The sequence below is a fragment of the Vitis riparia genome, chromosome 2 (genome assembly GCF_004353265.1).
Source record: "Vitis riparia cultivar Riparia Gloire de Montpellier isolate 1030 chromosome 2, EGFV_Vit.rip_1.0, whole genome shotgun sequence".
NCBI classification, from domain to species: domain Eukaryota; kingdom Viridiplantae; phylum Streptophyta; class Magnoliopsida; order Vitales; family Vitaceae; genus Vitis; species Vitis riparia.
Genome location: NC_048432.1, coordinates 11790012 through 11932116, shown reverse-complemented (window position 1 = coordinate 11932116; position 142105 = coordinate 11790012). Strand labels below are relative to the sequence as shown.

Below are 142105 nucleotides of genomic sequence, written 5' to 3'. Positions count from 1 at the left end.
TAGATTATGTGTTTTTTTTTTTATGTACATAAATTTGCAATTGAAGGCATAAAAATTATAAAATTTATGAAATTATTTAGTGGCAATATTGTCAGTTTTGCTTATGGAATACCACTGGTGGTCTTGTTCATTTGCATTTTTCACATGGGATATATACAGGGTTTGGTTGTTAATTTTGGTAATTCTCCTGAATTAAATATAAACACTTTAGTCAAAGAATCAACTCATTTTCTCTTTTCATATCTTCCTTATTTGACAACAAAATTCAACTTTGAGAAAGCAATTATAATTGATGAAAGTTATATGTAGCAGTAAATGCATGGATAAAATTGTGAAAGGGATGATGTGCTTAACTGGTTGAAGGTAGTTGAGCCTGAAAATATGGAATGTTGATTCCTTATTTTTTGTCTCATGTTGAGTCCGTCATAAGAAGAGGTGTAAGAGGATATCGCCATAGACTTTGGCAAGTTGGTTGAAGTGGAGGAGTGTTTTTGAAATATTATGCAATTCTCTTACTTGTGAAATTAAAAGGAAGGTTATTCAAGAGAACGGTCAGACTGTTGTTCTTACAGTTCAAAATTTTAGGTTGTTAAGAAATAAGATGAACGCACTGCTTGAAATCCAAATGTTTAGACAGATGAGTAAGACAAGAAAGCCACAACAAGATGTGAGATGTTAGTAGTGGTGTAGGTGCTATACCAATCAATGAACAAGATGGATGAAGATCAATTAATATTTTTTTGAGCATTGGAGAAGGACTAGTAATGGTAGGAAAATTGACATGAACAGCTGCTGTTAGTGGGAGGGGAAATAAGCTGATGGTCAGAAAAGACATGCTGAGGTAATTAACAAAAAGTATTGTAACTTGAAATGATTGTGAGAATTTTCATGTCTATAAAGGAAAACAGACTCTTGTGCATTTAGACTTCTATAAATGACTGAATTAGTTCGAGTATATTGATGTATTTTCAAGTCATGTCTCATTCCTTGATTGTTTATGTACTTGGATGATTTCAGGACTTTTGACAAGAGTACGGTAATTTAAAAAAATTATTCTTAAATTACCGTAGAAGGAAAAGTAATTCCAAATCTACGGCAATTTTTGTCACGTAGGAGAGTGGAGTTTATCAAACTTGTAAATCGTCTTTTGAAAAGACGATTTCCTCCAACAAAAAAATTCACAAAATCGTCTTTTCAAGAGATAATTTCCATTTAGGAATTTTTTTTTTTTTTGGGCAAATCGTCTCTTTCAAGAGCGATTTGCCCAAATAAATAAATAATAAATTTCCCAAATGGAAATCGCTTCAAGAGACGATTTCCACCCAAATTTCAATTTAATATATTGAATTTACTTATCTTTATATTATAAAAACAATAATACAATTTAATATAAAATATGTTATAAATCATTTTAAAATTACAAAATTAATTATATACCATTATTATAAATATATATTATAAATTTAATTAATTGAATTTACTAAATTTAATAAGATAAATAATATTTATCTTGTTTTAAGATAAATAATTTTGTTTTGTTTTAATTTTTAAATTATATAAATTTTAAGATTAGAAATATTAATATTAAGTTAAAATTTCATGTGGTTATCATAACTCTTATAACCTATTATACTTCATCACACAATTTGAAGATCGTTTGCTACCCTCTCATAGCTAACCCATAGGTTATAGGAGAATCTACCTATTGCGTGTGTTGTTATTTCCACCATTTAATACTCCACCCAATTTGACCGTTTGAAACTTAACGTTAACCACTCTACACACTACACTCATCCTACCTTTTTCCAATCACTCATACACTATTAATTACCTTTTCATTCTAATTTTCACATTCAAACTTCTTCACTCTCATTTTCTCCATCTTCTCCACTTGAAACTTAATTTTTCACTTATCAGTTTTTCAGCTTTCATTACTTCCATCTATATCCCTCGTTCTCTTTGGTAGACTTCTAACATATCTTGTCTCTTTTCTTCGACACTCACGCTGCTTATAAGGTAATATTTTTGCTTTATTTTTATTTCAAGTTATTTTATAATGTATAGTAAAGTGAGTGTCGAAGAAAAGAGAGGAGATATATGCTCAAAGTCTACCAAAGATGGAAGGTGAAAAATTGAGTTTCAAGTGGGGGAAATGGGGAAAATGAGAGTGAAGAAGTTTGAAGGTGAAAATGAGAATGAAGAAGGTAATTTATAGTGTATGAAAAGTTGGAAAAAGGTAGGATGAGTGTAGTGTGTATAATAAGTGGTCAAGTTGAGTTTCAAATGGAATTGGTGGAGTAAATTGGAGTATTAAATGGGTGGAAATGACACACATGCAATAGGTAAGATTCTCCTATACCTATGAGAGGGTAGCAAACGGTCTTCTTCAATAGGTTATAAGACTATGAAAACATATAAAATTATATAATATAATTAATTTAAAAATTAAAACAAAACAAAATTATTTAGTTTATAAATTAATAACAATTTGTTTTTTTTAAACTCATTTTTTCATATAAATTGATAATAGTTTTTTTTAATTGCAAAGTGAAAAAAAAATAGATAAATATTATTATATTAAATTTAGTAAATAAATTTTATAATATATATTTATAATTATTGTATGAGTGAGTATAATTAATTTTGTAATTTAAAATGGATTTATAATATATTTTTATATTAAATTGAATTTGTTTTTATAAAATAGAGATAATTAAAGATATTAAATTGAAATTTGGGTGGAAATCGTCTCTTCTTTCCACTTAAATTATTTTATTTTATTTTATTTTTGGAAAAATCGTCTTTTGTGAAAAGACGATTTCAAGTTGACACAAAACTCACTCTCCTACCTGGCAAAAATTGTCATAGATTTGGAATTACTTTTCCTACTACTGTAATTTAAGAATTATTCTTAATTACCGTACTCTTGTCAAAAGTCCGATGATTTCATGCGCTAGGACACACTTACATTCCTTAGTTTGTTATTACCTTCCTACGTCAAGTTTTCTATTTTTATCTCTAATTTTGGAAGTTAGAGAATTGATGGAAATTGAAATATGCCTGAGATTGGGCTTTACTTTATTCTTGGTGGGTGTCCCATAGTTTGCATTAATTGGTCGTAATTTTTAATATAGAAATATGTATGTAACCATGACTAATATTATATCTTTTTAGCTTTTGTCAGTGCCTTAGTTAAAGCAAACTACCTTACTAGCACATCTCTTAAAATTCATTGGTCAGCTATCAGTTGAAATGCTGGATGCAGATGTAGGTTTAGCTGGTCTGCCTAACTTCATATATGTTTTTTCTGTTTTTTGGGGATTTTAATGGATGAGAATATATGTTTGCTTGGATTTTTTTGTAGCCAAACTGCATCATTCTGGCCATATCTCCAGCCAATCAAGATATTGCAACATCTGATGCTATGAAGCTCTCCAGAGAAGTTGATCCCACAGGTATTGCTTGTGCTCATTGTTTTCAGTTACAGCTCAACATGGCATCCTTAGTTTACACTGCAGCCATCACTAGTCTCTTTGCTTTTTTCTCACTGAAGAGTTTATCTGTTTCTTTCCTAGGTGAAAGGACATTTGGTGTGTTGACTAAGCTTGATTTGATGGACAAGGGAACCAATGCTTTAGATGTAAACTTTCTTACTTGTTTTACTGTGTCTAGCTGTAAATTGTTGAGAATTGGAATAATTTCTTCCTTTTAAGCTGACAAATTGATGCAATATTCTATGCAACACGCTCATTCTTGTGTTCCATTGAAGGTTCTTGAAGGAAGGTCGTATCGGCTGCTACATCCTTGGGTGGGAATTGTGAACCGCTCACAGGCTGATATCAATAAAAATGTAGATATGATTGCTGCACGGAGAAGGGAGCGTGAATTCTTTGCCACTAGTCCTGACTATGGGCATTTATCTAGCAAAATGGGCTCTGAATATCTTGCAAAACTTCTCTCTAAGGTATGTGTACGCTTATTTCATTTTAAATGTGAGGATCTTTTATTTTTTTGGCCTGTTAATTTTTTATAGAATGGCTGCTTACTTTTTGTTGTTGATATGGTTTCAGCATTTAGAGGCTGTGATCAGGGCTCGCATACCAAGCATCACATCTTTGATTAATAAAAGCATTGATGAACTTGAAGGAGAGTTGGACCACCTTGGTAGACCCATTGCTATTGATGCAGGGGTGAGAAGCTTTATATCTGTTTCATATATTTAAAAAAAAAAAAATCATTTTTCTTTGCCTTTTTAACCAGAGTTATTCTTTTGAATGTATCAGGCTCAACTATATACCATTTTAGAGCTGTGTCGTGCATTTGATCGGATATTCAAAGAGCATTTGGAGGGAGGGTAAATTCCGTGCTTTGTTTCTTTCCATTCTAGGGAACTCACATTTCTCTGAAGATTCATTCATTTTCTTGTTTCTTTCCATCCATTGATTGACACACCTTGCAAGAGTTTGAACTGTTTCTTTCTCTTGTTTTAACTTCTGTCCAAAAGCCCCATTGATTACAGCCCAAGCGGCCTTACTCTTGTATACTTTGTCAATGCTAGCTTTATCACACGATTGGATGATAGTTACTATATTAAAAAGATGATGGTTACTGGAGATATCTGCTTCAAGAATTGGATATATGTATGATAGTGTGCTTTATCATTCTTGTTAATATTTGCTTTTATGCTCCTCAGACGACCTGGTGGTGATCGGATTTATGGAGTTTTTGATAACCAGCTCCCTTCTGCTTTGAGGAAGCTTCCATTTGATCGTCATCTTTCACTGCAGAATGTAAGGAAAGTGATTTCAGAGGCAGATGGGTACCAACCTCATCTGATTGCGCCCGAGCAAGGTTACAGGCGCCTCATTGATAGTTCCCTTAATTATTTCAGAGGTCCAGCTGAAGCTTCAGTGGATGCTGTGAGTGCTTTTGTTTTCTACCCTACTTGTTGTCCATGTCATGATAATTTCCTGTGATTAGGTCATAAGGGGTAATTCTGCTCTGGGTTTAGAGAAGAAAGTTGATAATCTTTTCCGTTTGAAGTTCATAATTCTGCTCTGCAAGTTTGTGGGATGTGAATTGAGTTGGTAAAAGAACTGAATAAGAGTAAGGGCATTATTGTAAGAATAACCATTTATTAGGAGAGAAGTTGTTTTTCTAGCAGTTTTACTAATAGAAAAATTTGTTTCATATTACTGGTGCTTCATATCTATTAACTACAATAATTAGCTTTCATTATTTTCTAGAACTAAAATATTTGTTCTGATTATGCATGTTGATTATTTGAGTGAACTCTGTAACCTACAAGTGTTTGTGATGCAACAAAGAAAATTTGTGTCTAATACTTAATGAAAAGACACTAGTTTTATTTTTTAGAACCAAAATGTTTGTTCTCACTATGATAGCATCTAGATGATGAGTCCTTCTGTCTTGAACACCCCCCGCCCGGCCCCCTACACTTGTTTTAAATGAAAAGAGAAACTGAAAATTGGAATTCCAAATCATTTCCATGTGTTTTTTTCACACTACAAGTAATTCAGTCGGTAATTTGATGTTAATTATAACTGTAGGTGCACTTTGTTCTGAAGGAGCTTGTGAGAAGGTCAATTGGAGAGACTAAGGTTTGAAATCTGGAAACTGTCAGTTTTCTACCAGTACAAAATAAGGGAAAGAATGTTATTAACTGATGTTTTTGGAATGGAACAGGAGTTGAGGCGCTTTCCCACTCTTCAGGCTGAACTTGCAGCAGCTTCCAATGAGGCATTGGAGAGGTTCCGTGAAGAAAGTAAGAAGACAACTCTGCGATTGGTGGAGATGGAATCCTCTTACCTGACTGTGGATTTCTTCCGAAAACTCCCTCAAGAAGTGGAGAAGGGCGGAAACCCATCTGCTTCTGCTGCAGATCGATATGGAGAGGGGCACTTCCGGAGGATAGGATCAAATGTCTCCCAATACGTGGCAATGGTATCTGAGACACTAAAGAACTCCATCCCAAAGGCTGTGGTCCATTGCCAAGTTAGGGAGGCCAAGCGGTCTTTACTTGATCATTTCTATACACAAGTGGGAAAAAAAGAGGTAATCTTCTTCTCCCTATCAAGCACACACCCCCCAAACACAAAGACTGTTGTGAAATGTTTAGTGTGATATCCTGCAATTATCTCTGCATCCGTAGAGAGATTCATCAATCTGTGCATTCATATCAAAACTCAACTAGAAGAGCCAGCTTATCTGGGTCCAATTTGTTGACATACTTTTCCCTGCCTTGGTCAAGGCATTGGTGACACCTAAAATGCTCAGCATGTGTTCTTTCACAATATTATATGCTTGAAACTGTGAGAAAGTAGGACACCCACTAGGGTAGCCCAGTTGGAAGTGTGGTTCCCATAAATGGCACATGGTCTCAGGTTCGAATATTGCCGTGATGATACCTTGAATTTACCCAACCTGAGCACTCAGAGGTTTTGAGAGAAAGTGGGGGGTGGGTATTGTGATTGATTTCTTCATTTTTGTTGTAGGGCAAGCAGCTTTCTCAGTTGCTGGATGAAGACCCTGCATTGATGGAAAGGAGGCAGCAATGTGCAAAGAGGCTTGAGTTGTACAAGTCTGCAAGGGATGAGATTGATTCGGTCTCGTGGAGCAGATGAAAGAGGGAATGTGTGTTAGAAAGAGATCCTCCTTTGTATCATAGCTAGATATTGTGAGGCATGCTAAAGATTGGACTATGGTCTTGTATTGTCAGCTTGTTGTGGCAAGTTTATTTATGTTTATATTCTTTGAACCTGATGCAAATTTAATTTTTTTAATTAAATTTTATTGTTTCATAAAAGAGATAATTTCACTCATTTCCTCAGCTTTTAACTAAATGCAAATGAGAAGGACAAAGAAGGCATGTGATGAAATTTGAAACCAATGGGGTTAGGTGTATTTAGTCCAAACCTGAGGGGGGTCAATCTCTTCACAAAACAAGTAATATAAAAAATTAGAAAAATAATGAGAAAATTAGATTTATAAGACATAAATAAATATACAAGTATATAACATTAAATGATAACATAAAGAAGGTTTGGGTATATCTGACCTTATTTTATTTCATATTTGATAAGACATCTACCAAACAATGGATAAAATATGTCCTATATTTTAAGCAATTTGATTGAAGGCTAAGCAAATTTCAAGGGCTAGGTGCCCAAAACCCAATTAGATTTCACATGGGCACAATCGTTCCTAATAGTTAGTAGTTTAGTAATACTTTCTCAGTAATGTTCCATTTGTGTAACTACACAAATAGTAGTTTTAAGCAGTAGCTGCTGCTCCTGGAGCTCCCTTCTGATCAAGCTCTGCCAAAGCCGCCCACAATTTGGGATCATCGTAATCACGTATGAGAAAGACGGGTTTTGCTTCCATCAACGAGCTTTCAGGATTCCTGGTAGTTAAACCAACAACAGGCATTCCGGCAGCCACCCAGCCTTAATCCCCGAAGCAGAATCCTGACCAAGCAAAAACAGTGATGGTAATTCAGAATCCTAACTTGTTTGAATTTTGAACAACCAGCAATGATAGGTAAAGATAGAAAACCTCGAAGATGAATGTGTTATCCTTTGACACTTGGAGGACTTCAAGAGCCTTCAAGTAGGGGTCTGGGAATGGTTTGGCACGATCACATTCGCTGCCAATAACAACTGCCTGGAAGAAATCAGAGAGGCCGAGAAGTGAGATCATGAGTTCAGCATTTGGTCTTGGAGCATTAGTAACTGCAGCCCGTTTCAAGCCTCGATCTTCAATCCATTTCCTTATCTTTTGTAGGCCATCTAAAGGCTTCACTTGTTCTTTCGCAAATCTGTTGTTCAAATAAGGACAGATTATATGTTGGAACTTTGGAAATTTCACTGAAGTGAGGGAAAATGGAGAAGATGGGAGTTTACTTTCGAAACAAAGCTTCCTTATCATCCATGAATTTTAAGCCCTTCTCGAGGTCCCAGTCAGGGAAGATGCCCCTAGCGACATCATCACCATGTTTGCCAGCAATATTCTCAATGAAGAATTCCTCCGTTATTGGAACTCCGCCATTATAGCCTATCTGTTAAAACATGCCAGTATCCCATAAGCCCTCATAATAATTGGTCCCATGGGCTAATAGCACATAGAGTACATTTGTATTTCATATCCTTTGCTTTTCCAGAGAGATGATAGGCCATGTCATATGGATTGGCCATGAAGTGGCGTGAATGTGATTCCATATGACATTAAGATTATGAATTAAAGGAAACTAGGCAGTGAAGGAAAAACCTACCTGCAGAAGCAATTCTCGGAAGGCATAGTAGTGCAGAGGATCTGAATCACATAGAGTTCCATCAATATCAAACAGCACCGCTTCAAGAGGAGCAAGTCCAGATAGTGAACATTTGCTGCTTCCACAAAATAAAGAAAATCAAGTTACAATTACTCAATGTCAACAATGAAACCAAGACTTCATATGACGGGCACTTCATCTAGACCATCTCCTGGTCCCTCAACCAGGGCCATATCAGCATTGAGAAGTTAGATAATATATGCTGGATTGGATTTTTCTTTACCCCCACCCCTCCCTCCTTTTTTTTTTTTTTTTCCATTTTCTTGTCTTCAGTTGCTTTCAGATTACTGGAAGATTTTTGAGAATGTTTAGGAAAAAAGAAAAAGAAAAGAGCATGTGCGTTATATGGCTACAACCAATAAAACTAGTTTCTTTTTGGGCTGTAAATCTATCAATAGGATCCATGGGCTCATCAAATGGTGGGTATTGATCAAATTTTTGTCCTGATTTGGCTGGCTCATAAGGTCATGAGATGGCCAGAGATTAGATCCATGCAACAGAAAAACAACAGTCAGGATTCATTTCAACTCCACATGATGAAAGTAGTACAGACTATCCCAAATTTAACCATAGAAACAGCATAGTTCAAACTTCCATCAAACTTGAAACTTGGGCAGTGTCCTTCAAGTTGAGTGCATTAACATGGCAAAAATATGGCATCTAGTTCAATATACATTTGGTAAACACGGATCATGAAGTTGTCTGCAAAATAAATTCGATAACATTCTCTTCTACAAGGATTGTGCTAAGATACATCAAATATACTTCCACATAAGAAAGTCACAACCCCATAAAGGCCATAACTACCCGAAACTAAGCATGGGCATAACAGCTGATACTGCCATGAAACAAAGTTGGTAAGGACACTTTTGAAGGAAGTTTGTTTTGGGCATGGCAGAGATAATATACTTGTGGCATGTATAGTCCATCTTCCAGTACCTTTTCACTAGCATTTTTGGTGAACATGTAATTGACAGTTGCCTTCAAAAAAACATAACTAACATTCCCTCTATAGTTTGATCAATCAGTACCGAGAATTCTTGCAACAAATTGACTTGGGAACATAGTAAAAAAAATGTGTAAGAACCCACATAAGGAATATACCTAAACTCTCAGAAGAAAGAAAATGCCTATTGAGAATTGAAAAAAAAAAAAAAAAAAATCTCTATGAAGTATAAAGAAAGTATTCAAAGGAGTCAGTCATGCTAGGAAAGGCACAAGAAAAGCTACAGACTACTAATACATAACAATTTTGTTTTTGGATGAGTATGTGGGAGAAGGGTATAAAAGACACTATGATGGTGATAGAAATGGAGACTGAAAAATAATAAATGATTTCAAAGGAAAAGATATTAATACCCAGGAAAGATGACTATCAAGAAAACAAAATCAAAGAGAAAGCGATTAGGTCTCACTGCAACATACAATGCCGGCTATGTTTTAGGATCTTGAGAATTTGAAAGTACATATATTGATGTATTGGAACACTTTCGAATCTCATGACCAAAATATATCCCAGAGTTGAGGAATTATTCAAGGTTGACTAAATCAATCCATTGAGAGACAAATTAATTTGAAGGGATGAGAAAGGAGAATGTTATTACAGTCAATATTGTATACAGGAAAAAACAATCAAGAAGACATCGATTTCTCTATTACCAACACACAACATTTGCATGTTAGGACAGATTACAAAATAATATTTTCAGATCTTGATCAGAAATCAAAGTTAGCTTGTGGCTTCTGCACATTACTTAATGAAAAGACTAATAATATCATATGCTGCATTTGTTCAATTAATACACAATCAAGACAGATTAGGGAATCTAAAATGGAGCTCAGAGTTCATCAATTGAGATCTTATCAAACTCAACCAATCACATGAAATGATCTTGATCTCTCACAAGGAAAAAGCGAAATCACAACCATGAAAGAAAAACAAATTAACCAAAAAAATCTGCAAGGAAACAATGAACAATGAACAATGAAATCACAAGCATGCCAATTGCCAACAAGCCCATTCTTCTGCAAATTCTTTTTTCTCTTTCGTACGGAACCAATAAAACATGAAAGACTCCAAAAATAAAAAAGTTGGATTTCTGTTTGTGGGTCAAGAACATGAATAGAATCCAAAAAAATAAAAGATAAAAAGTGGGAATTTCTGTTAAAATTGCTCAACAACACAAAAGCCAAAGAACTGGGAATTAGCAAACTTGGTATAATCAAAAGTATACACAAAGCAGAATAGAACCTGTCAAAGGAAAAATTACTTTTACAAATGGGTATGAACACAATCAAGGGAAACGGAACATAGAAGAACCCAAACAAAGGGGAGTTATTGAGTAGCTGAACGGCCTACATTACAACACATCTCCCAAGTTCTCAATCGATCTGAAGAAATAAGAACAACCCACATAGATACTGCAATCAATCTTGAAGCAAAGAAAAAGAAAATCAAATTCAACAACAAAAACAGACCATTAGCAAATAAAAAAGCTACCTATCGGCAGAGTTTTCACCAGAAGAAACCGTCATTGTATCACAGGTAGTTAAGAAACTTTTCTACTATTTTCTATCCAGAAATTGAATTTCAAGAGGTGGGTGTTGGAGAGAAAATCAGAGAGAAGAAGGCGATGGCGGATGTGAATAAAATAATAGAGAATCTATAAATAGAATCAAGGAACTCGGGCGAGAGATGCGTCAGGTGTGGCCCTGTGACGTGACAACAATTCTTTTTTTCATTTTATTAGAAATCTCCCCTTAAATTCCCACTATATGTTTGTAAGATCTCGGAACCGACATCTCTTTTCTTTTCTCCTTCGTTCTCATATTCGCACAGCTTAAAAATGATTATGGGAATAAGATTAATTGAAATAAAATTTCATTTATAAATGGAATGTATTTTTAAAATAATTCTTAAAATTTAAAAGTTAATTTTTTTATAAATTGTTTTTAAAATAAAAATTTTAATTATGAATTCAATTTATATAATGCAAATTAAATTTAATTCACATCTTCTTAAAATTTTTTAATTACAAATAAATTCAAAATAAATAATTTTAATAAAATATGAATATTAATAATATAATAAAATCATAGGTTACATTTTTATAAATATTATAAAAATATAGACTAATAACTTATTTATTTTTTAAAATAAATAATAATAATTCAAAATTAATAATTTCTTATGCTATTTATATAATTTTACCAATATTATAAAAATATGGATATTAAGATGTTATAAAATCATAATTAATATATATTTTTAAAAATAAAATATAATTATTCAAAATTAATAATTGTTATAAAAACCATTTTTTTAAAGGTATAAATGAGTCAAATTATTTATTATATGCATACATTTATTATTTATTTACCAAAATGAAATTTTGGATTATTGTATTTAATCTATAATTAATTAATCAATTTTTAAAATTTCAAATGATTCTTAAAAATGATAAGATTTATTAAAGAATTTAAAGCATAGTCATTATATATATTTTGAGTTTTAAATTATTTTTTAAAATTATTAAACTTATTAATAAAATCAATACAAAGTATCATTTTATTTGAAATTAGCTTTCTCCGGTGAAAAAAATCAGAATAACAATCCTTTATTTTACTTTGCTTTTAAAAATTATTTTAGAGAATAACCAAATTATGGTATAAATTTTTAAAAACAATTTTGTTTTAAAATTATATGCGATAATAAAAAAAAAACCTTTCAAGTATTTTTAAATGAAAATAAAAAAATCATTTCAAACTTTTTACTATGGGGAGATTTTTTAAATAAAAATAAAAACATAAAATAGTTTAAATTATATATATATATATAGACATTATTTATAATTTATTTCTTTTTTTCATTTTCCTTTCCTTAATATTAAAATAGAAATGAATCATCATTATAACATTATATTTTCATATATTTCCAAACACGATAATTGAAATTACTAAATTCATTCTTATTCAAGAAAGAATAATAACGAAAACAAAATATTTATTTCCATTCTTCATTTTTTTTATCAAACACTCCTTAAATTAGATGAATTTATGAATCTTAACCCAATTTAAGATGAAAACCAAAATCTGTATTTATCAATTTTTTTAAAGTGATTTTTAAAGATATGAAATAAATATAAACTTTTTTTATATAAGATGTTTTATTCTAATATAAAAATTTCTGATTTTGAAAACAAAAAAATATAAAGTATATCCAAACAAATATTTAGTCTTTATTTGATATTTTTTTTTTTAAATAGTTTTTTGTTTTCAATAAATAAAAATAGGAAAATACATTTGATAATTAGAAAATAAGATGATTATAAAATATCTTTTAATTATTTTTTATCGTTCTCTAAAAACATTTAAAAAATAATTATACAAATATAAAAACTGATTAAAAATAAAGGATTATAAATAAAAGTTATTCTTAAAACATATTTTAAACTATGAAAACGGTTAATGGATATTTCGAATTTTCAAGCAAACTTTTATTTTACAAAAACATTAAAGAATATTTTAAAACAATTGTTTTTTAAAATTATTTTTAAAAACAATTTCATGGTAGAGTTTTAGCGTCTATAATATATTTTTTATTTTTAAAATAAAAGTTTGATAGAATATTTGTACAACAAGTTTAGACTTACGTTATATATTGAAAAATCATTTTAAAAAATTTTAAAGTTTGACTTAGTAAAAATCTGAAAAATACATCATTTTTTAAAATAGTTTTTAAAATTATTATTATTATTAATATAAGTCTTTGACAAATTTTCTACCTAATATAAGAATTTTTATTTTTTATTTTAAAAATAGAAAATATGTAATGAACAATACTCACTTGTACCATATGACCTAAATAATTAGGCCAAGACTGATGGCGAAACCTTGTGGAGGACCCATCCATCCAATTTTATACGTCTTTCTTAGAAGCTTACACTTTGACTGTAGGTGCGGGTGGTAATGGGGCAGTTTTGGGACAGGTCGCCCCGTCTCAACCCCACCTCGTTAATTTAAAATAATTTTCATTCTCATTTCATTTAAAAAATAAAACGGGGTGAGACAAGTATGAGAATTTCTCATACCCGTCCCACCTTGTTTAATTTTTTTTTTGAATTTAAAAAATAAATTTAATTTTTTAAAAAAATTACTTGATTAAAATTAAAATATTTTTTTGATTATTTGATGAATAACTTGATTTTCCGATTAAATTTTGTAAATAATATCTTAAAGTCATCTTAATTTTAAACTCATTAATAAATCAATCATGATTAGGAATGACAGGACGGGTTTGGGATGGGTCACCCCCATCCCAACCCTGCCCCGTTTATTAAAAACAATTCTCATCCCCGTCTCATTTAAAAAATTAAACGGGGCGCGGCAGGTAGGGGAAATTCTCATACCCCTATCCCGCCCCGTTTAGCTTTTTTTTAAAAAAAAAAAAAAAAAATTAAATTTTAAATTTTAAATTAAATTAAAATTTTTAATTAATTTTATATGTAAACAGGGCGGGGCGGGGCGGGGCGGGATGGGGCAAAACCTGAACCCGTCCCGAGTTTAAAAAAAAAATCTCATATCCGTCTCAAACCCATTTATTAAATTTAAACCCCGTTTCATTAGGGGCGGGGTGAGTACCCGAAAAAACCCACCCCGTTGCCATCTCTAATCATGATTTATTATCAACAAAACTCACTTAAAAGAATCTTTGGGCTAACACTCTTATTTTTTTTTAAAAAAAATGAATGGATAAGGTAGATGGAAGGCAAGAAATGAACCATTACAAAGTTTAATTATCCTTTAATTTTTTAGTCTCTTAATTGTTTCTCTCCCACTTTCATTGATATCCATGATTCAAATAAGCCCTCAGCCTATGTTTGGTTCTTGAAAATTGAAGAAAAATGTAAGGGAAAGAAAATTGATAAGAAAAGTAAAAGAAAATAAAAAATAAATTTAAAATCAATAAATTATTTTTATATATTATTTCAATTTTTTTTTCATTTATTTAACTTGTCTATATAAATATTAAATAATTTAAATATATACAAATTTCTTAACAATTGTATATTTTTCATAATAAAACTAAATATAAGAAAATTATTTTTTTTAACATTTTTTTTTCTTTCTTGGGACCAAATATAACCTTAATATTTTTTCTATTATAGAATTCCATCCTACATAATTTTGTTATTAAGATATAAAATTAATTCAAATATGATAATTATCTTTCAAAATTAGATGACAATAAATTAAAGGTTCCAGCAATAAATTAAAATTTCACGATATGAATGGATAATTTTCACATTCTTGCAAAGCCATGCCTTGAAAACTATATTTTGTATATGTATAAATGAAATTTATTGTGCCACAATTAATACATGAACAAAAATAAAAATAAAAACAAATGAAATAAACTATGGTTAGTAAAATGAAGCAACCCACAAATATTAACATTGATAGCAAACTTTAATTCAAATTGGGATCCCTATGTTGTTTATATGAAATTGTAACTATTTTTTCTTATTTATTTTCAGCCTCCGCGTGGTTTCTATCTCGTTCAGTTCTAGCTTCCTCGGTCACTAATGTGGGAACTCAACATCCCACATCGCTATCGAATGACATGGAGTTGCAAACGACATGATATAAAAGGAAAATAAAGACACATAAACAATTACACCTTTCTTGGCCTTTCGGCTAAGAGTAGGGGTGATATCTTTTCATATCAGTTTAATATCTGATGCGTTCCATCGTTCTACAAGATATTAAAGTTATTTTTTTAGGGGGGAGGTCCCACTGTAATTACTTGCGGTTGGGGACCTCGCGCGTCGCTCTGGCGTTGCACTATTGCCTGGGCCTGGCGCACCCCCTCCAAACTCCAGTCCTAAGGTGTTGTAAAGTGAATTTTCATAACGAGGTAGCAGGATGGTGGCCCGATTTGAAAATTGGGTTCCTAGTACCAGTTCTCACGAAATTGTTGGAGATGGCAAAGCCCATTCTGGTGGTTCCATGGATTTGTGTAAACTTGTCTGGGTTGTGAGGGGAAAGGTTTGTTGGGTTTGGGGACAGAGGAATGTAGATTGAATAGTGTGAGATCAAGGCATGAGTAAGATTGAGATGCTTAGTGTTTGGCTCAGTTGGATCATTGGTTACTTGGAACCTTCTGAGATAGTATATATGGTACCAAACGTCTTATTTTATCCTATATTATAATGGAAGATTAAAGCAATTTCAAGGGAGGGCTAAGTGCCCAAAACCCAATTAGATTTCACATAGGCATAATTGTTCCTTATTGTAGTTTAGTAATACTCTCAGTTGAGTAATGTTCCATTTGTGTAACTACACAAATAGTAGTTTTAAGCAGTAGCTGCTGCTCCTGGAGCTCCCTTCTGATCAAGCTCTGCCAAAGCCGCCCACAATTTGGGATCATCATAATCACGTATAAGAAAGACGGGTTTTGCTTCCATCAACAAGCTTTCAGGATTCCTGGTAGTTAAACCAACAACAGGCATTTCGGCAGCCACCCCAGCCTTAATCCCCGAAACAGAATCCTAACCAAGCAAAAAAAGTGACGGTAATTCAGTTTTCTTGTTTGAATTTTGAACAACTAGCATGATAGGTGAAGAAAGAAAACCTCGAAGATGAAAGTGTGATCCTTCGACACTTGGAGGACTTCAAGAGCCTTCAAGTAGGGGTCTGGGAATGGTTTGGCACGATCACATTCACTGCCAACAACAACTGCATGGAAGAAATCAGAGAGGCCGAGAAGTGAGATCATGAGTTCAGCATTTGGTCTTGGAGCATTAGAAACTGCAGCCCGTTTCAAGCCTCGATCTTCAATCCATTTCCTTATCTTGTCTAGGCCATTTAAGGGTTTCACTTGGTCTTTCGCCAATCTGTTGTTCAAATAAGGAAATCATGTGTTGGCATTTTGGAAGTTTCACCAAAGTGAGGGAAAATGGAGAAGATGGGAGTTTTACTTTCGGAACAAAGCTTCCTTATCATCCATGAATTTTAAGCCCTTCTCAAGGTCCCAGTCAGGGAAGAGGCCCCTAGCAATATCATCATTATGTTTGCCAGCAATCTTCTCAATGAAGAGTTCCTCCGTTATTGGAACTCCACCATTATAGCCTATCTGTTAAAAATGTCAGTATCTCTCATAAGCTCATAATAATTGGTCCCATGGGCTTATAGCACATAGAGTATGTTTGTATTTCATATCCTTGGTTTTCTAGAGAGATGATAGAGCAATTGCATGCCAATGTGCATTGTTCATGATGTGGTGATATGACATCAACATTATGAATCAAAGGTAACAAAATTTCCTTCTAGGTGATGAAAGAAAAACTAACCTGCAGAAGCAATTCTCGGAAGGCATAGTAGTGCAGAGGATCTGAATCGCATAGAGTTCCATCAATATCAAATAGGACCGCTTCGAGAGGAGCAAGTCCAGATAGAGAATATTTGCTGCTTACACAAAATAAAGAAAAATCAAGTTACAATTACTCAATGTGAACAATGAAACCAAGACTTATATGAGAGGGGCACTTTATCTAAACCATGTCCCGGTCCCATTTCCCAGTCTTCAGTTGCTTTCAGAGAATCAGATTACTGGAAGATTTTTGAGAATGTTTAGGAAAAAAAATCGGAAAAAAGAGCATGTGCATTATACAGCTATAACCACTAAAACTAATTTCTTTTTTGGGGCTGTAAATTTATCAAATGAAATCCATGGGCTAATCAAATGGTGCATTTTGATCAAATTTTTGTGCTGCTTTGGATGGCTCAAAGATCATGAGATGGCCAGAGATTAGATCCATGCAACAGAAAAACAACAGTAAGGATTCATTTCAACTCAATGTGGAAAAAGCAGTACATACTATCCAAGTTTAACTACAAAAACAGCATAGTTCAAACTTCAATCAAAACTTGAAACTTGGGCAGTGTCCTTCAATTTGAGAGTGCATTAAACATGGTGAAAATAATAACTATGCCATTTACTTGTTGAATTTGTCCTAATTCTAGCACTTATTTCAGCATATATTTGGTAAACACAAATATGAAGTTGTCTGCAAAATAAATCAAATAACATTCTCTTCAACAGGGATTGTGCTAAGATACATCAAATATACTTCCACATAAGAAAGTGACAACATCCATAAAGGCCATAACTACTCGCAATTAAGCATGGGCGTAAAGCTGATACTTCCATGAAATAAAGTTTGTATGCACACTTTTGGAGGGAGAGATTGTTTTGGGCATGGGAGAAATGGTATATTTCTGGCATCTACAGTCCATCTTCCGGTACCTTTTCATTAGCATTTTGGTGAAAATGTAATTTGACAGCTGTTTTCAAAAATACATTATCATTACGGAAAAGTTCAATTAGAGTCTTTAAGACACTACATCTTAAGTCTTCATGCCCAAGTGTGTTATCATAAGGGGATCTGGTTGCTCATGCTTCTGGAGCTAATAAAGTGGGTTCATCGACATCCGAAAGACGGATTGGACAAGTGCTATTATTCCCCTCCATATGGATACACAAAGAATACACTATTTTATAGCTTGATCAATGAAGCACAGAGAATTCTTGCAACAAATTGACTTGAGAACATAATGAAAGAACAGTGGAAGAACCTGCATGAGAAATACACCTAAAATCTCATGAAGAAAAGAAGTGCATATTGAGAAAAGAAAAAAAGTAAACATCTCTACAAAGTACAAACATGGTATTCAATGGCATCAGTCATGCTAGGAAGGGAACAAGGCAAGCCACAGATTACTGATATACTACAATTTTGTTCTTTGGATGAGTGTGTGGGAGACGGGTATAAAAGAAACTATGACGGTGATAGATACAAATAACCAGGGTCTCACTGCAACATACAATGCCGGCTAAGTCCTAGGGTCTTTGAGAATTTGGAAGTATATCTGTTGATATATCGAGACACTTTCGAATCTTATGACAAAAACTATATCCTAGAGTTGAGGACTATTAAAGGTCGACTAAATCAATCCCATTGAAAGACAAATTAATTCGAAGGAATGAGAAAGTAGAACGGTATTACAGATCAAAATTGTAGACAGGAAAAAACAATCAAGACGGACATTGATTACTTTATTACCAACACATAAAATTTGCATGTTAGGACAGATTACAAAATAATATTTTCAGATCTTGATCAGAAATCAAAGTTGGCCTGTGGCTTCTGCACATTGCTTAATGGAAAAACTAATAATATCTTATGTTTCATTTATTCAATTAATACACCCATCAAGGCCGATTAGGGAATCTACAATGGAGCTCAGAGTTCATAGATGTAGATCTTATCAAACTCAACCAATCATATGAAATGATCTTCATCTCTCACGAGGAAAAAGCGAAATCACAACCATGAAAGAAAAACAAATGAACAAAGAAATCTGCAAGTCAACAATGAACAATCAAAATGAAATCACAAGCATCAACAAGCCCATTCTACTGCAAATTCTTTTTTCTCTTGGTACGGAACCAATAAAACATGAAAGACTACAAAAATAAAAAGTTGGATTTCTGTTTGTGGGTCAAGAACATAAATATAATCCAAAAAAAAAAAAAAAACATGGGAATTTCTGCTGAAATTGCTCAACAACACAAAAGCCAAAGAACTGGGAATTTGCAAACTTGGGTATCATCAAAATTACACACAAAACAAAATAGGACCTACAAAAGGAAAAGTTACTTCTACAAATGGGTATGAACACAAGCAAGTGAAGTGCAACATAGAACAAACACATGGGAGTTCTTGAGTAGCTGAAAGGCCTACATTACAACACATCTCCCAAATTCTCAATCAATCTGAAGAAATAAGAACAACCCACATAAATACTGCAATCAATCTTGAAGCAAAGAAAAAGAAAATCAAATTCAACAACAAAAACAGACCATTAGCAAAGAAAAAAGCTACCTATCGGCAGAGTTTTCACCAGAAGAAACCGTCATTGTATCACAGGTAGTAAGGAAAATTTTCCACTATTTTCTATCCAGAAATTGAATTTCAAGAGGTGGGTGTTGGAGAGAAAATCACAGAGAAGGCGATGGCGAATGTGAATAAAAATAATAGAGAATCTATAAATGGAATCAAGGAACAAGCGCGAGAGATGCGTCAGGTGGTAGCTTCTGTGGCTTGCCAGCACTCCCTTTTTTGACCTTTTTCAAATCTTCCCTTAAATTCCCAATATTGTCACTCTTGCCAATACAAGATCTCGAAATGTTAGTTTTGAACCAAAATAATATAGATTTACCATTTATGATTTATCTCATATATTTAAATTTTTTTTTAAAAAAAAAATTGGGGCTGTGACAGAATATTGCTACAATTTTGGAGTTGTATGAATTTGCACAGGGGGTGCTCATTTCTGAAATTGGGAAAATGCCCCAATTCCCGTGAAACCTTTTCATGGCTGCTGGGAGTTGTTTGAGGTCAAAATGGAACCAACCAACCAAACAATGCCTAGCGGCCATACGGCCACACACGTCTCTACTTTAGTACTTTGAAATTCTTAGCAGCTTACACGTTGGTGGTGGGGATTAAATTGGTTCACTTTTCAAATATGCCGGCAAAGTGAAGTTCTTGAAATTTCCCCAAGCCCAAGAAAATTTAGGTATTTAGGCCAGTTGGGTTTAATTTTTTTTTTTTTAACTATTAACTTGAAATAAAATTATTGCTTAAATATTTTAAAATGTAATAAATATATTTATTATTTTAAAAATGAGGACTAAATTATTTGATGACCTTAGAGATGAAATAAAAATCAAATAAAAAATTATAAAATATATATAAGATATCTAAAACACATTTGAAGAACTCAAACATGTACCATATAGTGCAGATTTCATAAAATATCTCAATGACTTAAAAATAATATTACACCGAAAACATGCAAAAATTGAATTATTTAACAATCATAACAAGGATTTTTGAATCGGGCCAAAGTTCTCAAGTTTATTTAATAAGTCTTGAATCAAAAATAATCTTAAAATTAATTAAAAACTAAAGAATTATGATTAATTTATATAAATATTTTGACACACTAAAACAAAGCAACAACAAAGTACTTGGAAAAACCGATTTATTCAACAAGCTTAGAGAGGGCTTTTTAATAATACAAAAATTCTTTGATACCTTCAAGACATCCATAATACATTCCAAGCCTAACAAATATTTTAGAACAAGCCTAATAGTCTAGCTTTTTTTTTAATAAAAACACTTTAAAGAGTAAAAAACAAGGCAACAAAGAGTCAAATCTCAACAAGTAAGAGATGTAGGCTTTAAAACAAATCTAAATTTATTTCTATGGACATAATCATAAGGGTTATAATTAATCTTATTGATTTAGAATTTACAAGAATAATCTATGCTCCCAAAATTAAGAAAATTTGAAAATCACAAATTAGGAAAAATGAGTAATATATGCTAAGAAAGTGATTCATAGTTCAACCATAGGGCTTTCACTATTTCATAACATTAAGATGAACATGAATTCGAATTCATAAGAGGTACAAAAGACTAAGATTACACTTAAGTTTGAAAAAAAAGTGTTGGAGTGCACATAGAAACATCCATAGAGAGACATGTTTTCACGTGAAATCAAGTCATCTATGCCAAGAATTAGTGACAACCATTGTTAATCATGAAATGGCCATAATCTTAAACCCTTGATGACCATGAAAAAGGATTCACAATGGTTGAAAATGGTCCTTCAAAAATCAATTTAAAAAAGCTTTTAAAAATCACAAAAAAATATGAGAGCAACTATCCATACTTCCAAGCATAATGGTAAAACCAAAGTCCAAGATAAGAGACTTAACATTTGACCATGAAATTAGTCATTAAAAGGAGCTTGAATTTTTTTTTTTTAAAAAAGATTTGAAAATAAGATTTTACAACTAGTTTTTGAAAAGAGGGGTGAAAAAGAAAAGAAAAGAAAAAAACAAAAAATGGCACTATTGAGCATTTTCTAAATGAATATCATTTTGATAAAATATCAAACATGTGACTCTTAATTTTATTTTAAAATTAGTCACAAATGCTTCCAAAAAAAAAAAATCAAAACAAAGGGAAAAACAAAATCTCTAAATAAAGAATCAAAAGAAAAAACAAGAATCTCATATCAAAAGGAGTCTTATATTAATTAATTCCATGCACTTCACAATGGGGAAACAACCCAATAAATGAATAAAATCAAATTAAACAAGATTTGCAAATTACTAAAACCAAATTAAGCAAGAGAACAAACATTTCATCAAACATGAAAAATGAATAAAATGAAGAAAATGATTCAAAGATGAAAAAACAAGTACCCGAAAAAACAATCATATGACCTTTCAATATTCACAATCAATTCGTTTCATGTTAAGAATAAATAAATAAATGAAAAGTAAAACGAAAATAGACACAAGGAAATGAAGATGAATGTACTCAACAATCATTTTTCAAGTGCAACACTTAGTTCCTAATATGCTAACTTCCTCTCCAAATTAAGTTTTCTTCAAAATATCCCAAAGCTTCTATCATCACTTTTCAAGTGAAACATTTGGCTCATAGTAATGCTAACTTCCTCTCCAAACTAAATTTTCTTCAAAATATCTCAAAGTTTCTCTTCTTTTTCTTTTCTCTCAACAATTTGACAAAGTTTCTCTTCAAAATGCAAGAGAGAAATCCCTTGAAAACGAACTTCAAAACCCTTATTTATAGGCTAAGGGAGAATGAAAATTTTGACACAAGTCATTATTTCTACCAAAACTCAAATCCTTCTTCAAGCCTAAAACTAAATTAATGAAACCTTAGTTTTAGGCCCACAAAGAACCTCTAAAACCAGCTTAGAAAAATATGAAAAAAGAAATGAATCTAAAACAAAAGTTAAAAATGAGTTTAAAACAATTTTTGGAGTCTATAATTATAATTTTGAAAATATTCAAAATACGGTAAAATAAAATAAATAAAAATTAGTTTTTTATTTGATTTATTGAAAAAATATAGAATATATATAATGAATATTACTTAAAAAATTATATATTTTATTCCAAACATGTGAGAAAAAGATTATTAAATTAAAATTTAATTTTTTCTTTACTTAATATTTTTTCCTTCTATTTTTCAAAGTCCAAATAAATCCTAATTTCTGAACAACTAAAATTTAACCCCAAAAAAAGATGGAAAATAATTAGATATGTGAAAATCCAAACCAAATCCTAATTTAACCATTATTCTAACATTTAAACAAAAAAAAAAAAAAAAGGGATAAAAATTGGGTATGTGGAGCTAAGCCCAACATTTGAATAAAAAAAAATTGAAGGACAAAAATTAGATATATGGAACTTTAATATATATTATACTAAGAAAATGTGATAAACTTTTGGTATAATACCTTTTCCTCCCAAGTCTATTTAATTTTCTTAATCATGGTTATTATGATGATAATGATGATTAAATACTCTGATTTAAAAGAAAAGTTAATTTCATTGATCTCCATGATTCAAACAAACCCTTAATATATTCTCTATTCCATAATTCCATCTTATATATTTTTGTTATTAATATATAGAATTTCGTGAAACTGGAGATATAATGATGAAATGATATATTATATGCCTCTACCATAGAAAAACAGAGTAATTAGCTTCAATATGGTTCCTATCATGTCAGAACTGACAATCCCACATCGCTTGTGTACGAGATGACGCTGCAAAGGACATAGTATAAAAAGAAGACGAAGAAACGTTGAGAAGCATACCTTTCTCGGCCTTTTGGCTAAGATCAAGTGTAGTATCTGTTCTTATCAGTTTAATATCTGATACGTGGGACATCGTCCCACATGATATTAAATTTATTTTTTTAGGGGGAGGTCTCACCACAATAGCTTGCTATTGGAGTCCTCGCGCGTCGCCCTGGCGTTGCACTATTGCCTGGGCCTGGCGCACCCCTCAAATTCCAGTTCTAATTTATTTCGCGAAAGGTTGTTGCAAGTGAATGGTGCCCAAAATTCAATTTAGGGTAGAGTTCTCATAAATTAATTGTAGTTGTATGTTGATTTCTGTCTATTCATTGAGTTATTTCTGGATTATATTGAATTGAGTTCATAGCTAGTGCAGCAAAAGAGGTCTGTCCTGGTATTCGTAATTTTTGTCGAGTGCGGCGTTGATGGTGGTGATATATGCTTTGGGTATTAATATTATTGAATTAATTTTTACCAGTTTTTATGAAGTTGTTGGAAATGGCAAAGCGCATTCTGATGGTTCTATGGATTTGTGTAAACTTGTCTGGGTTGTGAGGGAAAGTTTTGTAGGTTTGGGGGCAGAGGAATGTAGATTGAATGGTGATCAAGGCATGAGTAAGATTGAGATGCTTAGGAGTGTTTGGCACAGTGGGGAATGGGGAAGGGGAAGAGTCCTTTTTCCCCTTTTGTTGATCTACATGTGTGTGTTCATCCTCGTGGGCTTTGATATTGTATCTCATTACCGTTATTTCTCACTTCTAAATTCGCATCATCTTTTTAGTACAAATCTTAACTTAAAACTAAATAAATAAGAAAAATTGAAATCTCAACTTTTTTCTTTTGAACATTTTCCCTCAATTTTACAACAAAATCTCTGCATTTTTTTTCTATTTTTTTAAACAAAATATCACATCTGTGTGGACCATATTAGATGCTTTTAGTTGTGAATTCACTCCTGACTCAGTGCTATAAAGATCAAGTGTCCATTCTGGGACCTGCTACAATCTTGAATTGAGCTCTTAATTTTCCCTTTTTGGATAAGGCATTGAGAAGTAGTCCTTCCAAGACAATGGTGAAGTCCTTGAGCTATTATTTCTACTCAATTCCTAATCAGCTGCAGAAGTTACAAGAGCTGAGTGACTCCAAATAACATTAGCAGTGATAAGGTGGACTGAAGCTTGTATTTTGATTTATCCCCCTGATGGTTTTTTTTTTTTTACTTTTATTTTTTTTTTCTCATTATTTATTATTTTCTTCATCTGTGCTGCTTAAGTACACTAATGGCTACCAGTTGCGGGCATGACGGCTGTGGTTATGCACTGAATATTTTGTTTTTGCTTTTGGTTTTGTTTTTTTTTTCTTTGTTTTTGGTGACCCATCTATTGTTGTGTTTCAAATAAACCTTTTTATGTTGTATTGGTGTTATTGGAGTTGAAAGAAATAATTTTCCTGAATGCAGCAAAAACAAGCATGGGAATTCACTTATTCCCAGTCTAACATGTCGATTTTGTTTTAATAGATGTGTTTTCAACAAAAGGAAGTGTCTTATCTGTTGTGTATTGTTGACTGTCTCCTCATTTCAGTCATTGATGACTGAGCTGGTTTCATGTCGCTTTGTTTGTGGCCAAAAACTAATGTTATATCTCTCTCAGTAGTCCTGAAGAACAGGGGAATCTTGTCTTCCTCAAGCATATATAGAGGGTGGATCTAATGAAATTTTAATTTCAATTTTTTTTAGATTTCCTTTTGTACTCAATCTGTTTTTTGTACGTTTTTGTTTTTGCTGTTTTGGTTGGGAAGGAGGGAGTTGTGTTTAATTATGTTGGTAATATTGCGATGAGTGATTATGAGGTGGAGATGGTGACTGATGGCATGCCTTTTTATCAAAATTTTATTGGACTCACTGGGTAAATCTTTCATAAACATATCTGATCCTTTTCCTCCTTCCCTGATCTAAATGAGCATGTCTCTCTTTGTGATTGAAAATTTAAAGCATTTGTGGTACAGACCAATAACATTCTTCTCTTTACTGTCAAACTTGAGTATAATTTTGAATAGAGCAATTTCTAGTTTTCTAAGACAATTCACACTTGGGTTCCAATTTTGGTTCTTTGGTTTATCATTTGAACAGCTGATTCATGGCTAAAAATTGTTCCCTTGATTTAGTCAAATCTGGTTATAAACTATTGTACTCACTTGTCTGTTGGTTCTTACATGAGGTGCAAGTTTGTTGTATGATAGTTTTCAGCAATGAGAATGGATTTTCATTTGTAGAATGCATATAGGTTTTTTCAAGTCTTTATACAAGAAAGAGAGTTTTCCTGTTTGATTGATTGGGGCAGGTCCATGTAACTGAGGCGTGTGGAGGATAAGAGTGGAGCTTGGCTTTTGTCAACAAGATCTAAACACCCAAATGTGGCTAAGATTTGAGTTCAACCCAGTACTTTAGCTTCTGTGGGTGGTATCTGCTGTTGTAACACAAATTCAATGAGGAATTCAATTTTTTTTTTGTTTTTTAAAGCATTACACTTTTGGAGGTTCTTGTGTCTTTGTGTGGCTCTGTTTGTTTAAATGGTACTCAGAGCTTGATGTTTGATAAAATAGTGTACCGTGTCAATGATTCAATATAGTTTGTACAAACTCTGGACACGTTTTTCTTTTTCATGCATTATTTTTGGTTTAATGCATAAAATTGTCAATTTCAGATGTCTGACACATGTATTTTAAATTTGTTTTCAGATCTGGTGAACTTGTTTTAAGTGCTTTTTCCTTGATTTCTTCTGTATCATAAACCATCAGAACTTTCAAATGGTGAGGCTGCTGTGATTATGTGTGATCTCCCTGCTTATGAACAAAGCAGAAAGGTAGTGACTCTTCTCAAACTTGTCTGTTCCAAAAGTATGATTGTTTGGTGTTAAAGTGGCAAGACTAGAGTGTCTTGAATTTTCTATTGATTTTTTTGCTCATCCAATGAACTTGAAATGGAGTTCGATTCATTAACTGTGAAGTACTCCATTGCTTAAATCCAAAATCATTTCTATAAATGAAGACATCTGAGGCCATGAACCCTAAATGTGAGCACAAAACATTTTCCTGTTACTTTAATGCCTATTTAACAATTCCTCGGAAGTTTGTGGAACTTGGTCTTGTCAGGAATTCTTATAATTTTTGTAATGTAGGATTTGTTCCTGTTTTCAGATAGTCATCGGGACTCTGTTCCTAAACATATTTGCTTTTCCAATTGGGTCTATTCCAGCTGTTCAATTCATTCCTATGAGATGCAACCTGAATTGCTGCTTGTAGTGTTTCTTACTTCCTTTTCCTTTTCTGCCAACATTGATTCTCTCTACATCTTCAAGTTTTCAGCCACTTGCATCTCAGATGAAGGGTTAAAGAAACTCTATTGACATTCAGTTCCATGTTCTATTGAAAGGAATTCTGAATATATTTGTTTTGAGAGAATGGCTAGAAAAGTCAATCCCAAAATCTAGAAATCATCAACCTGCTTGAAGATTATAAAAAGGAAGCAAGGAGGATTTGATATCTGTGTATAGAAATAGAGAATGCAGTGATAAGTAGCAGTAGAATGAAGTAGGGAGGTTCACTTCCAGATCTTACTTCCAAGAACTTCAGTTTTGACAAGTCTAGTAGGTTTATCCAGAAGCCAATTCTGAAGATGTTATGATGGATAAGTGTCTTCAAATTCTGTTAACTGATAGAGGAAACTCATGGTTGGTCAGTTTAGCCCAGGGCCCGAAGGCAATGACTTTCACCAACTTCATTCGGCTGGTAAAGATTTGGGCTTCTCATGGATATAGCCCCATTTTCTAGTTATGGGCATCTGAGTGGTAACTCCTAGTTTTTAGATGCAGTTCTTGAGCAGCCTCTGAAAATTCAGATGGATGATAACTACCCTTGAAGGGTTTTCTTCTTTCCTTTTTTTTGGTGTTTATGACAAACAATAGTCAAGCATTCAATCCATAGGATCCCAAGCTTGACAGGACCCTTGCTCGGGTCGTTACACTTGCTGCTGCCTAGTCCATGGGGTAGTATAGTTGTGCTTGCGCTACAACTCAATGTTCTACCTTGAAACTCATTTAATACCAAATTTAGATCAACCAAACCCTGTTCACCATCATTTGATGGTGAGTGGTTACTGGTTAGCAGTGGACTAATTGCATTCCCATGACACCAAGGTTAAGTTACATTTAGAATTGTACAATTAAGTAACCTGAAAATAGAGATTCTTTAAGGAAAAACACAGGAAAAAACAAGGCAAAGGCAGATGAGAAAGTGGGAAGTGTTATCCCGCATCGACAAGGCATGAAGTGTGGCTGTAGAAGGACATAGCATAAAAGGGAATCGAGAAGGCATTGCAAAACATACCTTTCTCGGCCTTTTGGCTAAGATCAAGTGTAGTATCTGTTCTTATCAGTTTAATATCTGATACGTGGGACATTGTCCCACATGATATTAAATTTATTTTTTTAAGGGGAGGGCCCATCCCAATAGCTTGCTATTGGGGTCCTCATGCGTCACCCTTGCGTTGCATTACTGCTTGGGCCTGGCACACCCCTCCAATTACAGTCTACTAATTTGTGGCAGCTTGCTTGGGCAGGTCTACACATGAATTGGTACTGCAGTTATTTGTTTGTCTATTCCAGTATGTATGGGCCTCGGGCTGTTGTAAAGATTGATACTTCTGACTTGTTTGGGCTAGGCTTTACTACTATTGGATCTCAATCTCGTAGTAGTTGCAATTTATCCATATTTGAACTTTATTCTATTTTACAAATTAAATAAAGTTCAAGAAAAAACATCAAATTTCATTCTTTCTTTGAAGAATTGTTATAGCTCAATAAGTATTTATACCAGTGTTTTTTAGCTGTAGTTGTGTGCATTTGGGCCCAACATGAAAAACTAGTTTATGTCTTTAAACACCTAGTTCCTAATAGCTGAAGAATTACCATAACTAGATTCATTCATGGCAACATAAAATTTTCTATTGATTTTACTAGTAAAGGTGACCTGCTGTACCATTTTAAGATGTAATCTTTGAATATTTACATATATAATATTTTCTTCTCTGGAAAAAAATATTTTACCTTAATTCCTGATCAAAAAGGGTATATATTTGGGTGAATGATTATCAACATAAAATAGAAAGTAAAATTATTCATCTGAAGATGAAAGAGAAATGAAACCTATTACATTTTATCATACATCTCATAAAGTTTGTATGTCCCTGGGATTTGATAGAAAATGGTGCAGTAGCAGTTAAGCCTTGTAGTTGTTGGATAAGACACAGAACCAGCCGAAGAAGGGATAAAAGGAGAACAAAAAATGCTGTCCATCTAACCAAACACAATAACATCATATAATGGTTTTACTACATTTAGCCCTTATGCCACTTGTATCCCAAAAGGAGTTCCTCATGCAAAATGGTAACAACAGAAGAAGACGATAGAAAATGAAACCTTTACAGATCTGGGGTGAGATTGGGCTTATAGATTGCAAGGCTTTGAGGCACTGTTGTGTCAACAAGAGCATCCACCTGCTTGAGGTTGGGAGACTTCAGGTTCACATCAACCATGTCTTCTTGCTTGGCTGAAGAAAGTGTTTCCATTCCTGGTAAAGCTGCAATTTTCTGAAACAGTGCCTGTACGAAAAAGGTTCATGTAACCAAAGAATTCTATGATCAAGACAGTTACAACCTAGTGAGCATCCAAGAATTAATCTAAAGGATGTCTGGGGAAAGAGACTACCTTTATATTGAAGCCAGCTTTGGCACTTGTTTCAATGAACATGATGTTAAGTTCATGAGCTTTGGCTTCTCCTTCTTCTATTGAGACTTGCCAGTGGGTTCACCTACATGAAACCAAATATCTTAGTGAAAGAGGCAAAAAGAAAAAACAGGGCAGTATAGACTGAATGCCAATCTTCTTGGCCTGGAAGAAAAGCAAGGAGTGCTTCACAACACATATAATATTTTACTAATGGGTATCAGCAGTTGGAAATGAACACGGGAAAAGACATACTGCTTGAACTTGATGATGACAATTCACAGTTTAATAAAGACATAGTTCAACAACTTAATTCCCAATCAGCTGCAGAAGTTACAAGAGCTGAGGGACTACAAATAACATTGGGAGTGATAAAGGTGGACTGAAGCTTGTATCTTAAGCATGAAGCGGTCAAGGTTTCATGGTCTGAGGTCCTGAGATGGGCCTAGAATAAGTAGTCCATTAAGTTGGATTAGTCATTAGTGGACAAATCTTTAATGGGAATTAATTTGAATTATTGGTGTGTCACTAACAGTTCATTTCTAGGCTTCTAGCTTACTCATGCTGGGACTAACAATCCCACATTGCTTGTGTATGAGATGAAGCTGCAGAGGACATAGTATAAAATGAAGATGAGGAGACATTGAAAGGCATACCTTTCTCGGCCTTTTGGCTAAGATCAAGTGTAGTATCTGTTCTTATCAGTTTAATATCTGATACGTGGGACATTGTCCCACATGATATTAAATTTATTTTTTTAGGGGAAGGGCTCATCACAATAGCTTGCTATTGAGGTCCTTGAGCGTCGCCCTTGCGTTGCACTACTGCCTGGGCCTGGCACAACCCTCCAATATCTTGTCCCAAAAATTATTTATAATACGAAATTCAGAACTGGTATTGGAAAATTTTCTCCTTTGAGAACTTGTGGTTTAGCATAGAACTGTGCCTTCTATTGATTTTTAAAAAACAAGGACACAATGATAAAGCAAGTAAATGAGATGTTTTTGGGCTCCACAAGGGAATGGATGGAGTTAGAACAAACATGTTTCTCTTTAATCTAATGAAGGTAGCCGATCCCAGTAATTAGGATTTTAGGCTTGTTTCCATTGTTATTTATGTGTTTGTATTGTATGAATTGGTTCTTATACTATGAGTTGACAACAGTACTGCAACTGCATTTAGGTTTTAATGGGTTACCTTGTCCATTAGAGAATTTGCAACTATGTTATTTTCTTATTTGAGCTGCTGTGGTGTAGTTGCACGTGGTTATAATAAATTCCATTACTTCTGACTCTTGCATTGTTATGGTTTGCATGAATTTTTTTTTTTTTTTATAACCGAGGAACCTTCCATGGCCAAGCCCTTAGGACTCTCCATGGGACCCAAACCTCGGGGTGTTGACTATCTTGCAACAACCAACACCATGTAAATTTAAGGTATCATTAGTAACAAGATTCGAACCCAGGACCATGTGTCACTTACTAGGACCACACCCTAGTGTTCGTCTTGACCAACTGGGCTACCCTGGCAAGTTTGTTATGATTTGTATGGTGAGAACAATTTTCTTTCCTTAAAATAATGTTTGGTATTATGTTAATGCAACATATGTGGGTGGTAAGACACGCCTTTTATCTTTTTTATTTCTTTATTTTTCTCTATCATTTACTAGAATCTTGAACAAAATCGTTACATATTTATTGATGATACTGTCAATTTATTTATTCAAGAAGTCATAAAAATCAAGAATGTTGGTTTGTTAAAGAAAATTTATCATCAGTAGTTTGTCACATATGCCAACTCTGTAAATTTTGAGTACAATAGAAAAGATGTAGAATTGTTCTGCCCAGATTAAGCTTTTGATATGTAGTTTTATGTCAAATTGTATTTGTGACAGTGAGTGTTAGACATGATCCAATTGCATTTCCATGACACCAAGGTGAAGTTGCCATACATTTAGATAATTACATTATTTGGTAACCTGAAAATTGGGATTCTTCGTGGAAATGAGCATAAGGAGAACACACCAGTCACAGAAGGAGATAAGAAGTGGGAAGTGCTGTCCCACATGGACAAGATATGAAATGTGGCTGTACAAGGACATAGCATAAAAGGGAGTAGAGGAGACAGTTCAAAGCATACCTTTCTCGGCCTTTTGGCTAAGATCAAGTGTAGTATCTGTTCTTATCAGTTTAATATCTGATACGTGGGACATCGTCCCACATGATATTAAATTTATTTTTTTAGGGGAAGGGCCCATCACAATAGCTTGCCATTGGGGTCTTTGAGCGTTGCCCATGCATTGCACTACTGCTTGGGCCTGGCGCACCCCTCCAATATCTTGTCCCAAAATTTGTTTATAAATGCAATAGTCTGAGCTGGTATTGGAAAAATTTTCTCTACTCCAATCTCTCTCTTTTAAAATTGGGTGTTCAGGAGTGGTGAGAATATCAGGGATGGAGAGCTGTGAGAATCCATGTGGATTAGCATAGACTCTTTCTTTTTGCCATCTTTCCTTTTCTGATCCTAACAATGTACCCCTTGCTTTTTTGCATCCACAACAACCCATGATCTGAGCATGCAGTAGTCTCTTTCTTGCTTCTCTAATTTAAATCCACCCATTGTAGTTTTCTGTCAAATTGTTTTTTCTTCCAGGGATATGGTCTTAAATGATAATTTAATCTGAAATTGATGCAGCCCAAATGGAATGTTGTGATACCTAAGATGTTTCAAAATGAGTATATTGGCAGTGCACCTTACATGTCCTTTCTGCCCTTTTCTTTATCTCCAAAAACTCTATACAAGAGGTCAATTTTTTATCCTCTTATCTGATGGCTTGAGTATTTTAAGCAATCAGGAAGTGGTTTTTCAGGTTTAGAGGTTTATGGAGAAGCTTCTGGATGTGGAGCCCCTGAGAATACCTTATCAAGGAGCTGTTTCCCAGGCAGCCAAGAAATTTGGTAATTTTCCTCACCTTGTTATTTCTTCTGCACATTATATTTTTCAGCTGTCTTGGATACATGTTCTCTTTGAGATCATATGTAATATGGAGAAGCAAACCTAACATTGAAAAATGCATTAGTTGGAAATTGTGGGATGGATGCTTGACTATAGGACTCATATTGGGAATGCTTTCTGGGTTGAGTAGATAACCAGGACAATCTGCATTGTTCATTACTTTCTGGTCTGGCTATATATCTTTGGTTGGTTATGTTTTTAAGGAGATAAAACTGTTTTATGTTCAATAAATATAAAATAAAAAATTTGAAAAAGAGTGATGCCTTGATCTTATACCAATGGTAGTTTCATTTCCCAAATTGTTCCTTGACTGTAATTTATGCCTTTTTTTTATTATATTATCATGTGGGAATAAATATCATATTTTTCAACTTCAAATGTATTGGATATGATGCTTCTTTTATGACTTTGGTATGCAATACCGTGCCACAAAAACTTTACATGTTGATATGCATATATCTATATGTTTTCTTTATCAAATAAATGGAATTTATGTAATCATAGTTAGTACACAAAAAAAAATATAAAACAAAACAAATAAATATAATATGGCAAGTAAAATGAAGGAACTCCCAAAGATTAAACATCATTTTTAACCTTTAATTCAAATTTGCATCTTCATAATATGAAATTATAATTATTATGGGTTTCAACATTATCCTTACAATATAGATTAATTTCTATTTATTAACATATTATTTTGTGAAATTGGAGATACCAATTATGCAATGTTATTGTATGTACTCTGGAAAAACAGAAGAATAAGTTGAACAACCTTCAATGTGGCTTCTATCCCATTCAGCTCTATATTACACATGTCAGAACTGACAATCCCACATCGCTTGTGAATGAGATAAAGTTGCAAGCCGCATGATATAAAAAGAAGATGAAGAAACATTAAAAAGCTTACCTTTCTCGGCCTTTTGGCTAAGATCAAGTGTAGTATCTGTTCTTATCAGTTTAATATCTGATACGTGGGACATTGTCCCACATGATATTAAATTTATTTTTTTAGGGGAAGGGGCCCATCACAATAGCTTGCCATTGGGGTACTTGTGCGTCGCCCTTGTGTTGCACTACTGCTTGGGCCTGGCGCACCCCTCCAATTAAAGTCTATAAATGCCTTCACAGTTTCCTTGGCTAATTTGATGGAGTGTAGAACAGAAATAGTCAACTTTTGGCACTAAAAACCCATAACTCTCATGGCAATGGAACCACACTCGACACTGTCACAATGCAGCCAACCCATTGTGTGACTGCAGGAAGCTTGCTCAACTAGGTGTCTCTTGGATAGTCAAAAGATTAGGAAGAAGAATGTGAATAGAAAATGGTAAGTTTCACACTTAGTACTTTCATTCCTCTACTTCTGTTTTGATTGAAAAATTTTCAATGTAAAGCAATGGTAATATTATGTTTTTGCTTGGCTTTGATTCGCCGAAGTGCTAGCTTTCAAGACACATTATGCTTGAGTTGCTTAGAGGAATAAGGAAGATGGAGGAAGAACAGATGAGCCTCCAAGCAACAATGAAGAAGTTATGGATGCATTTGATTTTGTATTATTGGTATAGAAAGTCTCAAATGTTTCCCAATGTAGAGGCCCTAATGCACTTGCTTCATAGTAGGTTAAAGTTGAAACAGCTTGCTTCAATTCTAAAACAATAGATCTTTCTCTTCAAATTGATTTGCATTTATCTCTATGTATATATCCAATTTAAGCTGTTTCTTCAAGGTAAGTTAAAATTGAGTGCTGGGTGTCAGTGGACAATAAAACATTTGCATAATCTTTTTGATAGAATTTTGTGCAGAGTCATGTTAGGCTAGGGCAGAGCATCCTTCCTCCACTTTCCATGTATCTACTCTTTTACTCATTTACTTCACTCTCACAACATGAGCACATAAAGGTGTATGCACTCTTCTTTCATGTATTTATTAATTTTCTTTGCATCTATAATATGGATTACGAGATAGAAATGCAGTGGGATAAGCTTGTGTTCCAAGTTAGATATGTTGGTGATGATAAGTACTGTAAGTATCGACATTTTAGTAAGTGACCCCAAAACAGGTCAAAGAAGAAATGAAAGATTGGGGGCATGAGTTATGCATGTACTACTAGCCTACTAGCTGTGTGGATGGTTGATGGATGTGAGCAATTGATTTAACATAGTATCTGTATAAGGTTCTTAATTGATGCTCACTCATTCTAATATATTTTGATTTATCACCCCAATGTAATTTATAATTTTATTTTTTTCTCATTATTTATTATTTTCTTCATCTGTGCTGCTTAAGGATTAATGGCTACCAGTTGCAGAGATAGCGGCTGTGGTTATGCACCAACTATCTTGTTTTTTCCTTTTTTCCTTTTTTCTTTTTCAGTGACCCATCTATTTTTCTATTTCAAATAAACATTTTTATGTTGTATTGGTGTTATTGGAGTTCAAAGAAACAATTTTCCTAAATGTTACAATAACAAGCATGGGAATTCACTTATTCCCAGTCTAAAATGTCAATTTTTTTAATAGATGTGTTTTCACCTAAATGAAATGTCTTATCTGTTGTGCATCGGTGACTGTGTCCACATTTTCAGTAATTGATGACTGAGCTGGTTTCATGTCTCTTTGTTTGTGGCCAAAAACTTATGTTGTATCTTTCTCAGTAGTCCTGAAGAACAGAGGAATCTCGTCTTTTCAAGCATATATAGAGGGTGGATCTTTGAACTTGTAATTTCTTTTTTTCAAGATTTCCTTTTGTACTCAGTCTGTTTTTCCTTTATATCTATGTTGGTAATGGTGCGATAAGTGATTATAAGGTGGAGATGGCGACTGATGGCATGCCTTATTTATGGAAATTTTCATGGACTCACTGGGTAAATCTTTCATGTATGCAATCCGTTTCCTCCTTCCCTGATCTAAATGTGTACGTTTCTTTGTGATTGAAAATTTGAATAGAGGAAGACCAGTTATATGTTCTCTTTACTGTCAAACTCGAGTACAATTTTGAATAGAGCAATTTCTAGTTTTCTTAGACAATTTGCACTTGGGTTCCAATTTTGGTTCTTTAGTTTAATCATTTGAACAGCTGATTTATGCCTAAAAATTGTTCTCTTGATTTAGTCAAATCTGGTTATAAACTATTGCACTCACTTGTCTGTTGGTTCTTACATGAGGTGCAAGTTTGTTGTAGGATAGTTTTCAGAAATGAGAATGGAAGTTCATTTGTAGAATGCTTACAGGTTGTTTCAAGTCTTTCTACAAGAATGAGAGTTTTCCTGTTTGATTGATTGTGGCAGGTCCTTGTAACTGAGGTGTGTGGAGGATAAGAGTGGAGTTTGGCTTTTGTCAACGAAATCTATCACCCAAATGTGGCTAAGATTTGAGGTCTACACCCGGTAGTATAGCTTATGTGGGTGGTATCTGCTGTTGTAACACAAATTCAATAAGGAATTCAATTTTATTTTTTTTCTTTTAGGTTACACTTTTGGAGGTCCTTGAGTTTTTGGTCTGGCTCTGCTTGTTTAAATGCCATCAATGGTACTCAGAGCTTGATGTTTGATAAAATAGTGTGTCATGTCAATGTTTTAATATAGTTTGTATGAACTCTGCACACATGATTGTTTTTTCTTTCATACCATTATTTCTGGTTTAATCCATAGAATTGTCAATTTCAGAAGTGGACACATGTATTTTCAATTTGCTTTCAGATCTGTTAAACTTTTTTGAAGTGCTTTCTTCTGTATCATAAACCAAATCAGAGCTGTCAAATGGTGGGCTGCTGTGATTATGTGTGATCTCCCTGTTATGAACAAAAATGTGATTGTTTAGTGTTAATGTGGCAAGACTGGAGTGTCTTGAATTTTTCCATTGATTTCTTTGGTTATCTGAATGAACTTGAAATGGAGTTCGATTCATCAACTATAAAGTACTCCATTGTATAAATCCAGAATTTCCAATTGGATCTATTCCAGTTGTTCAATTCATTCCTGTGAGATGCAACCTGAATAGCTTCTTGTATTGTTTCTTTCTTGCTTCCTTCTCCTTTGCTGCCAACATTGATTCTTTCTACATTGTCTAGTTTGAGCCACTTGCATATTAGATTAAAGGGTTATAGAAATTCTATAATCATTCAGTTCCAGGGTCTATCTAAAGGAATTCTGAATATATTTGTTTTGAGAAACTCGCTACAAAAGTCAATCCCAAAACCTAGAAATCATCAACCTGCTTGAAGATTATAAAAGGGAAGCAAGGAGGAGTTGATATCTGTGTACGAAAATGTAGAGTGCGGTGATAAGTAGCAGTAGAATGAAGTAGGGAGGTTCACTTCCAGTTGAGAATGCCCAGGCCCTTACTCTTCAAGAACGTCAGTTTTAACCAGTAGGCTTACCGACCCAGAAGCCAATTCTGAAGATGTTATGATGGATGTGTCTTCAAATTCTGATGACTGATGTAGGAAATTCAGGGCCTGAAGGCAATGACTTTCACCAACTTCATTTGGCCGGTAAAGATTTGGGCTTCTCATGGATTTGGCCATCTGATTAGTAACTCCTGGTTTGTAGTTGCAGTTCTTGAGCAGCCTCCATGACAATTCAGATGGATGATTAACTACCCTAAAAGGGTTTTCCTTTTTCCTCTTCCTTTTGGTGTTTATGCAAAACAACAGACATGCATTTGATCCATGGAACCATGAGCTTGACAACCGCTGCCTAGTCCATGGGTAGTAGAGTTGTGCTTGCACTGCAACTCAATGCTCTACCTTGAAACTAATAAAAGTTTTATTATACCAAATTTAGATCAACCAAACCTTGTTCACCATCATTTGATTGTGAGTGGTTACTGGTTAGCAGCGGGCTAATTGCAGTTCCATGACACCAAGGTGAAGTTATATTTAGAATTACATAATTAGGTAACCTGAAAATAGACTCTTTAAGTCTTTATGGAAAAACACTGAAAAGGGAAGGCAAAGGCAGCTGAGAAACTGTGAAGTGTTGTCCCACATCGACAACATATGAAATGGGCAGTAGAAGGACATGGAATAAAAGGGAGTCGAGGAGACGTGTTAAAGCATACCTTTCTCGGCCTTTTGGCTAAGATCAAGTGTAGTATCTGTTCTTATCAGTTTAATATCTGATACGTGGGACATCGTCCCACATGATATTAAATTTATCTTTTTAGGGGGAGGGCCCATCACAATAGCTTGCTATTGGGGTCCTCGCGCGTCGCCTTTGCGTTGCACTACTGCATGGGCCTGGCGCACCCCTCCAAAACCCAGTTCTAAGTTTGTAAGAGCTTGCTTGGGCAAGGGGCCTGCGCGGGGTGTGGTGCTGCAGGCTTGTTTAATTTATTCTTTTGGGCCTGGGAGTTGCAAAGGGTTGGACCTTCTGACTTGCCTGGGCTGGGTCGGAAAGTATTTGTCTCTTCAACTTCACGTTTAGGGCCCAACATAAAATGTTTTATATGATAGTTGAAGATACGCTATAACGACAGTCACTCATGACGATTCCTAAAAAAAGAATTTAATTAAAAAAACTGAAGGTCAAGAGTGTGTGCAGGCAGGAACAAATTGCATCCTAACATCTCATTGGAATCTTGAATAAAAGATTATACCTTAATTCCTGATCAAAAAGGGTATGTATTTAGGTGAACGAGTATCAAGACAACAGAAAGTAAAATTGTTAGTCTGAAGATGAAAGAGAAATGAAACTAATTACATTTTATCATATGTCTTATAAAGTTTGTATGTCCCTGGGATTTAATAGAAAATGGTGCAGTAGCAGTTAAGCCTTGTAATTGTTGGAAAAAAAAAATCGCAGTCGATCTGGCCACAATAACATCGCATAATGGTTTTCCTAGGCCTAGCTCTTATGCCACTTGTGTCCTAAAAGGAGTTCCTCGTACAAAATGGTAACAAAAGGAGAAGACAACCAAATGAAACCTTTACAGATCTGGGTGAAATTGAGCATAGATTGCAATGCTTTGGGGCAACTTTGTGTCAACAACAGCATCCACCAGCCAGAGGTTGGGACTCCGACACACTGACACTCTACGACTTCAGATTTATATCAACAAAGTCTTTTTGCTTTGTTGAAGAAAGTGTCTCCATTCCTGGTAATGTGTTATCTTGTCCATCAGAGAATTTACAACTATGTTATTTTCTTATTAGAGCTGCTGTGGTGGAATTGCATGTTGAGAACAATTTGTTTCCCCCCTAAAATAATGCTTGGTATTATGCTAATGCAATATATGTGGGTGGTAAGACATACCTTTTATCCTTTTTATTTCTTTATTTTTCTCTATTATTTACTAGAATCTTGAACAAAATTGTTACATATTTATTGATGATTCTCTGAATTTATTCATTCAAGTAGTCAAAAAAATCAAGAATGAAACATAAAACACCCACTGACAGCCAGTCATAAGATTATCTTAAAGTCATCCTCTGGTAACCACAGTAGATTTCTTAAACAGGTTTCTCGTCTATATTTGATTATCATTATTTCATTCTAATAGTTTCGGTATAAAAGAAAGCTTGTCACACATGCCAATTCTGTAAATTTTGAGTACAATAGAAGAGCAGTAGAATTGTTCTGCCTTCTACTTGTACCAGACTAAGCTTTCGATATGTAGTTTTATGTCAAGGTGAAGTTTCCATTCATTTAGATAATTACATTATTACGTAACCTGAAAAATAGAGATTCTTCGTGGAAACGAGCATAAGGAGAACACACCAGACACAGAATGAGATAAGAAGTGGGTAGTGCTGTCCCACATGGACTAGATATGAAAGCTGGCTGTACGAGGACATAGCATAAAAGGGAGTCGAGGAGACGGTTCAATGCATACCTTTCTCGGCCTTTTGGCTAAGATCAAGTGTAGTATCTGTTCTTATCAGTTTAATATCTGATACGTGGGACATCGTCCCACATGATATTAAATTTATTTTTTTAGGGGAAGAGCCCATCACAATAGCTTGCTATTGGGGTCCTTGCGCGTCGCCCTTGAGCTGCACTACTGCTTGGGCCTGGCGCACCCCTCCAATGAAAGTTTATAAATGCCTTCACAGTTTCATTAACTAATTTGGTTGAGTGGAACATAAATACCCAACTTTTGGTACTAAACCCTTAACTCTCATGGCAATGGAACCACACTCAACACTGTCACAATGCAGCCGACCCATTGTGTGACTGCTGGAAGCTTGCTCACCTAAGTGTCTCTTGGATAGTTAAAAGATTAGGAAGAAGAATGTGATTAGAAAATGGTAAGTTTCATACTTTGTACTTCCATTCCTCTATTTTTGTTGTGATTGAAAAATTTTCAATGTGGAGCAATAGTAAAAGTATGATTTTAGTTGGCTTTGATTTGCCCAAGTACGAGCTTTCAAGACACATTATGCTTGAGTTGCTTAAAGGAATAAGGAAGATGGAGGAAGAAAAGATGAGTCTGCACGCAACAATGAAGAAGTTATGGATGTGTTTGATTTTGTATTGTTGCTATAGAAAGTCTCAAAATTTTCAAATGTTTGATATGTTGGTGATGATAAGAACTGTAAGTATCGACAGTTTAGTAAGTGACCCCAAAACAGGTCAAAGAAGAAATGAAAGATTGGGAGCACGAGTTCTGCATGTACTACTAGCTATGCGGATGGTTGATGGATGTGAGCAATTGATTTAACATAGTACCTGTATTAGGTTCTTAATTGATGCCCACCGTTCTAATATACTTTATTTCCCCCCCACCCCCCCCCCCCCCCCCCCCCCCCCCCCCCCCCCCAATGTTATTTTTTCTCATTATTTATTATTTTCTTCATCGCTGCTGCTTAAGGATTGTAATGGCTACCAGTTGCAGGGATGGCGACTGTGGTTATGCACAAAATATTTTGTTTTTGCTTTTGGTTTTGTTTTTTTTTTGTTAGTGACCCATCTATTTTTCTATTTCAATTTAACCTTTTTATGTTGTATTGGTGTTATTGGAGTTAAAAGAAATAATTTTCCTGAATGCAGCAAAAACAAGCATGGGAATTCACTTATTCCCACTCTTAACATGTCAATTTTATTTTAATGTATGTGTTTTCACAAAAAATGAAGAGTCTTTTCTGTTGTGTATTGGTGACTGTCTCCTCATTTCAGTAATTGATGACTGAGCTGGTTTCATGTCTCTTTGTTTGTGGCCAAAAACTAATGTTATGTCTCAGTAGTCCTGAAGAACAGGGGAATCTTGTCTTCCTCAAGGATATATAGGATCTAATGAAATTGTAATTTTATTTTTTTAAGATTTCTTTTTGGATTCAATTCTGTTTTTATTATTCTGGTAATCTTGCGATGAGTGATAATGAGGTGGAGATGGTGACTGATGGCATGCCTTGTTTATGGAAATTTTCATGGACTCACTGGGTAGATCTTTCATAAACATATCTGATCCTTTTCCTCCTTCCCTGATCTAAATGAGTACATCTCACTTGTGATAGAAAACTTGAAGTATTTGTGGTACTGACCAATAATATGTTCTCTGTACTGTCAAACTCGGGTACAATTTTGAATAGAGTGATTTCTAGTTTAAGGCAATTCACACTTGGGTTCCAATTTTGGTTCTTTGGTTTAATCATTTGAACAGCTGATTTATGCCTAAAAATTGTTCCCTTGATTTAGTCAAATCTGGTTATAAACTATTGTACTCACTTGTCCGCTTGTTCTTACATGAGGTGCAAGTTTGTTGTATGGTAGTTTTCAGCAATGAGAATGGATTTTCATTTGTAGAATGCATATGGGTTTTTTCGAGTCTTTGTACAAGAATGAGAGTTTTCCTGTTTGATTGATTGTGGCAGGTCCTTGAAACTGAGGTGTGTGGAGGATAAGAGTAGAGCTTGGCTTTTGTCTAGAAGATCTATCTCCCAAATGTGGCTAAGATTTGAGTTCAACCATGTACTTTAGCTTCTGTGGGTGGTATCTTCTGTTGTAACACAAATTCAATGAGGAATTCAATTTTTTTTTTTTTTTAAAGCATTACACTTTTGGAGGTCCTTGAGTTTTAGGTCTGGCTCTGTCTGTCTAAATGGTACTCAGAGCTTGATGTTTGATAACATAGTGTGCCATGTCAATGATTTAATATAGTTTGTACGAACTCTGGACACTTGAATTTTTTTTTTTCATGCATTATTTATGGTTTAATGCATAAAATTGTCGATTTCAGAAGTTGATAAAAGTATTTTTAATTTGTTTTCAGATCTGGTAAACTTGTTTTAAGTGCTTTCTTCTTGATTTCTTCTGTATCATAAACCGTCAGAGCTGTCAAATGGTGGGGCTGCTGTGATTATGTGTGATCTCCCTGCTTATGAACAAAGAAAGAAAAGCCAATCTTCTCAAACTCGTGTGTTCCAAAAGTATGATTGTTTGGTGTTAAAGTGGCAAGACTGAGTGTCTTGAATTTTCTATTGACTTCTCTTTCTTATCCAAATGAACTTGACATGGAGTTCAATTCATTGACTGTGAAGTACTCCATTGCATAAATCCAGAATCATTTCTGTAAATAAAGACATCTGAGGCCATGAACCCTAAATGTGAGCACAAACCATTTTCCTAATGCTCTGATGCTTATTTAACAATTCCTAGGAAGCTTGTGGCATTTGGTCTTGTAGGGAATTCTTATAATTTTTGTAATGTAGGATTTGTTCCTGTTTCCAGATAGTCATATGGACTCTGTTCCTAAACATATTTGCTTTTCCAATTGGGTCTATTCCAGTTGTTGAATTCATTCCTATGAGATACAAGCTGAATGGCTTCTTGTAGTGTTTCTTCCTTGCTTCCTTCTCCTTTGCTGCCAACATTGATTCTTTCTACATCTTCAAGTTTCAGTCACTTGCATCTCAGATCAAGGGTTAAAGAAATTCTATTGACATTCAGTTCCATGTTCCATCTAAAGGAATTCTGAATATATTTGCTTTGAGAGAATGACCACAAAATCAATCTCAAAATCTAGAAATCATCAATCTGCTTGAATTTATAAAAAGGGAAGCGAGGAGGATTTGATATCTGTGTGTAGAAATGGAGAGTGCAGTGATAGGTAGCAGTGGAATGGACTATGGAGTAGGGAGGTTCGCTTTCAGTTGAGAATGTCCAGGATCTTACTTCCAAGAACTTCAGTTTTGTTAAGTCCAGTTGGTTTATCCAGAAGCCAATTCTGATGATGTTATGATGGATGAGTGTTTTCAAATTCTGGTAACTGAGGAAACTCATGGTTGGTCAGTTCAGCCCAGGGCCCGAAGGCAATGACTTTCACCAACTTCATTTGGCTGGTAAAGATTTGGCCTTCTCATGGATATAGCCCCATTTTCTGGTTATGGGCATCTGATTATTTACTCCTAGTTTTGTAGTTGCAGTTCTTGAGCAGCCCCTGAAAAGTCAGATGGATGATAACTACCCTGGAAGGGTTTTCTTCTTGCCTTTTGTTTTTGGTGTTTATGAAAAACAATAGACATGCATTCGATCCATGGGATCCTGAGCTTGACATGACTCTTGCTGCTGCCTATTCCATAGGGTAGTATAGTGGTGCCTGCACTACAACTCAATGCTCTACCCTGAAACTCATTTAGGTTTGATTCTACCAAATTTAGATCAACTAAACCCCATTCACCATCATTTGACGGCGAAGCTACATTTAAAATTGCACAATTAAGTAACCTAAAAATAGAGAGACTTCAAGGAAAAACACAGGAAAGAAACAAGGCATAGGCTGATGAGAAAGTGGGACGTGTTATCCCACATCGACAAGGCATGAAGTGCGGCTGTAGAAGAACATTGAATAAAAGGGAGTCGAGAACTCATTGCAAAGCATACCTTTCTCGGCCTTTTGGCTAAGATCAAGTGTAGTATCTGTTCTTATCAGTTTAATATCTGATACGTGGGACATCGTCCCACATGATATTAAATTTATTTTTTTAGGGGGAGGGCCCATCACGATAGCTTGCTATTGGGGTCCTTGCGCGTCGCCCTTGCGTTGCACTACTGCTTGGGCCTGGCGCACCCCTCCAATTAAAGTCTAAAAATGTTTTAACAGGTTCATTAGAGTCTATAAGTGCCTTAACAGTTTCATTGGAGTCTATAAATGCCTTCACAGTTTCATTAGCTAAGATGATCGAGTGTGGAACAAAAATAAAAATACACTTTTGGCAGTAAAAACCCATGACTCTCACGGCAATGGGAACCACACTTGACACTGTCACAATGCAGCCAACCCATTGTGTGACTGCAGGAAGCTTGCTGAACGAAGTGTCTCTTGGATAGTTGAAAGATTAGGAAGAAGAATGTGATTAGAAAAGGGTAAGTTTCATACTTTGTACTTTCATTCTGTTGGAAACATGCCTTAGGTTGCTACAGTTCTGAGCAAACAAAAAATTGCTGAATAATTGGTCAAAATAGACCAAGTCTTTAGGAAATATTTTCTACATATATATATATATATTTGGCTTAATATTAGGAATTGGTTAGACATGGCTTGAAATTAGCAAATTCTCTTGACTTTCTCTTATGTTTCAGCTCTATATAAAGAGCAATGCAGTGAATAAAAATATACTTCCAGATATCAAGTTTTTTTTTTTTACTGAAAAAATTTTATTTTTCCTTTGTTGTCATAAAATTTCTGCCTTGTTCTTGTGCCATATATCAACAATTTGGTATCAGAGCAATTCTTCTTGAGGGATCTATGAGTTGAGTGAATCCAGAAATGGAAACTGAAACAACTTTTTCCCATGTTGTACCATCGATTTTTGATGGTGATAACTATCAAGCCTGGGCTGTTAAAATGATAGTCCATCTTGAAGCATTAGATCTTTGGGAAGCTATAGAGGAAGACAATGATGTTCCCCCATTGTCGGTGAACCCTACGATGACTCAGCTTAAGACCCACAAAGAGAGGAAGACTAGGAAGTCCAAAGCTAAAGCCTACTTATTCTCTGTTGTTTCAAGCACTATATTTACAAGAATCATGAACCTGGAGTCAACAAAAGATATTTGGGACTACCTCAAAAAGGAATACCAAGGCAATGAAATAACCAAAAATATGCAAGTACTCAACTTGATCAGGGAGTTTGAAATGCTGAAAATGAAGGAGACAGAAACCATCAAAGACTACTCTGACACGTTGTTGGGCATAGTAAACAAGGTGAGGTTGCTTGGTAAGGACTTCTCTGATGAACGAATTGTGCAAAAAAATTCTTGTAACTCTGCCTGAAAAGTATGAGTCTAAAATTCCTTCATTAGAAGAATCTAAGGATTTGTCAAGCATATCCTTGGTAGAATTGGTGAATGCATTGCAAGCACAAGAGAAAAGGAGAATGATAAGAAAAGAAGAATCGATGGAGGGTGCCCTTCAAGCAAAGGCAGAAAATACAACAGGAGACAAAGACAAGAAAAACAACAATAAGAACAACAACAAGACTGACATCAACAACAAAAACAAGGATGGAACCTATCCACCTTGCCCACACTGCAAAAAGACAAATCACCCACAAAGGAAGTGTTGGTGGAGGCCTGATGTCAAGTGCAGGAAATGTGGTCAGATTGGACACATGGAGCGGATTTGCAAGTCACAACAACATGAAGAGGCAAAAGCTTCTACTAAGCAACATCAAGAAGAGCAACTTTTTATTGCAACATGCTTCACAACAAGTAACAGCTCTAGCGATTCCTAGTTGATTGATAGTGGCTGCACAAACCACATGACCAATGACCAAGAGCTCTTTAAGGAGCTTGATAAAACTATCATCTCTAAAGTAAAAATTGGAAATGGTGAATTTATTTCAGTTAAGGGTAACTGTGGCTATAGAAACCTGAACAGGTTTGAAGTATATTACTGATGTTCTATATGTGTCTGACATTGATCAAAACCTGCTTAGTGTTGGACGGCTGATTGAAAAAGGTTTCAAAGTCATATTTGAAGACAAATGGTGCATGATTAAAGATGCGAAAGGTAGAGATGTATTCAAAGTGAAAATGAGAGCAAAAAGCTTTGCTCTAAATCTAATGAAGGATAAGCAAATAGCATTTTCAAGCACTGTAAGCAATGCAGAATTATGGCACAGAAGGTTCAGGCATTTCCACCATGTTGGACTTCTATATATGCAGAAACATAATTTGGTGAAAGGTGTGCCATTGCGGAAGACAAGCTAGCTGATTGTGTGGCTTGTCAATATGGCAAGCAAACTAGAATACCCTTCCCTCAAACAGCATGGAGAGCAATGCACAAGTTGCAATTGGTACACACAGATGTTGGAGGACCTCAGAAAACACCATCTTTAAATGGTAGTAAGTACTACATTGCATTTGTTGATGATTATACCAGATTTTGTTGGATTTATTTCCTCAAACCCAAATCTAAGGTTGCTAATGTATTTTGGAAATATAAAGCATGAGTGGAGAATCAAAGCAATTGCAAGATGCATAAGATAAGGTCAGATAATGGGAAAGAATACACAAATAAAATTTTTTATAAGTTCTGTGAAGAAGCTGGTATTGAGCACCAACTCACAGTACCATACACTCCACAACAAAATGGAGTAAGTGAGAGAAAAAATCGAAGTATTATGGAGATGACAAGGTGTATGCTACATGAGAAGGAATTGCCAAAGAAATTGTGGGCAGAGGCTGCAAACACTGCAATTTTTTTGCTGAATAGGCTACCAACTAGAGTTTTGCATAAAAAAACTCCATTTGAAGCCTGGTTTGGTTATAAACCAGATTTGCAGAATCTAAGAACTTTTGGTTGTCTCTGTTTTTCTTATGCGCCACAGGTGAAAAGAGACAAACTTGATAAGAAGGCAGAACCAGGAGTTTTCATTGGATATAGCAACTCTTCCAAGGCTTACAGAATTTTCCAACCACAAAATGGAAAAATTCTTGTAAGTAGAGATGTCAAGTTCATGGAGAATAGACAATGGAACTGGGAGGAGTCAATAAAGATGCAACTGCCAAAGGTTCCGCAATACTTTGATGAAAACATAGATGATGTCCTAGTTAGAGGTACAAGGTCATTATCTGATATTTATGAAAGAAGCAATGTTGCTGTTTTTTAGCCGGCATAATTTGAAGAGGCGGAGAAGGATGACAAGTGGATTGAAGCAATGAAAGAGGAGCTTAGAATGATTGAAAAGAATGACACCTAGGAGTTGGTGGACAGACCTCAACACAGAAAGGTCATTGGAGTCAAATGGGTTTATAGAACCAAACTTAATGCAGATGGTTATGTAAATAAATACAAAGCCAAATTAGTTGTGAAGGGGAATAGTCAAGTGTTTGAAGTGGATTTCTCATAAACTTTTGCTCCAGTAGCACGCTTGGATACAATCAGAATGTTGCTTGCTTTGACAGCACAAAAGGAATGGAAGACTTACCAGTTGGATGTAAAATCTGCTTTTTTAAATGGTTATCTTCAAGAGGAAATTTATGTAGAGCAACCCGAGGGATTCCAAGTCAAGGGACAAGAGGAGAAGGTCTACTTGTTGAAGAAGGCCTTATATGGTTTTAAACAGGCTCCCAGGGCCTGGTACAGCAGGATTGATGAACATCTTCAAAGTCTTGGATTTGTTAAAAGTCCAAGTGAAGCTACATTATATGTAAAAGGAATAGATGCTAACTTAATTGTAGTTTCTATTTATGTCGATGATATGCTTATAACAGGTAGCAATGAGAAACTAGTAAAAGAGTTTAAAGTTGAAATGCTCAAAGTATTTGAGATGACAGACCTTGGCTTGATGTCCTACTTTCTGGGTATGGAGGTGAAGCAAAATCATGATGGAGTCTTCATAAGCCAAAAGAAGTATGCAAAGGAAATACTTAACAAATTTCACATGGAAGATTGCAAAAGGACCAACACACCAATGAATCAAAAGGAGAAATTTAGCAAAGATGATGGAGCAGAAAAAGTGGATGAAAGCCAATACAGGAGCCTGATTGGTTGCTTGATGTACTCTTACAGCCACTAGACCAGACATAATGTTTTCAGTAAGCCTGCTTTCAAGATTCATGCATTGTGCCAGTGAAGTGCATTTTCAAGCTGCCAAAAGGATTGTAAGATATAACAAGGGCACAACAAATTATGGCATTAAATATTCTTACTGTCAGAATTTTAAACTTCATGGTTATTCTGATAGTGATTGGGCAAGTTCTATTGTGACATGAGAAGTACAACAGGATTTTGTTTCATCTTTGGATCCGGAATTTTTTCATGGTCCTCAAAAAAGCAAGATGTGATAGCTTAAAGTACAGCAAAGGCAGAATATGTAGCAGCCAATGCTACTGTAAATCAAGCAATTTGGATCAGAAAAATACTTGCAGATCTACACATGAAGCAAAATGAACCAACACAGATTCATGTAGATAACCAAGCTGCAATTACAATTTCAAATGGTTCTGTTTTTCATGACAAGACTAAGCATTTCAAGATCAAGTTGTATCACTTAAGAGAAGAACAAAAGGATGGTGAAGTTAAACTGCTTTATTGCAAGACTGAGGATCAAATTGCATATGTGTTAACCAAGGCTCTACCAAAAGCTAGATTTGAAACCTTAAGAAGCAAAATAGGCCTCTGCAACTACTAAGGCAAGGAGGAGTGTTGGAAACGTGCCTTAGGTTGCTACAGTTCTGGGCAAACAAAAAATTGCTGAATAATTGGTCAATAGACCAAGTCTTTAGGAAATATTTTCTATATATATATATATATATGGCTTGATATCAGGAATTGGTTAGACATGGCTTGAAATTAGCAAATTTTCTTGACTTTTTGTTATGTTTCAGCTCTATATAAAGAGCAATGCAGTGAATAAAAATATACTTTCAAATACCAAGTTTTTTTTTTTTACTGAAAAAGTTTTGTTTTTCCTTTACTGTCATAAAATTTCTGTCATGTTCTTGTGCCATATATCAACACATTCCTTTATTTTGGTTTGATTGAAAAATTTTCAATGTAAAGCAATGGTAATAGTATGTTTTTGCTTGGCTTTGATTCGCGGAAGTGCGAGCTTTCCAGGCACATAATGCTTGAGTTGCTTAGAGGAATAAGGAAGGAGGAGGAAGAAAAGATGAGGGTCCAAGCAACAATGAAGTAAGTTATAAATGTGTTTGATTTTGTATTATTGGTGTAGGTTGGTTTATGTGTGTTTAGTGAGAACTGAAAATGAAATTTTGGATGGTTGTTGAAAGGAATGGTTCTTTAATTTTATATTATTTTTATTGTAAGCCAATCAGATAAATGGCTAGAGCAAGTACAGAATTGGTTTTGTTTTTCATTTGTTTTTGAATGATGGGCTTGCACGTTGGCTTCATGTAAGTTACATCATATCAACCAATTCATTTCACAATTACTGTTCTTTGAAATCATATTGGCTTACAATTACAATCATAATCAATAGCAGGTCACGAAATCAAGAAGTTAATTAATTTTATTTTGATTTAATTTTTATCTTATGTGGTGTCTAGAAGCCTTAGGAATGAGCCCACTAATCCCACTCACATCTAGGTGGTGGTTCCTCTCATGCCTTCATCCATTACCTTTTGTACAGTAGTTAGTTGCATTGCTTGTTTCTTATCATGCCACCTATATCATGCTCAACAGCCTTTTTGATCATGGTATTTTTATAAGTTTATTGTACTGTTGCATGCCACACCCACCCCATTTTTTGAAAAAAAATTTTGGTTCGTGTCATGTGTCTAATGAGCATCTCACCCGACCAAGCCCATGTCAAGTGTCATCTTCTTGATGTGCTGGCAGCCCTTTACTAGGTTACCCCAATACCAAGGTGTTACACCCCTATGCCTTTTGTGTCATGCTTTTAGTGTCTCACAATCCTTGCATGGTGTCTCACTAGTGCCGAGTACTACATTATGCTGAGCCCATGCGTGTAACACAACCCTTGGTGTATGTATAGGTAGCCCTATGTGTACCAAGCCCTCTCTTTGCTCACATACTTACTATAATATTGCCTTTGTGTGTTAAATCCTCTTCTTAGCCACATACATTATATTTTTGGTTCATGCATGTCAATCTTGTTAATTCCTTCCATCGGACATGAGTGCTAGCAAGGCTTACCATCACACTTTGCTCATGTTTGAAGCTTTATGTCGTACTTTTGTTATGGCATAGATAGTGCCACCCATTTTCTATCACCACCCTTAGAGATAGTCAACCCCCTTCCCTATAAAAGATTTTTTTAAGCATTTTCAATTTTGATTGGTTGAGATATCATACATGTTACTTATTAGAACAAAGCCCTTAAAAAAAGGTAACATGATGTAAGAATTGATTCATTTTATATCATATTGATTATTTTTTAACGCGTTGCATTACTTATCTAATTTGTTTGAGTATTTATATTTATATCACTTATATTATGTATGACTTGAGTGTATTAAAAGTTACACGAAAGATTCAAGTCATAAATTTCTTATAATAAGATGATAAGTTATTCATGACTACTTCATAAACTTTAACAATCTATTATAAGTCAGTGGTTGGTTAACTTGTCTTGATCATTTGGATGGTTTTTCTATTATAAGTTTACTAGTGCATATAATTATATATTGAATAAGAGTTAAGGAGAATCATGACAGATGACTATCGAGTTGTCATAATTTCTCTAGAATAGTGGAATTTAACATAAATCCTTTGTAGACTACAATATGTCAAATGATCCTCTAATATAAGTGGATCTGAAACTCAATTATCGGAGAGATAATCGGAGGCTCAATGGATTTATACTGGAAACATATATTCAAATGAGATTAGTTCAATTTTTGGATTTTCAATTGATGAAAGAAGATCAAATTCTAACTTTTTATTTTTTAAAAATAGTTAAAGATTTTTTTGTTGTAGGTGGCGTTGAGATGAGTATGAATTATGTTTGGAGTTTTAATTGTAGAAATTCATTGGATTTATGGCAGTTCATTTATTTTGATTTTTCTTGTATTAAAAGGGAGTGAATTTAAATGAGGAATCTATAAAAATTATGGAGTTTAATTTCATTAAGAATTGGATGAGTTTTCATACATGGTTGATCTCGATTTTATTTTTGGAAATGCATGGATTTATTTAAAATTTATTCCTTATCCAAACTAAGTGAATCTTGTTGTCTATTTTTTAAATAAAAAATTGAGAGAAAATTCTAAATCTAAATTTTCTTAAGAAATAAAAGAGAAAATGGATAAAAACATAATCCATCTCAGTCATAATTGGTTTTTTTTTTTTTTTTTGTTATAACAAAGTTCTTGATTTATGGTAAATACATTTATCATCCAAATTTCATAAAATTTAGGCATTTTGATTTATTTATTAGTTAATAATTAATTGAATTTTTTAAAAATAAATTTGATTTTATTTTCAAAAAACGAATTAGATTTGAGAGTTGTAAAAATAAAAAATAAAAATCAAAGATTAAAAAGGGGGGAAAAGAAAAAGAAAAAGTAAAAGTCACTTTTTTTATTAAGACAAAAGTGTCCAAAAAAAAATCTCCTTTCATTTTCCCACTAACTTTAAGACTTCATTTTTTTAAGAAACAAATAAGTCCTAAATCCTCCTTTTTGTTTTGATACATTTAAAGTTTAACTTTGTTTTTAGATATTTTGTTAAAATATAAAAAATGAAAAATTTTAAGTTTTATTTGAAATTTAAAGTTGAATCACACTATTACATCTTTTTTTTTTATTCAGATTTCAGACAAATTCATTTCTATCTAGACTTGGACCCAAAAAAAAAATTCAGACGAACCCCATCTAAGGTGATGTTTGTTTTTTTGGCTTTTTGCTGAAAACCATTTAGTTTTAGAATTTAGGTTGTTTATTTTTTACTTTTTCATGACTTATTATAAACTTTTTACTAAATAGAAAAAGCCAAAAAAATGTGGCTTTTTCTAAATAGAAAAAATAACACAATGGTTTTTTCTACTTTTTAATACTTAATAGAAATAAAATACTATAAAAACAAACAACCTAATATTTAATACTATTAAGTATTAACGTTCTATTTAGAATTAAGTAAAAAAAACAAACACCACCTAAGTCCATTATATATTGTCTAGCTGGTTGAGTTATACAATCATTAAAGGCAAATCATAAAAGTGGACAACTTACTTGTTTATGTAGTTGCTTTCATGTGTGTTAAAATCATGCTTCCAAAAGAATTTTACCTTGATCAATCCTATTGAACCAAGTGCCCATTCCCGTGGGCTCACAAACTATACATTAATCACTCATCATATCATTCATTGCTTCTAACACTTTCTCTCTCTCTCTCTCCTCAATTAGGGTCTATTTGAAATGTTTTAGAAAACAATTTTTTAAAAGCAATTTTTAAAAACAGTTTTCTAGTATTTTTTTTGAAAAAAAAAACAAAAGTCCTTCCACTGATGCTCCTGAAAGGACCTGCACAAATGCATTAGATTAACCTTTATGAATAATGAATGGCTAGGCTTAAATTCCAGACTTTTCTGCAACGAAATGGGGACTAGACATGATGGGGACCAGGGGCCTAAATGGTTTCCATGTCATGGCTGATGCGGTACAATGGTTTCCTCCTTCTCAGTCTACCCCGGTGTTCTTACCTACGCGTCTTCTCAGGGTGGTTACCACATTTTCCAGCCAGTGTTAGGAAATTCCTCAGCAGACATAAGAAACAACAGATGTTCAAGATTTGGAAGACTTCAAATTGATTACCTATTCTTGTTCTTAGCTGAGCCGTGTTTGGAACTAGGAAAGGAGCCCTCAAGGAGAAAGACTAGTAATGACCACCACCCACCAGTTTGTCTTTTATCTTCAGTGCATTCCTCTCCAATCCATGGAATGGCCCTTCATGAATAGACATCTGCATATTGTAGCAGATTATGATGATCTGCACTGATGCTCCTGAAAGGACCTGCACAAATGCATTAGATTAACCTTTATGAATAATGAATGGCTAGGCTTAAATTCCAGACTTTTCTGCAACGAAATGGGGACTAGACATGATGGGGACCAGGGGCCTAAATGGTTTCCATGTCATGGCTGATGCGGTACAATGGTTTCCTCCTTCTCAGTCTACCCCGGTGTTCTTACCTACGCGTCTTCTCAGGGTGGTTACCACATTTTCCAGCCAGTGTTAGGAAATTCCTCAGCAGACATAAGAAACAACAGATGTTCAAGATTTGGAAGACTTCAAATTGATTACCTATTCTTGTTCTTAGCTGAGCCGTGTTTGGAACTAGGAAAGGAGCCCTCAAGGAGAAAAGACTAGTAATGACCACCACCCACCAGTTTGTCTTTTATCTTCAGTGCATTCCTCTCCAATCCATGGAATGGCCCTTCATGAATAGACATCTGCATATTGTAGCAGATTATGATGATCTCCTAAGCTTTAAACAGTGCCAAGTCCAAACACATCTTTATCATCGATTGATTAACAGAACTAAACTAATATTTTGAGTCGGTGCATGTAGCTTGAGAAACGTGCTTATTTAATCAAGATACCAAAGCCTTGACATGATTATTAGCACAAGTGGGAACATCAGACACCTAACATGGGATTTCTTTGGTGCAAAAGGACCTAACTTATGACTCTCCAAGTTGCTTCCATTTCAAGCAGAACCATTGTATCTTTACTCGTACAAAGTAATCAATCTTTTGGTTTCAATCCACTTGCAATTCTGTCTCTGTCTCTCCCTAGGCTTTAGGTTGAAAGGCATGATCAGCAATTCCAGCAGAATATTTACACCTGGGCATCAACCATTACAGCAGAATGTTTACACTAAGAAAATTGAGGTTAACGTGTAGAAAAACATTAGCAGAGTCTTCGGATAGAGAAGATATTTAGTAGTAAAGTTAATTTATGTCAACAAAGTTTGTATTTCACAGCATAATACTCAATAACTAAAATAATTCTCATACTAAAGTTCAACATAGAAATGAAAAGTAGGAAAAGTACAATATAAAACCAAAGAGTAAGGTCAGAAAGCAGTTTTTCCATAGTATGGAAAACAATCAAAAACAAGTAATTCCAGTCTAAGAAGGTTGCTGAGGAACATATCTAATAGAATCCCACATATTCAAAATAATATTTAACATAGTGTCAAAGTCAGCAAGTTTTACCAAGGCAAAGAAGATGTGCTGTTTGCTTCACTATAAATACGATAACCTTTGTGCTCTTCATGCATTACCACCTTACATTCGTTGCACACTGTTACTCGTTTTGTCTCAATGGCTCTTCCTCCTCATTCTCTTCTGCTTGTTTTTGCATCTTTTTTTCTCATGCAATCGCTGGCCTATGCTGCTACATGCAGCGATTGTTTCACTCATTCTAGAGCAGCTTACTACCCAAATTCAGATGAACTAGGAACAGAAAGTGAGTAATAAAAATGATTGAGCATGGTTTCATTTTGTGTTAACTATGATCTTATGTGCTCAGTTTAATATCTTGTAACATCATTGCAGCTGGGCAATGTGGATACGGTTCGTTTGGAGCTACAATCAATGATGGAGATGTATCAGCTGCATCTGATCTCTATAGAGATGGTGTGGGCTGCGGTGCTTGTTACCAGGTGACTGCAATCAACAAATCAGAAACACCAAACTATGAAGATATCATGAATTTGATTTATAGATTTTTTTTTCCCAGAGAAGATCTTTTGCATCTCTTTTGGAAAATGTCTAGATTAGTGAAAAATGTTTCCTTTGACTTCACCAGGTGAGATGTACCAACAGTAACTATTGCTCAGACAAAGGAGTGACTGTAGTGATCACTGATCATGGCTCGGGTGATCGTACTGACTTTATTATGAGCAAGCGAGCCTTTGGTCGAATGGCTCAGACTACAGATGCAGCTGCATCTCTATTGGCTCTTGGTGTGGTCGATATCGAATACAGAAGGTAAGATATAACAAATGTAGATAGGGTGTGTACATCAACAACTTCAGAAGGAATAATTTCTATTAGACTTTGTAGCAATTTGTCATTATAAATGTCTTTTTTAAACCCTTTCCTGAGGACCACCTGTCCAGGTAGTTCATATCAAAGGTAGGTTTAAACATCAATGCACCATTGGTGATTAGACTCGAAAGATGAGAAGTTTTTGGAGTGGGAAGGAGCCATTCCCCATTCTTAATTTCTCCTCTCACTTCTTTTAGAAAGAAAAAGTGGCTTCACTTGACACCCATTAGCTTTTCTTTCTTTTGTTCCTTTTTTTTTTTTTTTTTCCCTGCTGCTTCTACACTATTTTCACACGAAATCAAACAAAAAACTCCAAATAATGATATACTATTACTCATGACAACTCGCTCTTCCACACAGGGTATCATGCAGCTACCCCAGCAAAAATATAACAATCAAGATTGATGAGAACAGCAATTTTCCTTATTACATGGCTTTTGTCATATGGTACCAACAAGGCATGAAGGACATAACTGCTGTCCAACTATGTGAGGTATCTTGCACTCCCTTTCCATGTTTGAATTTAGTTTTCATTCATCTTTTGAAATGAAATTTAACTCATTTGATCCTTGGAAACACTGGCTTTTCCATCCAATACTAATGTAAACTTGGTAAAGATGGGATTTGGATGCAGCATTAAATTGGGGTTGATGTGGTTAACCTTGAAAAAACAGAAGTTAGTATTTCATTGTAACTGATAAAAGAAGTACCAAATTTAGATTATGGAATGAGAACAACTACATCCAATCATGTCCTTGACTCTTTGGTTAACCTAATTGTTATTCAATACAATAACATGCTGTCTAATATTTGCAGACCCAGAATTTCGTGTGCAAGCTACTGGATAGGAGTTATGGTTCAGTATGGACGACTAATTCACCCCCAAGTGGGACCCTTTCTCTAAGGATGCTATTTAGTGGCGATGATGGAGATGAGACATGGGTTGTTCCTATTAACAACATACCTGAAAACTGGAAAGCTGCAGACATATATGACACAGGAGTACAAGTGAACTAATGGCCAAATATACTAGATTTAATTCTTCATTTATGCAGAGATACCATTTAAATAAGCCACCATGATTCTTCCTATATGTTTGTACTTTTAATATGTTTTTTTTTTTTTTGGCTTTATTTTCCTCCTTAAAGATGAGGATAGACTTTGGTGGTAGGTGTTCTTGATTGTAATCATTGTGATATTGACTATTAAAATTCAAAGATTCCTAATCATATTTGAATTTCTTTAATTAAAGCAGTCATTCTAGACAGTAAAGTTTATGATATCTCTATTTACATGAAAACACTACCAACCACAGTAGAGAAACAGCCCCCTTATGCCTTTACACCAGACTTCACAAAAATTTTAGGAGACTTTTATGGTTACTCTTGATTGAGCATTCACAGCAGACAAATTTGACATGCAGTAAATAATCAGAATTCAAGAAACACTGTATAGAGACCGTGTTATTGGCCTGCCTGGAAGTTGAGAGATTCGGTGTCCCTGTTTTCCTTTTGTGGGTTTCTAAAGCTGGTGTGTGGAGGCTCCCCAACCCCACTAGCTTCTCATCATTGTGTACCTTGTCATAGAATTTTAGTAGCTGTTTGGCACTTGGATGTGATACAAGATCATACAAGATGGCATCTTCTTTTTCACAAGATTGCCTGATAGTCTGTCCCTAACCATCATGATTCCTTAGCCTGTGGTAATTGGTAAGGAAAGGGATTGGAAAAGTTCACAGGGATCAACATGCTTTGTCTCCTCTAACATGGGTTCATAATCTCAGATCATGAATTTGCTTGAGTTTAGGGGTTGTAGACTTAAGAGATGAAATAAGTAAGAATTCTTTCTTGGACTTCTTAGACACTGAGGATTGGGAGAAGCTTGCAAACAAGCCATAGTCATCTTTAATATGTTTTTTTTTTTAATTAGATTATTCTTTATGCAGAAAAGCAAAGGAGGTTTGAGCTTTCCCCACCAGAGAAAGAATGGGATGGAGACTAGTCAATAGGTTCCCCTTTCCTTTCTTCTAATTCAGAAACAACCACTAAACAACAACCACTGAAAAAAAAACAGAAGTTGCAAGATCCCAATAAACAACAACCACTCCCACTCTTATCTAAAATTACTTCCATGAAAACGACAAACAGAGTACATATTATAAATAAAGAAAATTTAAATTCCCAACAATACAAATATCATGTGTAAGACATGTGCCAAAGCAAGTATCATCACTTTTAATTTATTCATATGTTTGCTGTAAATTTTCATTTTTTTAACTACTATTAAAAACTAAATAAAATAATCAACAGAGATCACTACTTTGTGCAGACCTGCTTTCTTGGCTGGATTAGAGAGCAATGACAAGTGCTTGGAACCTAAAGATATTGCAACCATGTTGGACCTGGAACAAATATTAATAACAGTTACAGAAAAAGTGCATTGATCATCATATTGCAAGGATTTTGAAAGTATGAAGTTATTTGTAGTATTCAGAGCATTAAAATGCTCAGGTAATGTCAATTAGCCGATACTTCAAGTTCTAGACCTTCAAACACATTGTAAGCTACAACTGAAAATGAACTGAAAACAACTGAGAAAAAACTGTAGGAAGGAGGGGAAAAGGAAAAAGGCTTCACAAAAAGCAATTCAATCTAAAAGCAGCTTTCACTAGCCCCCACATTGCTTCAGAGACTTTGTTCTATCCTTAAATTGTAAAATCCAATTTACAGGATCCACATGCCCATGCGCTACCTTGACCTGTAATAGATTCAGATAAATGGAAGATTTGAGATAATATTCAATAAACCAAACCAACACCACTGCCATCAACTTTCCATAATTTTCTAGCGTGGTTTTAGCATGGATTAAGGATTAAAAATACACAAAGATGTCGATCTAAACAACCATCCCCACAAGAAATACAACATCTTTTTACATAACATCAGTACATTGCACCCTCACCCTGACATGCAGCTTAAACTCCCAGAGTTTTTTACACACTTAGGAGCACCCTTGGAGATACTATCAGGCCAAGTGTCATTCTTAACCCAGTAAGTTGCAGTTGGATGTACCCTCCTACCATATCAAGTACAACCCTGGACATATTACTTGCACCAACTGTCATTCTTACCCCAGCAAGTTGCAACCAGATGTTCTAAAGCTTTCATTCCAAGTTATATTGTCTGCTAAACCATGCTTGTATGGTCTTTATCACCACTTGAACCATGGTTTTTCCCAGTCCATTTAGAATTTTCAACCTGCTACCAAGTTCTCTTTTCAATAGTTTTTTTATCAGGGTACATGTCCATTTGAACTACTCATCATGAACAACTTACTGTTAAGTTCTCTACTTCATCATAATCTCCACAAGACAATTTCATCTGAGTAGCCATGTCACTCAAAATGGAATACATCATGCTCTTTCTGTGGACTGAAGCATCTTCAACAAAGGATTGAGTCCCAAACTCTTCAATGTGAACCCGGCTAAACCCTGTTGTTTTTGTTAAACCCCTTTCCTTCATCATCTTTCTGACAATTTCTACATCGTCCCATTTTCCTTCTGCAGCATATATGTTTGATAACAGCAAGTAGGACCCAATATCCCTTGGTTCCAACTCAATTAGCCTTTTGGCCACGATCTCTGCAAGCTCTGAATTTGAGTGAGTCCTACAAGCAGAAAGTAGTGCTCCCCATAAGGCAGTTCCCCCCTCCATCGGCATCTTCCTTATAAGCTCTTCCGAATCTTTCATCAAACCTGCCCGCCCAAGAAGATCAACCATGCAACCATAGTGCTCAACCTTCGGTTCGATCTTATAAACCCGCCTCATTAGATCAAAGTACCACCAACCCTCCAAAATCATTCCAGAGTGTGCACATGCACTTAAAACACATATAAAAGTAGCATCATTTGGCATTGGACCTCTCTTTTCCATATCCAAGAACATTTCTAGGGCTTTATCTGCCTGGCCATGCATGCCATATCCCATAATCATCGAATTCCAAGATACAACACTTCTGTTGGGCATCTTGTCAAACACATCTCTAGCCAAATCCATGGCTCCACACTTTGCATACATTGTCAAGAGCGCAGTTGAAAGTAACACATCAGGTTCAATCACCCTATTATTTTTAATGTAAGAATGAATCCATTTGCCCCTATCAAGCCTCCCTAAGTGTGCACAAGCAGTCAAGACACTCACAAGGGTAGCCTCGTTTGGCATAGTCTCTCCCATCATCTTATCAAACATGCGCAAACACTCATCATAGTCTTTGATCCGCACATAAAGAGCCAACATGATATTCCAAGAAACTACATTTCGATATGGCATCCAATTAAAAAGCTCACAAGCAATTTCCATATTCTGAACCTGAGCATATCCGTCAATCATACAGTTCCAGGAAACAATATCTCTAAATGGCATCTTGTAGAACAAGTCTTCCGCAGCCGTCATGTCTCCATTTCCAACATACCCTGCAATCATCGAATTCCAACTAAATAGATCTCTCTCAGGCATTTCCTCAAAAAGTTCACGAGCAGCACCGATCTCCCCATTCTTTACATACCCATCAATCATGGAATTCCAAGTCACCAAATCCGATATAGAACACACCTCAAACATTGCTCTTGCATCCCCAATTCTCCCACAAACTGAATACATATGGATCAAGGAGTTTCGAACAAACAAATCCAATCCAAACCCAAACTTCAATATCCGGGCATGGATCTTTTCCCCGTCTCCAATCGACCCAATCTCCCAGCAAACCTTCACCAAAAGAGGGAAGGTGTAATGATTGGGAGCAACACATTTACGAACCATTTGCTCATAGTAAAACCCAAGAGCAGTATATGGATCATTCACATTCACATAGGTTCTCATAATGGTGTTACATATAAACGCATCCGGCTCTTCCAGACCTTCAAACAGCGAAACCGCATGTTGGACAGAATCCGGAAAAGAACAAAGCGTCTTGACAGCTCGGCCCGCTGCTAGAGGTTGTTGAAGGAGGCCGGAGACAATGAGTTGGGTGTGGATTTGGTTGAACTCTTTCATTGAACCACAGCATGATTCTAAGGTGCGCAAAATGTGGTGGCTTAGCTTTAAGATAGGGAGTGGTTGGTCGTCTTCTTCTGGAGGCCCATGGCCATGGTCGGACCAGAGTTTTGGAGGGGCTTTAGAGAGGTTTTTGCGGGATTTGAGGAATTTTTCAAGAGAGAGTGAAGATAAGCGGACAGTTGGGTGGGAGGGTTTGAACCTAACGCCCATTCGGAATTTGGCGGGAGGGAGGATACAGCTTTGAAACAGAGGCGTGATCACTGGCTCCCCACAACGGCACAACCAATGTGACGTATTTATATATGAATGGGCCTCACATTTTACCCGGGTCCCACTACAGTATCCATCACAAGACGCCACATGCACAATGAAGTCTCATTGCTTTGTATGCAAACTCTTCTCATTGCATTGTGTCTAAATCCTATCTTTTGTACTTCATCACATTATTTTTCATACCTTGGTTTTGTACATTGATCCTGATGTTTATATCCTCATCCAAAGAGTTAGATTTCACAATGGATTTTTGATGATCGGGATGACAAGTTCGACAGATACTCCATCCAATACCCTAACATTTTCCAAAGCATTATAAATTTGCAGGGATGTTATCATGTTCGCATTCACACAAACAGGCAGGCAGACATATATAAGTGAAACAAAGTAAATTAAAATCAGATTAGGAAACTGTCGTTAACTTTCTTCTTTTTCTTTTTTAAACTCAGGGATGTTGCCACAATGATCCAATGAAGTACCAACACAATCACAGTTTCTCAGTCAAGCAGCAGGAAAACCTTGACAAGAAGTCCACGTATCCTCCATTGTTCATGTATCAAAAAACCCCATTTAGTTCACAATTTCCCCCAATTTCTATGATCCTCTCCTTCCTCACAATTGTGCAAGATCTTTTGCTGCTATCTTCATTTAAGGATGTCACCCTTGCTTTTCCTGAAGTATATAGAACAACCCAAATCGCATCCTTGGCTTCTGTCTGAAAATTGAGCGGCCTTGATGTCTTCTTACTTGGTACCTTCATCACATATCTGCCACAGACCAGAGATAAGCTTCTCTCTCTGTAGCTTGTTTCTCATTCGTTCTTTTAAACATCTGCTTCTCAAAACCTACCACAAGATGCACAACAGAACCAATCAACTTTGATTAACAGAAATATATCTAATTTATGCAATTTATGTCATTTCTCCACCTCTGCTATGTTGCCCAGCACAAGAACCCCCATAACCTCAAATAGAAGGCTACCCTGTCAACGGGCTCACCATATCAAGGGCATGGTAAGATTCCTGCAGCCAGGCTCATAATAGACTTTGTTTCCTAGGAATAAAATAGAAGCATTTCACTGTAAGTGACACAGCAAAAAGCAAGAAAAGAGGATAGAACACATCTAACCCAAGAAAGTCTAGAATCCACCAGAAAAACTCTCAAGGAGAGATTTCCATTGACTGAAAATTCAGAATAAAAGACAAAAAGATTTTTTTTTTTAATCATTTTTCTCCTATTTATCCTAATAACCTTTCAAGGAGAGATCTATTTTTTTTTCATTTTATCTACCATAAGTAACCAAGTACTACAAGTCTCAAGTTTCCTAGGTAATTTAAATATTATTCTAAAACTAGTTGACTATTTTCTTGGGACTAGTCCTGTGTCAGTAAGGAAGGAATGTGAATCAACCAACCAGTACTCCGATCGACGCCATCCCAGTGCCTCCCTGGTCTTATACCATATCGATTCGGTGCAGCATCTAATCCTCGTTTTATCCAGCTGTGACTAGGAATTTCTTGAGGAATTATAAATCCTGATTCTTTCATCTTCTCACCATCCCCCAGGTCTGGCAGAATCAGCTCAGAATTTTTTCTCTGAAATAAGTTGAAATTAGAAAAAGTAAATAAAGGTCAAGAATACGTGGGCAACTGTCTATCGCAGGAACTAAATAAGCAAGTCATTTGATTACCTTCACTAAATGTGCCATAGGATCACCCCATCTTACTCTATCCTTCAGGATTTTATCGAGCTCTGGATCATCTCTGCAAACAAAAGCAGTAGTCATCAGAAGGCAAGAGAAGAAGACTCCCCTTGTTAGGAATGCTGGTGTGTAAGCCATTTGTTATACTTAAAAACAGATATGCTGTTACAAATATGGTTTACATTTTCAAGTGTATGGTTAACGAGACTCTACAAGCAAAGCAAAAAAGGAAACTAACAAACCAAAGAATCAGATGCTTCAAGCAGGATGTGTAAATGGCTAATTTGCCAGTGAGGTCTTAAATAATATAATCCTCCAATACTGTAATAGCACATTTGAACCAAAGAACTAGACCTCAGACATCCCTCACACCCGTTTAGCTTTACCTGGTCCGAGCAAATGGTTTGTCCTTCTCAAGTTCTAATTCTTGCTGCTTAGTTTCAGCTTCCCGCTTTTGAGCCAAGCCCTTGCCCCATTCCAACTTTTTCTCCTGGTGAAGAGCACAGTAAATGACCATGTCAACAAACAAAATAACATACTTTTATATATATCATTGGAGTGGAGATTCCAATTTAATGCTATAAGACATTATCAAAGTGAGGATAATTGCTGAAAAAAATCCTATTTTATAGCTATTACCTTGCTGAAAATATGGAAATTTCAACGTGCACAGTTCATTAAAGAATTCAATGCTGTGCAACAGGTTTGAACCCCACAATTTAGAAATATGACTAAATCTGAAGAAAAAATAGTGCTAAACTTGTACTTAACATTGTTCCAAGACCATCAGTGGAAAGTGCAGGTATAATCAGGAAGCTACTACCCTTGCTAGTAGGAAAATTCAGACTTTAGATGAGTCTAGGGACAACTGTCCATTTGACCAGTTCAGATGGTACAGGATTGTTTCACTTATGGCAGTAACATTGTTCCAAGACTGAGTGAAAAGTGTGGGTATAATCAGGTAGCTATTATGAAAATTCGGACTTTAGAAGAGTCTAGGGGTCACTGTCTATGTGACCAGTGAGGATGGTACTGGATTGTTTCTCTTACAGCAGCTTGTAGTTTTTTCTTTCCCTTTCTTTTCCTGAAGGAACAATCATTGTGACATTTTTTGGTTGCAATTCTTTCAATGCTTATCATAACAGTCAGTTTGGCATAAATTGAACAAAATAAACAAATAGCAGTTAACACATGCCTTCTGATGTATAAAATCAATTAAGCACATTTCCGAAACCCGTACTAAAGGCACAAAAGATTTAAGATAAAGAAAGAAACTGAGAAAAATTTGAGATAAAGCAATAAACTGGAGGACAGGCTTGCAAGTCTAAAGAAGGTATAATACATCCATCTATTGAAAAATGAAAAAGAAAAAAAATCAAATAACACATTCTCTAACCAAATAGTTAAGAAATAAAAGAGATGAGAGGTAGCTTATCAAAAATGGAAAGTAAGAGGAGCAGCAAGGGGGCATGTAGAGAGGGGGGGAGAGAGAGAGAGATTGAAAAATGTATTCCAGAACATCCAAAGAAACATTGTCTTAAGAGTCCTCCAAGATCTTCCTCAATAAAAATAGGAGCATATTAGTTAAAAACTTGCAATACAATGCAATGATATGATACACTCTTTATGGAAATTGATACGTATCATAATCCGTATCTTATTGAGCATGGCAGTTTTGTAAAGAGCCTAAATGCAATTTTTTTGGTTTTAATTCCCAAGGAGGGGGGAGATGGAGGAGAGAGAAAGGTCTAGAGAGAGAGTGAGCGAGAGTGATGGAGAAGAGCGATTGCTTCAGGGCGCGAACGGGGACGCGGCGATCTTTGTCCAGTCAGGGGCTCGGAAAAGTAGTTTTGGGGTGGAGTCGAAGACCTTTGAGGTTGAGACAAAAAAGAAGAAGGGCAAGATGCAAATCTTCATTGTGGAAAGAAAGAGAGGAGTCTCTTCATGGATTAAGTTGGGGCCGGCAAGCTTAGGGCCGCTCCTGGAAGGTCTGGTTTTCTGCACCAAGGACACAAGAACTGGACATTGGGAGAAACTTTGGCAAGAGAATGGGAGGACCTTCTCGTTGGTGCGCAGCGAAAACAAAGGGGGATGCTTCCTCCGTTTGGGTGTTGTCGACCGGGAAAAGAAAGATTTAGCATCTTTGTACCCAAAGGCAGAGGAGCAAAAGGGGGTTGGGCTCTTCTGTTGGAGGCGTTACGGGGGGTGGAAGTTGCTTCCGAAAGGTAAGTGAGACAGAAGGATAAGGAAAAGTCATGGAAACCCTTGTTGGGCAAATCCTTCGCGGAGGTGGTTAAGCAGCCTTGCAACAATGGAGAAGCGGTGGTTAGGGTGAAAGTCGACAACAGGGTCTTAAGCCAAAACTTGAAGAAGCTAGCCCACTGTCTTGTTGGTTGCTGGGACCCCAAGCTAGGAAGGGAGGACGACTTGAGAAGCTGGGGGACCTAAATGGCAAAGTTGTGGGGGCTGAAGGGCAACTTAGGACTGGCTAAATTGGAAAGTGGCAAGGCGTTATTGGAATTTGAGGTGATGGCAGAAGCTGAGAAAGCCCTAAAAGGTGGGGAAGTCTCGATCGGAGGTTTCCTCATGCGTTTGGAGAAGTGGAGCCAGATGACGGGATGTTTGATGGAGGGAGAGAGAGAGAAAGAGAGAGAGGCCCAGGTGAGAATCGTAGGATTACCCATCTCTTTATGGGATCGGGCCATCCTAAGAAGGATAGGGGAGGAGTGTGGGGGGTTTTTGGATATCGACGCTAAAACGGAGAAGATGGAGGAGTTGCAGTGGGCCAGGATCCTGGTGAAGCTTAATGGAGAGAAAATCCCTAATACGGTGGAAATTTGGGTCGAAAGCATGCACTATTCCTTATCTTTGTGGTAGGAGACTAGGCCGACGCTAAGATTGCTGTCGGTTGGAGAAAGGGGGAAACCCTTCAAAGCAATAGGAGAGATCAAGGGTGAGGTTCTGCCACGCGAGGGCAAGCGCGTGTTGGAGGATGAAGGTGGTCCAAGGCTCGAGGACCAAACACAGTCTGCCGATGGGACGCGGGGGCAAACAAGCCGGTCGGGGTGCCCCTGGACTGTTCTCATGGGCTTGCTGGGTCGCCTTATGGGCCCCAGGGAGTTGTGAGATCGTTGGGTAGGCCCATCAAGTTGGGCCTCTTGGGGGAGCCTCGAAGCTCCATGCTAGGCTATGGGCCTGAGGGACTAGACCCAGCCCTCTCTCTTGAGGCTAAGTAAGTTCTCCTTCAGGCCGAAGGCGGTGGAGGATCCTAGACGGGCCAAGGCTTGGAAGACTATCGTGGGTTTTGGGCCGGCTAGATCAGACGACGGTCAAAGCCCACCCCAGTCTGTGGAGTCCAAAGACCACTTTGGTGTGGCCCAAAACTCAAAGAGGTCTAGCCTAAGTCCTTCGAGGAGTCCATTCTCTGAAACTCCCCTGTTTTGGGAGAAAGATGGCCAGCGCAGGCTTTGTGAGGTAGAGCTCCACCCCGAAGAGAGATCGAAGACTGATCTCGCCCTTTTTGAGGAAGCGTTGAGGTACAAGAGTGATTCTTTTCAGTTTGGGTGTTTGGTTTTTGGGCCCTCTTCTTCTCCTTCTTCTTTTTCCGATCGGACTCCATTGGGGGAGTATTGTGACCTTTCTGGGGACGGAAAGGAGCGAGATGAGGGGGAAAATTCGTTTCGCTTACTCAATGGTACGGAGTCCCCAGTGGGTGAGACTGTCAAATGCTGGGACTTGATGGAGGTAAACAAAGGCAAAATTGAAGAACTTGGAAAGGAGATGTGCTCTACTCAAATAGTGCCACGAGAAACAAAGGCCTAGAATGACACCTAGGAGTTGGTGGACAGACCTCAACACAGAAAGGTCATTGGAGTCAAATGGGTTTATAGAACCAAACTTAATGCAGATGGTTATGTAAATAAATACAAAGCCAGATTAGTTGTGAAGGGGAATAGTCAAGTGTTTGAAGTGGATTTCTCATAAACTTTTGCTCCAGTAGCACGCTTGGATACAATCAGAATGTTGCTTGCTTTGACAGCACAAAAGGAATGGAAGACTTACCAGTTGGATGTAAAATCTGCTTTTTTAAATGGTTATCTTCAAGAGGAAATTTATGTGGAGCAGCCCGAGGGATTCCAAGTCAAGGGACAAGAGGAGAAGGTCTACTTGTTGAATAAGGCCTTATATGGTTTTAAACAGGCTCCCAGGGCCTGGTACAGCAGGATTGATGAACATCTTCAAAGTCTTGGATTTGTTAAAAGTCCAAGTGAAGCTACATTATATGTAAAAGGAATAAATGCTAACTTAATTGTAGTTTCTGTTTATGTCGATGATATGCTTGTAACAGGTAGCAATGAGAAACTGGTAAAAGAGTTTAAAGTTGAAATGCTCAAAGTATTTGAGATGATAGACCTTGGCTTGATGTCCTACTTTCTGGGTATGGAGGTGAAGCAAAATCATGATGGAGTCTTCATAAGCCAAAAGAAGTATGCAAAGGAAATACTTAACAAATTTCACATGGAAGATTGCAAAAGGACCAACACACCAATGAATCAAAAGGAGAAATTTAGCAAAGATGATGGAGCAGAAAAAGTGGATGAAAGCCAATACAGGAGCCTAATTGGTTGCTTGATGTATCTTACAGCCACCAGACCAGACATAATGTTTTCAGTAAGCCTGCTTTCAAGATTCATGCATTGTGCCAGTGAAGTGCATTTTCAAGCTGCCAAAAGGATTGTAAGATATATCAAGGGCACAACAAATTATGGCATTAAATATTCTTACTGTCAGAATTTTAAACTTCATGGTTATTCTGATAGTGATTGGGCAAGTTCTATTGTGACATGAGAAGTACAACAGGATTTTGTTTCATCTTTGGATCCGGAATTTTTCATGGTCCTCAAAAAAACAAGATGTGATAGCTCAAAGTACAGCAGAGGCAGAATATGTAGCAGCCAATGCTACTGTAAATCAAGCAATTTGGATCAGAAAAATACTTGTAGATCTACACATGAAGCAAAATGAACCAACACAGATTCATGTAGATAACCAAGCTGCAATTACAATTTCAAATGGTTCTGTTTTTCATGACAAGACTAAGCATTTCAAGATCAAGTTGTATCACTTAAGAGAAGAACAAAAGGATGGTGAAGTTAAACTGCTTTATTGCAAGATTGAGGATCAAATTGCATATGTGTTAACCAAGGCTCTACCAAAAGCTAGATTTGAAACCTTAAGAAGCAAAATAGGCCTCTGCAACTACTAAGGCAAGGAGGAGTGTTGGAAACGTGCCTTAGGTTGCTACAGTTCTGGGCAAACAAAAAATTGCTGAATAATTGGTCAATAGACCAAGTCTTTAGGAAATATTTTCTATATATATATATGGCTTGATATCAGGAATTGGTTAGACATGGCTTGAAATTAGCAAATTTTCTTGACTTTCTGTTATGTTTCAGCTCTATATAAAGAGCAATGCAGTGAATAAAAATATACTTATTCATTGCATTGCTCTTTATATAGAGCTGAAACATAACATAAAGTCAAGAGAATTTGCTAATTTCAATATATATATATATGGCTTGATATTAGGAATTGGTTAGACATGGCTTGAAATTAGCAAATTTTCTTGACTTTTTGTTATGTTTCAGCTCTATATAAAGAGCAATGCAGTGAATAAAAATATACTTTCAAATACCAAGTTTTTTTTCTTTACTGAAAAAGTTTTGTTTTTCCTTTACTGTCATAAAATTTCTGCCATGTTCTTGTGCCATATATCAACACATTCCTTTATTTTTGGTTTGATTGAAAAATTTTCAATGTAAAGCAATGGTAATAGTATGTTTTTGCTTGGCTTTGATTCGCGGAAGTGCGAGCTTTCCAGGCACATAATGCTTGAGTTGCTTAGAGGAATAAGGAAGGAGGAGGAGGAAGAAAAGATGAGGGTCCAAGCAACAATGAAGTAAGTTATAAATGTGTTTGATTTTGTATTATTGGTGTAGGTTGGTTTATGTGTGTTTAGTGAGAACTGAAAATGAAATTTTGGATGGTTGTTGAAAGGAATGGTTCTTTAATTTTATATTATTTTTATTGTAAGCCAATCAGATAAATGGCTAGAGCGAGTACAGAATTGGTTTTGTTTTTCATTTGTTTTTGAATGATGGGCTTGCACGTTGGCTTCATGTAAGTTACATCATATCAACCAATTCATTTCACAATTACTGTTCTTTGAAATCATATTGGCTTACAATTACAATCATAATCAATAGCAGGTCACGAAATCAAGAAGTTAATTAATTCTATTTTGATTTAATTTTTATCTTATGTGGTGTCTAGAAGCCTTAGGAATGAGCCCACTAATCCCACTCACATCTAGGTAGTGGTTCCTCTCATGCCTTCATCCATTACCTTTTGTACAGTAGTTAGTTGCATTGCTTGTTTCTTATCATGCCACCTATATCATGCTCAACAGCCTTTTTGATCATGGTATTTTTATAAGTTTATTGTACTGTTGCATGCCACACCCACCCCATTTTTTGAAAAAAAATTTTGGTTCGTGTCATGTGTCTAATGAGCATCTCACCCGACCAAGCCCATGTCAAGTACCTTGCAATATCCCATGTCAAGTGTCATCTTCTTGATGTGCTGGCAGCCCTTTACTAGGTTACCCCAATACCAAGGTGTTACACCCCTATGCCTTTTGTGTCATGCTTTTAGTGTCTCACAATCCTTGCATGGTCTCTCACTAGTGCCGAGTACTACATTATGTTGAGCCCATGCGTGCAACACAACCTTTGGTGTATGTATAGGTAGCCCTATGTGTACCAAGCCCTCTCTTTGCTCACATACTTACTATAATATTGCCTTTGTGTGTTAAATCCTCTTCTTAGCCACATACATTATATTTTTGGTTCATGCATGTCAATCTTGTTAATTCCTTCCATCGGACATGAGTGCTAGCAAGGCTTACCATCACACTTTGCTCATGTTTGAAGCTTTATGTCGTACTTTTGTTATGGCATAGCTACTGCCACCCATTTTCTATCACCACCCTTAGAGATAGTCAACCCCCTTCCCTATAAAAGAGTTTTCTTAAGCATTTTCAATTTTGATTGGTTGAGATATCATACATGTTCCTTATTAGAACAAAGCCCTTAAAAAAAGGTAACATGATGTAAGAATTGATTCATTTTATATCATATTGATTATTTTTTAACGCGTTGCATTACTTATCTAATTTGTTTGAGTATTTATATTTATATCACTTATATTATGTATGACTTGAGTGTATTAAAAGTTACACGAAAGATTCAAATCATAAATTTCTTATAATAAGATGATAAGTTATTCATGACTACTTCATAAACTTTAACAATCTATTATAAGTCGGTGGTTGGTTAACTTGTCTTGATCATTTGGATGGTTTTTCTATTATAAGTTTACTAGTGCATATAATTATATATTGAATAAGAGTTAAGGAGAATCATGACAGATGACTATCGAGTTGTCATAATTTCTCCAGGATAGTGGAATTTAACATAAATCCTTTGTAGACTACAATATGTCAAATGATCCTCTAATATAAGTGGATCTGAAACTCAATTATCAGAGAGATAATCGGAGGCTCAATGGATTTATACTGAAAACATATATTCAAATAAGATTAGTTCAATTTTTGGATTTTCAATTGATGAAAGAAGATCAAATTCTAACTTTTTATTTTTTAAAAATAGTTAAAGATTTTTTTGTTGTAGGTGGCGTTGACATGAGTATGAATTATGTTTGGAGTTTTAATTGTAGAAATTCATTGGATTTATGGCCGTTCATTTATTTTGATTTTTCTTGTATTAAAAGGGAGTGAATTTAAATGAGGAATCTATAAAAATTATGGAGTTTAATTTCATTAAGAATTGGATGAGTTTTCATACATGGTTGATCTCGATTTTATTTTTGGAAATGCATGGATTTATTTAAAATTTATTCCTTATCCAAACTAAGTGAATCTTGTTGTCTATTTTTTAAATAAAAAATTTGAGAGAAAATTCTAAATCTAAATTTTCTTAAGAAATAAAAGAGAAAATGGATAAAAACATAATCCATCTCAGTCATAATTGGTTTTTTTTTTTTTTTTTTTGTTATAACAAAGTTCTTGATTTATGGTAAATACATTTATCATCCAAATTTCATAAAATTTAGGCATTTTGATTTATTTATTAGTTAATAATTAATTGAATTTTTTAAAAATAAATTTGATTTTATTTTCAAAAACGAATTAGATTTGAGAGTTGTAAAAATAAAAAATAAAAATCAAAGATTAAAAAGGGGGGAAAAGAAAAAGAAAAAGTAAAAGTCACTTTTTTTATTAAGACAAAAGTGTCCAAAAAAAAATCTCTTTTCATTTTCCCACTAACTTTAAGACTTCATTTTTTTAAGAAACAAATAAGTCCTAAATCCTCCTTTTTGTTTTGATACATTTAAAGTTTAACTTTGTTTTTAGATATTTTGTTAAAATATAAAAAATGAAAAATTTTAAGTTTTATTTGAAATTTAAAGTTGAATCACACTATTACATCTTTTTTTTTATTCAGATTTCAGACAAATTCATTTCTATCTAGACTTGGACCCAAAAAAAAAATTCAGACGAACCCCATCTAAGTCCATTATATATTATTGTCTAGCTGGTTGAGTTATACAATCATTAAAGGCAAATCATAAAAGTGGACAACTTAGTTGTTTATGTAGTTGCTTTCATGTGTGTTAAAATCATGCTTCCAAAAGAATTTTACCTTGATCAATCCTATTGAACCAAGTGCCCATTCCCGTGGGCTCACAAACTATACATTAATCACTCATCATATCATTCATTGCTTCTAACACTTTCTCTCTCTCTCTCTCCTCAATTAGGGTCTATTTGAAATGTTTTAGAAAACAATTTTTTAAAAGCAATTTTTAAAAACAGTTTTCTAGTATTTTTTTTGAAAAAAAAAACAAAAGTCCTTCCACTGATGCTCCTGAAAGGACCTGCACAAATGCATTAGATTAACCTTTATGAATAATGAATGGCTAGGCTTAAATTCCAGACTTTTCTGCAACGAAATGGGGACTAGACATGATGGGGACCAGGGGCCTAAATGGTTTCCATGTCATGGCTGATGCGGTACAATGGTTTCCTCCTTCTCAGTCTACCCCGGTGTTCTTACCTACGCGTCTTCTCAGGGTGGTTACCACATTTTCCAGCCAGTGTTAGGAAATTCCTCAGCAGACATAAGAAACAACAGATGTTCAAGATTTGGAAGACTTCAAATTGATTACCTATTCTTGTTCTTAGCTGAGCCGTGTTTGGAACTAGGAAAGGAGCCCTCAAGGAGAAAAGACTAGTAATGACCACCACCCACCAGTTTGTCTTTTATCTTCAGTGCATTCCTCTCCAATCCATGGAATGGCCCTTCATGAATAGACATCTGCATATTGTAGCAGATTATGATGATCTGCACTGATGCTCCTGAAAGGACCTGCACAAATGCATTAGATTAACCTTTATGAATAATGAATGGCTAGGCTTAAATTCCAGACTTTTCTGCAACGAAATGGGGACTAGACATGATGGGGACCAGGGGCCTAAATGGTTTCCATGTCATGGCTGATGCGGTACAATGGTTTCCTCCTTCTCAGTCTACCCCGGTGTTCTTACCTACGCGTCTTCTCAGGGTGGTTACCACATTTTCCAGCCAGTGTTAGGAAATTCCTCAGCAGACATAAGAAACAACAGATGTTCAAGATTTGGAAGACTTCAAATTGATTACCTATTCTTGTTCTTAGCTGAGCCGTGTTTGGAACTAGGAAAGGAGCCCTCAAGGAGAAAAGACTAGTAATGACCACCACCCACCAGTTTGTCTTTTATCTTCAGTGCATTCCTCTCCAATCCATGGAATGGCCCTTCATGAATAGACATCTGCATATTGTAGCAGATTATGATGATCTGCACTGATGCTCCTGAAAGGACCTGCACAAATGCATTAGATTAACCTTTATGAATAATGAATGGCTAGGCTTAAATTCCAGACTTTTCTGCAACGAAATGGGGACTAGACATGATGGGGACCAGGGGCCTAAATGGTTTCCATGTCATGGCTGATGCGGTACAATGGTTTCCTCCTTCTCAGTCTACCCCGGTGTTCTTACCTACGCGTCTTCTCAGGGTGGTTACCACATTTTCCAGCCAGTGTTAGGAAATTCCTCAGCAGACATAAGAAACAACAGATGTTCAAGATTTGGAAGACTTCAAATTGATTACCTATTCTTGTTCTTAGCTGAGCCGTGTTTGGAACTAGGAAAGGAGCCCTCAAGGAGAAAAGACTAGTAATGACCACCACCCACCAGTTTGTCTTTTATCTTCAGTGCATTCCTCTCCAATCCATGGAATGGCCCTTCATGAATAGACATCTGCATATTGTAGCAGATTATGATGATCTCCTAAGCTTTAAACAGTGCCAAGTCCAAACACATCTTTATCATCGATTGATTAACAGAACTAAACTAATATTTTGAGTCGGTGCATGTAGCTTGAGAAACGTGCTTATTTAATCAAGATACCAAAGCCTTGACATGATTATTAGCACAAGTGGGAACATCAGACACCTAACATGGGATTTCTTTGGTGCAAAAGGACCTAACTTATGACTCTTCAAGTTGCTTCCATTTCAAGCAGAACCATTGTACCTTTACTCGTACAAAGTAATCAATCTTTTGGTTTCAATCCACTTGCAATTCTGTCTCTGTCTCTCCCTAGGCTTTAGGTTGAAAGGCATGATCAGCAATTCCAGCAGAATATTTACACCTGGGCATCAACCATTACAGCAGAATGTTTACACTAAGAAAATTGAGGTTAACGTGTAGAAAAACATTAGCAGAGTCTTCGGATAGAGAAGATATTTAGTAGTAAAGTTAATTTATGTCAACAAAGTTTGTATTTCACAGCATAATACTCAATAACTAAAATAATTCTCATACTAAAGTTCAACATAGAAATGAAAAGTAGGAAAAGTACAATATAAAACCAAAGAGTAAGGTCAGAAAGCAGTTTTTCCATAGTATGGAAAACAATCAAAAACAAGTAATTCCAGTCTAAGAAGGTTGCTGAGGAACATATCTAATAGAATCCCACATATTCAAAATAATATTTAACATAGTGTCAAAGTCAGCAAGTTTTACCAAGGCAAAGAAGATGTGCTGTTTGCTTCACTATAAATACGATAACCTTTGTGCTCTTCATGCATTACCACCTTACATTCGTTGCACACTGTTACTCGTTTTGTCTCAATGGCTCTTCCTCCTCATTCTCTTCTGCTTGTTTTTGCATCTTTTTTTCTCATGCAATCGCTGGCCTATGCTGCTACATGCAGCGATTGTTTCACTCATTCTAGAGCAGCTTACTACCCAAATTCAGATGAACTAGGAACAGAAAGTGAGTAATAAAAATGATTGAGCATGGTTTCATTTTGTGTTAACTATGATCTTATGTGCTCAGTTTAATATCTTGTAACATCATTGCAGCTGGGCAATGTGGATACGGTTCGTTTGGAGCTACAATCAATGATGGAGATGTATCAGCTGCATCTGATCTCTATAGAGATGGTGTGGGCTGCGGTGCTTGTTACCAGGTGACTGCAATCAACAAATCAGAAACACCAAACTATGAAGATATCATGAATTTGATTTATAGATTTTTTTTTTCCCAGAGAAGATCTTTTGCATCTCTTTTGGAAAATGTCTAGATTAGTGAAAAATGTTTCCTTTGACTTCACCAGGTGAGATGTACCAACGGTAACTATTGCTCAGACAAAGGAGTGACTGTAGTGATCACTGATCATGGCTCGGGTGATCGTACTGACTTTATTATGAGCAAGCGAGCCTTTGGTCGAATGGCTCAGACTACAGATGCAGCTGCATCTCTATTGGCTCTTGGTGTGGTCGATATCGAATACAGAAGGTAAGATATAACATATGTAGATAGGGTGTGTACATCAACAACTTCAGAAGGAATAATTTCTATTAGACTTTGTAGTAATTTGTCATTATAAATGTCTTTTTTAAACCCTTTCCTGAGGACCACCTGTCCAGGTAGTTCATATCAAAGGTAGGTTTAAACATCAATGCACCATTGGTGATTAGACTTGAAAGATGAGAAGTTTTTGGAGTGGGAAGGAGCCATTCCCCATTCTTAATTTCTCCTCTCACTTCTTTTAGAAAGAAAAAGTGGCTTCACTTGACACCCATTAGCTTTTCTTTCTTTTGTTCCTTTTTTTTTTTTTTTTCCCTGCTGCTTCTACACTATTTTCACACGAAATCAAACAAAAAAACTCCAAATAATGATATACTATTACTCATGACAACTCTCTCTTCCACACAGGGTATCATGCAGCTACCCCAGCAAAAATATAACAATCAAGATTGATGAGAACAGCAATTTTCCTTATTACATGGCTTTTGTCATATGGTACCAACAAGGCATGAAGGACATAACTGCTGTCCAACTATGTGAGGTATCTTGCACTCCCTTTCCATGTTTGAATTTAGTTTTCATTCATCTTTTGAAATGAAATTTAACTCATTTGATCCTTGGAAACACTGGCTTTTCCATCCAATACTAATGTAAACTTGGTAAAGATGGGATTTGGATGCAGCATTAAATTGGGGTTGATGTGGTTAACCTTGAAAAAAACAGAAGTTAGTATTTCATTGTAACTGATAAAAGAAGTACCAAATTTAGATTATGGAATGAGAACAACTACATCCAATCATGTCCTTGACTCTTTGGTTAACCTAATTGTTATTCAATACAATAACATGCTGTCTAATATTTGCAGACCCAGAATTTCGTGTGCAAGCTACTGGATAGGAGTTATGGTTCAGTATGGACGACTAATTCACCCCCAAGTGGGACCCTTTCTCTAAGGATGCTATTTAGTGGCGATGATGGAGATGAGACATGGGTTGTTCCTATTAACAACATACCTGAAAACTGGAAAGCTGCAGACATATATGACACAGGAGTACAAGTGAACTAATGGCCAAATATACTAGATTTAATTCTTCATTTATGCAGAGATACCATTTAAATAAGCCACCATGATTCTTCCTATATGTTTGTACTTTTAATATGTTTTTTTTTTTTTTTGGCTTTATTTTCCTCCTTAAAGATGAGGATAGACTTTGGTGGTAGGTATTCTTGATTGTAATCATTGTGATATTGACTATTAAAATTCAAAGATTCCTAATAATATTTGAATTTCTTTAATTAAAGCAGTCATTCTAGACAGTAAAGTTTACGATATCTCTATTTACATGAAAACACTACCAACCACAGTAGAGAAACAGCCCCCTTTTGCCTTTACACCAGACTTCACAAAAATTTTAGGAGACTTTTATGGTTACTCTTGATTGAGCATTCACAGCAGACAAATTTGACATGCAGTAAATAATCAGAATTCAAGAAACACTGTATAGAGACCGTGTTATAGGCATGCCTGGACGTTGAGAGATTCAGTGTCCCTGTTTTCCTTTTGTGGGTTCCTAAAGCTGGTGTGTGGAGGCTCCCCAACCCCACTAGCTTCTCATCATTGTGTACCTTGTCATAGAATTTTAGTAGCTGTTTGGCACTTGGATGTGATACAAGATCATACAAGATGGCATCTTCTTTTTCACAAGATTGCCTGATAGTCTGTCCCTAACCATCATGATTCCTTAGCCTGTGGTAATTGATAAGGAAAGGGATTGGAAAAGTTCACAGGGATCAACATGCTTTGTCTCCTCTAACATGGGTTCATAATCTCAGATCATGAATTTGCTTGAGTTTAGGGGTTGTAGACTTAAGAGATGAAATAAGTAAGAATTCTTTCTTGGACTTCTTAGACACTGAGGATTGGGAGAAGCTTGCAAACAAGCCATAGTCATCTTTAATATGTTTTTTTTTTAATTAGATTATTCTTTATGCAGAAAAGCAAAGGAGGTTTGAGCTTTCCCCACCAGAGAAAGAATGGGATGGAGACTAGTCAATAGGTTCCCCTTTCCTTTCTTCTAATTCAGAAACAACCACTAAACAACAACCACTGAAAAAAAACAGAAGTTGCAAGATCCCAATAAACAACAACCACTCCCACTCTTATCTAAAATTACTTCCATGAAAACGACAAACAGAGTACATATTATAAATAAAGAAAATTTAAATTCCCAGCAATACAAATATCATGTGTAAGACATGTGCCAAAGCAAGTATCATCACTTTTAATTTATTCATATGTTTGCTGTAAATTTTCATTTTTTTAACTACTATTAAAAACTAAATAAAATAATCAACAGAGATCACTACTTTGACCTGGATTGATCCCCCAGTTGAACCGGTTTGTGCAGACCTGCTTTCTTGGCTGGATTAGAGAGCAATGACAAGTGCTTGGAACCTAAAGATATTGCAACCATGTTGGACCTGGAACAAATATTAATAACAGTTACAGAAAAAGTGCATTGATCATCATATTGCAAGGATTTTGAAAGTATGAAGTTATTTGTAGTAAGATGAGAATTTTTCAGAGCATTAAAATGCTCAGGTAATGTCAATTAGCCGATACTTCAAGTTCTAGACCTTCAAACATTGTAAGCTACAACTGAAAATGAACTGAAAACAACTGAGAAAAACTGTAGGAAGGAGGGGAAAAGGAAAAAGGCTTCACAAAAAGCAATTCAATCTAAAAGCAGCTTTCACTAGCCCCCACATTGCTTCAGAGACTTTGTTCTATCCTTAAATTGTAAAATCCAATTTACAGGATCCACATGCCCATGCACTACCTTGACCTGTAATAGATTCAGATAATATGGAAGATTTGAGATAAATATTCAATAAACCAAACCAACACCACTGCCATCAACTTTCCATAATTTTCTAGTGTGGGTTTAGCATGGATTAAGGGTTAAAAATACACAAAGATGTCGATCTAAACAACCATCCCCACAAGAAATACAACATCATAGCCTTATCCTACCAATCATTCATTTTTTATATAACATCAGTACATTGCACCTTCACCCTGCCATGCAGCTTAAACTCCCAGAGTTTTTTACACACTTAGGAGCACCCTTGGAGATACTATCAGGCCAAGTGTCATTCTTAACCCTGTAAGTTGCAGTTGGATGTACCCTCCTACCATATCAGGTGCAACCCTGGACATATTACTTGCACCAACTGTCATTCTTACCCCAGCAAGTTGCAACCAGATGTTCTAAAGCTTTCATTCCAAGTTATATTGTCTGCTAAACCATGCTTGTATGGTCTTTATCACCACTTGAACCATGGTTTTTCCCAGTCCATTTAGAATTTTCAACCTGCTACCAAGTTCTCTTTTCAATAGTTTTTTTATCAGGGTACATGTCCATTTGAACTACTCATCATGAACAACTTACTGTTAAGTTCTCTACTTCATCATAATCTCCACAAGACAATTTCATCTGAGTAGCCATGTCACTCAAAATGGAATACATCATGCTCTTTCTGTGGACTGAAGCATCTTCAACAAAGGATTGAGTCCCAAACTCTTCAATGTGAACCCGGCTAAACCCTGTTGTTTTTGTTAAACCCCTTTCCTTCATCATCTTTCTGACAATTTCTACATCGTCCCATTTTCCTTCTGCAGCATATATGTTTGATAACAGCAAGTAGGACCCAATATCCCTTGGTTCCAACTCAATTAGCCTTTTGGCCACGATCTCTGCAAGCTCTGAATTTGAGTGAGTCCTACAAGCAGAAAGTAGTGCTCCCCATAAGGCAGTTCCCCCCTCCATCGGCATCTTCCTTATAAGCTCTTCCGAATCTTTCATCAAACCTGCCCGCCCAAGAAGATCAACCATGCAACCATAGTGCTCAACCTTCGGTTCGATCTTATAAACCCGCCTCATTAGATCAAAGTACCACCAACCCTCCAAAATCATTCCAGAGTGTGCACATGCACTTAAAACACATATAAAAGTAGCATCATTTGGCATTGGACCTCTCTTTTCCATATCCAAGAACATTTCTAGGGCTTTATCTGCCTGGCCATGCATGCCATATCCCATAATCATCGAATTCCAAGATACAACACTTCTGTTGGGCATCTTGTCAAACACATCTCTAGCCAAATCCATGGCTCCACACTTTGCATACATTGTCAAGAGCGCAGTTGAAAGTAACACATCAGGTTCAATCACCCTATTATTTTTAATGTAAGAATGAATCCATTTGCCCCTATCAAGCCTCCCTAAGTGTGCACAAGCAGTCAAGACACTCACAAGGGTAGCCTCGTTTGGCATAGTCTCTCCCATCATCTTATCAAACATGCGCAAACACTCATCATAGTCTTTGATCCGCACATAAAGAGCCAACATGATATTCCAAGAAACTACATTTCGATATGGCATCCAATTAAAAAGCTCACAAGCAATTTCCATATTCTGAACCTGAGCATATCCGTCAATCATACAGTTCCAGGAAACAATATCTCTAAATGGCATCTTGTAGAACAAGTCTTCCGCAGCCGTCATGTCTCCATTTCCAACATACCCTGCAATCATCGAATTCCAACTAAATAGATCTCTCTCAGGCATTTCCTCAAAAAGTTCACGAGCAGCACCGATCTCCCCATTCTTTACATACCCATCAATCATGGAATTCCAAGTCACCAAATCCGATATAGAACACACCTCAAACATTGCTCTTGCATCCCCAATTCTCCCACAAACTGAATACATATGGATCAAGGAGTTTCGAACAAACAAATCCAATCCAAACCCAAACTTCAATATCCGGGCATGGATCTTTTCCCCGTCTCCAATCGACCCAATCTCCCAGCAAACCTTCACCAAAAGAGGGAAGGTGTAATGATTGGGAGCAACACATTTACGAACCATTTGCTCATAGTAAAACCCAAGAGCAGTATATGGATCATTCACATTCACATAGGTTCTCATAATGGTGTTACATATAAACGCATCCGGCTCTTCCAGACCTTCAAACAGCGAAACCGCATGTTGGACAGAATCCGGAAAAGAACAAAGCGTCTTGACAGCTCGGCCCGCTGCTAGAGGTTGTTGAAGGAGGCCGGAGACAATGAGTTGGGTGTGGATTTGGTTGAACTCTTTCATTGAACCACAGCATGATTCTAAGGTGCGCAAAATGTGGTGGCTTAGCTTTAAGATAGGGAGTGGTTGGTCGTCTTCTTCTGGAGGCCCATGGCCATGGTCGGACCAGAGTTTTGGAGGGGCTTTAGAGAGGTTTTTGCGGGATTTGAGGAATTTTTCAAGAGAGAGTGAAGATAAGCGGACAGTTGGGTGGGAGGGTTTGAACCTAACGCCCATTCGGAATTTGGCGGGAGGGAGGATACAGCTTTGAAACAGAGGCGTGATCACTGGCTCCCCACAACGGCACAACCAATGTGACGTATTTATATATGAATGGGCCTCACATTTTACCCGGGTCCCACTACAGTATCCATCACAAGACGCCACATGCACAATGAAGTCTCATTGCTTTGTATGCAAACTCTTCTCATTGCATTGTGTCTAAATCCTATCTTTTGTACTTCATCACATTATTTTTCATACCTTGGTTTTGTACATTGATCCTGATGTTTATATCCTCATCCAAAGAGTTAGATTTCACAATGGATTTTTGATGATCGGGATGACAAGTTCGACAGATACTCCATCCAATACCCTAACATTTTCCAAAGCATTATAAATTTGCAGGGATGTTATCATGTTCGCATTCACACAAACAGGCAGGCAGACATATATAAGTGAAACAAAGTAAATTAAAATCAGATTAGGAAACTGTCGTTAACTTTCTTCTTTTTCTTTTTTAAACTCAGGGATGTTGCCACAATGATCCAATGAAGTACCAACACAATCACAGTTTCTCAGTCAAGCAGCAGGAAAACCTTGACAAGAAGTCCACGTATCCTCCATTGTTCATGTATCAAAAAACCCCATTTAGTTCACAATTTCCCCCAATTTCTATGATCCTCTCCTTCCTCACAATTGTGAAAGATCTTTTGCTGCTATCTTCATTTAAGGATGTCACCCTTGCTTTTCCTGAAGTATATAGAACAACCCAAATTGCATCCTTGGCTTCTGTCTGAAAATTGAGAGGCCTTGACGTCTTCTTACTTGGTACCTTCATCACATATCTGCCACAGACCAGAGATAAGCTTCTCTCTCTGTAGCTTGTTTCTCATTCGTTCTTTTAAACATCTGCTTCTCAAAACCTACCACAAGATGCACAACAGAACCAATCAACTTTGATTAACAGAAATATATCTAATTTAAGCAATTTATGTCATTTCTCCACCTCTGCTATGTTGCCCAGCACAAGAACCCCCATAACCTCAAATAGAAGGCTACCCTGTCAACGGGCTCACCATATCAAGGGCATGGTAAGATTCCTGCAGCCAGGCTCATAATAGACTTTGTTTCCTAGGAATAAAATAGAAGCATTTCACTGTAAGTGACACAGCAAAAAGCAAGAAAAGAGGAGAACACATCTAACCCAAGAAAGTCTAGAATCCACCAGAAAAACTCTCAAGGAGAGATTTCCATTGACTGAAAATTCAGAATAAAAGACAAAAAGATTTTTTTTTTTAATCATTTTTCTCCTATTTATCCTAATAACCTTTCAAGGAGAGATCTATTTTTTTTTCATTTTATCTACCATAAGTAACCAAGTACTACAAGTCTCAAGTTTCCTAGGTAATTTAAATATTATTCTAAAACTAGTTGACTATTTTCTTGGGACTAGTCCTGTGTCAGTAAGGAAGGAATGTGAATCAACCAACCAGTACTCCGATCGACGCCATCCCAGTGCCTCCCTGGTCTTATACCATATCGATTCGGTGCAGCATCTAATCCTCGTTTTATCCAGCTGTGACTAGGAATTTCTTGAGGAATTATAAATCCTGATTCTTTCATCTTCTCACCATCCCCCAGGTCTGGCAGAATCAGCTCAGAATTTTTTCTCTGAAATAAGTTGAAATTAGAAAAAGTAAATAAAGGTCAAGAATACGTGGGCAACTGTCTATCGCAGGAACTAAATAAGCAAGTCATTTGATTACCTTCACTAAATGTGCCATAGGATCACCCCATCTTACTCTATCCTTCAGTATTTTATCGAGCTCTGGATCATCTCTGCAAACAAAAGCAGTAGTCATCAGAAGGCAGAGAAGAAGACTCCCCTTGTTAGGAATGCTGGTGTGTAAGCCATTCGTTATACTTAAAAACAGATATGCTGTTACAAATATGGTTTACATTTTCAAGTGTATGGTTAACGAGACTATACAAGCAAAGCAAAAAAGGAAACTAACAAACCAAAGAATCAGATGCTTCAAGCAGGATGTGTAAATGGCTAATTTGCCAGTGAGGTCTTAAATAATATAATCCTCCAATACTGTAATAGCACATTTGAACCAAAGAACTAGACCCCAGTCATTCCTCACACCCCTTTAGCTTTACCTGGTCCGAGCAAATGGTTTGTCCTTCTCAAGTTCTAATTCTTGCTGCTTAGTTTCAGCTTCCCGCTTTTGAGCCAAGCCCTTGCCCCATTCCAACTTTTTCTCCTGGTGAAGAGCACAGTAAATGACCATGTCAACAAACAAAATAACATACTTTTATATATATCATTGGAGTGGAGCTTCCAATTTAATGCTATAAGACATTATCAAAGTGAGGATAATTGCTGAATAAAAATCCTATTTTATAGCTATTACCTTGCTGAAAATATGGAAATTTCAACGTGCACAGTTCATTAAAGAATTCAATGCTGTGCAACAGGTTTGAACCCCACAATTTAGAAATATGACTAAATCTGAAGAAAAAATAGTGCTAAACTTGTACTTAACATTGTTCCAAGACCATCAGTGGAAAGTGTAGGTATAATCAGGAAGCTACTACCCTTGCTAGTAGGAAAATTCAGACTTTAGATGAGTCTAGGGACAACTGTCGATTTGACCAGTTCAGATGGTACAGGATTGTTTCACTTATGGCAGTAACATTGTTCCAAGACTGAGTGAAAAGTGTGGGTATAATCAGGTAGCTATTATGAAAATTTGGACTTTAGAAGAGTCTAGGGATCACTGTCTATGTGACCAGTGAGGATGGTACTGGATTGTTTCTCTTACAGCAGCTTGTAGTTTTTTCTTTCCCTTTCTTTTCCTGAAGGAACAATCATTGTGACATTTTTTTGGTTGCAATTCTTTCAATGCTTATCATAACAGTCAGTTTGGCATAAATTGAACAAAATAAACAAATAGCAGCTAACACATGCCTTCTGATGTATAAAATCAATTAAGCACATCTCCGAAACCCGTACTAAAGGCACAAAAGATTTAAGATAAAGAAAGAAACTGAGAAAATTTTGAGATAAAGCAATACACTGGAGGATAGGCTTGCAAGTCTAAAGAAGGTATAATACATCCATCTATTGAAAAATGAAAAAGAAAAAAATCAAATAACACATTCTCTAACCAAATAGTTAAGAAATAAAAGAGATGAGAGGTAGCTTATCAAAAATGGAAAGTAAGAGGAGCAGCAAGGGGGCATGTAGAGAGGGGGGGAGAGAGAGAGAGATTGAAAAATGTATTCCAGAACATCCAAAGAAACATTGTCTTAAGAGTCCTCCAAGATCTTCCTCAATAAAAATAGGAGCATATTAGTCAAAAACTTGCAATACAATGCAATGATATGATACACTCTTTATGGAAATTGATACTTATCATAATCCGTATCTTATTGAGCATGGCAGTTTTGTAAAGAGCCTAAATGCAATTTTTTTGGTTTTAATTCCCAAGGAGGGGGGAGATGGAGGAGAGAGAAAGGTCTAGAGAGAGAGTGAGCGAGAGCAATGGAGAAGAGCGATTGCTTCAGGGCGCGAACGGGGACGCAGCGATCTTGGTCCAGTCAGGGGCTCGAAAAAGTAGTTTTGGGGTGGAGTCGAAGACCTTTAAGGTCGAGACAGAAAAGAAGAAGGGCAAGATGCAAATCTTCATTGTGGAAAGAAAGAGAGGAGTCTCTTCATGGATTAAGCTGGGGCCGGCGAGCTTAGGGCCGCTCCTGGAAGGTCTGGTTTTCTGCACCAAGGACACGAGAACTGGACATTGGGAGAAACTTTGGCAAGAGAATGGGAGGACCTTCTCGTTGGTGCGCGGCGAAAACAAGGGGGGATGCTTCCTCCGTTTGGGTGTTGTCGACCGAGAAAAGAAAAGATTTAGCATCTTTGTGCCCAAAGGCAGAGGAGCAAAAGGGGGTTGGGCTCTTCTGTTGGAGGCATTACGGGGGGTGGAAGTTGCTTCCGAAAGGTAAGTGAGACAGAAGGATAAGGAAAAGTCATGGAAACCCTTGTTGGGCAAATCCTTCGCGGAGGTGGTTAAGTAGCCTTGCAGCAATGGAGAAGCGGTGGTTAGGGTGAAAGTCGACAACAGGGTCTTAAGCCAAAACTTGAAGAAGCTAGCCCACTGTCTTGTTGGTTGCTGGGACCCCAAGCTAGGAAGGGAGGACGACTTGAGAAGCTGGGGGACCTAAATGGCAAAGTTGTGGGGGCTGAAGGGCAACTTAGGACTGGCTAAATTGGAAAGTGGCAAGGCGTTATTGGAATTTGAGGTGATGGCAGAAGCTGAGAAAGCCCTAAAAGGTGGGGAAGTCTCGGTCGGAGGTTTCCTCATGCGTTTGGAGAAGTGGAGCCAGATGACGGGATGTCTGATGGAGGGAGAGAGAGAGGCCTAGGTGAGAATTGTAGGATTACCCATCTCTTTATGGGATCGGGCCATCCTAAGAAGGATAGGGGAGGAGTGTGGGGGGTTTTTGGATATCGACGCTAAAACGGAGAAGATGGAGGAGTTGCAGTGGGCCAGGATCCTAGTGAAGCTTAATGGAGAGAAAATCCCTAATACGGTGGAAATTTGGGTCGAAAACATGCGCTATTCCTTATCTTTGTGGTGGGAGACTAGGCCGACGCTAAGATCGTTGTCGGCTGGAGAAAGGAGGAAACCCTTCGAAGCAATAGGAGAGGTCGAGGGTGAGGTTCTGCCACGCGAGGGCAAGCGCGTGTTGGAGGATGAAGGTGGTCCAAGGCTCGAGGACCAAATGCAGTCTGCTGATGGGACGCGGGGGCAAACAAGCGGGTCGGGACGCCCCTTGGACTGTTCTCAAGGGCTTGCTGGGTCGCCTTATGAGCCCCAGGGAGTTGTGAGATCGCTGGGTAGGCCCATCAAGCTGGGGCTCTTGGGGGAGCCTCGAAGCTCCATGTTGGGCTATAGGCCTGAGGGACTAGACCCAGCCCCCTCTCTTAAGGCTAAGTTCTCCTTCAGGCCAAAGGCGGTGGAGGATCCTAGACGGGCCAAGGCTTGGAAGACTATCGTGGGTTTTGGACCGGCTAGATCAGACGACGGTCAAAGCCCACCCCAGTCTGTGGAGTCCAGAGACCACTTTGGTGTGGCCCAAAACTCAAAGAGGTCTAGCCTAAGTCCTTCGAGGAGTCCATTCTCTGAAACTCCCCTGTTTTGGGAGAAAGATGGCCAGCGCAGGCTTTGTGAGGTAGAGCTCCACCTCGAAGAGAGATCGAAGACTGATCTCGCCCTTTTTGAGGAAGCGTTGAGGTACAAAAGTGATTCTTTTCAATTTGGGTTTGGTTTCTAGGCCCTATTCTTCTCCTTCTTCTTTTTCCGATCGGACTCCATTGGGGGAGTATTGTGACCTTTCTGGGGACGGAAAGGAGCGAGATGAGGGGGAAAATTCGTTTCGCTTACTCAATGGTACGGAGTCCCTAATGGGTGAGACTGTCAAATGCTGGGGCTTGATGGAGGTCAACAAAGGCAAAATTGAAGAACTTGGAAAGGAGATGTGCTCTGCTCAAATAGTGCCACGAGAAACAAAGGCCTGGGGGGAGCTCAGCTGGGAGGAAAGTGATCTGGCCAAGTTTAGTAAATTCTTGGGGTTTTCGACAGAAGGTCTGGAGAAAGATATTGTGGACTCTTGATTAAAATCCGAAAGAGAAGGAAAAGAGTTTACAACAAAACCCTTCTGGAGAAATCTAAGTTCGAAAGGGAACTGAAAAGATTAGAGTACTCCATTAACTATGAAGGGGGAAAGAAGCAAAATGGTGGAGAGCAAGTAAGAGGGAGTCAAATTATGGAAGTTAAATGAAGCTAAGACTTTTAAGCTGGAATGTTCGTGGAGCTAACGACAGTTCCAAAAGAAGGGTTATTAAGGTTGTGATTAGGAGCCAGAGGGTGGATCTTTTGTCTTCAGGAGACCAAAATTCAGACATTGTCGAAGGGGTTGGTGAGAAGTTTGGGTTCTGGTAGGTGGTCAGATTGGGTGGCCTTGGATGCCTATGGCTCTACGGGAGGGCTGTTGATCTGTTGGGATAAAAGGTCTCTGGAAGTGCTTGAGATGGAGGTGGGAAATTTCTCAATTTCCCGCAGGTTCAGGAATGTGGAAGATGGGCTAACTTGGATCTTTACTGGTGTGTACGAACCTTTCTACAAAGATGATAGGGACTGTATGTGGGAAGAGTTAGGGGCGATCAGAGGCTTGTGGGACGATCCATGGTGTTTAGGGGGCGACTTCAATGTCATCCTATCCCAAAAGGAAAGGAGTAGGCAGGGAAGGCTGACTGGAGCTATGAGAAGTTTTGCCCAGACTGTTGATGAGTTAGAACTTCTCGATCTTCCTTTGCAAGGGGGCCTTTCACTTGGAGTGGGGGTAGGAATAATCAATCCTGGACTAGATTGGATAGGTTTCTAGTGACTCAAAATTGGCTGGATATGTTTAATGGGATCGCCCAATGCAGATTGCACAGACCTACATCTGATCATTTTCCTATTTTGCTAATAGGTGGTGGGTTAAGGAGGGGCCCTACCCCGTTTAGATTTGAGAATATGTGGCTTAAAGTTGATGATTTTAAAGGTCTTCTCCGGGGGTGGTGGCAGGGGATTGAGGTGAGAGGAAGGGCCAGTTTCAGACTGGCCTCCAAGCTGAAGGAGTTGAAGCAAAAAATTAAAGTATGGAATAGGGAGGTGTTTGGAAGGCTGGAAGTCAATAAAAATTCAGCTCTTCAACAAGTGGAGTACTGGGATGGTGTGGAAAGCGAGAGGAGCCTTTCTGTAGAAGAAACTGAACTGAAAAAAGAAGCTAAGGATGCTTTTAATAAATGGGTGCTAATGGAAGAAGTCCACTGGAAGCAGAAGTCAAGGGAGTTGTGGCTTAAGGAAGGGGATAGGAACACTAGTTTCTTTCACCGGATGGCTAATGCCCACCGTAGGAATAACTCCCTGGATAGGATCATAATTAATGGGAAGTGGTTGACTGAGGATCAGGAGGTGAGGGAGGGGATTGTGAACGCTTTTCAGAACTTACTCTCAGAAGAGACAGGTTGGAGAGCTGACATTGAGGGGCTGCAACTCAATCAACTTAATTCCCGGGAAGCTGAAGTCTTGAAGTTGCCTTTTACTGAGGAGGAAATCCATTTCGCCTTGATGGAGATGAAGGGCGATAAAGCTCCAGGCCCGGATGGGACAGTGGCATTTTGGCAAGCCTGCTGGGATTTTGTGAAGGAGGAGGTTGTGGATTTGTTCAAGGAATTCTATGAACATGGATCATTTGCCAAATGTCTTAATACTATCTTTTTGGTCCTTATCCCTAAGAAAGGAGGTGCTGAAGACTTAGGGGATTTCAGGCCCATTAGCTTGCTTGGGGGTTTGTACAAGTTTTTGGCCAAAGTCCTGGCGAATAGGCTGAAGAAGGTGTTAGAAAGGGTGGTCTCTGTAGACCAAAATGCCTTTGTGAGAGGCAGATAGATTTTGGATGCTTCTCTAATAGCTAATAAGGTGATTGATTTTTGGCATAAAAGAAAAGAGAAAGGGTTGATTTGCAAATTGGACATTGAAAAAGCTTATGATAGTATCAACTGGAAGTTTCTCATGAAGGTGTTGCTTAAGATGGGCTTTGGGTCTCGTTGGATGGATTGGATGTGGTGGTGTATTTCAACTGCCAAGTTCTCTATCCTAATCAATGGGGTGCCTGCTGGATTTTTCTCGAATTCAAAGGGGTTGCAGCAAGGAGACCCTCTCTCTCCTTATCTCTTTGTCTTGGGTATGGGAATGCTTAGCACCCTTCTTAGAAGGGCTAGTGAGGGAGGCTTTTTATCTGGCTGCAGGCTTCGAGGGAGAGGGGGAGGGGAGTTGACCGTCTCCCACCTTCTTTTTGCTGATGATACAATCATTTTCTGCAAAGTTAGAAAAGAGCAATTAACCAATCTAAGCTGGATTTTGGCGTGGTTTGAAGCAGCTTCCGGTCTAAGAATTAATCTTGCTAAGAGTGTTCTAATTCCTGTTGGGGAAGTGGATGAGTTGGAGGAGTTGGCAGTAGAGCTAGGGTGCAGATTGGGGGCTTTACCCACTGTTTATTTGGGGCTGCCCCTTAGAGCCCACCATAAAGCCTCTTCAACTTGGGATGGGGTGGAAGAGAGAATGAGGAGAAGACTAGCCCAGTGGAAAAGACAATACATCTCAAAGGGTAGGAGAATCACTCTCATCAAGAGCACTTTGGCCAGCATACCCATCTACCTCCTGTCCCTTATTCGCATTCCTAAGTCTGTTGCAAAAAGGATTGAAAAACTTCAAAGAGACTTCCTTTTGGGGGGGGGGGATGCTTAGAGGGGAAAGCTCACTTAATTAACTGGAAGGTGGTGTGCAGCCCAAAGGAGGAGGGTGATCTAGGCATCCGGAAGATTGACTTGCTGAACAAAGCCTTGTTGGGTAAATGGATATGGAGATATGCCTATAAGAAGGACAATCTTTGGAAAAGGGTGATCGGGGTGAAATACGGTCAAGAGGGGTGTGGGTGGAGGACTAAGGAAACTTGTGGGTCTTTTGGAGTGGGAGTTTGGAAGGAGATCATGAAGGAGGCTAATTGGTGCTGGGAGAGCATAGAGTTTAAGGTGGGGAAGGGGACTAGAGTAATGTTCTGGACTGATAAGTGGTGTGGTAATGCGGTGTTGTCCCAAATTTTCCTCCAGTTGTTCACCTTGGCGGGTCAAAGGAATGCCACGGTCAATGAAGTGTGGGACTCAAGCCTTGGTCAAAGAGGTTGGAATCTTAGATTTGCTAAAGATTTCAATGATTGGGAGCTGGATCAGATAAAAGATATGCTTAATTTGCTGAGGGACTTCAGGACTTCTCCTGAGGAGGATTCAGTGAGCTGGAAAGGGGGGGGTCATGGTGCTTTAGGGTTAAGGGTGCTTATAATATGCTGATTGGCTCCACAGTTTGCGCCTTCCCGAATAGATGCATTTGGATGGATAAGGTCCCAACAAAAGTTTCTTTTTTTGCTTGGGAAGCCTCGTGGGGGAAGATCTTCACTTTGGATAGGCTTCAAAGAAGGGGGTGGCAGCTCCCTAACCGATGTTTTTGGTGTGGCTGTGAAGAAGAAAACGCCAATCACATGCTTTTACATTGTACAGTGGTCAAGACTCTTTGGGAGATTGTCCTCGCCATTTTTGGGGTTCAGTGGGTGTTCCCTGAGTCTGTTAAAGAGGTGTTATTTAGTTGGAGGGGCTCTTTTGTGGGGAAAAAAATGAAAAAATCTGGAATTTCATTCCGTTGTGTATATTTTGGACGGTTTGGAAAGAAAGGAATAGATTAGCTTTTAGGGGGGGTCGTTAGCTATACAAAAACTCAAAAATTCTTTTGTATGTAATCTGTGGAGTTGGGCTCGCTACCACTTAAGGGTTGGTGAGGTTGCTCGCTTTTTTTCTGTTTCTTATCTTAGGCTTTTGTGTATACCCCCTATATACTTGTGGCTTTTTGGCCCTTTTTATATATATCGTTGTTTATCTATCAAAAAAAAAAAATCCCAAGGAGGGGAGTCGAGGATTTGAGGGACTTTAGGTTGATCAATCTAGTGGGTGGGTTGTACGTGGTTGGCCAAAGTGTTAGCTAATAAATTAAAAAAGATGGTCAGAAAAGTGGTCTCCAAGGCCCAAAATGCTTTTGCGGAGGGAAGCCAAATTTTGGATGTGGTGCTTATTGCTAATGAGGCCATTGATTTGATTTTAAAAATTAATGAGAGTGGTATTTTATGCAAGCTAGACATAGAGAAGGCTTATGATCATGTGAACTAGTCATTTTTGCTTTCGGTTTTGCATAAAATGGGTTTTAAGGTGAAGTGGATTAGGTGGATCAAGTGGTGCATCTCCACAACAAGGTTTGTTGTTTTGGTGAATGGCACCCCCATAGGCTTTCTTCACAACTCTAGGGGATTGCAACAAGAGGATCCATTTTTGCCCTATTTATTTGTGATCACAATGGAGGCTCTCAATTGCCTTTTAAAGAGGGGAATGACTAGAGGTTTCTTATCCAATTATCAGGTGTAGGGTAGGATTCAGGAAGGTGTTCAAATTTCTCATTTGTTGTTCGATGATGACACTCTTGTTTTCTATTAGACCTCTCAAGATTAGATCATTTTTTATGTTGACTGCTTATGTGGTTTGAAACCATTTTAGGGTTGAGAATGTATTTGGAGAAAAGTGAGTTAATTCTTATGGGAAGGGTGGAAAATATAGATGATCCATCTGCTAAGTTTGGGTGCGAGATGGGTAGTCTCTTATCCACTTATTTAGGTCTCCCTTTGGGTGCATTGTTTAAGTCTACAACAACTTTGGATGGAGTAGAAAAAAGGTTTCACAATAGGTTGTCCATGCAGATTAGACTATACATTTCCAAAGGGGGGTAATTACTTTAATTCAAAGTACTTTATCTAGCTTATCCTTTTATTTTATGTCTTTGTTTTGTATTCCAAGGGTTGTTATAATGAAGCTAGAACGGATTCAAAGGGACTTTCTTTAGGGAGGTGGGGTGTTAGAGCGTAAACCACATCTTGTTAAATCAGCGATTGTTTGCTTAGACAAAAGGAAAGGGGGTTTGGGTGTTAAGAATCTCTTAATTTTTCATAAGGTTCTTCTTTGCAAGTGGAGTTGACATTTTGCGAATGAGAGAGGGCCTTTTGGAATCAAGTTATCTATGGGAAGTATGGAGAAGAAAGAGGGGGGTGGTCTTCATAGGAGGTGAGAGAGGGGCATGGGATTGGGTTGTGGAAAGCAATGAAGGACTAGGATCTTATGAGAACTAGGTGTTCCTTCTTGGTGAGTAACAAGCGAAGGGTGAAATTTTGGAAGGATTAGCAATGTGGGGACAATCTATTAAGTGTATCTTTCCCATCTTTATTTGTTTTAGCCAATTCCAAGGATGTGTGGGTAGAGGATGTTTGGAATCACTCAGCTAAAAGGGAGAGGAAGGCGGAATCTTTGTTTCTCTAGACCTTTTAATGAATGGGAGGTGGATTGCACAAAGAGATTTTTGGCATGTTTGCATGGGAAGAAAGTGTGTAGGAATGCAAAAGATACAATGCTTTGGACAATGACAAAGAGCGGCAAGTTTACAGTTAATTCCCTTCACTTTGGAGCCAGACAACTTCAGGCTCTTCCGATGAGAGGAATTTGGCTTTCACAGGTACAACCTAAAGTTAGTTTTTTTTTGCATGGGAGGCAACGTGGGGTAAAGTTCTAACCTTGGATCAAGTCCAAAGACGAGAATGGTCTTTAACAAATAGGTGTTACTTTTGTCATTTGTATGAAGAATCCTCAGATCACTTGTTTCTCCATTGCGAAAAGACAAAGGTTTTATGAGAGCTGCTTTTTGCACTTTTTGGGGTATCTTGAGTGCTTCCCTCGTTGGTTAAAAAGACACTGTTGAGGTGGCATGGTTCTTTCGTGGGCAAAAATCGCAAGAAGGTTTGGAGTGCAACCCCTCTATGTTTGTTCTGGACAGTTTGAAAGACAAGAAACAAAATTGCATTCCATGACAAGGTGTTTTCATTCCAAAGGCCGAATAGTGATTTTGTTTGCTTCCTTTGATCAGAAATTAAGTTGTTTATAAAAGATTGTCTATTGACTCTAGTGAGTTTCTTTGATTGGCTGGGCACTTATTGAGGCTTTAATTCTTTTGGTATTTTTTCTCCTGTTTGAGCCTTGGTGATGGAGGGAGGTTTGTTTCTTGTATACCTTGGGTTGCTGGTTTGGTGGTTCTTTTTAATACAATTTGTTTCTTTATCTATCAAAAATCAAAAATAAATAATTGTATCTTATTTTTAAGTGTATCTTACAATACATGACACAATACATATACCTTCAACTATTTTTCATAATTGTTTGAATGGTAAAAGAATTATCATATTAATTGTTTAAATGCATAGAAAGGTTAGAATTGATCATAAGAGAGAAAGAGGGAGGGAAGGAGGAGGGGTAAAATAATCTCCCATAAAAAGATATATTAGTATTTTCAAAGACATTATAGAAGTAAGTAAATTTATTCTTACAATGAAGATTAGAGATTTTTCATTTGAATAGTTTGAATATTGATATTGAAAATGATGGTGATTGACAAATAAAAACTTGTATTCAATATATATATATATATATATATTTTATAAATAAGCACAGCATAGATTAACAAGATGCAAAAAGCCACAAAGCATACAAGGAGTATACAAGGCAGCTAAGGCCTCACAACCAAAGAAAGAAAACCAAAAAACTCACCAACCCTTAATTGGAAGCTAACCATTCCAAAAAGCCTATAAGGGAGGGCGGTGCCTCACCAATATACAATTTAGTCCAACCTCATAAGTTACAGACAAAAGAATTTTTAAGCTTCTGAATTGCTAACACCCCCCCCCCCCCCCCAACACAAAAAAGCTAGTCTATTCCTCACTTTCCAAACCATCCAAAAAATGAACAACGGAATGGATTTCCAGATTTTTTTTCCTTTTTTTCCCTACAAAAGAGCCCCTCCAGCTAAATAAGACCTCCTTTACAGTTTCTGGAAAAACCCACTGAGCGCCAAACAACCCAAGAACAATATCCCACAACACTCTGCCCATTGTACAATGTATTAGAATATGATTTACAGTTTTCTCTTCACAACCACACAAAAAACAACAATTAGGAAGTTGTCACCCTCTTTTCTGGAGCCTATCCAGAGTAAGCACCTTCCCCCAAGCGGCTTCCCACGCGAAGAACGCAATTTTGGTTGGAACTCTATCCACCCAAACATTACTTTTTGGGAAAACGGCAGCACTAGGGCTAACCAACAGGTTGTACGCTTTCTTGACTCTAAACTACCCGTTTCTCCCATCCTTCCAAAAAACCGAGTCTTCCTCCAAAGTAGTCCTATGCCCCCTCAAAACAAGAAGTCAATTGCCTACCATGTCCAATTCCCAATCATTAAAGTCCCTAAGAAACCTTAAATTCCAGCCGCCTATATATTATATATACATAGGCCTAGTCAGAATTTGGAACTATAAATTAAATCAAAAAAAAATTTTAATTTATTTTTTTGAATTTTGTGATAAACCTATACATATTAAACTCATATTTTGCTAAATTGAACTCGTCAGAGACCTACAATTCAATGTTTTCATATAGTATGATATAATTTAACACTTTAAATCCTATTTTATGAAATTGGTTATAACATTCTTTACTCCAAGCTTCTAAATTACTCTTTACTTCATGCTTCTAATTTGTATGCACATATATGCAAAAAATTTATTTATTTTCACTACATAAAAAAACTTATGATACAAGATACAAAAAAATAGAAAAATGAAACATGAAACATTTTACAAGTTAAACCACTATGTATAGGGGTGAATCGGGTGATACTCAACTATGAATGTTGTTCTCTTCATTCAAAGTGTAGAAAAACAAATGTCAAAGATAATCTTCAATAAGAACATCTTCTTTACATTAACATGTCTAAGAAAAGTATGCAATCAAAACACCTATCATATGTTGAACAAAAAAACAAGAACATTTTTTTTATTGAGTGTTGCCATGATCATGACTAGGTGCTAGGATAAAAATAAAAATAAAATCATCCTATCACTACAATTCAAATTACCAAAATGTTACCCCTAATACTAGCACCATCTCTACCACCAACTGTAATTACCACAACCAGCACCATGACGAGTTTATTTACTTTCTTACTTGTAGTATAGTTTTAAAAGGCGCAAGACACACCAAAGGCCCACGGTCATCTTGGAGCCTAGGCACTGGCTTTCACAAAGTGAAGTGCACCCTAAGTCACATGTATAATTTTATATAATATAGGAGATTTTAACACATAATCATCTGTCCTAAATAGACATTATCAAATATTAGTCAAAGTATTAACATTTAACAAATATATGATTATAGCAAATAAATAAACGGTTTAGTAACTTTTAGTTATTATTATTAATAGATAAATCGGTAAATAAATAAATAAGTAGATGATTAATGCCAAAATAAAATAAAATAAAAATTTTGCATAAAATAAAATTATTACCTAACTTGGTTAAAAAAGTGAAAAAAACATTTAGATAAATCAATAATTTCGCAATTTAAAACTTTTATTATATAATTATTATAATAAATGGATAATAAATAAATTAAAAATAATTCATAATATATTCAGTTTAAAAAAAATAGATAAATACGCAGTTTCAACTTTTAAAGTGTAGTTATATAATTATCAGCTTATCATAAAATGATAAAAATAAGTAAAATATAATAAACATGAATATAAATCCCAAAATATCAATGGTGGTGGGTCATGAGTGCACTACAATGAAGGAATACGATAACTATAATAGCCACCGGGTATGTCATACACCACACTCCTCTCCATGTCTTCTTCTCCTCTTCTGTTTCCTCTTCTTGTTAGTGTTGAGCCCTCATTTAGGTTATGTTTTCTTCTCTTGTAATCCAAAATGATGTGTTTTGATGTTGGCTTTTAGAAAAAAAAATGTTGTTGCGATGTTTTTTCTGAAACAAAACCCAGTCCAAACAACATTGTTTTGGCCAGGAGAAGAAAAAAAGGCAAAGGAAAGCTTTTGGAGAGCCTTGTGCTTCGCTCAAGGTGAGCGCCTAAGCCATGCCTCTTTAAAGGGGTTGCGCCTGACCTCAGGCACAGCACAAATAGTCCCCTGCCACATCACCCCAACTGCAATGTTTTTTCTTAAGCAAAACCCAGTCCAAAGCGACATTGTTTTGGCCAGGAGAAGAAAAAAAGGACAGAGGCACGCCTTTAGAGGGTCTAGTACTTCACTCAAGGTGCGCACCTAAGCCACGTCTCTTTAAAGGGGTTGCGCCTAACCTCAGGCACAGTGCAAATAGCCCCGTGCCATGTCACCTTGCGCCTAGGTGCACCTAATGTGCGCCTTTTAAAACTATGACACTCAGGTCATCTAAGAATACTATATTATCCTTTTATATCTTTTGATTCAAAATTCATACTACATTTACTGAAAAGAAAAGGCAAAAGCAAAAGAAAAGAAGTCATTATTATAATGCCAAACATAATATTTCTTCTACATAAATTGATGGATAAGGGTTTTATCAAACAAAGGATCAGGTTTTACCATGGTTAAAAATTAATAATGTGTAACTTTATTGATAAGAGATATCAATCACTTAATACTTTCCCAATCAACAAACTAGAGCAATTTTTTAAATTAATTAAGTACCTTTCTTCAACAATTTTATTCAATTTCCTCTCAAAACTGCCTTAGGTGGCAAGGAGTTAGAATGAGTATATGGCAAGTTCTGGGTTCATTTCCATGTAAAAAATAAGCAGCAGAAAAGTTACCTATAAAAACTTCCCTCAATTTTCTCAATATTTCATGCACCAACCAGACTCTCTCTTTCAAAAATCTATAAGTATCAACTTTTAAGGCCATACGATTTGATTCATAAAGTTTAGAAGCTTAGAAACTACATATTATTATTATTATTATTATTATTATTATTATTATTAGTATTATTATTATTATTATTATTATTATTATTATTATTATTATTATTATTATTATTATTTTCATCAGAAACAAACTTTTATTTATATGAATTAAAATTACAATTTAAGGATGAGGTATCCTTCCCAAAATGTACAAACTCGTATCAAAAGAAGAGGAAAAACCTTCTCCAAAATATAGGAAGAGGATATGATTTAATTACCACCTAAGAATTAGCCCCTACCCTACCAAAATGGACCCAAAGTAATTTGCCCCCTTTGCTATCTTAACCATTTGGTCTACAAACCATTTCCCAATTGAGTTGAATAACATTGAGGGGAGTGCCCTTGAAAGCTTTAGTAGTGGAGGCCTAGAAGGAGGAATAGAAATGAATTAGGTCCCACATCATCTCCAAAGTCCTCGACTTGTTCTAAAAAATTCTTACACTTCTTTGCCACCACACTATCCAAATCAACGTAAGACAAGCAATTTGCCACAATACTTTGCCTCTTATAGAGCTTCCTAAACCTTTAAAGGAGATGGACATCATATTGCTTATATTTTTATGAGGACCCGCGCTAGCTTGGCTAATCTGAATAGACAGTGCCAAAGCTTCAAAGTCATCGAACAATGTAAAAAAAGATGATCAATCGGTTCTCCATTACCCATACACATGGTACAACAATCAAGGTTAAGGGCTTTGAAAGGTCTTCTCATATGAAGCAAGTAATTGGTGTTAACCTTCTTGTTGGCCACTAACCAAGCAAAAACCTTGAGCTTTAATGGGGCTATAGATTTCCATATGAATTTTTCTGGAGAGAAAATAACTAGAATTGATTGCTTACATAGTGCTAACAAAAAAAATTGTACTCAAAATAACCTAAATATGATAAATACCAAATTCTCACATCTAGAAAGGATGGTGTGAAGATCACACCAGCAAGAGATGACACAAGTCTTTTAAGATCTTCTTTCTCTAGATCAGTGAGGTTTCAACCAAGGATGAAAATGTTGAGATATATCAGCGAAATATCGTCAATATATTGTGTATCAACGACCTCCGACACAATACATGTGGGGGAAATATCAAAGCCACAATATTTCCATAAATCGGCCATTTTTCGCCTATATATCGGCATATCGCCGATAATTTCACGATATTTCAGTTGCCACACTGATATATCAATGCCACGTCATAGCCCTTTCATCTTTTTTTTTTCCCCAAAATTCCTTTCATGGGCCCCAACCACCGGCCCAACTCATTCTCACACCATTTCCTTCTCTTTTTCCCAAAATTCTTTTAATGGGCCCAACCACCAACCCAACACACTTTGCACACTTGGGAGTCTTCCAACACTCCAGTGCTTATATGCACCTTTTTGGTGTCATCAATTGTCGATGTGGGATGATTACAGGAATCAGATTTTTTTAAAAGCAAGGGAAAATCGAAGAGATATGGGGGAAAGGGGATTTGAACCATAACCTCATATTATATATATATATATATATATATGTAAATTATCAACATTAAATGTATTAACCATATATATATAAACAAATATTATAATTATATATATAAATTAATTAGAATAAAATTATTGTAAATTAATTAATTATGGTTATTGTGACTTTTATATAATAATTAAATACAAAATAAATATAAATTTTTGAATAAAATAATCAAAATTTTAAAATAAAAAATACTTATACAAATTATCATTATTTCTTTTATATCATTAAATATATCCAAATTAGATGAATATGCATAAAGTATGTTTTCAAATTATAAACATTATTATTAAATATCACAACTTATATCATACATATATACATATATATATCAATTTTTTTAACAAAATAACCTCAACATTTCTATTTGGAACTCTTCACAATATTTCCATGATTATTGATATTTTAACTCATCGATATTTTATGTCAAAATATCCATCGATATATCTTCGATATATTCGTAAAATCAAAGTACCGATATATCCGTGATTACCGATATTTTCATCCTTGGTTTCAACAACAATAAAAGTTCCAAGAAAAAAAGAAAAGGTTGATCTCTCCCTACCAAAAGTCTTTAAAAAATACAAATTTTCACCCCATTTCCCACCTTAAACCAAATATGATCTAAGAAGTCCTGGGAACTACATATCATGGAAACCACCTATTTTTATTTCATATGTTTGTCAAATACCCATGCTTTGCATTTACAACTATTCTACATCCCAGTTTTCAGATAGTCACCATGTTTGACACCTTGTATCATGTTGGACAATGAAATCCATACATCTTTGTTACATTGCCAAGAAACTGGAAACCAGATTACCTCACTTAATCCCTTATTCACCATATATTCCCACTTAAGCAAATAAAAATCCAATCATTAATGTTTAAGATAAACTCTTGCGGTCCATTGTTTAACATTTTTTAGCCTTAAATATTTAAATTACCAAAATACAACAAAACCTTAGTTTATCTTGTTAGATGATATCCATTTAGAGGTTGACTATGACAAGTTCAGTGGGGCAACGCAGTAACTCCAACCAACAGTAATGCTCAAAAATTATATTGACTTCAAGAGAGTACAAAATTTTAAATTTTTGACTAATACTAAATGTAATAGTAATTGTAACAGGAAGTTTCTGCAAACTCTCATAATATAGCATCATTCATGTGTGAAAGTTTCAGAGGTACCTTAGGCTTTTCTTCTCCCTTTTGTGACTTCAAGAATTCCTCCTTTGATATGCGATCTCCTGCAGCATGGCAGATTAAGAAGCAGATAAGAGCATGCATGAGTCACCAAGTTAAAATTCAATTAAAATAATAGCTTCCCAGCACCTTTTCTCTTGTCACGATAAACAGGTTCTGCACCTCGTCCACTTATCAAAGGATCCATCTCTTTGAACCTTCAAAAAGAATAAAACACATGTTAACTTGTGACAAGCTATTTAACCAACCAACTATGTAAACTTTACAAGAGGATGACTACCATAAGGGAAAGCCCTTCCATTCCCCTGTTTCTTATTTAAGTTATTCAATGTGTAATTTTATTGATAAAAGGAAATCAAACAAAAAGGCTAAAGAAAAAAAAAAGAATGCATTGGAGGTTATGCCAATTTGAAATTCAATGTGCATGGCCATCACCCAGTTGATCACTCCTGCCTCGCTTCAATTATCTCCCCTTATCCACCAAATGTTTTTTCCTATGCATTTTCCCAGAGTGTGGAAGGTGGTTACCAGCCAAGGTGGTTCCCAAATGTTTTATCTTTATTTTCTTTCAATGTGAAAAAATGGGCCAACTATTTTGGGAGTGATAAAGATCACAACAAAAAATGGTTGGCAAAATCATGGTATAGAGATCACTGGCACATTAAGATGGAAATCTCTTCAGGAACAGAAGCTATAACTATGAAAAATTGCTATAAATACAGGCAACATTTTCCATTGAGGTTCTAGTGAGGACTAAATCTTGAAAAGGGAATATGAGAAAATAAGAATACAATAATGCTCATTTGTTGGGATTGAGAAATAATCAACCCAAGATTTAGAATCATATTTTGTCAAAGCAAAGAAGTCAAAACTTCCATATGACAGGATTTCAAAGCCACAAACAGTAGATAATGCAACAGGCTAAGACTTCTGATTTTTTTTTTGTGTTCAAAATTATGATTAAAAGAACTCAACATGAGTTTGATGAACTATGATGCAAAAATTGGGCATAACCCAACACAGAAGTGGAAAATCTATAGTAATCTGCACCTGAAACAACTGAAATGTTTCAGAGCCGACAAGAGACACTGGAGCCACTAGGCAGTAGGAATAGTATATAATCAGCCTAAAGTTCCCAACTTAAACCAAAACTAGCATACTGAAAGAGAGCCAGTCAAGTGTAAATAGAATTGAAAAATCAAATTAGAAGATCTGCAAACACAAAGTGCCCTTTGAGAAATCATTAGAATATAACCTCCAGACAAACATGCAGATATAAAACAAAAAAGTTCAATGTGCCAATTGACCACAAGTCCAGTAGCAGTATTTTAATTTCATAGATAATTACATTTCTAGAAATAAAGAGAATTTGCAACCACTGATTTAAAATACAATTGGTCAAAACCAGCGCATGTTACCATGTCAACAGAGAATTTCAAAAAGATCAGTGAAGAAGAATCAATTACCTTAACCAATCATTCTTCTTAGTTTTAGCATTCAGTTCCCCGATATCTTTACCACTAATCAAACCAGTTTTTGACGGCTCTTTTGAGGAAGAAACATCCTTACGGCTTTTCCTCGGAGGGGAAAGATCTGGAGTATCAGTCTGAGTAGAACGTCGTGGAGGAGAAATATCAGGTGATCCAGACAACCCAAGACCCTTTCTCCTTTTCCTTGGGGGTGAAAGATCTTGATGTTCAGAACTGCGGCCAACATGACGTGGGGAAGAAATGCGAGGAAAATGGGGTGAATCAGAGTTCTTCCTTTCAACATCTGCTGAGGTCTGCCGACAAGGTCGACGAGAAGGAGAAAAATCAGAACCTGATGGTTTACTTCCCGGTTCCGGTGACGGAGTATGGTAACGTCTTTGCCGCTGCCGTGGTGGTGACAAGTCAGAACCTTCTCTGCCCGAATCTGAAGGCCTGGGTTCAGGTTCTGGTGAAGGTGTGTCATAACGAGCTCTCTGCCTACGAGGCGGGGACACATCAGAATTTTGGTCACCAGAATCAGAATGTGTAGGAACAGCAGAAATTGAAACCCAACCACTCCCATCCTCAGAAAGGGCATGATAAGGACGTTTGGACCTAAGTTGCTCTAGTCTCTTCATCCGCTTAACTTCAATGTCTTCATCAATTTGGGGTTTCTCTTCATCTACAAGAAAAAACACCAAATTGTCATTTTGTGTCACCGCACTCAAACTCAAAACAATAAATACATATAGTATTTTTTTTACCTGCTGAATCATCATGTTCTTCTTCAAGCTTAACTGGTTTTTGCCATGTTGGATCTTCATCAACAACAAGGACACCTGAGACATCTGGTTTGGTTTTCTTTTTCTTTTTCTTCTTTTTCTTTGTTTCCTCTTCATTGTTGCTTTCATATCGTTTCAGATATTCTTTTAAGGAAGTCGACGCTGCCATTTTTTTCTCTGTTAACCTTGGTTTCAGAGTCGAAATAAATCTTATTACACCACAAGCAGACGATGAAGAGGATGAAGAAGAGGATTATATCTGAATACAGCTACAGTTTTCAAGTTCAACTGCTGCCATCTCCTGAGCTCTCCCAGATTTTATTTTTGTTCAACTTGAGTCAGTTGGAGAAATTTGGAAGAGAACAGTTAGCGTCAGATTTTCTGTTTGCTACTTCCAGAGTGGTCTGAAGTATATCATTCACTGTTTGTATTTGGATAACCTGAAAGCAGATATAAAAGATTTAACAATCATATTTTCCAGTTGGAAAATAAAATGAATGTGGATACAAAAACAATTACTGTACAAACAGAATCCACTTAATTTTGGTGTTGAGACTTATCTTAACAATTATACAAACATCAACATGATGGATTCCTCATATCCTCATGTGAATTCAATATTTTTTAGACACAAATTTTATTATAAAAGTGCCTAAGAAAATAAGGTAACATCCAAGTACACAAGAAGTATAAAAAGGACATCAAAAGGCATAAGGAAAAAAAGACAAAACACTACCCCTTAGCAGAACTCAAACAATTAATGAAATCTAATAAGGATAAGGAATCAATGCTCAAATAATTTCTAGAGCAAATCTGAAGGGAACAAGTGACCGACTCCTTTATCAAGTGATCAGTGCACTCCACACCTTCAAAGTTTTCCAATCTCATTCTTGCCAGATGGTCCATAAAAAAGACTTGTGACTGTTTTCCACTTCTTCCTTTTGCTGACAAAATTCCCATGCCAGCCCAATTGACCTCTCTCATTGTCTAGGATGCACCCAGAGGAGGCTGAAAGAAAGAAAAGCAAATGTCACAAACCCCTAGCTTTGTCATACTAAATTAGCAAATGGTGGGCTAAATCATCATTACCATTTAAACAATACCCATGAACTAAAAAACATAATTTAAAATTCATATTCAACTTCTTCAAGTTAAGGATAGGGAGTGGGGGATGGTGAGTTGGTAACAAGGACCGTGTGAACATACACGTCATCCACCATGCATATAATAATACATAAAAAAAAGGTTAAATAAATAATTTATACGTTTAGTAATCTTTGTTAATCAAAAATTAATATCATAACATACGCATAAAAACGGTAACAATATTACAATATAATTTTACATACAATTATTCTAACAATATTACAGTGTAATTTTACATACAATTATTCTATTCATCGAAAAATTATTTACTTTATAATTTTTATTAACTCACAACATCAAATGTAGGTCATGTGCAACAAATTTAGTAATTCATAAATATTCTAAAAATTTAGTTAGAGAAGTAAAATAAAATTAAAATTTTATGAACTTTATGTAAAAAAATACTAACTTATGATAGTTTTTAACAAAAATAAATATAAATGCTTAATTAAAATATCATAATTTATTTTTTTAAAATCCAAATGTCTTAAAAATATGTTTTTCAAAAATATTTTTTAAAAGGCCCAGCTATGGATGGAAATATTAATTTCAAAAATGTCTCAAAAAATTTGATAGACCAAGGAGGGGCCCTAGGGGTTGGGGTGGGAAGGGAAATACAACATAAAGGAAGACGCCAAACTGAGAAGGTAAACGAGAGAAGAGGCCAAAGAGAGATAAAGGAAGAGGACCTGAGAGATCACGCCGAAGTTGCCGAGACGAGACGTCGGAGTGAGAAATCGCCGATCTTGAGGGGGTGGTGATGGTGGTGCCGACGTATTTGAGGTAAGGGATTTTCATAGGAAACTAGAGTTTAATTTCTTCTCTATTATCGCTTTCTTTTGGATTTCTAGGCTTAAAGATTGATTTCTTGTTTAATTTGTGTTTTAGCGTGGGCCACTCAGCAACCAAATTCCACAGAGACTTATGCCTCAAGCATTGGTGCGTAAAAAGTGCGCCTCACGGTGGCCTCAACTCCAATTGCGTTTTTAACAACACCTCAGTGCGTTTTTGTTCATTTGCACCTTGAAGCGCGCCTCAAAAATGCCTTTGAAAACCTTTTCTTGATTCCACTATGAATTTTGTTATATTATGAACCTAAATCACAAGGTTCAGTTTATGTGGTTTTATATGGGCTTCTTGTTGTTTATTGATTTGGGATTATGAGAATCAATTGTTTATTTGATGTTATTTATTAGTAGTAGGAATGAGTTTTCTATGTGGGTTCCGTGATGGGTTGATTCACCTAAGTGGATTTCTATAACTTCCTGCTGTAAGTGATATTTGTGATTGCTTAGCCTTTAACTGCTTTTTTTCATAAATCCTTATAATGGGTGTTAAGCAATGTTTGAACCAGAAAAATTATCGGTTTACGGATCAATAGCCGGACCGGTGGTTAAACCGGGTCAAACCAGTGAGTCATAAATATATAATTTATATATAATTAAAATTATAAAATTATAAAAAGCTTAATATATTTGTTTTTTATCTTTGATATTATCAAATTAAATCATACACAAATATAAATGTATTAATATTTCGAATTTTATTAAATAAAACACATTCAATATTTAACTATGAAAATGTAAGAAAATTCAGCTATTTAATTTTAACAATATATTAAAAATTATATTTTCTAATTTTATAATTTTAAAAAATATTATATTATTTAAAATTCTAATATTATAAAAAAAAAATCAAATAAATATATTTTATTTTTGTTTGTAATATTAAATCATAATACATAAGCGGTCAAAGTGGTGCCCTATGACATGCCTTAAACTTGAGGTCCAAGTTCAAATCCCTTAGGTGAGTTTTCTTTCATGAAGTTTTTCTTTAAAACTTAATATGATCCATCCCACATTGGGTTCAAATAAGAAAAAAGGGTCTTTAAATACCTTACTCATCCAAGGTGTGCCATATAGCAACACGTAGATCTATGGCTGACTAAGAGGCTTACTGGGCTGGGCTTTGCCATTAAACCTATAATGGGAAAAGATGCCTTGGTGGGCCGCTAGGTTGGACTTTTTCATTTAACCAAAATGGGAGGGAAAGAACTAATGGTCCAATTCACCGAGCCAGCGGTCCAACTATTGATCCACTCGGTTCGATGTCAGTTCAACGTGGACTCCGACTCAAATGGTGAACCGAACCAGACTAGGCTCCGGTTGACGATTCGATTGGTCTGGTCCAATTTTAAAAACATTGGTGTTAAGTCCAATTTGAAGTATCAAAATAATGTTGATAGCAATTAGTATGGTTGCATGAAATAGGAGATTGTTTTGATATAATCATATGGTGGTTTTGCCCTTTCCTTTTTTTTAATTTCCTTCATTTTTTGGTGGTTTTCTTAAAACCAATTGGCAACTTTTTATTACTTAATGCACTTGTGCATATCTAGTAAGATTGGAAAGACTAAAGTCTATTTGAGAAGTCTACTATTACTTGTATTCTAATAATTACAAAAAAAAAAAAAAGATACTTTCAAATAAAGAAAACAAATCATTACAATAAAATATCGGATTAATACTAGGAATTAGAGTATTGATGGTACTTCGAATTGTGTTTATGATGACATCCTTTCTCATGTACAAAGGAATGTGTATACAAATTCATTAGCTCTTCCTTGGATATGATGAATGATTTTCATGGAAAATAATGAGAGGATAAAATACAAAGCATAAAACAAGCCTATAAACCAATGACCCTTTTTCATTGTTGTGCTCATCCAACTAATGGAAAATGAATTTATTTAATTGTGAAAGTGATTCTCACATCTTTAAAAGTATAAGCATTAAATTAATTGAAAAGGATCCTAAAACCAATATGTTAATTATTGGCCGAGTGCCTAAAAGTTTAGTGGCTCTAATCTCCTATTGTTGTAACCATCCTTGTTCATTGTTCGTTCACTTCTAAATCCAATTTTAGCCCATTAACAAAATGATGATTTGATTTGTTGAGTTGAGTTTCATCCGATTTGGTAAAATAGGAGCTAAAGCTTATTTTCCTTTTCCACAATTGGATTTGAAGCAATCTACAATGAAGCATTCAAAGATATATGATTTGTTAGAAATTATTTATTTATTTAGTTTTTATTTCTTACTGTATGATTATCTGACACACACACACACACATACACAACAAAAAAATGAAATTGTATCAAAATGATAGTGTGTGTTCGTCATTGTCTTTTACTTGTTCAAAAGTAAGTATTCAAGATTGAGAGTGCTCCAACAATGGAGAACTAAAGGAAGGGTTGATTCACTGTTGGTTCCAAGTCTTGAGGTCCATTGCTAAAATCTGGGTTTTAAGAATTTAAAAGCTTATCTTTGCTCTGTAAGGCCTTTCTAGGGAAGAGATGTTGGGGGGTTTGTCGTGGATCAGGGTAGACCATGCAGGCAGGCTTGTTATTTGCAGTAAATTTGGGGAAGGAGCAGATGGTCAGTGCTTTAGTGAAAGGGGAGGTTGGGGGAGTTAGTTTTTAAGAATGAACTTTTTGGCTTAAGATGGTAGATAGGTAAACTTTTGGTATGAGTTGAAGTGTGCTAACACCTTCCCTTCTTTCGTCTCCATTGATGTAGAGAAGAATGTTACTATTGCTAATGTTTAAGATGAGGTAGGAGGTGTTGTAGGCATTAGAACCCTTGCTTCCTATGAAAATATGGTTGAGAATTGGAATATGAAATTGTTCCTTTTTACCATTGTAGTGGATGTCCTAAGTAGGATGATGATTAGAGTAAAGGAAAGTGGTTCATTAGAGGGTTTCATAGTGAGCAGGGTTAGGACTAGAGTGTGTCTTTTATAATTTGTAGATGACACCATTTTCAAGCCTCTTTGGAACCTCAAGCTAAACCTTTTGGTTCTTGGGCAAACATTAGGGTTTAAAATCAATTTGGAGAAAAGCATTGTTTCCATATTAATATAAGCTAGGATTTGGTATCCAGGTTGGCTTTGATGCTTGATTGTAAGGTTTTAGAATGACCTCTTTCTTGGATGGATGGAAAAATATTTTTTTGTCTTTGGGAGAGAGACTAACCTTGATCTAGTCATGCTTATCTCACATCCCCGGCTATTTCCTATCTCTTTTCAAATCCCGGTATCAATAGCCTTAAAGATTGAGAAATTGCAAAGAGATTTTCTCTGGTCAGGGACTAGGGAGGGTAAAAAAAGATTATCTTATCATTTGGGACATAGTGTGCAGGCCAAAAGAGGACTATATCTTTCGTTAGATGATTTCAAGTGCTTTTTCTAATTTTTTGTTCAGATGGTCAAAATTTCATTGAGACATCCAAACCAAGCGATCCAAAGGCAATTGCTCATTAAGATAATCAACATTTAAAATCAAATTCAGGCATTTTATAAAAAATAAAATTAAAAAATGAAAAATGAAGAAACTTATCCTGCTCGACAATGTAGCTTGAAAAAACAGGCCTACCTAAGTCCCCTGGTCAATGACATTCCCAGCAAGCACATCAATAAAATTTTATAAAATGCACATAAAAAATCCAGTATGACAATTATAATCATAAAATACTTGGAATATGGTAATCCCATCTAACACAAGAGTTTTCAAGCAGTTATAGGAGTACACAGATAATCCACATGGCAGCATCAAGGGCAAAAACTTCATGCATCTAAGGTTAAAAACAATGAAAGACAGGACTAACGGGAAAAAGCAATACACTTCAAAGCCAAATTCAGAAAACTAATTTTAAAAAATTTGATGAGGCTTAGCTTAAACATGATTGCATTTTATAAAATTGACAAACAGAAACATAAATCGCCACCGATCTCCTCAATAATTAAATGGGAATAACAAGAACCAAAACCAAAAATAAAAAATTGAAACCAAGAAAGGAGTAATTGAATCGATGAATGTGTGAACAACGAAGCACTCACTGATTTCTAGGGTTTTGGAACCGCAGAGTCCTCTTTCTTCGTCCACCGTTCGCCAGGGAGAATGTAGATGAGGGTAAAAAGCGAAAGAGATGAGAGTATATGTTGATATGTTCAGCGAAAGAGGTTAGGGCAAATACAGAAGAGAAAGGAGAGAAGGAGAGGAGGGAGTTTATGGACGAGAAGAGTGTCGCGGACTATTAAAAGGGGAGTGATTTTGTTGACAGGAGTAAAAAAACCCTAACAACTACAGAAAATTCAATGGTGTGGGCGTGGCATCGTCTGCCGAGTGCGCTCTCAAATTAGTATTACTAATGAAAAAATAAAAATAAAAAAACCTCTATTTTTTTCTATTAATTTTTTTTTTCTCATATGAATTGTAAAATTTTATAAATGTTTTATTTTATTTTTATTGTAGAATTATTTTTAAAATTAATTTAATTTCCTTTAAATCAAAGCATTTAATAATTAATCTTTTAATACAAAAAAAATAAATTTTTCAAAAAAAAAAGTTATTTTAATTTATTTATAAGAGTTTATTCAATCCATTTATGGTTTTCATTAATTGTTTATCATAATAATATTATAATTTTAAAAATGAAAAGAAAATAAAAAAAAAATCTCTATGGGATTGTAAGAACTACTTTTTAATATAAAAAAAAAATTAGAAAAATGGGGAATTGAGTAAATAAAATACAATTCAAATAATTCTTGTAGAACATATGGTGTTTTTTGATAAGACCTTGTTTTGGTTAGGTTTAGGGTTTTTGGTTATTGGGGGTCAAAACAAACAAAAACAAAAAAAAAAATATTTTAATTTATTTATAAGAAGTATATTTAATCCGTTTTATGTCTTTCATTAATTGTCTATCATAATAATATTATTAATTGTCTATCATAATTGTTGGTGTTGTACCAACTAGATATAGGTTTATCTAGCTTGGATTTTTTCCCTATATAAAAGGATGTCCGGATAAATGGTTCAAGCACACCCCTTCAAAACTTAAGTTAGAATCTAGTGAGTAAATCCAACTGTTTTGAATAGTTATGTACGCGCATACCTTTTTTATACTTCTCGATGGTTTTTTATAGAACATATGGCATCATCGTCACGATCGTTGATTGTGCATTTACGTTTATCAATGTCGCTGATTGTGTGTAACGACTAATTGACATAGATTTTTTTGTGTAAATGTCATCTAGATTGTCGTTCGAGCATTGAGTGTAATTAATCATTTGTCCAATGCTTTAAATATTCCGTTAGGTTGATTTGTCTGTCTGTAAGTCTCAATTGATTTGATCTGTCTATTTCGTCTAACATTGAGAAATAAGGAAATTTATTTATCCTCTTACATTAGACGAACCTTATCTTGGTCCAAACAGATTATATGTTTTTCTTTCATAGCCTAAGGGTCTTGAGCTTAGAAATGACATATGGAGGGAAGTTTCCCACAATGATAATATTATAATATAAAAAATGAAAAGAAAATAAAAGAAAAATCTCTATGGGATTGTAAGAACTACATTTTCATATAAAAAAAAAAGAGTAAAAAAAAGGTTATTCACATAGAGACAAAAAGGAAATTAGGTATATATTAAGATAATTATTTTAGGAAAAGTAACATAGTAACTTTAAAAGATAACTAAGGGCACATTTGGCGATGTTTTTAAAAAATGTTTTCAAAATAGAGAACAAAAAACAGCTTTTATGTAATTTTTTAAAAATTAGAGTGTTTGACAAAATGTTTTAAAAAATAGTTTTTTAAGACAAAAATAAGAAATTTGTTTGGATGAAAGAATTTGTATAATTTTAAAAAACAATGTATTACCTATATTTTATAAAAATTTATAAAATTAATCTATAATAATATGAAATCAAATTCAAGTTAAGTCTTATTAAAAAAGAAAAATTAAACCCACAATTATATATGAGTTATAGATAAATATTTTTTTAATTATGAAATATTTTTTTATTGTAGTGAAACAAAAAATTATATAAGATAAAAATAATTTTAATATCAATTTTTAATACAAGTCAAATAAGTACTTTAGTTAATTTTTAATTTTTTTTTTTTGTTTTATCATGATTTCTTACGTTTTTTTAGAAACTTTTTTAAAGTTAAAGAATCAAAAAAAGTTTTTAAATGTTTTATAAATTTAAGGATATTTGGTAAATTACTATTATAAAATGATTTTAAAAATAAAAATCTAAAAGACTTGTTCGGATAAATTATTTAAAAATATATATATTTTGATTTTGTAAAAACATTTTAAATTCAATTTATATAATATTAATTAATTAATTTCATTTTCAACAAGACTTCAATATATATATAGTTTTTAGTAAAACATAAATAGTAATATTATAATAAAATCATAAATTATATTTTTAGTAGAAAATATATTATTTTATTATATGTTATAAATATATATATTATTAATAAATTTATGGAATTAATAAGTTTATTATTTAAGTTTTATATTATTTTTTAAAATTAATAGACTTGTTAACAAATCCAATGCATCAAGTTTTATTTAATTTGGAGTTAATTTGGTATGGCGAATAAAAAATTTGAAAAATAATAATTCTATATATAAGATAGATAATAGAGTGTGCGCGTTTTTCTATTGTTTTTAAAAACAGGTGAAAATAACTTTTAATTGTTCTTTAAAAGTTGTTTTCTATTTCACTTTGTTTTTAAAATTTGAAAACATAGAACAATAACCAAATAGTTTTATGAATTTTTAAAAACTATTTTATGTTTTTAAAAATGTAAAAATTGTTTTTAAAAACTCTGCCAAATAGACTCTAACAAATTCTAATTTAAAATTTTTAAATTTTATTTATATAGAGAACTTAATAAATTTGTTTTATTAAATAAGTTAAATCTAATTAATACCAAATTATTATATTGTTAAGAGAATGAGTGTAGTAGATGTTGGCATTTTATTCCAATATATTATAATTTATGAAACTTTTTGGATAGTGACTTATTTGTCATTGAAGATTCAATACTACTAGTGACTCAACTAAAATGTTACAAGTAAGTTTTAAAATGTACGTTTTAGTGGCAAGTCGGGTGATTAAAGGGTTAAAGTAGATCAATATGTTTTTTATGGACTAAAATTGTTTAAAATAATATTTTAGAAAAATGAGGGATGCTAAAATAATGGAAACAATATTCAATTGTTGGAACCGCTCAACTGCTTATCTAATGCTCAAGATGCTCAAGAGCCGAAGGAACTTAAGTAATGAGAAAGTGTGCTCAATCGATCATCCCAAATTTGCTAGAATATGATAGATTTATTTATTGGAAATTCACGAGCATTTATTTTTTTAATTCTAGATATCGATCTCATGAGTTTGCAGGTCTATATAAATTATCTTTTAACCTGTTCAGGGTTTGACACTTAGAGGGATTCAACTCTCCTAGATAGGTTACCATAAATTTGATGCAATTCATATCTTGGATAGGCGTTGCACCTACTAGTCCTCACTCCTTTAATCCACCAAGAGCTACATAAAGAGATCAATTAATGTGTTTATGCTTTTAGAAATCATATTCCCTACAAACATATAATTTGTTGCATTACTAATGATCATACGAGTAACATTCCTTAGACCAACTCATTCAACTATCTCCTTAGATACTTGAAACAAATTAGTTACGTCCTTCAAATATTTGAAGTATCAATGAATTTCACAAATGTTCTTCCTTGGGGATAGTAAACAAGTTAATGAGTGTTCCTTCTTTATCATTTGTTCAACCATTACCTATTATTATATATCATATGTTTGCCAAAATTTCATTATAAGAGTTTCACACGTAACTGAGCTTATTTTTTGACATTCTTTAATATGTTAATCCACAAGTAATGGTAAGTTGGACCCTTATATATATAGGACTGATTGTAACTATAGTATCAACATCGATATGAAGTAGAAGGAATTCACAACATTAGCAAAATACATGCATATAAAATAATTTTTCAACAACCATATTTGTTCTTTAAATAGTTTATTTACCTATAATACACTTGTAATAGAAGGTTGAATCCGTATCGTACTTCTTAGTGCAAAATACTTACCTACTGTTGATTTTTTTTTTTTTCATTTTTCTACTAATTGCTATTATAAGATCATGTATTTTTTTTTTCTTTCATAGTTTGACACATCCCTTTCAAACTGTGATGCATTACCGTCATATAGATGTTCATATTCATAAGCATTTTGAGTTGCATTTCCAAATTTCATAAAGTTATATCAAGGATTTTCCATTCAAAATCTAACATCAAGAGAAACTAATTAAAATATTTTATTTCACTCCAACAAGATGTTGTTTGTTTTTTATGAATTCCCCCATATTTCATATAAAATTATTATTTTTGTCATATTTTATTTTATTTTGTGTTTTTTTTTTGTTTTGACCCCCAATAACCAAAAACCCTAAACCTAACCAAAACAAGGTCTTATCCGAAAACACCATATGTTCTACAAAAATTATTTGAATTGTGTTTTATTTTACTCAATTCCCCATTTTTCTATTTTTTTTATATGAAAAAGTAGTTTTTACAATCTCAGAGAGATTTTTCTTTTATTTTCTTTTCATTTTTTAAATTATAATATTATCATGATAGACAATTAATGAAAAACATAAAATGAATTGAATATAATTCTTATAAATAAATTAAAATAATTTTTTTTGAAAAAATAAATTTTGTTGTATTAAAAGACTAATTATTAAATGCTTTGATTTAAAGGAAATTAAATTAAAGTTTAAAAATAAATCTACAATAAAAATAAAATAAAACATTTATAAAATTTTACAATTCATAAGAGAAATAAAAATTAATAGAAAAAAATAGAGTTTTTTTTTTTTTTTTGAGTAATTTTATTTTATTATTTTTTCATTAGTAATTTGAGAGCGCACGCGAGGGGCAGACGATGCCACGGCCACACCATTGATTTTTCTAGAGTTGTTAGGGTTTATTTACTGCCGTCAACAAAATCACTCCCCTTTTAATAGTCCGCGACACTCTTCTCGTCCATCAACTCCCTCCTCTCCTTCTCTCTTCTCTTTCTTCTGTATTTGCCCTAACCTCTTTCGCTGAACATATCAACATATACTCTCATCTCTATCGCTTTTTACCCTCATCCACATTCTCCCTGGCGAACGGTGGACGAAGAAAGAGGACTCTGCGGTTCCAAAACCCTAGAAATCAGTGAGTGCTTCGTTGTTCACACATTCATTGATTCAATTACTCCTTTCTTGGTTTCAATTTTTTATTTTTGGTTTTGGTTCTTGTTATTCCCGTTCAATTATTGAGAAGATCGGCGGCGATTTATGTTTCTGTTTGTCAATTTTTATTGGTTAATGTAAAAGCCCTGTAGTTATTGGTGCTGTTGGTTTTAGCTCTACTGCTTACCGATGGAACATTGACTTTTGGAATCGGGTTTTTCTTTGAACTGATTTTGCTTCATGTATTATTTGCAACTCTTGGCGATAGTTGTGTAAATTTAGAGGTTCTCTGGAAAATGAAAGTAGTTAATTTGGATGATTCTTGGCGTTGTTGAGGTTTTTTCCGTTGAGGGATTAAATCAGGGCGTGATTTGGATCTGAATTATTCCCTTAGGGCTCCCTAAATCAGTAATCATTTGTATTGAATTTTTTATTTCATGTTTTATTATTAAAATTAGTTTTGATGGTTGATATCAGTAGCGATGAATTTGCTATGGCCATGTAATATCTTATTTGTACTTTTGTTTCTCTAATCTTTTGATCTTCAGGATATATCGTTTATGCACAAACCATTTTTTGTGGTAAAGATGCCGGATTTATGAGTAACCTTTATTATTTCAGTTGAAATGATCCAGATTCAAGACAGGATCTTGTGTTTATTTGGCACCTTCAAATTAGATCAAGAATGATATTTGATGCCTATTATGCACTCTAGTTATGCTTGTGCAGAAGATATTGCAATTATGATTTATGTTTTATTTGGTTAAGTTAAGCCTTATCAATTTTTTAAAAATTGGTTTTCTGAATTTGGCGTTGAAGTGTATTGCCTTTTCCTGTTAGTCCTGTCTTTCATTGTTTTTTTAACCTTAGATGCATGAAGTTTTTGCCCTTATTGCTGCCATGTGGATTATCTGTGTACTCCTATAACTGCTTGAAAACTCGTGTTAGATGGGATTACCATATTCCAAGTATTTTATGATTATAATTGTCATAGTTTCTGCTATTTTAGAATCTGGATTTTTTATGTGCATTTTATAAAATTTTTCTTGATATGCTTGCTGGGAATGTCATTGACCAGGGGACTTAGGTAGGATTGCTTTTTCAATCTACATTGTTGAGCAGGACAAGTTTCTTCATTTTTCATTTTTAAATTTTATTTTTTATAAAATGGCTGAATTTGATTGTAAATGTTGATTATCTTAATGAGCAATTGCCTTTGGATCATTTGGTTTGGATGTCTCAATGAAATTTTGACCATCTGAACAAAAAATTAGAAAAAGCACTTGAAATCATCTAACAAAAGATATAGTCCTCAGAAGCATCAGGCAAAAATTAATGCAATGATACAAAATTCCAATATGTAATAAGAAATTTCAAGAATAGAAGTGTAGAAACAACTATATATTCTATGTTTTACTATTTGGGTGCTGAGAAACTCAGAAACTGAGAGAAAATATGAAGGCTGTTTTTTGGTGATGACAAATTCCTTAAATTTTTCTTTAAGAAAATGGCAAAATGAATTGTTTTACCCTAATTTTTCTAAGGTGCGCCTTTTATAATAGGCTATAGATTCAAGGCATGGTTTTAGGAGCACAAGGTGTAACATTGTACAAAGTTTTTCTGTATTCTGAATAAGTTTTCCATCTGCTAAAGAATTGGAAATGCTTAATAAATGCATCTGAAGAAGTGTGAGAAGTAGGAGTCAGAATGAACATGTGTAGGAGCATAATAATAGGGCACTTTATTGTTTGTAAAAGTAAGCAAGAAAATAGTGGTAATTGCATGTACTGATGGCTAATACACCTGCTCACAGAATATTTTGCAACAATGGGAAATGGTATGTTCCCTGTATCCGCCCTGCGTTGGTTGATGCATAAAGCCTACCAGTCTCAAATATAAGTGCATAATTAGTAGAAGTTTATGTATGATAAATTTTTAATAATTTGACAAAATATGACACATGATTAAAAAACAAACGGATCTTGAAAATATTCTTTATGCTGGTTCATGCACATAAACACTTGATTCAAAGTTCCTATTAAAAGACCCGAGTAAAGGTTTGTGCTGGCTATCAACCTGGCACAATCTTCCTTTCTTTGAATCAGAAATTGGTTGTGTGATATGACAAAGCCATAAATTTTTAATAATATATCGTGCTTTTCTAGAACATAAAGATGGTTATCCTAAAAATTTCCACTTTTCTTTGCCTGAACTATTGCATTATTTTTATGCAACTAGCTTAAGCCTAGTGAAAGAATTCTTGTATAAGCCCTGTAGAGTATGAATTCTTGATGGGTCATATTTTAGTGTCTAAGCATGGACCATGGTTGAGTTTATCCAAGACGTTTGGTTGAGATTCTATTGTGAATGTAGAAAATTATTTATGAGAAACCGGAGGAGAGAAAAGTAAATGCTTTCGTCATTGTGCCTATACTGCTTGTGGATCTAATGTTAACTCCTTTTTAGAAGTTCTGCAAGGCCAATGTCCATTAATCAGAATACGTCTCCATGTTGCCCACACTTGTAGATGCGTCTAAAAAGAATGATGATATTTGGATGGTTATATTCTTTTGACAACTATAAACTCAATGTGCAAGGGATTTGTGTGAGAACTAGGTAGTATTGTGCTTTTACTTTTTTGTTAGATAAGTACACTTTTCTAATAGTTATTTGCTTATATGTAGTTCCATATTTTACACTATTATATTTGCTGCTTATGATTTGCACATTATTTCAAATGACTATTGACCTGGTGCTTTATTGATTAGACCGTTACAGATAACTGTTAGGTGGAATGATAATTGAATCAATAGGCATTAGAGTAAGTGATGAAATCAATATTACCTTATAGATTATGATGCTGCTTAACCACATTGGTTGCCTTAGTAGTGCCACTGACATGATACTTGAATCTTCGTCATGCATGCTTCCACCTTATGTAGCTAAGTTGCTTACACAACATCTTGGTTACCAACTTTCATTTTCGCTTAATTGTGCGAGATAATATTCTGCTCGCTGTATCACTTTGTGATAATATTCTTGAATTCTGCCTGGTGGTTTTCTACTATCAGGAACATTTTTTTTTTTTTTTTTTTGTGTTAAAGAGGTTTCAAGATGGGTGTTTCTGGAAAGGATTTGATTTTTGAGGATTCCAGTAAAAGCGGAGGCCATGTCATGAGAATTGGTTCTTGGTTCATCATGGCATAACTATATCTGTTTGTGCATCCATTACAGGAAAGGTTTCCATACATTCTGCTCCTGAAACTTCTGAAAGATCATCAAGAGCCTCGCAGGGGTATTGCTGACGGGTCTGGCAAGAAATGGATCCAGGTCGCTATGGTCTCCAGCAAGGATGGGATAATAACAGCGTAATTGTGGTTTCCTCCTTAATCACCTATATGGGATGATAATACAAGAAATTAGGGCTCTTCTGATTGTCCATTTTTTATGGCATCTCATCCTTAAGAACAATGAGAGAAAGCCGTGGGGCATTGAGGATATGGAATGGATTTGCCTACCTCGTACCATGATTATTTGTTGCTGACATAGCTTATTCTCTTGAATCCACAGGCTTTGGAGGGGTATGGAGCTGTTCATGACGCAAACTTCCGGTGAGTGCTGAATCAGATTATCATCGCAAGGGTAATTTAGTTGCTCGTGGGTAAAGTGTGTATTTAAATTGTTTGTTTGACAGATGTTCTTTTTAGTTGCAGCGGTATGTATTTCATGCAATCTTGCAATATGCTTGTTTTTTATTTGCATTAATTTTGCTTTGCTATGTGACTTCTATATAAGAGATATTTGATGGCTCTCTGAATTGTAGTTTTTCTGGTATATATGCTTACTTTTGTTGTACGACATATCTTTTCTTCCATCCCACCTTACATTCTTTTGGCAGGGTTGGTGGTTCATATGATGATAGGAGGTTCCTAGATGAGCGGTTCTCAAGGGATAATGTCTATCCAAGGAATGCCTTCCATCGAGATATACTAGAGAGAGAGAACTACCCCCCTCCTCCATCTGCAGTTGGTCTTTGGCCTCAAACAAGAAGAAGAAGCTATGAGGAGGAATATTCACTTGACAGGGAATCTAGACGACATGAGAAGCCATACCTGGATTCTTACCATGAAATGGATACTTTTCGTGAAGCGGACAAGTACCATGAAGTTGATACATTTCAAGAATATGATAAGTTTCGGGATGGCTATCGTGGTATTGACAACTACCGTGATCATGGATTTGATAGGCCTTCTAGGTTTGGGGCACGTGATCGAGATGATCATGCATACGATGATTATGACTATCGATCTCGTCTTTCTCATCAAAATAGGGAGGATAGTCGTGAGAGGGACTATGACTATGGCAGACATAGTTATGATTCTGATTATGATAGAGGTAGTAGGAGAGACGGTAATTGGAGGAGGCGTGAATCACGTGACCGTGAGCGGGATAAGAGAGGTTTGAGTCGAGAAAGAGATCAGAGTCCGCATAGAAAGCATGAGCGTTCTAAGTCTCGTGGACGTGAAGATCGCCCTAGGTCAAGGTCTCCTCGTGGTCGGAGCCATGGTCGAAGTCATCGAGAGGACAGCTATGATGATGGTCGACATGAAAGGAGTGAAAAACGAAGGGATCGTGAAGATAAACGTCAACATGAACATTATTCTGTGGTATGCTTTGTAGTGTGATTTTTCATATTATTACTGTAATTTTTCTTCAAATTAAAGGGTTTTAAAGTGTGTGTTAATTTTTTGTAGGCCCCTTCTGCTACTGTTGTTGTGAAGGGTCTATCACAGAAGACTACTGAGGAAGATCTGTACCAGATCCTTGTACTATTCTACTTGATTCTTTTACTTTGAATATCATTTGGAATGCCCTCTGCCTTCCTTGTTTATAACATTCTTTCAACATTTACTGTTATTAGGCTGAATGGGGACCCCTTCGGCATGTTCGTGTGATTAAAGAACGAAGTTCTGGCATATCTCGAGGATTTGCTTTTATTGATTTTCCTTCTGTGGTACCACTTTTGCATAACCATTTAATAGTTGGTGTTTTGGCTATATGAATGGAATATAAGAAGCCCATTGTTGTGAAATAGGGAGCAGCACGTGCGATGATGGATAAAATTGGAGATGATGGTCTTGTTGTGGATGGCAGGAAGCTTTTCTTTGAGTACAGGTATATTCCTTTGACAAGCTTGATTTAGTAAAACAATTCAGTGCCGGTCTTGTTTTTTGAATCACTTTTATTGTAGTTATATGTTATTCCTTGGAGGGAATGAAGATGTGATAACTTCTGATAAAATAAAAAATGAAATAAAGATGTGATTATTTGTGGCCTGTTTAATGCATATTTTGTGCATATGTTTTTGTATGCTTATATGTATTTATAGTGAGGAAAGTTTTAATCCTTGGACGAATAGAGGTGTACAAAGGATAATTTCAGATGCACCCATTTATTATTTTGCATGTGATTGTATTAGCATCTCTATAAAAAATATGAGTTTTTGATCTTATTCCTTTGTTTGTTTGTTTTTTTTTTCTTTTTTTAATCTTCTTATTAAATAATGATTAGCTACTGCTTTTATCTTAATGCAATTTAGAACTTGCCTTAGCATCTTTAACTAAGAGACATGGTTATGGTTTCTTATTTGTTAACATAAATAATCTCTACACTGCATGATGTTGGAGTAGTCTAGACTTCAGTGGGTAATAAGATCTGAGCTATGTTATATTTTAATATTGCCATTTGGGACTTGTGTGGATATTCTAACAGTTCTGTTTCTTCTCTGCAATGAAATTGTTCTTCAAGAGTAATTTTAGCACATCTACTCTTATGTAGGACTTTTATCTGCAAGTGTATTTATTGCTAGTTGGAACTTCATTTTGTTGCAGTAGCAAGCCAACTGGGGGGGCAGGTGGACCTTTTGGACAGGAGAACACATTCAAATCAGGTCATATTAACCATAAAAGCATGACAGTACCATCAGACTGGATGTGCATCATATGTGGCTGTGTCAATTTTGCCCGGCGTACATCCTGCTTTCAGGTTCTGTGCTTGTTCTTCTCTCCTTATGCTATAGCCTTCCTTGATACTGTTTCCTTTATTCTTTCTTGGTCAAGTTATCAGCGAGTTTTCTCGTTTCTGTAGACCATCCTCACTCAGAAGGATTTTATTGTTTAGTTGGATATTCAAAACTTTCCCATAATGTCTAAAAGTAGAGTATTCTGGTTCGACTGCAATGAGACTAGACAGGATAGTAAACATAAAGAAATTATGAACATAATGAGAAGTAGAGTCCCTGGTCTTCCCTAATTGGGAGCCTCCGACATTTTGATTGTATGCCTCTTATTGTGGAGAATCTTGCATTTCAAGAGTTTGAATATCATCAACTTTGTTCTTTATCACTATCTTCTCATAGGTCTAGTCTTTCATGAGCTTTCACTGTTCTAATGACTGAATGATAAGCCAAATAGATTATATGCCCGATGGATTAGGAGGTGCCTACCTTGTACCTTGGATTTCCCTATTTTTAGCATTTTTTAACCAGTTGGTGACATGGCATAGGCTGTGCCAAAGCACCACTTTGGAGGCCAACACCTGTGCCATGAGTTTTGTTGCAAGTTTATGGTCTCCGTGTTGGATGTCCCATAAGAATGTTGACCATTGGCCTTTCACCTTTGTCACATTTTTGCCTGCTACTTGGCTGTTAATTGTTGCTGGATATTAGAGCATGTCTGCTGCACATGGTTGCTCATGGTTACACTATTCTTTGATAAAGAATTCCATCATTTTGGTCCAACATACTATATATAGAGCATGGCCATGAGAGAATAACCTTTTGTCTAAACCCGAAGGGGCTATAATATGTTACCCTACATTTGATTAGCGTTCAGAGCATCAAGTCACTGAATCCTTTTTTTGCTCCCTCTTAATGCAGTGTAATGAAGTCCGGACTGATGAATCTCCACCAGCAGATATAGCATCATCAAATGCAACATCACTAGGAAAGAAAGGATCAGAGGCAGGTTGGAACACTCCATTGCTTTTAATTGGCATGCATTAAGCATTATATTCATTGTAATTTGCTAACTTGATATGTAATCAGGTCCTATCCATGTTTTGGTTGTTCGAGGTTTGGATGAAAATGCTGATGAGGAAATGCTTCGTTATGAATTTTCTAAACATGCTCCAATCAAGGTACTCAAGTGTGGTTATTTTGTAAATACTGGTTTTCAATTTTACATCTTCTAAGTTTTTCTTGCTAATTTTAATTTGCAGGATCTTCGACTTGTTCGAGATAAATTCACTCATGTATCAAGGGGATTTGCATTTGTACATTTTCATTCGGTATGCCCACTTAAGTGGTTTGAGCCAGTTTGAATTTCTTTTCTATTAGACTTTGAACCCTATGAAGTGAGAGCATGTTTCTGAGGTTTTAGGTAACATGTACAATGTAGAAAAATATGGAATCAATATATAAAACTGGAAACTAAGATAGCACTGATGAAATCTAGAGTTAACTTCAACATATGCTTTCTATGTCAAATCAAGGGCCCAGCCACAAAACAAGTGTTTTTTACATCATGAGATAATTTCTCTTCGAAAAGCCATTATATGCTATGCCCTTCTATATCTAATATGATGTTGCTGGGAGGTTTTCACTTTTAGTTATGGCCCCAGATTTATACAAACTTGAAGGTGGCCACAGATGATGTGGGTGAAACATGATGGTTGATTGTTTCAAACCAAAATGCAACAAGAATTAGTAAACCTAACTGAATCTTAAAGCATGAGGGAGGATGGCATATAAGCTTGCATATAAGTTTCTATCAATTTCTTTTTTATTGAAATTATTGTATGGAAATAAAATGATCCTGAATAAAGGTGATTGGATGTCATCTTTCTCCTATATGGTGTTCTGAGTCTAGGCTGTTAAAAGTTAACATATCTATGATATGAAGTGCCCTTCTAGATTGTCCAATCTTATAAGAGAATGACAGATACCTCATTTTTGTCATTTGTTCTTTTATTTGGTGCCTGGGTCTGCTCATCAAGATGCAGACACCATCTCCAAAAAAGGGAGCCCCTTGATTTTGAACAGTACTTTGAGAACTCTATTTCTGCCTTAAATGTTTTGTACCCTTGTAGCATGCCTTGCTTTTATTTTATTTTTTTGCCACTAACAAAATCTATAGCTTAGATTTGCTCTGAATTTTTTCTGAAGCTGAAAGAAGGCTTTTGACATTTTTTTCCTCTTCCAGGTAGAGGATGCTACCAAAGCTCTTGAAGCAACAAATGGAACAACTCTGGAGAAAAATGGGCAGATTTTACGGGTAGCTTATGCAAAAAGCATTCTGGGTCCTGGATCAGGCACAACAGGATCTTCACAATCAAGCAGCCTTGCAGCAGCTGCAATTGAGGCAGCTACATTTGCTCAACAAGTTAATGATCTACCTTTCTAATTCTTTCTTTCTATCCAAGTTTCCATTTTCTGAACAGTTGTTTTAAACTTGCTACTGGGCCCACTTGGTCTTTTTATGCCTCTTCAATGCCCCTGCATCAGATTTTGCAACTCAACTTAATGCCTTTCTTGTGAGTCCTTTTGTTTGTCATGGAAGTTGCTATGATCCTGTTGTGCTTGAAATTCATATGATTGACCAGAGAGCATCCAATGACAGTCAATCTACTTGCTGATATTTGTAGTTTCATAGTCTCATATTTGACTTTGGGTTCTTATCAGCTGTGTTGTATAAATTCAAAGATTCTTTACGATTTTCATGTGACCTCAAAAATTGATATTTATGCTCCCTTGTTTTCATCCTTAGTATGATGCTGTTGGATGGGCGCCTAAAGAATATAATCCAGATGACAAACAGTCTACTGGTGGGCAGGATCGAGGAAACGGTGACCCTGCAGGTCAAAAGGATGGTTCAGCTCCACAGTCTGGTTTTGTGTGGGATGAAGCATCTGGCTATTATTATGATGCTGCTTCTGGGTTCTACTATGATGGAAACACAGGTTGGTATCTTGTGTGCTTGCTTATTTGGAAGCGTCTTGTGAAACTGCAGAATTTTGCATGAATTGCAGACCTATTAATAAGCAATTCTAGTCAGTTCTGTTCTCTTCACACAATTCACTTACTTTTTTTTCGATAGGCAACAAGAAATAACATACATGGTAAGCAGTTCTACTCAGTTCTGTTCTCTTCACACCATTCACTTCTTTTGGGTAGGCAACAAGAATAATATATAACACACACACACACACCCCATTCACTTACTTTTTTTTTTGGATAGGTAACAAGAAATAATATGTATGACAAGCAGTTCTATTCTCTCTCTCTCTCTCTTATAGATATATATATATATATATATATATGAAAAGCACCTGAACCCCATTCACTTCCTGCAGTGCCTCTGATTTGATTTTTCTGTTAACTATCTGCGGTCATCATATGATAGCTTTTGCATGTCTTAGAGAGAAAGGCCTTGCCTTCTGACCTCTTTTTGTCTGCCTGGTGTTGCATTATCTAGTTATGCATTAGTATTTCCTCAAAGCAGTTGAGGAAGTATTATTCTTAGTTATTGAAATTCTTATATGCCTTTTAATATATTGGTGATGATATGGTCCATTATCCATAGTCTTTAAGAGGGGAAGGACAGAGTGGTAAATCCACAATAGAACTTGGTAAAAAATCATGTTCAAGGTGGAGTGATGTTGCTAGTTAGCTGATACACATGTCGCAACTTGCTAGTTAGGATTGTGTGAACATTTTAATCCAACCTTATGTGGCAAACCTTGCATAGTTGCAAATACACAACTTGTGTGCACAAACTTTGAAAGATGTCTATTACCTTTGATGTGATGGAGTGTTTGGTTCACTTTTTGAAAGATATTTTATTTGATCCCTTTTTCTTTCTTCTAGAGATTGGTTGGGTGTTGGTTGTTTCATTCTGTTTGACTTTATTGCATGTACAGGGTCCTATTATTTTTTTCTTGTTTCTTTCTAGCCTTTTGGCACCATTTATATATTTCCTGTGTACTGGCGGTCTACCCCACTTTTTTGATTGAGGCTTGTCAATATATTCTTTTTGTTTCCTATCAGAAAAAGGAAAAAAAGTTCCAATTATATTATAGATGTATTTTTTTTATAAGTAATTATATTATGGATGTTGCATATTATTTGATAAATTGGCTTATTTTACATTTCAATTTCTATCTCAAAAGTCAAAATTGGAGCTCTCAACCCTAGCCCTCAAAAATTCAAATTGGTAATTTTCTCTTTTCACCCACTGCTGCTATATCCATGTTGGAATCTCCACAAAGCTCTTCATCTTCTTGACCTGAGCTTCCATGTCATCAACTACCTCATGTTTTCCTCTCTTCACATCAATCTATGCCAATGCACCACAGATCAGCAAAAGCTTAATTTCCTTTCATGAAAATATCAAAGAACCAGATCTGTAATGTCCTCCTGTTCTCTCATCCGTTTGTTTTATCCCCTCTTTATCCAAAGAAAAGAACTTCAACTGATTGAAAAGTCATTGACTCATTAATAATTGGATCTTTGTTTTTTTCCCCTCTCATTTTTTGTTTGGTTGGTGGAAAACATGAGAAAGGTATAAGGGTCTATTTGGAAACGTTTCCAAAAAATTCTCAAAAAACAGTTTTAAAAAATAATTCTCTGATGTTTTCTAAAACAAATGTATGTTTGAGAACTTGAAATGTTCTCAACCCTTTTTTTTAATGTATATTTTCAAATATTTCTTAAAAATTACTTTTATATAGTGCTTTATCTTCAATCATTTTTCATATTTGTACAATTATTTTTTAGAATAGCCCTTAGAAAATAAGTAAAAACAACATAAAACATTTAAAATATGTTATCCGAAAATACCCTGTTTTCAAAACAAGTTCTCAAAAAATGTTTTCTGTCAATGAATTACCAAATGTTTTTGATTTTGGAAAAACAGTTCCCAAACAGGCTTTAGGAGTTTTGATGTTTTTGGGTTTTCTTCTGTTTTTTGGTTTTTGTATGGAAGTGTTACTTGATTCCCCTCTTTATTACTGTCCTGTTTCAATATTGATTTGATTTGTCTAGGACTTGTTTTATTTTTTCAGTTGTTTGTTCAATTTTTGTGTTATGTTCTCCTTAAAAAAAATAAAAATTCTATGTAGTTGGCCGAACCTGTCCAGCCTGAGTCTGACAGCAAAGCCTGCCAGACCCGAGTATTGTCCAAGCAACCTGAGCCTGACCCGAGCTTTAATCCTGAATTCAAAAAATTGACATTGGGTTGAACATGGATTGAACACATTGGCTTTGAAGTCAGGTTGGGTTGAGATTTATTTATTAGGTTGGGTTGAGATTATTAGGTTGGGCTCAGGTTTTAATATCAATTGGACTTTGGTTGATACTGGACCTGACCTAACCCACCAAGGTTGCAGTCCTACCTTTGAAATAAGGATTTAATCCTTGACAATGAGTGGAAGTTTCAAAATTATTCTGCTCTTCTTGCATAAAGACTTAGGTGGTGTTTGTTTTTTTACTTAATTCTAAATAGAACTTCAATGCTTAATAAAGTTAAGTATTAGACGGTTTGTTTTTATAATATTTTATTTCTATTAAGCATTAAAAGGTAAAGAAGAATCAGCATGTCATTTTTTCTATTTAGAAAACGTCAAATATTTTGATTTTTTCTATTCAGCAAAACGTTTACAATAAGTTATGAAAAAGTAGAAAAACAAACGACCTAAAGTCTGAAAGCAAATTACTTTCAACAAAAAGTTAAAAAAACAAACACCCTCTTAATGTGGCTATACTGTTTATTTTTTTAAGAAAACATGTAACATCCTATAAAGCTAGCACCTTTAGGTTGGATGATGTTTCTGAGGCACTGTCAAAACAACTATCTCTTCCCAGTCTTATCTCTAACTAATTTATGTAGCAACCGAGCAACCAAAATTTATTGTGAATTAAAGTCATATTGGTAGCTTATCATATGATATATCAGCCACGGACTCTGTTTTGGAGTGAAAATGCTCTACAGAAAATTTTGGTAAATATTTGATATTTGGAAAGTTCTCTCATGAAAGTATTATTAGCTCTACCCATCATTTTGTCAAGGTTCTGTGCTAATATTCCAGTCCAGCACACGTGACCAGCCTAATGAAGGAAAGAAACAGAGGTTTCATGAAATAGTATATTCTCTTGGGACTTGTGCAATGTAAACATAAATATAGTTGCATATTGATTTACTAGAATTGACGTCATAAGAATGCGCACAGAATCATGGTTACTAGAAATGGTGAGTTGGATAATGTGTCTGCTGGTTTAAATTTTGTACCATCATTTATTTTTGAGAAAAATGTTTTGAGGTTTCATTTCTATACGTGTTGTCAGCAATGCTGTTTTAATTATTATTATTTTTCCTACATCACTGCACTATGCAGGCCTGTATTATGATGGTAACGGTGGAACATGGTATTCTTATGATCACTCAACTCAGCAGTATGTCCCTTGCACTGATCAGAATGACACTAAGACATCTGGAAAACAATCTGAGTCTTCTAAGGCATCAGATAGTTCTAATAGTAGAAAAGTAGTTATCTCTGCACCAGCTGCTACCATAACATCGAATGAGAAAGCTGCCTCACTGCCAGATGCTGTCCAGGCTGCTGCTACAGCAGCAATGGCTGCAGAAAAGAAAGAGAAAGAGAAGTTGAAAGAAATAAAACTTGCTTCCAAGAGCAGCATTCTGGCTAACAAAAAGAAAATGAGTAATGTACTGACAATGTGGAAGCAGAGGAGTCATGAAGGGCAAGCAACCCGCGTGGCTCTTGATGACAACCAGCCATCTGCTGCAGTTGATGACAGACCCAATTCTATTGGGCCATCCCCGAAAGGCAAGTTCAGAACTGATGTGGTGACTACAAAGGAGCATACAGCAGCCTCTGGAGGATTTACTACAAGCACTTCTGCCCTGACTGTTGGTTTGGAGTCTCAGGTAAAGGCTAGGCCTGTGAGTAACAGCTTAGGAGGAACTGTGATGGGAGTAATCAGGGGATCTGGAAGAGGTGTAGTGAAATCAGATACCTCATATCTGGGATCATCAGGGGGAGTTTCTACTTCTGCTCCTGCTGCATACACTTCAGGTTCATCTTCATCAATAAATTCAGATGCAACCTTGACAACCCCTTTCAGAACAGATGCATCTGCGTTGGGTTCTTATACTCCACCTGTGGCTGCTGGGAGTGGCAAGAGGAGGTTTTCTGAAATGCCTGTACAGTTGGCTTCTACTCAGAAGGAACAGCCTCATACTACTTATAGGGATCGTGCGGCTGAGAGAAGGAGCTTGTATGGTTCATCATCTTCTACTGGGGACAGTCTGTCTGACCTTGGGATTGGGGACTCAAGTAAGCTTGCTTCACAATATTTTTGAGTGGAATCACCCTTGATTGTGCTATAGGCTTATTTTATAAAATGTTTTCATTGTAGCCTACTGAAAAAGCCTCAAAATATTAGGAGCTGCTACACTGGGTCGCTTTTATAGTTCAATTGTCTCTTAAGTAGCCCTGGGACAGAAGCAAAATTTAGTCGCTGGATAAATCTTTTAGTTAATCTCAGTGCATGGATCCATTGTTTGCTTTATGTTCTGCACATTTGTATTAACCTGTTGGGCATCCTTTGTGTTTATTGTGCCTGCACTCTCAAGCCCGTGACTCAGCTTTCAAAAAGGGTTCTCTAGATTCAATGCCTTTCCCCCCTGGTGTTGGGGGAGGGCGCGGGATGGGAGATGCTAATGGAAATGTTCAGAGTTATGAGGTGATTACAGCGGACAAAGCAATTGATGAAAGCAACGTAGGCAATCGGATGCTTCGTAGCATGGGATGGCAGGAAGGCTCGGTACCATCTCTTCCTTGCACTTTTATCCATTCCAAATGTCCATTTGTTGGTTAAAAGCCATTGAAACTCTCATCATCTTTACCTAAATGATATGAAGTAAATAACATCTTGCCTTTTCTTGTGGAAAATAAGTCAATTCTATTATTACTCAGAAACAAACCTAATTACCTTGATGGGCAATATTTAATTTGTTGACAACCATTTTGCTATATGACATTTTATGTGGATATATTTGAGTGGAATTTTGGTTTGATGTCCACAAGTATCATGTTATGGATGATCACAGCACTTTGAAATTTTTAGTGACCGGTAGGTAGTTTTTGCTGCAAGCATACTGCGGACTCTAACATTGCATTTGGGGATTTTTTTTTCTTCTTTGTTTTCATATTGTTTTGATGCACAGGGTTTAGGAAAAGATGGGAGTGGCATGGTAGAGCCGGTCCAGGCACAAGCCATGGATAGTAGAGCTGGACTTGGGAGTCATCAGAAGAAGTTGGATCCGGGTCTTGAGGTGCAGCCTGGGGATAGTTATAGAACTCTCATTCAAAAGAAGGCACTGGCCAGGTTCCAAGAGATGTCTTAAAGACTATTAGTTGAAAGCGCACAGAGAGTAAGCAGGGTCATATTCTGGGAGGAATCAAGGAAGATTGGGCCTGAGAGCTTCATAGTTTGGCAGCCAACAAGTGGTCTCTAGTGTAAAGAAATGCTCAACTCAATTGGGAAGTTGTTTGACTCATTTTTCTGCTGTAATTTGTAAAAAAATACAAATTATTTAAAGCTTTAAAATTTTGTTTAACTTGGCGTGGTCAGTTTGTCTCTCAAAAGCATATTTACCGATGCCCAGAGATATATTCAAGTCGTGGGCTCTCTCTTTGATTGGGCTTGTTTACGATAGAGTGGCTCTGCCGCCCCTAGGTGGGTCAGTTAGTGTGTATCTTTAGATTGATTAGTAATTTTAGCTTCTTGCGGTATAGGGAGATACAGAGTGTGAAGTAAAAGTAGGAATTGGTACCAGCATAAGTAGGCAATATTCAGTAAAGGAAGATTCATTTTGATTTTTGTGAACTCTGAATGCGGAGTGTAGATTATAGAATGGTTTGTTCAACATGGTTTGAAACTCATCAGACCAAAAACCTGACTCGAAGATATTGACCTTTTAGCCAAATTACTCCAAATGTTTGAAGGCACCTAATGAAATTTTTTTCAGATTGTTTTAAATTCAAAAGATTACCTTGTCCCATAACAGTGTCTAATAGTTTTTGCGGATCAGCGTGTTTTGATTCATTTAACTTATTATACTAGAATTTTGAACTGTTGAAAAGTTCGGTAAGGTTGAGGGAAAAATGAGGGGTTTCTCCATCATTTTACCCTCTTTTGCTTCATTGTTTCTTGCTTTCGCCCCATTCCCTGTGCTTCTCATTTGGTCCTCGAGGTATTGCCCTTGTTTCCATGGCTTCCTCTTGTGAGATCGCAAAATTGGTCAGGTGGTTCAAGATTCCTTCTTGCGCCAAGGTTTTGTGCCTGTTTTGCGAGGATCAGCTGTGGCCCTTGAGGAATATGACTAGGTGTAGTGTGCACAATCTGAGACAAAATTCAGCATTTTGTTTCTCAAGGAATCCGACTCATTTACCGAACTATTCAACTTCCTATCAAAGTGCTTAAACAGCTTGTAACATCTATTGAATGTCCTGATTTTTCTACATAGACTCGAAAGATATGATACTACCACTACTAGGTGTAGTAGTGGTGTCATCTACAAAACCATCATAAGCCCATCACATATATAATATTAAAATTTTTTTCACTTATTTGATGTGTGATATCATATATACCCTTTCATACAAATATGATACCCTCATTATGTCTCATGAGATTGTGGGGCCACTTAGATAGACAAACAAAGCTATCAAGATTCGAAATTGACTTTGGTATAATTTGTAATTATTTTCTCCCTTCCATATAGATATTATTATCATATCTTTAAAACGCATCTACATAATTAGGATGAATCAACTACATATATAGTGTTAAAATTTTTTCCTATATTTGATGTGAGATATTATAATCATCTCATCTCATAGGATTGCAGGACAAAGCTTTATTGGATTTAATGATTTTTTACAACTTTAAAATACATATACATAGTAAGGAGAAACTTACCACATATATATTGATAAAAACTTCTTCTCTCATCCAATGTGGGATATCATCTTATAACTATCAGCTCATTCCTTATAGATATTGTTTGCTTTGAGCCTCATGAGCTGTCATGACTTTAAAATGTATTTAGAGTACGTTTTATAGTGATTTTAGAAAGTGTTTTTAACATTTCTAATACTTGAAAATTTGTGTCCTTTTAGGTATTAAAGATGTTAGAAACACTTTTTACAATCACTACCAAACACTCTTACATGGTGAAGAGAAGCCCACCACATACATAGTGTAAGAAACTTCTTCCCATATCCAATTTGATTGATTCACTCTCTATACTAACATAAAGTTCTCATTATGTCCTATGAGATTGTAGGACCACTCAAATAGAAAAACACTTCTTGTAAGGCCAAATAGATAGAGTCATACATTAAGGTTGAGGATCGACTTTGTCACCATTATATAATGACCTATCCTATATAGAGAGTGTTTGTTTTAAACCAAATAGACACTCATAACTTTAAAATATGCTTACACAATTAGAAGAAATCCAATACATATATAATGTTAGGAATTTCTTCCTCTATCTGTTGTGAAATATCGCTATCCTCCCAAATGTAGACAAAACATTCTTGTTGTATCCTATAAAATTGTTAGGTCACTCAGATAAACAAATACCCCTTGTGGGCTCACCTCAAGGTTAGAGATCAACTTTGACACCATTTATATCGACATTGCTCCCTTCATTATATATATTATTTGCTTTGAGCCCAATGGGCTCTTAGGGTTTTAAAGCACCTATATATAGTTTAAAACACCTTTATACAATTAGGAAAAACTTACAACATACATAGTGCTTAAAGCGGATAATATTTACATTGGAACGAGTAGATTATTATAAATGGTATTAGAGTCTATTCTCGACTTTAGTGTGAGAATCTATTTGTGTAGTCCCAAAAAGGGATATTTGTACATTTAAGTACCCCACAATCCCACAAAATACAAAAGGAAATTGTGTTTATATGGATGGTGGGGAGTGAATGTAATATTCCTCATCGAATAAAGGAAGAAATTCCTAACATAACATCTATGTGGGTTTTTCCTAATTGTAAAAACATGTTTTAAAATTGTGAGAATTTATTGGTCACAGAGGAGACAATATCTACTTGAGAGAGACTGAGTTGTTATATGAACTTTTGAGTTACATGGACTCTTAACATATACAACAAGATGAGTCATTAAGATTGTTGTACCTCTTGTAGTAGATTGTACATTAATATATATAAACTAATTGTAAAACTTGTTGTGGATTATACAGTGGATGACTATTTGACGATCATTGTTCCTTGTAGTGCTCCATTGTAAGTCTTCAAATTGATAAATGGTAGTTTTTTCATTTATTCTTTCATTCGTTCATGTACAGAGTATATATAGAGGGTAATCACCATTCTAAGAATGAGAAATAATGATACAAGGAATGAATGATATAAGGAAATAACAATTAATATCCTAATATCTCAACTTTCCTAATATCTAAATATTCCTAATATCTCAACTTTCCTAATATCTAAATTTTCATAATATCTCAACACTAAATGATATAAGGAAAAAATGATATAAGGAAAACATTCCTAATATCTTAACACTCCCCCTCAAGTTGGTGCATAGATGTCACACATGCCCAACTTGTCTAAAAATTTTGAGAACACTTGACTTGAGACAGCTTTGGTGAGGATATCGGCTAATTGATCTTCTGATTGAATCTTAGGCAATTCCACATTCTTATCATCCAACTTTTCCTTAATGAAGAATCTATCCACCTCGACATACTTTGTACGATTATGTTGTACTGGATTATGAGCAATGTCACATGCGGCTTTATTGTCACAAAACAATTGGATTGGTTGCCTAGATAGGTAACCTAAATCCTATAAGAGGAGTCTTAACCATAATGCCTTACAAAGTCCTAGAGCCATACCTCTAAATTCCGCTTCTGCACTTGAACGAGTAACGACATTCTGCTTCTTACTTTTCTATGTCACAAGATTACCACCTACAAAGGTAAAGTAACCAGATGTAGATCGCCTATCATCCACTGCACCAGCCCAATCAGCATCAGTATATACTTTTATACTCTGATGATCAACATTTTTAGCGAACAAAATTCCCTTCCCAGGAGCATTCTTCAAATACCTCAAAATACGCATGACTGCATTCATATGTTGCTCTCCAGGATTATGCATGTATTGACTCACTACACTTAATGCATAAACAACATCTGGTCTTGTATGAGCTGAGTACATTAATCTCTCCACAAGTCTCTGGTATCTTCCCTTATTGGTTGATACTTGATTAGGCTCAACACATAATTTCAGACCTTCTTCAATTGGTGTATTAACAGGTTGACATCCCGACATTCCAGTCTCCTGTAAAAGATCTAAGACACACTTTCTTTGAGACAAAAATTCCTTCACTTGATCGAGAAACTTCAATCCCAAGAAAGTATTTCAGATGACCTAGATCTTTCATTTTGAATTCTCTAGATAGATAATTCTACAGAACTTTTCTTTCTTCAGGATCATTTCTTGTAACTACCATGTCATCCACATATACGATGAGTGCCGTAATCTTACCATGTTGTCTTTTTAGGAACAAAGTGTGATCTGAGTTACTTTGACGATAACCAAAAGCTCTTATTGACTTTGTGAACCTTCCAAACCATGCTCTCGGGGATTGCTTCAACCCATACAATGACTTCTTCAATTTGCACACCTTTTGACATTGCTTTTCTGACACCATGCATCCTGGTGGAAGATCCATATATACTTCTTCAGATAACTTGCCATGCAGAAAGACATTTTTCACATCGAACTGTTGTAATGGTCAATCCGGGTTTGCAGCTAAAGATAGTAATACTCGAACTTTGTTGATCTTAGTTACAGGTGCAAATGTCTCTGTGTAGTCAATTCCATAAGTTTGAGTGTACACTTTTACTACTAGTCTTGCTTTAAATCGTTCAATACTACCATCTACCTTATACTTCACAGTATAGATCCAACGACACCCAACTGTCTTATTTCCTGGTGGACATTCTACGAGTTCCCATGTTTCATTCTTTTGCAATGATTTCATCTCTTCATTCATGGCTGCTTTCCACCTTGGATTAGCTAAGGCTTCCTGCACACTGTTAGGAATAACTACAGTAGATAATTGATTTACAAATGACTTATTTGATTCAGACAAACGATGGTTAGACACATAGTTGCTCATGAGATATTTGACTTTGGTAGACAATTCAGGTTTATATGTGGGTTTAGGAATACCTCTATTATAACAGTGTGGTAACTGTTTCATGAATGGATCAGGTTCCAAATTAAGAACACCCTTAGCATACGACGATTGGTTTGGTATTTCAATGAAGGCATCTTCGAACCCAAATTGTTCAAATGGTTCAATTGTACTATCTCTCCCCTCTTCTATCACTTTTTCAGTTTTTGGGTGGTCATTACTACTTGGTTCTAGAGTTGTACCACTCATATCCAATTCACCCGCTTCCTAGTTCACTAGTTTAGATTGTCCGGATTCATCCTCCTTAGAGATATAATAATTATAATCGAGAGTTTGAATTTCCTTATGGTACTCCCCCTTAAGTTTAGACTCGGATGAAAAATACATCGAATCTTCATGAAAGACCACATCCATTGTAATAAACATTCGTCGAGTTGGAGGATGGTAACATCGATATCCCTTTTTGTGCAATGCATATCCAACAAACACACATTGCAATGCACGAGAAGTTAACTTGGTGCGTTAGTGTTTGTGTAGATGCACAAATGCCACGCAACAAAAAACACGAGGAGGTAGATTTGTGACGGTTGGGGCAACTACGACATTAGTAAGAACTTGGAGAGGTGTTTGGAAGTCATTTGAGCTGGAAAGTACCCGATTGATCAAGTATGTGGCAGATGTGATTGCTTCTCCCCAATAAGATATCGATATTTTTACTGCTATCAAGGAAACACGAACAACCTCTAACAAGTGTCGATTTTTCCGTTCAGCAACTCCATTTTGGTGGGGTGTATTGGAACAAGTAGTCTGATGAATGATGCCATGTCATTCCAAATACTTTTGAAGATCAGAACTCTGATATTCTCCACCATTATCGCTACGCAGAACCCAAACCTTAGCATTGAACTGAGTTTCAATCATTTTATGAAAATTTTGAAACAATAAGTTCACTTCATCTTTGACCTTCATCAAGTATAACCAGGCCATTCTGGTACAATCAACAATAAAAGTAACAAACCAATGTGAGCCGCTCAAAGTTGAGACTTTGAATGAGCCCCAAATATCAGAATGTATAACCATAAAAGAAAGCAGACTTTTATTCAAAATTAACGGAAACGAAGCACGATGCTTTTAGCCAATTCACAAATATCACAACGAAAACTAGAAATATCACTCTTTGCAAACAAACTAGGAAACAATTTTTTTAAATAACCAAAGGAAGCATGTCCTAAATGTCGATGCCACAACCAAATTTCAGACTTTTTCTTCTCCCCCTCAGATCCATCTGCCATCAAGGCTTGTTGCAACTGATTTGAATCCTTTGACTGCAAGTCCAAGTAATAGAGTTTTCCCCACTTCATACCACAACCAATCGTCTGTCTTGTTTGGATGTCCTTAATAACACAAAATTTAGGCCAAAAAATGACAATACAAGATAAGGTTGCAGTGATTTGAGAAACTGACAAAAGATTGTAATCTAAAGATGGAACAACTAAAATAGAATCCAAATTCAAAGTATCAGTAAGAGTTAAGGATCATTCTCCAATGACTGGGGTTGTGTTACTATTGACTGTGGAAACAATTTTTTGTGAGGAAGGTCTAAGGGGTGAAACCTGTCTAGAATCAAAAGTCATATGATCTGTAGCACCAGAATCAATTATCCATGCAGTATTCATAACAGATGTAGAAGTATTTAAAAACTTACCACCATAATCTGTAGCGGCTACCAATGCAGAGGCTTTCTCAGCAACATTAGCCTCTGTTTTTATTTCGGCAACAATTTCAGTCGAGGTTTTCTTGGAATTCTTCTTCCGTTGATCATGAATATTATCATTAATAACAAAGTGGTGATAGGCTAAACATGATTTAAAGATCCATGGTTCAAACCCTCGATTCCTCATTGTTTTCCTAGTCATACCAAGAGTCGTTGCTTTGAAATTGTGGGATATCCAGACTGGTGGGATCAGTCTTATTGCAGTGAGTGCATTTGAAGGTTGACTTATCAATATTAGGGCTTGTCTTAGGATGATTGATTGCTGTCGGACTACCATAGCGACAAAATATCCAGGATTTCAATTCCATGGCTTTGATACCATCTTCAAATTGATAAATGGTAGTTTTTTCATTCGTTCATGTATAGAGTATATATAGAGGGTAATCACCATTCTAAGAATGGGAAATAATGATACAAGGAAAGAATGATATAAGAAAATAATAACTAATATCCTAATATCTTAACTTTCCTAATATCTCAATATTCCTAATATCTCAACTTTCCTAATATCTAAACATTCCTAATATCTCAATACTAAATGATATAAGGAAAGAATGATATAAGGAAAACATTCCTAATATCTCAACAGTAAGTAGTGGTAAAAAAATTTCTTGCATAAGTAAAGAGTTATATTACTAATATAAACATTAAATGATGGCTCCAAAATACATTTGTCATCTGTCATCCTGGTGCACACTATCCTGAATGGATTGGAATGTAATTCTTTCACAAGCAAAAGTAATTTAGGTCTTTTACCATAACCTTCCCCAAAATCAACTCTTCTTATAACAATTACAATTTCATTTCTCCTACGCTTGTCTACTATGGAGAATTATATTTCAGTTGTGAAGACATTTGTGTAGCTTGTAGGCACTAGAGTATGTGTTGTACTCCCATCATCCTACAAAAGAATGATATTCACAAAACTTAGTGATATGTATCACTAGTTTGAGATGATATGCATTTAGGTGACAAGCAGGTCTTTGTACAGAATTTCCTAGGCAATCTGATGATGCTAGGCCCCAATAATATCCTCTTGTTTCTCCCACTTTAAACTTGGGCTGATCACCAAAACACAGTACACCTAAAAATAAACTGCAGGGTTGAATATTTTGCTCAATGGATGAATTTAGATGACTTATAAGAGTCTTTATACATCCTTTAAGCCCATCTTGTGTGACGATGAAAGAGTAAGATTATGAGAACTGAAAGGTGCATAGTTTGTCAATTGTAAGTAGTCTGATATAAAGAACACAATATTTGAACATCGATATGGCTCAAACTTTGCTTGTATGTTGACCAGGACTATCTTTTATGTCTGTATATGGATTCAAAGTCCACTGCATAAGATAAAAAAGGATTTGTCATTTTTTTCTTTTATTATCTTAAGGAACATACATGTGTTCTCAATTGGTGGGCTAAGGTCTGAAGTTTGTTAGAAAAGTGAAAAAAGTTCTTGTAATTATAGTTCTAAATTAATCTGCATGTCAATGAGCTGTAATATGTGAAAGGTTGAGTTTCCAAGATTTGAAATGTTTGTTCATATGTGTTCTTCATAACCAACTACTACCTCTTTGTCTATAGTTTCAAACATATAGATATATAGGACTGATAATCCTTTTTCTACATGAGTTATTATTATTTATTTGTTCATTTATTTTTTTATTTATTTTTATTGTTGGGTTCTACCAAGTTATTTAATTATTGAGTAATTCTGCTAAATTGCTAATATAATTTTGACTCAGCTAAGCCTTATTTTAATTTGTGGTCAGGGACATGTGCTGTCCCACAAACTTGGCAATAAGAAAAGTTGAATTTCAATGAAGTCATTCTTAAATATGTTCACAGTGTTATTAGGTATCAGAAGAGGAAGCAGCTTAGGGCATTGATAATGGGGCCATGGTGTACAATTTTGTACATCTCCTGTCAGCTCTTTTATGATAAGATCTGCCCATGTTTCCTTTCCTTGCACATTCTAATTTTATAAGTCATTTCAATAATTTGATTAGATTGGTTGCCTCAAAGTAGGTAAGCAGTAGACTTAAATTTACTAGTCATTGCCAATTCTGAGCAAGGAGAAGATGAAGCTGTCTGGTATATATTTCCTCATGTTTTAGGGCTTTGATCTGTGGAATGACCCAGTTATGGGATAGCCCAGATTTTCTATACATGACAGAAAGAGTCAACAATCCAAATATGAGCTAAGTGTAAAGATTGTGGCAAGACACCACCCCCAAACACAATAGATATCCTGTAGCTTAATATTGAGGTGGAGTGGAGCTGGCTAGGATGTGATCTTATCTTGAACCTGCATATAAGGAATGCAGGTTTGGCCTTTGCAATCTGATTTGTGGGTCAACTATGAGCCAACTACCATCTAAGAAGAGTCCACTGAAATTAACTTTCTACCCTTATTCAAGCCTGCATACAATGCTTGATTGAGACGAGAACCCTATGCAGACAGACCATTTTTCAAAGGTTGAATAGTTCCCTTCAATAATTTTTGGCCTCTAGGGAAAATTTCAAAATCTAGTTATGAAGTTTGGCAAGTATCACATTCTCCTCAGAAAATATATCCATGTACCCAGCCTATGTTGGCCTCATATATTGCCAAGCTTTATGGTTTTTACTCATATTTGCCAAGCTTTATGATATTTCCCTTCAAAAATAGAATTTTCCTCCATATTTTGTACTTATTTGCCGCCTCGAGCACACATGGACATGTCCGTGAATTGCATCGACGAACTCTAAAGGTTGACTTGGAGGACGCCTTAGAGGGGGCAAGTGCTACTTGAAAAAACAATAAAATATGTCACTAAATTTGAACTCATATGCCTTCCCAAGAAAACAAACCTTTAATCATTAAGCTAAATTTGTGTTTCCCATACAACATTTCTCCCTTGGAAATAAATTTGTTCTATTTTGATCCATTGAGTTGCACTTACGAAGAGTTCCACCACAAGGCATAGTGCATGCTTATCTAATTTTTTCTCGGAACAAAGATGAAAATATGTTTAAATAATCGAGACAAAATTGAAATGGGCGTACCCGTCCCGAACCCGCACCGGCAATAGTGTGCAGACAGGGGGAATCCAAGCAGTAAGCAAAAGAGCGGTTCTCACGGCTTGTCATTCTCTACCCACTCCCGTCACCACACAGCCCCACTTGCATGAAAAAGCTCTCCCCCTTGGACTCTTTCGGCTCCAATAACAAAGCTTTGTTTCGCCTTTTATCTCCACTCTCTTAGTTATCATCAACCCATGATTATAAAATAGTGGGCTGCCCTCCCTAATATTCCATCCAACAAAGTAGTTTAACCCCTGATTAGGGAGTCGGGATTATGAGAAAGGGTGTGGAAATGGTGCCCCCATGATGGGAGGCATGCCCTCGTGGAGGCTATGGTTTCATTCACGCCCACCCATTAATTTCTTCTCCCATCATGTTAACCAAATTCAAGTCACTGGTGCCATCATACATCCAACGATGCAAACAAATCAATGTCTTTCATTGACCCAATTTATATATACATACAAAATAGGCACACACGGGTGGAATTGGTATATTTCCAGAGTGGGTAAGTACTATGAAAAACTAAATTTTCATTAATTTTAAGAAAAAAATTTCATATTTTCAAATGGTCAAATATAGGATTTTTTTTTTTATTTTTTTTATAAAAAAGAAAAAAGGAAGGGGGAAATTGAAAGAAGAAAGTGAAAATCAGGGGGTGGGTTTGGGAAGAGGGAAAAGGTGGGGACCCACTAGATCTGAACAGAAGTCACGTGGGTGGGCGTGGAAGGAATAAAATCATTAAACCTCCGCACATGCATAATGCATTTATCCATGGATAATCGCGCCTCGTGATCCGCACGTGCTCACGTGTCAATGCAGCTCACCAAGTCCAACTTCTTCCGGTCTCCATTTCGCTGCACGTGACCTTCATATTGACTTCAAAAGAACGCGTATACGAATATGAAAACATGAACTTGAATCATTTTCACTTTCCTCACCATCTGATCTTCCAGTTTCTAGATTTTTTTTTCTTTTTTTTTTCACTACATTTGAAAGTTGAGCACAATTTTTACACTGTGAGAAACAATCATAATATATGTATATATATATTTAAAAAAATTTAATAAAAATAGATATAAAATCCTATAAATGTAGCTTAAAGTCTGCCATAATTAGTTGCCCTTGGAACTATATTTTCATTGACTATATTCCTTTCTCTATCATAATTATTATCAAAGTCATCATGTCAACATCTACCAACTAAAATAATAAAATCAAATTACATTTTATTTGTGGGGGTCTTATCAAACTTTCTTGCTGGATTAGAGGTTAGGGTTTTAAATTGCTGAAATTTCAAGTCTGAAAAAAAAAAGTCATCACCTACATGTCAAGGGTTGGGTTTTTTAATAGAATTTTATGACACGTAGTGATTTGTGATTAAAGTCGTAATTTGTAATGTTTGAATTCATTTGTTTTGACTATAGATGTTATTTAGTAAACACATTTTTAGTCCATATTCGTATGCTAATCAATCGATATTCCTCGTAGATGTGCTATAGACCAATAGAGACGTTACATGTTAAGAGCACTTTTATGAAAATCATTTCCAAACAGGTCCTTAATGAATTTCCACCTATTTTGAACCACCTTAAACCATTTTGAAAGATTTTAAATATGCATCGAAGATTGGAATTTTCTTTTTTGATGTGAAATTGAGGCACCAAAATGACATAAAAACTGGACAAGTATTTTGTAGAGGCAGAGGTAAGAGGAATGAGAAATGGTGACATAGAAATGGGCCCAAAAGTGAGGCCCAAGACTCTTGTTACATTGTTCAACAACCCTTCTATGAAAGGGATCATGCTACAGCAATCAGCCCAAAAAGAATAAGAAGCTTTAGACAAGAGATGTTGTATATCCCCCCCTCTAGTGAGGTGCTTCAATTCAACTCCATTTCTCTCAATCCAAACACCCAACTGCAGCATCATATTTACTATACATGCCCCTTTTACAACGCCTCATACAAGGAATTCAATGATAAGGCTCAAATTCCAACTAATACTGCAGCTGGAATTATTTTCTCTACAGCCAAACAGGCCTTTGGCATTTCTTGAAGACATGGTCAAATAGTTTAATTAGTGGTACTTAGGAACAGATAAGCTATAAGTTGAAGAGGAATTGAGGTTGAGGAGATATAGGCCAGCCCACAGGATGATAAAACAAGGAGGCAGTCATTATCAGCCAAGTTGGCCGCTAGTGGCCATAGTGTAGTACCCATAATTTTCTATTAACTTTTTCTTTTTGGTTAATTAAGATTTCAAACATACCATGGAATCTATGCTGTATTGGTTGTGACTTGATATATATTTTTTTAGTGTGGGACCCCTTCAAAATTCAATATTTTACTGCCATTTCTATGAATATTTAATGGAGTCACAAGTAAGCAAATTTCAAAAAGCTAGTTTGGATGTCCTTGTCAAATTGATGCTCATCGGTTTTCAACTTATCTAAAAACAAGTCACGACCTTCCGATTATTGAAACCCTGATCGCATGTACTAATTGGCTATCAGAAGGAAATTCGAGAGAAAGAAAATATACATAAAAAAGTAGATTTCAAATTAATAAATTATTAATAATTTTAAAATCTATAAACTTTCAATTAATTTTATTTATATTATATTTTTTTTTTATAATTTTTTTTTTCTTTCCTTAATACTTTTTTTCGAGATCCAAACATAGCGTTGGCATAGAAGACCCATAAAACACGAAACGATATCTCAAGTTTTCGGATATCTCTTAAGATATCAAGTTTAGAGGAAAATGGTATACCAAATGAGTTGAAATTTACAGGCATTTCAAAACAACCTGCAGGTAGTTGAAGGTTTAATTATAGTATGTGTGGAGGTTTAGAAAAAGAGAAGAAAAGGGGTGGTGGCAGTTTGAATAAACTAGAATTGATATTCCTCTTTATATGCTCTTTTCACGTGCTGGTGTTGAAGAAAATTTAAACAAGGAAAAGATACAAGTAGTGTCACATGGACATGGGACATTAGGGAAATTATTTCTCTTTGAGTGGATTAATCCGAGAAATCCCTGTTGCTTACTAATTAAGCATTTGAATTGGTAAAGTGCTGTCGCCTTTTGGTGATCAAATGGTATGCCCTCTATGCGAATGTGAGTCCATTTCGTGTCCAAACCCTGTGAAAAGCTAAAGAAATGCTGCAATGATATCATCCAGTAGCCTTGCCTTTTAAAGTAGAAGTTCCTTATGCTCTTTAGTCTTTCTTTAAGGTTGCTGCAAGCTCATGTACTTTTAATCCTAGAACTAACAAGTGGAGTACTTGATTAAATCAGTGAAAGCCCTCATGAATCAATTGCAGCTTGAATATATAGGACCCCCCTCTCTCTCTCTCTCTCCCCACTCTTTCTCTCCCACTCTCTCTCTCTCTCTCTCTCTCTCTCTCTCCCTCTCCCTCCCTCCCTCCCTCCATCTCTCTCTCTCTCTCTCTATCTGTCTGTCTGTCTCTGTGTGTGTAAAAATTAACCCATGAAGGAAAAACCAAAATGACTGTAAATGATAAAAACAACATACATGGGGTCTTCCCAATAACACATTAGGCCACAACTGATCACTGATATTTTTGCAATAGGGTATCCAAATGCTTTCTAAATTAATCCATTGCTATCATTCTCTAGGCATCTAGCTACTACTGATCATTCGCTTATCCAATTCTTTTTTGTTGAAACAAACTTATTTATGCCTCTGATTATATACTAAGATTAATTATTATTAAAACAATGAAGTATTTTACAATATCTAGTGAAGATTTTACTGATATCTAACAATGTGCTGTCCAAGCTTTATTGCTTATTTATAGTGGAAGCATCAACATCTTCATTTTCTTACTAATAATATTTCATAAAACCACTTTTTGAAAAGCCATGCTATATTCTAATATTTGACCTTTAAAATAATATCATTATAACCCAGATGTTCTGGTGTCTATGGACATATTAAATCAAATGGAGCTGTGTTTTTTTGTAGTGAGTGGACTCCATTTAATTAAATTTTTAATTACAAAATATAATAATATCCAAAAATTAACTAAAGAAAGAGGGAATAATGTTACTTTTTAGTCGCAGATCCAAGTAAGTCTGCAATTTTCCTTTCTATATAGTATTATTGTAATGGGTTCTCTTGTTTTTAAAGAACTCAAGGGAGAGTTCATCCTTTGAATGATTGGACAAAGAAAAATAATCCTAGGTTTAGGCATTTCAATATATATCTCTCAGTCTTTCATATCAAGATGGAAAAGACACATAGTATAAAAGAACTAGTTTGCTTTTAAATTCATCAACACAACAAGCAGCCAGCCCACATCCTATGAAAAGAGTCATGTTATTATATTTTTCCGTTTGTTTCCAAGGAAAATGAGAAAAAAGATTGTTTTTTAAAATTTTTTATTTGTTTAGTAAATTAATGCATTAACCTAATGATATTTAAAGGAAGGTAGTTAAGTACTCTTGAAATCAATGAATAAAAAAATCTATCTCTTCTTGTGCTAACAAAGAGATTTTGTCATATTGTATGAAGCATTGGGGGTGGGGGCGCGCGGGGGCCTCCGGCTGAGTTTATTATAATATGATGCAAAGAAAATCTTCCACTCCCCATGATTTTTCTCATTAATCCGAATATGACGTATCGATGTTACAAAGAGCTAAGGATTATTATAATTCTTTGCTTGCTTGAATGACAAAAGCTTGGGGGGACCCCGGATTTAAGCATAAATTAAAGGAGATTAATTATTTCTCTTGTGTCCGAAGACGTGGTATTATTGGTCGAACATGCTATTGTCATCGAGATTACCAAAAAGATATTGGTAATTTTATATATCACAAGACGACAAATTAGCGCATGTACTCAGACTCCAGGGGAGCACTTACTTGGAAGAATCACAATGACCCGAGTGCTTGCAATTATTTGAATTGGTCAATTAAGATGAAGATAACTATGGTTCTTTTTTCTAGTCATGCATTTCATACTTGAATGTTTACCTTCGTTTTAATAATAGTAAACTAAAAAATTGTACCCCCAAAGTATATTGACAAGCCATTATGCCTTTTGTATACCATTAATTATATCTAAATCAACCTAATCAGACTTATTATTGATAAGCATGAGACGAAAATTCCAAAATATGACCTAATCAATGTTTAGTTGGCTTGAGTTGTGGTTTTGGGGTTTGAATTCCTTGACCAAATCAATCCAAATGCAATTGAACGTGTACTTATATGTTATTGATACATAATATAGGTATTGCTTGTGTAAGTATTTACTCGATTAGTTGTATTTACCCTTATACTTGTTTCCATTAGATAATGCATGTACGATAAAGGGTTTTCTCCTTTATTATTTTAGAAAAGGCAACATAGTGAACTCAAATTAAATATAAGCATTGTGGGGTTATGTATGCAACATGTTGAACACTCATTTGATATTTCGTAGTTAATCACATTTAACATGCTTGAGTTGTATCCCTACTTAAGTAATAGGTAACAATGATTGCTTTTGCTTGTGATGGAACTTTGGGAATTAAGGAACTAATTGCATGAAAAATGTATTCTTATCATATTCCTAGAAATATAGCCTAATGATAGAGAAACTATAGGGCATTATGAAAAGGGTTGGAAGGGTGATGACAAGGAAGGGAATGGCGACAAAGCGAGTAAGTAAACCTTTCACAAACAGGGACAACACCTATGTTTGAACTTTGAAGATATACGTATACAACTTCACAAATCACAACCTAATAACAAAACACAGATAACTTAGAGAGAGAGAGAGAGAGAGAGAGAGAAAGTATGTGATAAAGACATGGGAGATATGGAGGAAGGTTTGGTGGATCTTCCAAGGACATATGTAAGTCCAATCAACAAATCACTAGCCATGACTGTGTGAGAGAGCTTCAATTCTTTGTCTTTTGCTTGTTTTTGAAGGCACATTAACATTTTTTCTTCTTTCTTTAGCCTTTATGACTTTTAAGATAATACCCTAATTCCTCAGTCCCTTTAAGGATATGGAATGACAAGGTATCCCTATTGCTATTCTCATTCCCATCTTCTTTATCTCATCACTAAGCAAAGTACCAACCAACCTATTACTTGGAACAAGAATATAAATCTACTCCACCTTTGCCTTTACACTTATGCACCATCATTGTTCCCCTCTCTTAGGATTTGCAAGTCACACGTGGCCCAAATAGCTTGTGAAATGGGAGGATAGAGAGACATGTGATATTATGAGAGGCGAGAGCAGATGAAATGTTATAAAAGGACACCTGGAATTCAAGCAAAAAATTGATCAATTCCCGATGTGCTCTATGACTGATAACTATAAGATTACCTATCTTTCTTAATGCGTGTGTGTCTTTGTCCCATTCTCTGAGTTTTGACTTGCTTCTCATACATGATCTCTTCATGCTTTCACTACCTCATACAAACACCCACTTTCTTCAAATGTGTCCTTCCTTCCACATTCCTTTCAATCAAACCAACATTACTTTATTCCCCACATATGGATCGTAGATATAAATAGAATTGGAAAAACCCTTTAATATCATGTTTTAACTTTAAATATATATATATATATATATATATATATATATATATATATATATATATATTAATTAATTAATTAATATTTAGTTTAATGGGATATAACTTAACAATCAATAATATTTGAGAGAAATAAGTTTAGTAACAACATTAATGCATAAATAAGTGCAATAGGGAAAAGAACATGTACTAATGAGTTAGGCTATATGTTAAGGGAGGCGTGTGGATGGTAGAGATAATTTGTTTAGGGGAAGTGATGAATGTAGATGTATGAAATCAAACCAATGTGTACTACCAAACCAATGCAAAGAGCAAACACATTTGGTGGGAAAAATCTTGGCATTGACTTGTGCCATTTTTTACCTTTTTCTTAATGCTTCAAATTTCCTTTTAATGGGATGGTAATTTTTGTGCACTTTCTATCTTATGTTTTGGACTTTCCTCTCTTATGATTTCTATGTTGATTCATGGTCTCAATGGTGTCATTCTTGTGCCTTTTTTTTTTTTTTTCCTTTCTTTCTTTTGTGTCTTCTTTTATGATTTTGAAATGTCACTCAATTCAAAACAAGAAAAGTCATACTCCATTTTCTTCTTAAGATTATTTTACCACATGCAACCAATTAGTTTTAAGAAAAAAAAAATCATTAGAATAATCACAAAAAAAAAAACCCATACACACACACTTACACATGGTCATGTGTAAGAAATAAGAGAGAGGATTGAAAATTTTCTTTACATTTATTTATCTATTTCTTAAAAAAGAAACAACAATAATAATAATTACTATTATTGTTTTAGAACATAAATTATCACCATTATGCTACTTAATTTTGAAAAATATGCATAATGAAGTTCTATTAAATATCGACTTTGTTAAATATCAGTTTTAAAATAATTAAATTGGTGGCCAAGGCCAAATTATCAATTCCACCAAAGTTCTGTTTTTATTTACTTATTTATCCAAATACTTTATTTCACCTTTTTTGGTTTATATCATTCTCCTTATTTCATATCTTTTTTCTTTCTCCATTTCTCAATCTCTTTTCTTTTCTTTTTTTAACATAAGTTGGTTTAAAACCACCAATACATGTTATGAAGAAAATTATATATGGATTAAATGTTAGATGCTTGCAAAATTCAAATTTGATTGTAGGTTGTGCTACTTGCAAGGGTTCAATGATGAATATGCTATAGTTATTTGCAAAAACATGTTATTGAGTGCATTATTATGGTATTTTCTAAGATAAAATATGTAATGGTGACCAAAAAAATGAGTTGAAGATGGTTGGGAAAATAAAGAAGAAAATAAAAAAATTGAGGATGTTTAGGTTTCTCTCACTTTTCTCGATTGAATAA

At 35.5% G+C, this 142105-nt stretch overlaps 10 protein-coding genes, 2 long non-coding RNA genes, 9 other non-coding genes and 2 pseudogenes across 31 annotated transcripts in view; 15 read left to right on the top strand and 8 right to left on the bottom strand.

Annotated features, from left to right (window-relative positions):
* The window catches only part of LOC117929551, a 9740-nt pseudogene extending 2932 nt beyond the window's left edge, over positions 1-6808 (top strand).
* Positions 1-10986, bottom strand: part of LOC117929531 (haloacid dehalogenase-like hydrolase domain-containing protein Sgpp) — a 43981-nt gene extending 32995 nt beyond the window's left edge. Inside the window, exon 1 of the mRNA XM_034849843.1 lies at positions 10851-10986. Coding sequence (XP_034705734.1) covers positions 10851-10885 — 35 coding nt within the window. The 5' untranslated portion in view covers positions 10886-10986. The remainder of the gene's footprint in view (positions 1-10850) is intronic.
* LOC117932016 lies at positions 7054-9279 on the bottom strand (annotated as a pseudogene).
* Positions 10987-15025: 4039 nt separating the features above from the next.
* LOC117908187 lies at positions 15026-15220 on the top strand. Its single transcript, XR_004650169.1, has one exon. It is a non-coding gene; the product is annotated as a U2 spliceosomal RNA (small nuclear RNA).
* Positions 15221-15576: 356 nt separating this feature from the next.
* LOC117929521 (haloacid dehalogenase-like hydrolase domain-containing protein Sgpp) lies at positions 15577-19505 on the bottom strand. Its single transcript, XM_034849831.1, has 5 exons — positions 19297-19505; positions 16702-16816; positions 16330-16484; positions 15984-16245; positions 15577-15900 (listed from the first exon to the last, which is right to left on the bottom strand). The coding sequence occupies exons 1-5, from the start codon at positions 19329-19331 to the stop codon at positions 15706-15708; spliced, it is 762 nt and encodes a 253-aa protein (XP_034705722.1). The 5' UTR covers positions 19332-19505; the 3' UTR covers positions 15577-15705.
* Positions 19506-23090: 3585 nt separating this feature from the next.
* On the top strand, positions 23091-35568 carry LOC117907463. Of its 6 annotated transcripts, XM_034821013.1 has the most exons (6): positions 23099-23385; positions 25847-25971; positions 31729-31847; positions 34562-34625; positions 34715-34784; positions 35195-35568. In XM_034821013.1, the coding sequence occupies exons 2-6, from the start codon at positions 25936-25938 to the stop codon at positions 35206-35208; spliced, it is 303 nt and encodes a 100-aa protein (XP_034676904.1). In that variant the 5' UTR covers positions 23099-23385; positions 25847-25935; the 3' UTR covers positions 35209-35568. The 6 variants fall into 6 exon arrangements, 1 of the variants encoding a protein (XP_034676904.1); XR_004650003.1 differs by lacking the exons at positions 34562-34625; positions 34715-34784; positions 35195-35568 and adding exons at positions 32921-33235; positions 33346-33582 and having other exon boundaries at positions 23091-24273; positions 31760-31847; XR_004650008.1 differs by lacking the exon at positions 34715-34784 and having other exon boundaries at positions 23093-24273; positions 31760-31847; positions 34565-34625.
* LOC117908163 lies at positions 23122-23317 on the top strand. The gene has a single exon (XR_004650165.1). It is a non-coding gene; the product is annotated as a U2 spliceosomal RNA (small nuclear RNA).
* On the top strand, positions 27490-27685 carry LOC117908120. The gene has a single exon (XR_004650159.1). It is a non-coding gene; the product is annotated as a U2 spliceosomal RNA (small nuclear RNA).
* Positions 29543-29738, top strand: LOC117908170. The gene has a single exon (XR_004650166.1). It is a non-coding gene; the product is annotated as a U2 spliceosomal RNA (small nuclear RNA).
* On the top strand, positions 31026-31221 carry LOC117908141. The gene has a single exon (XR_004650162.1). It is a non-coding gene; the product is annotated as a U2 spliceosomal RNA (small nuclear RNA).
* LOC117908178 lies at positions 32812-33008 on the top strand. Its single transcript, XR_004650167.1, has one exon. It is a non-coding gene; the product is annotated as a U2 spliceosomal RNA (small nuclear RNA).
* A 1396-nt stretch (positions 35569-36964) lies between the features above and the next one.
* On the top strand, positions 36965-37160 carry LOC117908091. The gene has a single exon (XR_004650155.1). It is a non-coding gene; the product is annotated as a U2 spliceosomal RNA (small nuclear RNA).
* Positions 37161-38737: 1577 nt separating this feature from the next.
* Positions 38738-38933, top strand: LOC117908147. Its single transcript, XR_004650163.1, has one exon. It is a non-coding gene; the product is annotated as a U2 spliceosomal RNA (small nuclear RNA).
* Positions 38934-42723: 3790 nt separating this feature from the next.
* Positions 42724-42919, top strand: LOC117908097. Its single transcript, XR_004650156.1, has one exon. It is a non-coding gene; the product is annotated as a U2 spliceosomal RNA (small nuclear RNA).
* A 694-nt stretch (positions 42920-43613) lies between these two features.
* Positions 43614-44120, top strand: LOC117930392. Its single transcript, XM_034851036.1, has one exon. It carries the CDS (start codon positions 43614-43616, stop codon positions 44118-44120), a length of 507 nt encoding a protein of 168 aa, XP_034706927.1.
* Positions 44121-51328: 7208 nt separating this feature from the next.
* LOC117929422 lies at positions 51329-52253 on the bottom strand. The gene is made up of 2 exons (XR_004653764.1): positions 52080-52253; positions 51329-51788 (listed from the first exon to the last, which is right to left on the bottom strand). It is a non-coding gene; the product is annotated as an uncharacterized LOC117929422 (long non-coding RNA).
* An 803-nt stretch (positions 52254-53056) lies between these two features.
* Positions 53057-54905, top strand: LOC117929395 (expansin-like B1). Its single transcript, XM_034849709.1, has 5 exons — positions 53057-53249; positions 53339-53445; positions 53592-53773; positions 54194-54326; positions 54650-54905. Exons 1-5 carry the CDS (start codon positions 53105-53107, stop codon positions 54848-54850), a joined length of 768 nt encoding a protein of 255 aa, XP_034705600.1. The 5' UTR covers positions 53057-53104; the 3' UTR covers positions 54851-54905.
* Positions 54906-56585: 1680 nt separating this feature from the next.
* LOC117929354 (pentatricopeptide repeat-containing protein At3g29230-like) lies at positions 56586-61378 on the bottom strand. Its single transcript, XM_034849646.1, has 4 exons — positions 61249-61378; positions 60851-60923; positions 60575-60755; positions 56586-60005 (listed from the first exon to the last, which is right to left on the bottom strand). Exon 4 carries the CDS (start codon positions 59095-59097, stop codon positions 57154-57156), a length of 1944 nt encoding a protein of 647 aa, XP_034705537.1. The 5' UTR covers positions 59098-60005; positions 60575-60755; positions 60851-60923; positions 61249-61378; the 3' UTR covers positions 56586-57153.
* Positions 61379-69910: 8532 nt separating this feature from the next.
* LOC117929407 lies at positions 69911-71837 on the bottom strand. 2 transcript variants are annotated; one of them, XR_004653763.1, is made up of 4 exons: positions 71579-71837; positions 71154-71302; positions 70663-70862; positions 69911-70371 (listed from the first exon to the last, which is right to left on the bottom strand). It is a non-coding gene; the product is annotated as an uncharacterized LOC117929407 (long non-coding RNA). The 2 variants fall into 2 exon arrangements; XR_004653757.1 differs by lacking the exon at positions 71579-71837 and having other exon boundaries at positions 71154-71561.
* Positions 71838-72130: 293 nt separating this feature from the next.
* On the top strand, positions 72131-74156 carry LOC117929389 (expansin-like B1). Its single transcript, XM_034849697.1, has 5 exons — positions 72131-72323; positions 72413-72519; positions 72667-72848; positions 73269-73401; positions 73726-74156. The coding sequence occupies exons 1-5, from the start codon at positions 72179-72181 to the stop codon at positions 73924-73926; spliced, it is 768 nt and encodes a 255-aa protein (XP_034705588.1). The 5' UTR covers positions 72131-72178; the 3' UTR covers positions 73927-74156.
* A 1560-nt stretch (positions 74157-75716) lies between these two features.
* LOC117929364 (pentatricopeptide repeat-containing protein At3g29230-like) lies at positions 75717-78572 on the bottom strand. Its single transcript, XM_034849658.1, has one exon. The coding sequence runs from the start codon at positions 78239-78241 to the stop codon at positions 76298-76300; it is 1944 nt and encodes a 647-aa protein (XP_034705549.1). The 5' UTR covers positions 78242-78572; the 3' UTR covers positions 75717-76297.
* A 135-nt stretch (positions 78573-78707) lies between these two features.
* LOC117929372 (BUD13 homolog) lies at positions 78708-105008 on the bottom strand. 3 transcript variants are annotated; one of them, XM_034849684.1, is made up of 10 exons: positions 104772-105008; positions 99565-99737; positions 98712-99169; positions 97945-98629; positions 96608-96675; positions 96464-96522; positions 80390-80493; positions 79993-80065; positions 79717-79897; positions 78708-79149 (listed from the first exon to the last, which is right to left on the bottom strand). In XM_034849684.1, the coding sequence occupies exons 3-10, from the start codon at positions 98896-98898 to the stop codon at positions 79064-79066; spliced, it is 1443 nt and encodes a 480-aa protein (XP_034705575.1). In that variant the 5' UTR covers positions 98899-99169; positions 99565-99737; positions 104772-105008; the 3' UTR covers positions 78708-79063. The 3 variants fall into 3 exon arrangements, with proteins under 3 accessions (XP_034705575.1, XP_034705561.1, XP_034705570.1); XM_034849670.1 differs by having other exon boundaries at positions 99596-99737; XM_034849679.1 differs by lacking the exon at positions 99565-99737.
* A 4785-nt stretch (positions 105009-109793) lies between these two features.
* LOC117907934 (SUPPRESSOR OF ABI3-5) lies at positions 109794-124748 on the top strand. 3 transcript variants are annotated; one of them, XM_034821627.1, is made up of 16 exons: positions 109796-109991; positions 113243-113376; positions 113579-113619; positions 113907-114675; positions 114763-114834; positions 114930-115022; positions 115104-115183; positions 115903-116053; positions 116946-117033; positions 117114-117205; positions 117287-117355; positions 118270-118449; positions 118834-119026; positions 122459-123421; positions 123721-123911; positions 124315-124748. In XM_034821627.1, the coding sequence occupies exons 2-16, from the start codon at positions 113329-113331 to the stop codon at positions 124492-124494; spliced, it is 3210 nt and encodes a 1069-aa protein (XP_034677518.1). In that variant the 5' UTR covers positions 109796-109991; positions 113243-113328; the 3' UTR covers positions 124495-124748. The 3 variants fall into 3 exon arrangements, with proteins under 3 accessions (XP_034677527.1, XP_034677518.1, XP_034677511.1); XM_034821620.1 differs by having other exon boundaries at positions 115900-116053; XM_034821636.1 differs by lacking the exon at positions 124315-124748 and having other exon boundaries at positions 109794-109991; positions 115900-116053; positions 123504-123813.
* Positions 124749-142105: the final 17357 nt, after the last annotated feature.

Excerpts from the sequence above, each read along its gene's own strand:
- LOC117929521 (XM_034849831.1), bottom strand. The coding sequence starts at position 19,331 with ATGACGGTTTCTTCTGGTGAAAACTCTGCCGATAG. Across the intron at positions 16,485-16,701 it reads TCCGAGAATTGCTTCTGCAG|ATAGGCTATAATGGTGGAGT; the intron begins GTTAGTTTTTCT and ends CATTTTTAACAG. Across the intron at positions 16,246-16,329 it reads AAGGAAGCTTTGTTCCGAAA|ATTGGCGAAAGACCAAGTGA; the intron begins GTAAAACTCCCA and ends TTTGAACAACAG.
- LOC117907463 (XM_034821013.1), top strand. The coding sequence starts at position 25,936 with ATGTGTGATCTCCCTGCTTATGAACAAAGCAGAAAG. Across the intron at positions 25,972-31,728 it reads CTTATGAACAAAGCAGAAAG|TATTTTAAGCAATCAGGAAG; the intron begins GTAGTGACTCTT and ends TGATGGCTTGAG. Across the intron at positions 31,848-34,561 it reads CCAGGCAGCCAAGAAATTTG|TAGTCCTGAAGAACAGAGGA; the intron begins GTAATTTTCCTC and ends TATCTTTCTCAG.
- LOC117930392 (XM_034851036.1), top strand. The coding sequence starts at position 43,614 with ATGGAAACTGAAACAACTTTTTCCCATGTTGTACCATCGATTTTTGAT.
- LOC117929395 (XM_034849709.1), top strand. The coding sequence starts at position 53,105 with ATGGCTCTTCCTCCTCATTCTCTTCTGCTTGTTTTTGCATCTTTTTTT. Across the intron at positions 53,250-53,338 it reads AGATGAACTAGGAACAGAAA|CTGGGCAATGTGGATACGGT; the intron begins GTGAGTAATAAA and ends ACATCATTGCAG. Across the intron at positions 53,446-53,591 it reads GCTGCGGTGCTTGTTACCAG|GTGAGATGTACCAACAGTAA; the intron begins GTGACTGCAATC and ends TGACTTCACCAG.
- LOC117929354 (XM_034849646.1), bottom strand. The coding sequence starts at position 59,097 with ATGGGCGTTAGGTTCAAACCCTCCCACCCAACTGTCCGCTTATCTTCA.
- LOC117929389 (XM_034849697.1), top strand. The coding sequence starts at position 72,179 with ATGGCTCTTCCTCCTCATTCTCTTCTGCTTGTTTTTGCATCTTTTTTT. Across the intron at positions 72,520-72,666 it reads GCTGCGGTGCTTGTTACCAG|GTGAGATGTACCAACGGTAA; the intron begins GTGACTGCAATC and ends TGACTTCACCAG. Across the intron at positions 72,849-73,268 it reads GTCGATATCGAATACAGAAG|GGTATCATGCAGCTACCCCA; the intron begins GTAAGATATAAC and ends TCTTCCACACAG.
- LOC117929364 (XM_034849658.1), bottom strand. The coding sequence starts at position 78,241 with ATGGGCGTTAGGTTCAAACCCTCCCACCCAACTGTCCGCTTATCTTCA.
- LOC117929372 (XM_034849684.1), bottom strand. The coding sequence starts at position 98,898 with ATGGCAGCGTCGACTTCCTTAAAAGAATATCTGAAACGATATGAAAGC. Across the intron at positions 96,523-96,607 it reads TTATCGTGACAAGAGAAAAG|GAGATCGCATATCAAAGGAG; the intron begins GTGCTGGGAAGC and ends GCCATGCTGCAG. Across the intron at positions 80,494-96,463 it reads AGGGAGAAGAAAAGCCTAAG|GAGAAAAAGTTGGAATGGGG; the intron begins GTACCTCTGAAA and ends GCTCTTCACCAG.
- LOC117907934 (XM_034821620.1), top strand. The coding sequence starts at position 113,329 with ATGGATCCAGGTCGCTATGGTCTCCAGCAAGGATGGGATAATAACAGC. Across the intron at positions 115,184-115,899 it reads AAGCTTTTCTTTGAGTACAG|TAGCAAGCCAACTGGGGGGG; the intron begins GTATATTCCTTT and ends ATTTTGTTGCAG. Across the intron at positions 123,912-124,314 it reads TGGGATGGCAGGAAGGCTCG|GGTTTAGGAAAAGATGGGAG; the intron begins GTACCATCTCTT and ends TTTGATGCACAG.